Raw genomic sequence first — 109326 nt, 5'->3', positions numbered from 1 at the left:
GACTGACCACCGCTGTTGTAACGCACAGTCCGTGTGAACGGCGAGAGAGTTAAATTGTAAAGTGAGCTTTTTGACAGAGGCGCAGTGGGGAAGGACCACAGTTTCAGGTTCATCACCCGTGGGAGTGGGAGGGGTCGGCTGGGGAGGAGAATACCCCTCATCAGCGGTGTGGATAGATGAATCAACATGGTGCCCCAGGAGTGGCTGGAAATGTAACTTTGGAAAAGGAATTAGAGCCAACGCCTGTTTTTATTGTTAATAATTTTATTGTAAATAATCTTAATTCTTGACTAAGGGTTGAGAGTAAACGAACGATTTATTGTAAACATCTTTCATTTGTATGGACTGAGAGTCAACGCATAATTTTACTGTAAATAATTTTATTGATTAAGGACTCAGTCAACGAATCTTTTTTATGTAAATAACTTTATTTTGTAATATTTCTGAATAAAGTATTTTTGGAGAAAAAAAAGGTTCTCCCAGGACGAGGCTATCCCATTGCACTTCGGGTGTGCTGACGCCTGCGATGTCCCCAAATGCGGGATACTCGACTGCAAAATTTGTGGTAGTGGGGGACTGCGTTCGCGCTCTCCCCTGACTTTCAATCTCTCAATAGAACTTCCGGTACGCTTAGTTACTATGTTCTTGTTACATACGCAGGACGTTAGAGGGTCGTTTGTTCTCTCTCGTCTTCCTGTACTTACGACTGAAGTACTTCAACATTGTCTTTTTTCTGGGCAGTGTGTTTCCAAGCCAGCTGTCCCCAGCCATTATCAATGCTCTTCTGATAGTCATCTCTCCCTCCCTCTCCCTCTCCCTCTCAGCTCGCATGCGGAGAGCGGGGGCTGCTCACTCTCCCTCGTCTTCAGGTTCCTCTGGGGACCCAAAATGGAATGAGTCACAATGCATGTCCCTGGACAACGGGGGCAAAAACGTACACGATGTCGTTCTCAGCCTGATGACTACTGTCTTTGTGTGCGTGGAATCTAAATACGTGAGCTCTACGTGCGCGAAATATGCGTCTACCCCAGTCAGCTGGACGGGCCACACTGCCTGTTCTTCGTGGAAAAGTTGCTCCGGACCAACACCTTTAACCACAAGTCTATCAAGCAGTGGTCAGCACGGAACGTCCTGCAGTCACTGCAGGAGTAGGGCTCGATGGAGACAGGGAGGAGAGAGGAAGTCCGGGTGGGCGGGGTCTTTGATTGCTACGCCGGCTCCTTTACTGAGCTATAGAGAGAGGTATAGAAATATATACAGTGAGGCTGGCTTCTACGATGTCTGAGATATCTAGCGAACCCGTTCTCCTGCCCTGAACGTGCCTTGATCCGCACTTCGGCTCTGGGCTTCGATGGTTTCCATTGCCTGCAGATTTGCTCTCAATCCTATAGGGGGAGACATTGCGCGATCCCGGAGTCGATTCACTTCCGATCGAGGTTCCCGGTTCGACCCCGGTGCCCTCCGCAGGGTGGAGGAAGGGATCCAGTTTCTGAGACGTCTTAGTGCGAGATGGGGAACGCGAGGAATAAAATATGAATTTGATTCTGCGTGGTTTCTCCTTCTCTCACAATGGACAGTTCCTCGCTAGTTTTGCTCTCTTTGTGCATTACCTATTTTATATACATACTTATTGTAAATTATAGTTTAAAAAGGCCACTGTGAACTGTGCACACCAAACATCGCCTGCTGCTGGAAGCTCGTCAGCTCAGTGTTTTACCCCGAAACTTGTCAGGGAATGCTCCCGGCTGGCAGGTTGCAGGGTGCGGGAGATCGTGCTGATTCTCGCTGCAGATAGTGCCCGGGGGTGGGGGTGGGGGTGGGGGCGGAGAGATTAATATGGCCCGGGCGTAAACGAGCAGTACAGAGACTGGGCCTATTTCCGTGAAGTGTCACCCTAGTTATTAAACGTTATTGACAGAGCTTGTCCCCGGTCAAGTCTCAGCGTTATTTCCTTCACAGAGGCTATGACTCAGGCTGAGAGTGTGGGGAGGCTCGGTCGCACAGGGAGGGACGGGAGACATTCCTGAACCATCGCTCATGAACCACACCTCGCGTAAAGAGCAGTTATTACACCGTTCCGGTCTGGTTGTATATACACAAACCAGACGCGCGCACACGCACAGACACACGCACACATTTTCTCTCGCTCTCTCTTACACACACACTGTCTCTCATACACACACACACACACACACACGTCCACACTCTCTTGCACACCCATGTACACATAAATGTAGGATACAGAAGTGAGTATATGACAGCTGGCCCTGATAATCGATTCCTATTTCCCTGTGAAGTTGGTGACTATTCAGTCCGTTGAGATGATTTCAGTTCACAGACAGAGTTCTCGGTCCCATTTCGCTCTCCCCACACTCCCATCAACTCCTCCCGCATACTCACGCAGCAGGGGGACAATTGACAGTGGCCGCTTAACCCACTGACCCTGCACACCGTTGGGATGTGGGAGGAACGGGGGAGAGCGGATTGTTACAGGGAGAAGGTGCGAACCACACACGCACGCAGACACAGATCTATTAAAGGGGATGGGGGTCGGGGTCAGGGGTCAGGTGGAGGGACCTACTGAGGGGGGTGGGGGTTGGGGTCAGGTGGAGGGATCTACTGAGGGGGGTGGGGGTTGGGGTCAGGTGGAGGGACCTATTGAGGGGGTTGAAGTGTAATGGTACAATCGGTCTGACTACCTGTTTTACCGAGTAGTCCCAAAATCAAAACCCTGCTATGACATAAATGCAGCAGCGTGCGGCCCCTTGGCACCTCAAGTCTGTCCTGTCATTCTGCAGCTGATCTGCGTGCCCCAGGCCACATCTCCTGTTGTGTCCCATCACCCCCAATTGCCAGATCTTTCAAAACTCTATCCACCTCCTTAATCCCCCCTCCCCCCGCCCACAAGCTTCTGGGGAATTGTAGAGATTCACTCCCTCTGCAAGCAGAGGTTCCTGCGGTAACTGACCAGCCTCATCTGTCCCTGCGTTCCAGACTCTCCCACCGGCTGGAACATCTCCACGTTGACCCCATCGCGTCCCCTGTTTCAGTAAGATAGAGAAGTACGACACAGTACAGGCCCTTCGGTCCCCAAGGTCATATTTACTTTTTGACCTACTCTCCGATCAATCTAACCCTCCCCTCCTACATAACCCTCCACTTTCTATCAACCATGTGTTATTCTCAATGCCCCTAATGTATCTGCCTCTCCCGTCACCCCTGGCAGGGCCTTCCACGCACTCTTCCTGTAAAAAGCCCACCTCCCACAGCCTTCTCCAATCACCTTAAAATTATACCTGCTCTTATTAACCAATTCTGCCCTGGGATATCCGCTCGATGTGTGCCTCATGTCACCCTCCATCGCTCCAAAGAGAAAAGCCCTCTTTCTTCTAAACTCCAAAGAGTACAACCACAGCTCCTTACGGAAGGGGTTCACCAGCAAGCTGCTGGATCAGAGGGTGCTAACTCTCAGAGGAGGTCAGCTGTTTAATGTGGAGTTTCAGAGGAGATTAATAACATGGTGAGAAGCCGGAGTGGAGTAAGATTTCGGCCCTTTCCCAGGACAGAACTGTCAAACCCTCGAGGGTAAACTAGAGGCAGAGTTTACTGGAGATGCGCAGGGCTTGTTCCTTTACACAGAGTGTGTGGAATAGGGTGGTGGTGGAGGTAGAGACAATGGAGGTGTTGAGGAGACCCTTCGGCTCACACACAAGCCTGTGCAAAGAATGGCGGGTTCTCCATGGAGGGATTTAATTGGGGCTCGTGTTCTGCATTGAATCACTGGTGATTGGACAACCCCCCCCCCAACCCGGGTCGTAACCAATGGAGATCTTCTCTGTGTTCCACATTGGCCTCACAGCCTCAGGCTCTGGGGTTTCCCTCCCTGGCCCCAATAGATGCCCTGGTTACCAGTGGCCATTCTCACACCATGACACCAGGTAAAACAAGGCTGTTACTGATACCCAAGTGATGGTGAAGGGACATTTTTTGGGTCCTTGATACCCAATTTTGTGAGGATCCCAGATGGATCCTGGCCAGGTTAACCTATGACTGACCAATCATGCCCAAGCTTCCACCCTCACAGCACCCAATGAAAAGCCACAAAGCTGTCCAGGTCAACCTGCGATCGACCAATCATGCCCAAGCTTCCACCCTCACAGCACCCAATGAAAAGCCACAGCACTGTAAACTCATAATGGGATTAGCCATTGCCATGGAAACCATCCAAGACTCAACTATGTAAACAAAATCATTTTTAATTATTTTGCTAGAAAAATCACATTGCTTGTCCTTCCATTCCATTTTACAAAGACAACGGAATAAATTAATCCTAATCGGTAGTGCTTTCCATAATTTGACAGGGCAGTACCCGGAGCTTTGGTCGGAATCTCCAACCCAGACCCTGAACTGGAGTCCCAGTTCCAGGACTCAGTCTGTAGCTCTGCCCAAGGGGCTGGCGTGGTCCCGACAGGTAGAAAACCCTGAGATTGACCCACTGATCCGCCATGCTGTGCGATGGTGGGGAGAGCTGGCTCACGGCAGGAACTGGCTCAGTTTCCATTCCAGTACAGAATGGTGAGGGGGGTGGGGGAATAAAATCGTCCAAATATGTCGTCATTATCTGGCCCTCCTCGTCACCCCTAACAGACCACACTGCTGACACCGGACTCCACTTGGGCCGGGCCACGGAGGCGTTGACCATCTCCCTTTGCAAAGATAGGAAAGGTTTGGAAGGATATGGGCCAGCTCGGATGTAAATCTTGGTCAGAATGGATGACTTGGGCCTGTTTCCAGACTCTGCTGATCTTACAAAAATCATAAAAGTGGGTTTTTGTTGCACTTTAGTCCTTAAATTTTCCTTTTCAAATTGTATTGAGAAATAACACCCCAGGGACTTTGCCTGTTGGTTAAGTATCTGCATCCCCAGTGCATTCTGACAGATTTCTGTCCACACTCTCTCTCCTCACCCCCCTACCCCCAGCATTCCAGCTCTGATCGAGCACAAACCTCCAGCTTTTCGACTCTCTTCCTCGGCTGAGGGAAGGGCCATGGTGGAGGGGGAAGATGCCGGCGAATACTCAGCAGAATAGTTGGCAGCTAACGAGGGAGGCAGGCATTCTGGTCAAAGATCCTTCTGCAGAATACTGTCTGACCAGAAACGCTTGCCCCACAGATGCTGCTCGACCAGCAGAGTGTTTTCCAGCAGTCTGTCATCACAGTGTTTCTTGCTCTCTCAGTACGGTCTGTCCCACTCAACGTGACTTATCAACATGCCGCTGAAAGCACCCTATCTGGACGTGTCACGGCTTGGTACAGTGATGGCCCTGCCTGTGAACACAAGAAACTGCGGAGAGCTGTGGGCACAGCTCAGCACATCACGGAAGTCGGCCAACTCCTCCTCCCACCCCCCGTGGGCTCCATCGACATTCCTCACTGCCTCAGTAGAGCAGCCAGGGTCATCGAAGGCCCGGCCCACCCCAGATGTTCTCTCCTCCCCCCTCCCATCAGACAGAAGCCTGAAAGCACGTACCACCGGGCTGAAGGACAGCTGCTAGCCCGCTGTTATCAGACTCTCGATTGGATCTCCTGCACAATCAACCTCACTTGCACCTTGTTATCTGCCTGCACTCTCTCTCTCTCTCCGTAACTCTAACACTCTGTTCTGCTTAGTAACCTGATGTATGAAATGACCAGTTTGGGACGCACACAGAGAGCTGTATCACAAAACCGTATGACATTGGAGCAGAATTAGGCCATTCAGCCCATCGAGTCTGTTCTGCCATTCCATCATGGCTGATCCATTTCCCTTTCCATAACATTCTCCTGTCTGCTCCCTGTAACCTTTGATGCCCTGACTAATCAAAAATCTTTAAGTAAACCCGATGACTTGGCCTCCACAGCCGCCTGTAGCAACAAATTCCACAGATTCACCACTCCCTGGCTGAAGTATTTTCCTCCTTTAACTGCATTATGTAATGCTGAGGCTTCAGATGGCACTAGTGAGGCCTCACGTGGAGTACTGTGAGCAGCTTGTGCCCCTTAATCCAAGAAAGGATGTGCTGACATTGGAGAGGATCCAGGGGAGGGTCATGAGAATGATTCCAGGAAGGAAAGAGGGGCACTTAATGGTTCTGGGCCTCTACTGACTGGAATTCAGATGAAAGAGAGGAGGATCTCATTGAAACCTATCGAATGTTGAAAGGCCTTGATCGGGTGGATGTGGACCGGATGTTTCCTGTGCAGTGGGAGTCCAGGACCAGAGGGCACAGCCTCAGAATAGAAGGATGCCCATTTAGAACAGAGATGAGGAAGGATTTCTTTAGCCAGAGAGTGGCAAATCTGTAAAAATCATTGCCACAGACAACTCTGAATGTCAAGTCTTCATGTATATTTAAGGCAGAGGTTGATAACATTCTCGATTAGTCAGGACATGAGGGATATTGAGAGAATACAGGAGATTAAGGCTCACAGGTAAATGGGCAGAGCAAACAGGACGGGCCAAATGGCCTAATTCTGCTCCTACATCTTATGGTCTTATTTTATCATGTGACTGACAAGCATTTCCTAGAAGATGCGTCCAGTAGTGTCACATCTGAAATTCATGGTTGTCTTTCAGTACTACAATAAATGGTGGGATTACCCGAGTGTAGGTGGCAAGAGTAAACCAGTACTACACTATGAGGAAGGAGGGACTGGGGACAGAGACTGGGGCCGGGAAGGGTTTGATTAAGGAGGACGATTACGGAGAATTTTCAGTAACAGTCTGATAATCCTCGGGTGCTTGCTTTTCTGAACCACTGGATGTCTATCTTAAACAGCTCAGCAAACTTTTAATTTACTACTTGTTTTTAAAGAAATTTTGTTGTATTACAAGTTTCACCGTGAGGCGGGTAAGTTTAAAAGGGAGAGATGGAAGCAGACCCCAGGGTGCGCGGGGTAACTCAGCAGGCCAGACCGCTATCGCAGAGGGATGATACTTACATCAGAACCAATCATTTTGTCCTCAACAAACAATCCCGAATCTTGCATTAAAAGAGGCATAGATAAGATAGACAGTCACAATCTTTTCCCCGGGGTAGAAGAGTCCAGAATCAGGGGGCACAGGTGTAAGATTTAAAGAGACCCAAGGGGTAACTTTTCCCCGTGAGGGTGGTGAGTCTTTGGAATAAGCCGCCAGTGAAAGTGGTCGAGGCAGGTACAATAGTGTCATTTAAACAGCACCTGTATTGTGGGCAGTTTTGGTCAGGAAAGTTCTAAGCAAGGTTGAAGAGTACAGAGAAAATTTACAAGGATGTTGCTGGGGGGGGGCAGGAGGGGAAGAGAAGAGGGTGAAGTTATCCTCACAGCCACTGCTCAACATGCCGAATTCCTCTACCGGCAATCCTGTGGTCACACAGACAAGAGGCCACACCAGGCAAACCAACTGGACCTTCTGACCCGCACCGTCGTGTTACTAAGATGGGGACCGGAATTGTTGACACTGGCTGGGTGGACGTTGATGGTGGGGATAGGACTGAGAGGCTGAATGGCCTCCTCCTGTCCCCAATAAAATCTGGGGTGAGGGCTCCACCCAGCACTTGTGGGTCAATCTGTTGCTGTAAAAGCTCCCTGAGTGTGTGGGTGGTGGGGAGGGGTGCGATCTGTGTGACTGGTTGGTGGGCAGCACAGACTCGATGGGCCAAAAGATCTGCATCCACACTTCATCTCTCGCCCTGAGTCTGTAGAGAGAGACTGAGTGGTAGCCGGTTCCTCGGCCCATCGAATTTGCGCTGACCACTAGCTGCCCACTGATCTCAGCATGAACGGTCACGGTCAAACCCAGGTCACAGGAACTGACAGACAGCCGCACTACCTGCTGCACCGCTCCCCAGCTCTGCCGAAGGACCTGGGACGCCAGCTCTCTCCCCTCTTCACCAGAGACAGAGGTATGACGGGCAGAGATGATGGAGGGTGGGGAATGTCCCCCCTACCCTCTCACAGCAGAGGTCTCCAAAACCAGGATCTGGGCAAGGAGCAAGAGGGTTAGGCTGAAGTTTATTCCCCTGGGGGGGCTGGGATCTGCAGCATATTGCCAGGGGAGGTGGCGCTGTCCAGTAAAGGCACTATCTACACAGCACAGTGCTGTCTTAGGTCTACACATCAGTTAGGGCCCAAAACCTTTGCACAGTACTGTAGTAATTTTATATATTGCACTGTACTGCTGCCACAAAACAAACAAATTTCATGACATGTGAGTGATGATAAACCTGATTCTGATATGGGTCTCTATTGTGGAAGGGAGAGGGGAGTCATGATTGGGGAGAAAGGGGAAGGGAGAGGGGAGGGAACGGGAAGCACCAGAGACACATTCTGTAATGATCAATAAACCAATTGTTTGCAATCAAAAGACCTCGCCTTGTTTCTCAGGGCTGGGTGTGTCTGCACCCACACCACCCCCGTTATTCCTTTTCTGCTGCCTGTCCCGCACCCCTCCTGTGGCGCTACACCCTTGTCATTCCGAACATCCTTTGCTCCCGCCCTCTGCTCCACATTGACAAATACAGTACGGTGTAACCCACTCCGGACAGTTCTTAAGCCTCGTGGATCACTGCCCCACCCGCAGTCACAGAGAAGATAACTACCAGGATTTACAGAGGGCTCTCAGTCGGCGGGCTGAGAAATGGCAAATGCACTTTAGTCTGGAAGAGTGAGATACTGAATTTGGGGAAGACAGTCCGTGCAGGAGTTTCACAGTGAGTGGCAGGACCTTGGGGAGCATTGTGGAACAGAGGGACCCACAGCTACAAGCATCACAGGGCGGCAAAGGGTCTGAGCAGTGACTTATACAGTTTCAGCATCATGTCCTTGCTCTTACATTCCAGTCCTCTCGAAATGAATGCTAACATCGCATTTGCCTTCCTGACCACCGACTCAAGCTGCAAGTTAACCTTTAGGGAACCCTGAGGGTGATCTGTAAACGGGACGAGCTGCCAGAGGAAGTGGTTGAAGCAGGTACATTTCAAAGTTAATTGGACAGGAATGTAGAGAGAAAAGGTTTAGTGCAGGGGTTCCCAACTTGGGGTCCATGGCATAAAAAAGGGTTGGGAACCCCTGGTTTAGGGGATATGGGTCAAACGTGGACAAGTAGCACTGGCCAGAATGGGAATCTTGGTCAGTATTTACCAGATGGGCTGAAGAGTCTGTACAACACTGCAACACTAACTCCTTTGCAAAGCGGTGTTAGCAAACTAAACGTGAAGCACACATAAAAACAGGTGCAGGCCACTCGGCCCCTCAAACCTCCACACCCTTCCATGCTAATCCACCTCAATCCTCACCTCCTCATCTGTACCAGTTCCCGATCGCCCCCGTCCCTCGCCCTGCTCAGGGTACAGTACGCCTTCTCTTCACCTACCCCAACCTCCACAACCCTCCGGGACCCAGATGTATTTAAAAACAAAACCGATACATTCTTAAATATAAAAAGGAGGGTAATTTTACAAAGAAAGTCTACAAGTGCAGAAGGAGGCAACACTGGCGGCAGGCGATTCTCCCGGCTACAGTCCATGCTCTCCAACGGTCCCCTTCATGCCACAGTTTCACATTTCACAACTTCCTCTTTGAACGTCAGCTTTTCCCCGTTTGTCCTTGTGGAGGGGTGAAGGAAGAGCTGCCTTCCAGAACCGGTCTGGTGAAGGCACTGTTGGGGAGGGGTTCCCACCACTGGGACTCCATGAGGAAGGAGGGGCAGGGATATGTTTCCAGGCTGGGACACAGCGGGAGATTGCCTGGAGGACGGGGGTCGTCTTCCCCTGCTCCCTGTTACTCCTGACCTTGAAGAGGCTGGGGCCATCGGAGTAGTCTGGCTGATTATCCAAGGTGGGGACAGCCTCCTCAACTGACAGCCACCGACTCCTCCACCTCCTTGTACTTGATTATAAAGTAAGGGAAACACTGGTCGTTCTCGAAGAGGACAAAGATTTGAGGGTCTTCCAAGCTGTCCACGCAGGAGTTGAAGAGGTCGCTGCTGGGGTCGTTGGGGACGATGGCCGGCGGTCTCCTCATGGTCGGTTTCCCCACCGTGTACCGGCCCACCAGGACCTTGGACAGGAACATGTAGTGGCTGCCGTCCTCGGACGGCCGGGCGTATCTGTGGGAGTAGCTGGACTTGCGGGCGAAGTAGCTGCCCTGGCCGTAGAGGGTGGCGTGGCGGCCGGAGACGCGGGGGTCAAAGTTGTGCTTACAGATGCCGTCGATGGAGGGGGGCGACGTGCCGTGGAACAGGTGCTTCTCGCATTCTGTCGTCTTGCGGCTCATGTACAGCTTTTTCCTGCGGCGGGAGGAACACAGAATGGTGAGGGGGGAGGAAGATGGGTGGTGGCGTAGAGTACTGTCTCTCTGACCGTCCCCATCTGCGTCTCTCTGTCCATCCCCCTCTCCGTCTCTCTCTCTCCCCATCCCCCTCTCCATCTCTCTCTCCCTCCCCATCCTCCTCTCCGTCTCTCTCTCCCCATCCCCCTCTCCATATCTCTCTCTCTCCCCATCCCCCTCTCCATCTCTCTCTCTCTCCCCATCCCCCTCTCCATCTCTCTCTCTCTCCCCATCCCCCTCTCCGTCTCTCTCCCTCCCCATCCTCCTCTCCGTCTCTCTCTCCCCATCCCCCTCTCCATCTCTCTCTCTCCCTATCCCCCTCTCCGTCTCTCTCTCTACCCATCCCCCTCTCCGTCTCTATCTCTACCCATCCCCCACTCCGTCTCTCTCTCTACCCATCCCCCTCTCCGTCTCTCTCTCTCCCCATCCCCCTCTCCGTCTCTATCTCTCCGCCCCCCTCTCCGTCTCTCTCTCCCCATTCCCCTCTCCGTCTCTCTCTCCCCATTCCCCTCTCCGTCTCTCTCTCCCCATCCCCCTCTCCGTCTCTATCTCTCCGCCCCCCTCTCCGTCTCGCTCTATCTGCCCCCCTCTCTGTCTCTCTCTATCTGCCCCCCCTCTGTCTCTCTCTCTCCCCATCCCCCTCTCCGTCTCTCTCTCTCCCCATCCCCCTCTCTCTCTCTCTCTCCCCATCCCCCCCTCTGTCTCTCTCTCTCCCCATCCCCCACTCCGTCTCTCTCTCTCCCCATCACCCTCTCCGTCTCTCTCTCCCCATCACCCTCTCCGTCTCTCTCTCTCCCCATCCCCCTCTCCGTCTCTCTCTCTCCCCGTCCACCAGTCCGTCTCTCTCCACATCCCCCTCTCCGTCTCTCTCCACATCCCCCTCTCTGTCTCTCTCCCCATCCCCATCCCCCTCTCCGTCTGTCTCTCTCTCCACATCCCCCTCTCCGTCTCTCTCCCCATCCCCATCCCCCTCTCCGTCTGTCTCTCTCTCCCCATCCCCCTCTCCGTCTCTCTCCCCATCCCCCTCTCCGTCTGTCTCTCTCTCCCCATCCCCCTCTCCGTCTCTCTCTCTCCCCATCCCCCTCTCCGTCTGTCTCTCTCTCCCCATCCCCCTCTCCGTCTCTCTCTCTCCCCATCCCCCTCTCCGTCTCTCTCTCTCTCCCCATCCCCCTCTCCATCTGGCTCTCTCTCCCCATCCCCCTCTCCGTCTCTCTCTCTCCCCATCCACCTCTCCGTCTCTTTCTCTCCCCATCCCCCTCTCTGTCTCTCTCTCTCCCCATCCTCCTCTCCGTCTCTCTCTCTCCCCATCCCCCTCTCCGTCTCTCTCCCCATCCCCCTCTCCGTCTCTCTCTCTCTTTGCCCCCCTCTCCGTCTCTCTCTCTTCGCCCCCCTCTCCATCTCTCTCCCCATCCCCCTCTCCGTCTCTCTCTCTCTCACCATCCCCCTCTCCGTCTCTCTCTCTCTCCCCATCCCCCTGTCCGTCTGTCTCTCTCTCCCCATCCCCCTCTCCGTCTCTCTCTCTCTCCCCATCCCCCTCTCCGTCTCTCTCTCTCTCCCCATCCCCCTGTCCGTCTGTCTCTCTCTCCCCATCCCCCTCTCCATCTCTCTCTCTCCCCATCCCCCTCTCCGTCTGTCTCTCTCTCCCCATCCCCCTCTCCGTCTCTCTCTCTCCCCATCCCCCTCTCCGTCTCTCTCTCTCTCCCCATCCCCCTCTCCATCTGGCTCTCTCTCCCCATCCCCCTCTCCGTCTCTCTCTCTCCCCATCCACCTCTCCGTCTCTTTCTCTCCCCATCCCCCTCTCTGTCTCTCTCTCTCCCCATCCTCCTCTCCGTCTCTCTCTCTCCCCATCCCCCTCTCCGTCTCTCTCCCCATCCCCCTCTCCGTCTCTCTCTCTCTTTGCCCCCCTCTCCGTCTCTCTCTCTTCGCCCCCCTCTCCATCTCTCTCCCCATCCCCCTCTCCGTCTCTCTCTCTCTCACCATCCCCCTCTCCGTCTCTCTCTCTCTCCCCATCCCCCTCTCCGTCTCTCTCTCTCCCCATCCCCCTCTCCGTCTGTCTCTCTCTCCCCATCCCCCTCTCCATCTCTCTCTCTCTCCCCATCCCCCTCTCCGTCTCTCTCCCCATCCCCCTCTCCGTCTCTCTCTCTCTTTGCCCCCCTCTCCGTCTCTCTCTCTTCGCCCCCCTCTCCATCTCTCTCCCCATCCCCCTCTCCGTCTCTCTCTCTCTCACCATCCCCCTGTCCGTCTGTCTCTCTCTCCCCATCCCCCTCTCCGTCTCTCTCTCTCCCCATCCCCCTCTCCGTCTGTCTCTCTCTCCCCATCCCCCTCTCCATCTCTCTCTCTCTCCCCATCCCCCTCTCCGTCTCTCTCTCTCCCCATCCCCCTCTCCGTCTCTCTCTCTCTCCCCATCCCCCTCTCCATCTGGCTCTCTCTCCCCATCCCCCTCTCCGTCTCTCTCTCTCCCCATCCCCCTCTCCGTCTCTCTCTCTCCCCATCCCCCTCTCTGTCTCTCTCCCTCCCCATCCTCCTCTCCGTCTCTCTCTCTCCCCATCCCCCTCTCCGTCTCTCTCTCTCTCCCTATCCCCCTCTCCGTCTCTCTCTCTTCGCCCCCCTCTCCGTCTCTCTCTCTTCGCCCCCCTCTCCATCTCTCTCTATCTGCCCCCCTGTCACTCTCTCTCCCCATCCCCCTCTCCTTCTCTCTCTCCCCATCCCCCTCTCCGTCTCTCTCTCTCCCCATCCCCCTCTCCGTCTCTCTCTCTCCCCATCCCCCTCTCCATCTCTCTCTCTCTCCCCATCCCCCTCTCCTTCTCTCTCTCCCCATCCCCCTCTCCGTCTCTCTCTCTCCCCATCCCCCTCTCCGTCTCTCTCTCTCCCCATCCACCTCTCCTTCTCTCTCTCCCCATCCCCCTCTCCGTCTCTCTCTCTCCCCATCCGCCTCTCCGTCTCTCTCTCTCCCCATCCCCCTCTCCGTCTCTCTCTCTCCCCATCCCCCTCTCCATCTCTCTCTCCCCATCCCCCTCTCCATCTCTCTCCCTCCCCATCCCCCTCTCCGTCTCTCTCTCTCTCCCCATCCTCCTCTCCGTCTCTCTCCCTCCCCATCCCCCTCTCCATCTCTCTCCCTCCCCATCCCCCTCTCCATCTCTCTCACTCCCCATCCCCCTCTCCGTCTCTCTCTCTCCCCATCCCCCTCTCCGTCTCTCTCCCCATCCCCCTCTCCATCTCTCTCTCTCTCCCCATCCCCCTCTCCGTCTCTCTCCCCATCCCCCTGTCCGTCTCTCTCTCTCTCCCCATCCCCCTCTCCGTCTCTCTCTCTCCCCATCCCCCTCTCCATCTCTCTCTCTCTCCCCATCCCCCTCTCCGTCTCTCTCTCTCCCCATCCTCCTCTCCATCTCTCTCTCTCTCCCCATCCCCCTCTCCGTCTCTCTCTCTCCCCATCCTCCTCTCCGTCTCTCTCCCCATCCCCCTCTCCATCTCTCTCTCTCTCCCCATCCCCCTCTCCGTCTCTCTCTCTCCCCATCCTCCTCTCCATCTCTCTCTCTCTCCCCATCCCCCTCTCCGTCTCTCTCTCTCCCCATCCTCCTCTCCATCTCTCTCTCTCTCCCCATCCCCCTCTCCGTCTCTCTCTCTCCCCATCCCCCTCTCCATCTCTCTCTCTCTCCCCATCCCCCTCTCCGTCTCTCTCCCCATCCCCCTGTCCGTCTCTCTCTCTCCCCATCCCCCTCTCCGTCTCTCTCTCTCCCCATCCCCCAGTCCGTCTCTCTCTCTCCCCATCCCCCTCTCTGTCTCTCTCCCTCCCCATCCTCCTCTCCGTCTCTCTCTCTCCCCATCCCCCTCTCCGTCTCTCTCTCTCTCCCTATCCCCCTCTCCGTCTCTCTCTCTTCGCCCCCCTCTCCGTCTCTCTCTCTTCGCCCCCCTCTCCATCTCTCTCTATCTGCCCCCCTGTCTCTCTCTCTCCCCATCCACCTCTCCTTCTCTCTCTCCCCATCCTCCTCTCCGTCTCTCTCTCTCCCCATCCCCCTCTCCGTCTCTCTCTCTCCCCATCCCCCTCTCCATCTCTCTCTCTCTCCCCATCCCCCTCTCCGTCTCTCTCCCCATCCCCCTCTCCGTCTCTCTCTCTCCCCATCCCCCTCTCCGTCTCTCTCCCCATCCCCCTCTCCGTCATTCTCTCTCCCCATCCCCCTCTCCGTCTCTCTCCCCATCCCCCTCTCCGTCTCTCTCTCTCTCCCCATCCCCCTGTCCGTCTCTCTCTCCCCGTCCCCCTCTCCGTCTCTCTCCCCATCCCCCTCTCCGTCTCTCTCTCCCCCCATCCCCCTCTCCGTCTCTCTCTCTCCCCATCCCCCTCTCCGTCTCTCTCTCTCTCCCCATCCCCCTCTCCATCTGGCTCTCTCTCCCCATCCCCCTCTCCGTCTCTCTCTCTCCCCATCCCCCTCTCTGTCTCTCTCCCCATCCCCCCTGTCCGTCTCTCTCTCTCCCCATCCCCCTCTCTGTCTCTCTCCCTCCCCATCCTCCTCTCCGTCTCTCTCTCTTCGCCCCCCTCTCCGTCTCTCTCTCTTCGCCCCCCTCTCCATCTCTCTCTATCTGCCCCCCTGTCTCTCTCTCTCCCCATCCACCTCTCCTTCTCTCTCTCCCCATCCCCCTCTCCGTCTCTCTCTCTCCCCATCCCCCTCTCCGTCTCTCTCTCTCCCCATCCCCCTCTCCATCTATCTCTCTCTCCCCATCCCCCTCTCCGTCTCTCTCCCCATCCCCCTCTCCGTCTCTCTCTCTCCCCATCCCCCTCTCCATCTCTCTCCCCATCCCCCTGTCCGTCTCTCTCTCTCCCCATCCCCCTCTCCGTCTCTCTCCCCATCCCCCTGTCCGTCTCTCTCTCTCCCCATCCCCCTCTCCGTCTCTCTCTCTCCCCATCCCCCTCTCCGTCTCTCTCTCTCTCCCCATCCCCCTCTCCATCTGGCTCTCTCTCCCCATTTCCCTCTCCGTCTCTCTCTCTCCCCATCCCCCTCTCCGTCTCTCTCTCTCTCCCCATCCCCCTCTCCATCTCTCTCTCTCTCCCCATCCCCCTCTCCGTCTCTCTCTCTCCCCGTCCCCCTCTCCGTCTCTCTCTCTCCCCATCTCCCTGTCCGTCTCTCTCTCTCCCCATCCCCCTCTCCATCTCTCTCTCTCCCCGTCCCCCTCTCCGTCTCTCTCTCTCCCCGTCCCCCTCTCCGTCTCTCTCCCCATCCCCCTCTCCGTCTCGCTCTCTCCCCATCCCCCTCTCCGTTACTCACTCCCCATCCCCCTCTCCGTCTCTCTCTCTCCCCATCCCCCTCTCTGTCTCTCTCTCTCACCATCCCCCTCTCCGTCTCTCTCTCTCCCCATCCCCCTCTCCGTCTCTCTCTCTCCCCATCCCCCTCTCCGTCTCTCTCCCCATCCCCCTCTCGGTCTCGCTCTCTCCCCATCCCCCTCTCCGTTACTCACTCCCCATCCCCCTCTCCGTCTCTCTCTCTCCCCATCCCCCTCTCCGTCTCTCTCTCTCCCCATCCCCCTCTCCGTCTCTCTCTCTCCCCATCCCCCTCTCCGTCTCTCTCCCCATCCCCCTCTCCGTCTCTCTCTCTCCCCATCCCCCTCTCCGTCTCTCTCTCTCCCCATCCCCCTCTCCATCTCTCTGTGTCTCTCCCCATCCCCCTCTCCGTCTCTCTCCCCATCCCCCTCTCCGTCTCTCTCTCTCCCCATCCCCCTCTCCGTCTCTCTCCCCATCCCCCTCTCCATCTCGCTCTCTCCCCATCCCCCTCTCCGTTACTCACTCCCCATCCCCCTCTCCGTCTCTCTCTCTCCCCATCCCCCTCTCCGTCTCTCTCTCCCCATCCCCCTCTCTGTCTCTCGCTCTCCCCATCCCCCTCTCCGTCTCTCTCTCTCCCCATCCCCCTCTCCGTCTCTCTCCCTCCCCATCCCCCTCTCCGTCTCTCTCTCTCCCCATCCCCCTCTCCATCTCTCTCTCTCCCCATCCCCCTCTCCGTCTCTCTCTCTCCCTATCCCCCTCTCCGTCTCTCTCTCTTCGCCCCCCTCTCCGTCTCTCTCTCCCCATCCCCCTCTCCATCTCTCTCTCTCCCCATCCCCCTCTCCGTCTCTCTCTCTCCCTATCCCCCTCTCCGTCTCTCTCTCTTCGCCCCCCTCTCCGTCTCTCTCTCCCCATCCCCCTCTCCATCTCTCTCTCTCCCCATCCACCTCTCCTTCTCTCTCTCTCCCCATCCCCCTCTCCGTCTCTCTCTCTCCCCATCCCCCTCTCCGTCTCTCTCCCTACCCATCCTCCTCTCCATCTCTCTCTCTCTCCCCATCCCCCTCTCCGTCTCTCTCTCTCCCCATCCCCCTCTCCGTCTCTCTCTCTCCCCATCCCCCTCTCCATCTCTCTCTCTCTCCCCATCCCCCTCTCCGTCTCTCTCCCCATCCCCCTCTCCGTCTCTCTCTCTCCCCATCCCCCTCTCCGTCTCTCTCCCCATCCCCCTCTCCGTCATTCTCTCTCCCCATCCCCCTCTCCGTCTCTCTCTCTCCCCATCCCCCTCTCCGTCTCCCTCCCCATCCCCCTCTCCGTCTCTCTCTCTTCGCCCCCCTCTCCGTCTCTCTCTCTTCGCCCCCCTCTCCATCTCTCTCTATCTGCACCCTGTCTCTCTCTCCCCATCCCCCTCTCCGTCTCTCTCTCTCCCCATCCCCCTCTCCGTCTCTCTCTCTCCCCATCTCCCTCTCTCCCCATCCCCCTCTCCGTCTCTCTCTCTCCCCATCCCCCTCTCCGTCTCTCTCTCCCCATCCCCCTCTCCGTCTCTCTGTCTACGCCCCCCTCTCCGTCTCTCTCTCTCCCCATCCCCCTCTCCGTCTCTCTCTCTCCCCATCCACCTCTCCTTCTCTCTCTCCCCATCCCCCTCTCCGTCTCTCTCTCTCCCCATCCCCCTCTCCGTCTCTCTCTCTCCCCATCCCCCTCTCTGTCTCTCTCTCCCCATCCCCCTCTCTGTCTCTCTCTCTCCCCACCCCCCTCTCTGTGTCTCTCCCCATCCCCCTCTCCGTCTCTCTCTCTCTCCCCGTCCCCCTCTCCGTCTCTCTCTCTCCCCGTCCCCCTCTCCGTCTCTCTCTCTCCCCGTCCCCTTCTCCGTCTCTCTCTCTCACCATCCCCCTCTCCATCTCTCTCTCTCTCCCCATCCCCCTCTCCATCTCTCTCTCTCCCCATCTCCCTCTCCGTCTCTCTCTCCCCATCCCCCTCTCCGTCTCTCTCTCTCCCCATCCCCCTCTCCGTCTCTCTCTCTCCCCATCCCCCTCTCCGTCTCTCTCTCTCTCCCCATCCCCCTCTCCGTCTCTCTCTCTCTCCCCATCCCCCTCTCCGTCTCTCTCTCTCCCTATCCCCCTCTCCGTCTCTCTCTCCCCATCCCCCTCTCTGTCTCTCTCTCCCCATCCCCCTCTCCGTCTCTCTCTCTCCCCATCCCCCTCTCTGTCTCTCTCTCTCCCCATCCCCCTCTCTGTCTCTCTCTCTCCCCATCCCCCTCTCCGTCTCTCTCGCAATCCCCCTCTCCGTCTCTCTCTCTCCCCATTCCCCTCTCCGTCTCTCTCTCTCCCCATCCCCCTACTCCGTCTCTCTCTCCCCGTCCCCCTCTCCGTCTCTCTCCCCATCCCCCTCTCCGTCTCTCTCTCCCCCCATCCCCCTCTCCGTCTCTCTCTCTCCCCATCCCCCTCTCCGTCTCTCTCTCTCTCCCCATCCCCCTCTCCATCTGGCTCTCTCTCCCCATCCCCCTGTCCGTCTCTCTCTCTCCCCATCCCCCTCTCTGTCTCTCTCCCTCCCCATCCTCCTCTCCGTCTCTCTCTCTCCCCATCCCCCTCTCCGTCTCTCTCTCTCTCCCTATCCCCCTCTCCGTCTCTCTCTCTTCGCCCCCCTCTCCGTCTCTCTCTCTTCGCCCCCCTCTCCATCTCTCTCTATCTGCCCCCCTGTCTCTCTCTCTCCCCATCCACCTCTCCTTCTCTCACTCCCCATCCCCCTGTCCGTCTCTCTCTCTCCCCATCCCCCTCTCCGTCTCTCTCTCTCCCCATCCCCCTCTCCGTCTCTCTCTCTCTCCCCATCCCCCTCTCCATCTCTCTCTCTCTCCCCATCCCCCTCTCCGTCTCTCTCCCCATCCCCCTGTCCGTCTCTCTCTCTCTCCATCCCCCTCTCCGTCTCTCTCTCTCCCCATCCCCCTCTCCGTCTCTCTCTCTCCCCATCCCCCTCTCCATCTCTCTCTCTCTCCCCATCCCCCTCTCCGTCTCTCTCCCCATCCCCCTGTCCGTTTCTCTCTCTCCCCATCCCCCTCTCTGTCTCTCTCCCTCCCCATCCTCCTCTCCGTCTCTCTCTCTCCCCATCCCCCTCTCCGTCTCTCTCTCTCCCTATCCCCCTCTCCGTCTCTCTCTCTTCGCCCCCCCTCTCCGTCTCTCTCTCTTCGCCCCCCTCTCCATCTCTCTCTATCTGCCCCCCTGTCTCTCTCTCTCCCCATCCCCCTCTCCTTCTCTCTCTCCCCATCCCCCTCTCCGTCTCTCTCTCTCCCCATCCCCCTCTCCGTCTCTCTCCCCATCCCCCTCTCCATCTCTCTCTTTCCCCATCCCCCTCTCCATCTCTCTCCCCATCCCCCTCTCCGTCTCTCTCTCTCCCCATCCCCCTCTCCGTCTCTCTCCCCATCCCCCTCTCCGTCTCTCTCCCTCCCCATCCCCCTCTCCGTCTCTCTCCCCATCCCCCTCTCCGTCTCTCTCCCCATCCCCCTCTCCGTCTCTCTCCCCATCCCCCTCTCCGTCTCTCTCTCTCCCCATCCCCCTCTCCGTCTCTCTCTCTCCCCATCTCCCTCTCTCCCCATCCCCCTCTCCGTCTCTCTCTCTCCCCATCCACCTCTCCGTCTCTCTCTCTCCCCATCCCCCTCTCTGTCTCTCTCTCCCCATCCCCCTCTCCGTCTCTCTGTCTACGCCCCCCTCTCCGTCTCTCTCTCTCCCCATCCCCCTCTCCGTCTCTCTCTCTCCCCATCCACCTCTCCTTCTCTCTCTCCCCATCCCCCTCTCCGTCTCTCTCTCTCCCCATCCCCCTCTCCGTCTCTCTCTCTCCCCATCCCCCTCTCTGTCTCTCTCTCCCCATCCCCCTCTCTGTCTCTCTCTCTCCCCACCCCCCTCTCTGTGTCTCTCCCCATCCCCCTCTCCATCTCTCTCTCTCTCCCCGTCCCCCTCTCCGTCTCTCTCTCTCCCCGTCCCCCTCTCCGTCTCTCTCCCCATCCCCCTCTCCGTCTCGCTCTCTCCCCATCCCCCTCTCCGTTACTCACTCCCCATCCCCCTCTCCGTCTCTCTCTCTCCCCATCCCCCTCTCTGTCTCTCTCTCTCACCATCCCCCTCTCCGTCTCTCTCTCTCCCCATCCCCCTCTCCGTCTCTCTCTCTCCCCATCCCCCTCTCCGTCTCTCTCTCTCTCCCCATCCCCCTCTCCATCTGGCTCTCTCTCCCCATTTCCCTCTCCGTCTCTCTCTCTCCCCATCCCCCTCTCCGTCTCTCTCTCTCCCCATCCCCCTCTCCGTCTCTCTCTCTCTCCCCATCCCCCTCTCCATCTCTCTCTCTCTCCCCATCCCCCTCTCCCTCTCTCTCCCCATCCCCCTCTCCGTCTCTCTCTCCCCCCATCCCCCTCTCCGTCTCTCTCTCTCCCCATCCCCCTCTCCGTCTCTCTCTCTCTCCCCATCCCCCTCTCCATCTGGCTCTCTCTCCCCATCCCCCTGTCCGTCTCTCTCTCTCCCCATCCCCCTCTCTGTCTCTCTCCCTCCCCATCCTCCTCTCCGTCTCTCTCTCCCCATCCCCCTCTCCGTCTCTCTCTCTCTCCCTATCCCCCTCTCCGTCTCTCTCTCTTCGCCCCCCTCTCCGTCTCTCTCTCTTCGCCCCCCTCTCCATCTCTCTCTATCTGCCCCCGTCTCTCTCTCTCCCCATCCACCTCTCCTTCTCTCTCTCCCCATCCCCCTCTCCGTCTCTCTCTCTCCCCAACCCCCTCTCCGTCTCTCTCTCTCCCCATCCCCCTCTCCATCTCTCTCTCTCTCCCCATCCCCCTCTCCGTCTCTCTCCCCATCCCCCTGTCCGTCTCTCTCTCTCCCCATCCCCCTCTCCGTCTCTCTCTCTCCCCATCCCCCTCTCCGTCTCTCTCTCTCCCCATCCCCCTCTCCATCTGGCTCTCTCTCCCCATTTCCCTCTCCGTCTCTCTCTCTCCCCATCCCCCTCTCCGTCTCTCTCTCTCCCCATCCCCCTCTCCGTCTCTCTCTCTCTCCCCATCCCCCTCTCCATCTCTCTCTCTCTCCCCATCCCCCTCTCCGTCTCTCTCCCCATCCCCCTGTCCGTCTCTCTCTCTCCCCATCCCCCTCTCCGTCTCTCTCTCTCCCCATCCCCCTCTCCGTCTCTCTCTCTCCCCATCCCCCTCTCCGTCTCTCTCTCTCCCCATCCCCCTCTCCATCTGGCTCTCTCTCCCCATTTCCCTCTCCGTCTCTCTCTCTCCCCATCCCCCTCTCCGTCTCTCTCTCTCTCCCCATCCCCCTCTCCATCTCTCTCTCTCTCCCCATCCCCCTCTCCGTCTCTCTCCCCATCCCCCTGTCCGTCTCTCTCTCTCCCCATCCCCCTCTCCGTCTCTCTCTCTCCCCATCCCCCTCTCCGTCTCTCTCTCTCCCCATCCCCCTCTCCATCTCTCTCTCTCTCCCCATCCCCCTCTCCGTCTCTCTCCCCATCCCCCTGTCCGTCTCTCTCTGTCCCCATCCCCCTCTCTGTCTCTCTCCCTCCCCATCCCCCTCTCCGTCTCTCTCTCTCCCCCTCTCCGTCTCTCTCTCTCCCCATCCCCCTCTCCATCTCTCTCTCTCTCCCCATCCCCCTCTCCGTCTCTCTCCCCATCCCCCTGTCCGTCTCTCTCTGTCCCCATCCCCCTCTCTGTCTCTCTCCCTCCCCATCCCCCTCTCCGTCTCTCTCTCTCCCCATCCCCCTCTCCCTCTCTCTCTCTCTCCCCATCCCCCTCTCCGTCTCTCTCCCCATCCCCCTGTCCGTCTCTCTCTGTCCCCATCCCCCTCTCTGTCTCTCTCCCTCCCCATCCTCCTCTCCATCTCTCTCTCTCCCCATCCCCCTCTCCGTCTCTCTCTCTCTCCCTATCCCCCTCTCCGTCTCTCTCTCTCCCCATCCCCCTCTCCGTCTCTCTCCCCATCCCCCTCTCCGTCTCTCTCTCTCCCCATCCCCCTCTCCGTCTCTCTCCCCATCCCCCTCTCCGTCTCTCTCTTTCCCCATCCCCCTCTCCGTCTCTCTCCCCATCCCCCTCTCCGTCTCTCTCCCTCCCCATCCCCCTCTCCGTCTCTCTCTCTCCCCATCCCCCTCTCCGTCTCTCTCCCTCGCCATCCCCGTCTCTCTCTCTCCCTATCCCCCTCTCTGTCTCTCTCTCTTCGCCCCCCTCTCCGTCTCTCTCTCTCCCCATCCCCCTCTCCGTCTCTCTCTCTCCCCATCTCCCTCTCTCCCCATCCCCCTCTCCGTCTCTCTCTCTCCCCATCCACCTCTCCGTCTCTCTCTCTCCCCATCCCCCTCTCTGTCTCTCTCTCCCCATCCCCCTCTCCGTCTCTCTGTCTACGCGCCCCTCTCCGTCTCTCTCTCTCCCCATCCACCTCTCCTCCTTCTCTCTCTCCCCATCCCCCTCTCCGTCTCTCTCTCTCCCCATCCCCCTCTCCGTCTCTCTCTCTCCCCATCCCCCTCTCTGTCTCTCTCTCCCCATCCCCCTCTCTGTCTCTCTCTCTCCCCACCCCCTCTCTGTGTCTCTCCCCATCCCCCTCTCCATCTCTCTCTCTCTCCCCGTCCCCCTCTCCGTCTCTCTCTCTCCCCATCCCCCTCTCCGTCTCGCTCTCTCCCCATCCCCCTCTCCGTTACTCACTCCCCATCCCCCTCTCCGTCTCTCTCTCTCCCCATCCCCCTCTCTGTGTCTCTCTCTCACCATCCCCCTCTCCGTCTCTCTCTCTCCCCATCCCCCTCTCCGTCTCTCTCTCTCCCCATCCCCCTCTCCGTCTCTCTCCCCATCCCCCTCTCCGTCTCTCTCTCTCCCCATCCCCCTCTCCGTTACTCACTCCCCATCCCCCTCTCCGTCTCTCTCTCTCCCCATCCCCCTCTCCGTCTCTCTCTCTCCCCATCCCCCTCTCCGTCTCTCTCTCTCCCCATCCCCCTCTCCGTCTCTCTCCCCATCCCCCTCTCCGTCTCTCTCTCTCCCCATCCCCCTCTCCGTCTCTCTCTCTCCCCATCCCCCTCTCCATCTCTCTGTGTCTCTCCCCATCCCCCTCTCCGTCTCTCTCCCCATCCCCCTCTCCGTCTCTCTCTCTCCCCATCCCCCTCTCCGTCTCTCTCCCCATCCCCCTCTCCATCTCGCTCTCTCCCCATCCCCCTCTCCGTTACTCACTCCCCATCCCCCTCTCCGTCTCTCTCTCTCCCCATCCCCCTCTCCGTCTCTCTCTCCCCATCCCCCTCTCTGTCTCTCGCTCTCCCCATCCCCCTCTCCGTCTCTCTCTCTCCCCATCCCCCTCTCCGTCTCTCTCCCTCCCCATCCCCCTCTCCGTCTCTCTCTCTCCCCATCCCCCTCTCCATCTCTCTCTCTCCCCATCCCCCTCTCCGTCTCTCTCTCTCCCTATCCCCCTCTCCGTCTCTCTCTCTTCGCCCCCCTCTCCGTCTCTCTCTCCCCATCCCCCTCTCCATCTCTCTCTCTCCCCATCCCCCTCTCCGTCTCTCTCTCTCCCTATCCCCCTCTCCGTCTCTCTCTCTTCGCCCCCCTCTCCGTCTCTCTCTCCCCATCCCCCTCTCCATCTCTCTCTCTCCCCATCCACCTCTCCTTCTCTCTCTCTCCCCATCCCCCTCTCCGTCTCTCTCTCTCCCCATCCCCCTCTCCGTCTCTCTCCCTACCCATCCTCCTCTCCATCTCTCTCTCTCTCCCCATCCCCCTCTCCGTCTCTCTCTCTCCCCATCCCCCTCTCCGTCTCTCTCTCTCCCCATCCCCCTCTCCATCTCTCTCTCTCTCCCCATCCCCCTCTCCGTCTCTCTCCCCATCCCCCTCTCCGTCTCTCTCTCTCCCCATCCCCCTCTCCGTCTCTCTCCCCATCCCCCTCTCCGTCATTCTCTCTCCCCATCCCCCTCTCCGTCTCTCTCTCTCCCCATCCCCCTCTCCGTCTCCCTCCCCATCCCCCTCTCCGTCTCTCTCTCTTCGCCCCCCTCTCCGTCTCTCTCTCTTCGCCCCCCTCTCCATCTCTCTCTATCTGCACCCTGTCTCTCTCTCCCCATCCCCCTCTCCGTCTCTCTCTCTCCCCATCCCCCTCTCCGTCTCTCTCTCTCCCCATCTCCCTCTCTCCCCATCCCCCTCTCCGTCTCTCTCTCTCCCCATCCCCCTCTCCGTCTCTCTCTCCCCATCCCCCTCTCCGTCTCTCTGTCTACGCCCCCCTCTCCGTCTCTCTCTCTCCCCATCCCCCTCTCCGTCTCTCTCTCTCCCCATCCCCCTCTCTGTCTCTCTCTCCCCATCCCCCTCTCTGTCTCTCTCTCTCCCCACCCCCCTCTCTGTGTCTCTCCCCATCCCCCTCTCCGTCTCTCTCTCTCTCCCCGTCCCCCTCTCCGTCTCTCTCTCTCCCCGTCCCCCTCTCCGTCTCTCTCTCTCCCCGTCCCCTTCTCCGTCTCTCTCTCTCACCATCCCCCTCTCCATCTCTCTCTCTCTCCCCATCCCCCTCTCCATCTCTCTCTCTCCCCATCTCCCTCTCCGTCTCTCTCTCCCCATCCCCCTCTCCGTCTCTCTCTCTCCCCATCCCCCTCTCCGTCTCTCTCTCTCCCCATCCCCCTCTCCGTCTCTCTCTCTCTCCCCATCCCCCTCTCCGTCTCTCTCTCTCTCCCCATCCCCCTCTCCGTCTCTCTCTCTCCCTATCCCCCTCTCCGTCTCTCTCTCCCCATCCCCCTCTCTGTCTCTCTCTCCCCATCCCCCTCTCCGTCTCTCTCTCTCCCCATCCCCCTCTCTGTCTCTCTCTCTCCCCATCCCCCTCTCTGTCTCTCTCTCTCCCCATCCCCCTCTCCGTCTCTCTCGCAATCCCCCTCTCCGTCTCTCTCTCTCCCCATTCCCCTCTCCGTCTCTCTCTCTCCCCATCCCCCTACTCCGTCTCTCTCTCCCCGTCCCCCTCTCCGTCTCTCTCCCCATCCCCCTCTCCGTCTCTCTCTCCCCCCATCCCCCTCTCCGTCTCTCTCTCTCCCCATCCCCCTCTCCGTCTCTCTCTCTCTCCCCATCCCCCTCTCCATCTGGCTCTCTCTCCCCATCCCCCTGTCCGTCTCTCTCTCTCCCCATCCCCCTCTCTGTCTCTCTCCCTCCCCATCCTCCTCTCCGTCTCTCTCTCTCCCCATCCCCCTCTCCGTCTCTCTCTCTCTCCCTATCCCCCTCTCCGTCTCTCTCTCTTCGCCCCCCTCTCCGTCTCTCTCTCTTCGCCCCCCTCTCCATCTCTCTCTATCTGCCCCCCTGTCTCTCTCTCTCCCCATCCACCTCTCCTTCTCTCACTCCCCATCCCCCTGTCCGTCTCTCTCTCTCCCCATCCCCCTCTCCGTCTCTCTCTCTCCCCATCCCCCTCTCCGTCTCTCTCTCTCTCCCCATCCCCCTCTCCATCTCTCTCTCTCTCCCCATCCCCCTCTCCGTCTCTCTCCCCATCCCCCTGTCCGTCTCTCTCTCTCTCCATCCCCCTCTCTGTCTCTCTCTCTCCCCATCCCCCTCTCCGTCTCTCTCTCTCCCCATCCCCCTCTCCATCTCTCTCTCTCTCCCCATCCCCCTCTCCGTCTCTCTCCCCATCCCCCTGTCCGTTTCTCTCTCTCCCCATCCCCCTCTCTGTCTCTCTCCCTCCCCATCCTCCTCTCCGTCTCTCTCTCTCCCCATCCCCCTCTCCGTCTCTCTCTCTCCCTATCCCCCTCTCCGTCTCTCTCTCTTCGCCCCCCCTCTCCGTCTCTCTCTCTTCGCCCCCCTCTCCATCTCTCTCTATCTGCCCCCCTGTCTCTCTCTCTCCCCATCCCCCTCTCCTTCTCTCTCTCCCCATCCCCCTCTCCGTCTCTCTCTCTCCCCATCCCCCTCTCCGTCTCTCTCCCCATCCCCCTCTCCATCTCTCTCTTTCCCCATCCCCCTCTCCATCTCTCTCCCCATCCCCCTCTCCGTCTCTCTCTCTCCCCATCCCCCTCTCCGTCTCTCTCCCCATCCCCCTCTCCGTCTCTCTCCCTCCCCATCCCCCTCTCCGTCTCTCTCCCCATCCCCCTCTCCGTCTCTCTCCCCATCCCCCTCTCCGTCTCTCTCCCCATCCCCCTCTCCGTCTCTCTCTCTCCCCATCCCCCTCTCCGTCTCTCTCTCTCCCCATCTCCCTCTCTCCCCATCCCCCTCTCCGTCTCTCTCTCTCCCCATCCACCTCTCCGTCTCTCTCTCTCCCCATCCCCCTCTCTGTCTCTCTCTCCCCATCCCCCTCTCCGTCTCTCTGTCTACGCCCCCCTCTCCGTCTCTCTCTCTCCCCATCCCCCTCTCCGTCTCTCTCTCTCCCCATCCACCTCTCCTTCTCTCTCTCCCCATCCCCCTCTCCGTCTCTCTCTCTCCCCATCCCCCTCTCCGTCTCTCTCTCTCCCCATCCCCCTCTCTGTCTCTCTCTCCCCATCCCCCTCTCTGTCTCTCTCTCTCCCCACCCCCCTCTCTGTGTCTCTCCCCATCCCCCTCTCCATCTCTCTCTCTCTCCCCGTCCCCCTCTCCGTCTCTCTCTCTCCCCGTCCCCCTCTCCGTCTCTCTCCCCATCCCCCTCTCCGTCTCGCTCTCTCCCCATCCCCCTCTCCGTTACTCACTCCCCATCCCCCTCTCCGTCTCTCTCTCTCCCCATCCCCCTCTCTGTCTCTCTCTCTCACCATCCCCCTCTCCGTCTCTCTCTCTCCCCATCCCCCTCTCCGTCTCTCTCTCTCCCCATCCCCCTCTCCGTCTCTCTCTCTCTCCCCATCCCCCTCTCCATCTGGCTCTCTCTCCCCATTTCCCTCTCCGTCTCTCTCTCTCCCCATCCCCCTCTCCGTCTCTCTCTCTCCCCATCCCCCTCTCCGTCTCTCTCTCTCTCCCCATCCCCCTCTCCATCTCTCTCTCTCTCCCCATCCCCCTCTCCCTCTCTCTCCCCATCCCCCTCTCCGTCTCTCTCTCCCCCCATCCCCCTCTCCGTCTCTCTCTCTCCCCATCCCCCTCTCCGTCTCTCTCTCTCTCCCCATCCCCCTCTCCATCTGGCTCTCTCTCCCCATCCCCCTGTCCGTCTCTCTCTCTCCCCATCCCCCTCTCTGTCTCTCTCCCTCCCCATCCTCCTCTCCGTCTCTCTCTCCCCATCCCCCTCTCCGTCTCTCTCTCTCTCCCTATCCCCCTCTCCGTCTCTCTCTCTTCGCCCCCCTCTCCGTCTCTCTCTCTTCGCCCCCCTCTCCATCTCTCTCTATCTGCCCCCGTCTCTCTCTCTCCCCATCCACCTCTCCTTCTCTCTCTCCCCATCCCCCTCTCCGTCTCTCTCTCTCCCCAACCCCCTCTCCGTCTCTCTCTCTCCCCATCCCCCTCTCCATCTCTCTCTCTCTCCCCATCCCCCTCTCCGTCTCTCTCCCCATCCCCCTGTCCGTCTCTCTCTCTCCCCATCCCCCTCTCCGTCTCTCTCTCTCCCCATCCCCCTCTCCGTCTCTCTCTCTCCCCATCCCCCTCTCCATCTCTCTCTCTCCCCATCCCCCTCTCCATCTGGCTCTCTCTCCCCATTTCCCTCTCCGTCTCTCTCTCTCCCCATCCCCCTCTCCGTCTCTCTCTCTCCCCATCCCCCTCTCCGTCTCTCTCTCTCTCCCCATCCCCCTCTCCATCTCTCTCTCTCTCCCCATCCCCCTCTCCGTCTCTCTCCCCATCCCCCTGTCCGTCTCTCTCTCTCCCCATCCCCCTCTCCGTCTCTCTCTCTCCCCATCCCCCTCTCCGTCTCTCTCTCTCCCCATCCCCCTCTCCGTCTCTCTCTCTCCCCATCCCCCTCTCCATCTGGCTCTCTCTCCCCATTTCCCTCTCCGTCTCTCTCTCTCCCCATCCCCCTCTCCGTCTCTCTCTCTCTCCCCATCCCCCTCTCCATCTCTCTCTCTCTCCCCATCCCCGTCTCCGTCTCTCTCCCCATCCCCCTCTCTGTCTCTCTCTCTCCCCATCCCCCTCTCCGTCTCTCTCTCTCCCCATCCCCCTCTCCGTCTCTCTCTCTCCCCATCCCCCTCTCCATCTCTCTCTCTCTCCCCATCCCCCTCTCCGTCTCTCTCCCCATCCCCCTGTCCGTCTCTCTCTGTCCCCATCCCCCTCTCTGTCTCTCTCCCTCCCCATCCCCCTCTCCGTCTCTCTCTCTCCCCCTCTCCGTCTCTCTCTCTCCCCATCCCCCTCTCCATCTCTCTCTCTCTCCCCATCCCCCTCTCCGTCTCTCTCCCCATCCCCCTGTCCGTCTCTCTCTGTCCCCATCCCCCTCTCTGTCTCTCTCCCTCCCCATCCTCCTCTCCATCTCTCTCTCTCCCCATCCCCCTCTCCGTCTCTCTCTCTCTCCCTATCCCCCTCTCCGTCTCTCTCTCTTCGCCCCCCCTCTCCGTCTCTCTCCCCATCCCCCTCTCCGTCTCTCTCTCTCCCCATCCCCCTCTCCGTCTCTCTCCCCATCCCCCTCTCCGTCTCTCTCTTTCCCCATCCCCCTCTCCGTCTCTCTCCCCATCCCCCTCTCCGTCTCTCTCCCTCCCCATCCCCCTCTCCGTCTCTCTCTCTCCCCATCCCCCTCTCCGTCTCTCTCCCTCGCCATCCCCGTCTCTCTCTCTCCCTATCCCCCTCTCTGTCTCTCTCTCTTCGCCCCCCTCTCCGTCTCTCTCTCTCCCCATCCCCCTCTCCGTCTCTCTCTCTCCCCATCTCCCTCTCTCCCCATCCCCCTCTCCGTCTCTCTCTCTCCCCATCCACCTCTCCGTCTCTCTCTCTCCCCATCCCCCTCTCTGTCTCTCTCTCCCCATCCCCCTCTCCGTCTCTCTGTCTACGCGCCCCTCTCCGTCTCTCTCTCTCCCCATCCACCTCTCCTTCTCTCTCTCCCCATCCCCCTCTCCGTCTCTCTCTCTCCCCATCCCCCTCTCCGTCTCTCTCTCTCCCCATCCCCCTCTCTGTCTCTCTCTCCCCATCCCCCTCTCTGTCTCTCTCTCTCCCCACCCCCCTCTCTGTGTCTCTCCCCATCCCCCTCTCCCTCTCTCTCTCTCTCCCCGTCCCCCTCTCCGTCTCTCTCTCTCCCCGTCCCCCTCTCCGTAGCTCTCCCCATCCCCCTCTCCGTCTCGCTCTCTCCCCATCCCCCTCTCCGTTACTCACTCCCCATCCCCCTCTCCGTCTCTCTCTCTCCCCATCCCCCTCTCCGTCTCCCTCTCTCTCCCCATCCCCCTCTCCGTCTCTCTCTCTCCCCATCCCCCTCTCTGTCTCTCTCTCTCACCATCCCCCTCTCCGTCTCTCTCTCTCCCCATCCCCCTCTCTGTCTCTCTCTCTCACCATCCCCCTCTCCGTCTCTCTCTCACCCCATCCCCCTCTCCGTCTCTCTCTCTCCCCATCCCCCTCTCCGTCTCTCTCTCTCTCCCCATCCCCCTCTCCATCTGGCTCTCTCTCCCCATTTCCCTCTCCGTCTCTCTCTCTCCCCATCCCCCTCTCCGTCTCTCTCTCTCTCCCCATCCCCCTCTCCGTCTCTCTCTCTCCCCATCCCCCTCTCCGTCTCTCTCCCTCGCCATCCCCCTCTCCGTCTCTCTCCCCATCCCCCTGTCCGTCTCTCTCTCTCCCCATCCCCCTCTCCGTCTCTCTCTCTCCCCATCCCCCTCTCCGTCTCTCTCTCTCCCCATCCCCCTCTCCATCTCTCTCTCTCTCCCCATCCCCCTCTCCGTCTCTCTCCCCATCCCCCTGTCCGTCTCTCTCTCTCCCCATCCCCCTCTCTGTCTCTCTCCCTCCCCATCCCCCTCTCTGTCTCTCTCCCTCCCCATCCTCCTCTCCGTCTCTCTCTCTCCCCATCCCCCTCTCCGTCTCTCTCTCTCTCCCTATCCCCCTCTCCGTCTCTCTCTCTCTCTCCCTATCCCCCTCTCCGTCTCTCTCTCTTCGCCCCCCCTCTCCGTCTCTCTCTCTTCGCCCCCCTCTCCATCTCTCTCTATCTGCCCCCCTGTCTCTCTCTCTCCCCATCCCCCTCTCCTTCTCTCTCTCCCCATCCCCCTCTCCGTCTCTCTCTCTCCCCATCCCCCTCTCCGTCTCTCTCCCCATCCCCCTCTCCGTCTCTCTCTCTCCCCATCCCCCTCTCCGTCTCTCTCCCCATCCCCCTCTCCGTCTCTCTCTCTCCCCATCCCCCTCTCCGTCTCTCTCCACATCCCCCTCTCCGTCTCTCTCCCCATCCCCCTGTCCGTCTCTCTCTCTCCACATCCCCCTCTCCGTCTCTCTCCCCATCCCCCTCTCCGTCTCTCTCTCTCCCCATCCCCCTCTCCGTCTCTCTCCCCATCCCCCTCTCCGTCTCTCTCTCTCCCCATCCCCCTCTCCGTCTCTCTCCCTCGCCATCCCCGTCTCTCTCTCTCCCTATCCCCCTCTCCGTCTCTCTCTCTCCCCATCCCCCTCTCCGTCTCTCTCTCTCCCCATCTCCCTCTCTCCCCATCCCCCTCTCCGTCTCTCTCTCTCTCCCCATCCCCCTCTCTGTCTCTCTCTCCCCATCCCCCTCTCCGTCTCTCTGTCTACGCCCCCCTCTCCGTCTCTCTCTCTCCCCATCCCCCTCTCCGTCTCTCTCTCTCCCCATCCACCTCTCCTTCTCTCTCTCCCCATCCCCCTCTCCGTCTCTCTCTCTCCCCATCCCCCTCTCCGTCTCTCTCTCTCCCCATCCACCTCTCCGTCTCTCTCCATCCCCCTCTCCATCTCTCTCTCTCTCCCCGTCCCCCTCTCCGTCTCTCTCCCCATCCCCCTCTCCGTCTCGCTCTCTCCCCATCCCCCTCTCCGTTACTCACTCCCCATCCCCCTCTCCGTCTCTCTCTCTCCCCATCCCCCTCTCTGTCTCTCTCTCTCTCTCCATCCCCCTCTCCGTCTCTCTCTCTCACCATCCCCCTCTCCGTCTCTCTCTCTCCCCATCCCCCTCTCCGTCTCTCTCCCCATCCCCCTCTCCGTCTCGCTCTCTCCCCATCCCCCTCTCCGTTACTCACTCCCCATCCCCCTCTCCGTCTCTCTCTCTCCCCATCCCCCTCTCTGTATCTCTCTCTCCCCATCCCCCTCTCCGTCTCTCTCTCTCCCCATCCCCCTCTCCGTCTCTCTCCCCATCCCCCTCTCCGTCTCTCTCTCTCCCCATCCCCCTCTCCATCTCTCTCTCTCCCCATCCCCCTCTCCGTCTCTCTCCCCATCCCCCTCTCCGTCTCTCTCTCTCTCCCCATCCCCCTCTCCGTCTCTCTCCCCATCCCCCTCTCCATCTCGCTCTCTCCCCATCCCCCTCTCCGTTACTCACTCCCCATCCCCCTCTCCGTCTCTCTCTCTCACCATCCCCCTCTCCATCTCTCTCTCTCACCATCCCCCTCTCCATCTTTCTCTCTCACCATCCCCCTCTCCATCTCTCTCTCTCTCCCCATCCCCCTCTCCATCTCTCTCTCTCCCCATCTCCCTCTCCGTCTCTCTCTCTCCCCATCCCCCTCTCCGTCTCTCTCTCTCTCCCCATCTCCCTCTCTGTCTCTCTCTCTCCCCATCCCCCTCTCCGTCTCTCTCTCTCCCCATCTCCCTCTCCGTCTCTCTCTCTCCCCATCTCCCTCTCCGTCTCTCTCTCTCTCCCCATCTCCCTCTCCGTCTCTCTCTCCGCATCCCCCTCTCCGTCTCTCTCTCCCCATCCCCCTCTCCGTCTCTCTCTCCTCATCCCCCTCTCCGTCTGTCTCTCTCTCCCCATCCCCCTCTCCGTCTGTCTCTCTCTCCCCATCCCCCTCTCCGTCTCTCTCTCTCTCCCCATCCCCCTCTCCATCACCCTCTCTCCCCATCCACCTGTCCGTCTCTCTCCCCATCCCCCTACTCTGCCGCTCTCTCTCTCCCCATCCCCCTCTCCGTCTCTCTCCCCATCCCCCTCTCCGTCTATCTCCCCATCCCCCTCTCCGTCTCTCTCTCTCCCCATCCCCCTACTCTGCCGCTCTCTCTCTCCCAGTCCCCCTCTCCGTCTATCTCCCCATCCCCCTCTCCGTCTCTCTCTCTCTCCCCATCCCCCTCTCCGTCTCTCTCTCCCCATCCCCCTCTCTGTCTCTCCCCATCCCCCTCTCTGTCTCTCTCTCTCCCCATCTCCCTCTCCGTCTCTCTCCCCATCCCCCTCTCCGTCTCTCTCTCTCCCCATTCCCCTCTCCGTCTCTCTCTCTCCCCATCCGCCTGTCCGTCTCTCTCCACATCCCCCTACTCCGTCTCTCTCTCCCCGTCCCCCTCTCCGTCTCTCTCCCCATCCCCCTCTCCGTCTCTCTCTCTCCCCATCCCCCTCTCCGTCTCTCTCTCTCCACATCCCCCTCTCCGTCTCTCTCCCCATCCCCCTCTCCGTCTCTCTCTCTCCCCATCCCCCTCTCCGTCTCTCTCCCCATCCCCCTCTCCATCTCGCTCTCTCCCCATCCCCCTCTCCGTTACTCACTCCCCATCCCCCTCTCCGTCTCTCTCTCTCACCATCCCCCTCTCCATCTCTCTCTCTCACCATCCCCCTCTCCATCTCTCTCTCTCACCATCCCCCTCTCCATCTCTCTCTCTCTCCCCATCCCCCTCTCCATCTCTCTCTCTCCCCATCTCCCTCTCCGTCTCTCTCTCTCCCCATCCCCCTCTCCGTCTCTCTCTCTCTCCCCATCTCCCTCTCCGTCTCTCTCTCCCCGTCTCTCTCTCCCCATCCCCCTCTCCGTCTCTCTCTCCCCATCCCCCTCTCCGTCTCTCTCTCTCCCCATCCCCCTCTCCGTCTCTCTCTCTCCCCATCCCCCTCTCCGTCTCTCTCTCTCCCCATCTCCCTCTCCGTCTCTCTCTCTCCCCATCTCCCTCTCCGTCTCTCTCTCTCTCCCCATCTCCCTCTCCGTCTCTCTCTCCCCATCCCCCTCTCCGTCTCTCTCTCCCCATCCCCCTCTCCGTCTCTCTCTCCCCATCCCCCTCTCCGTCTGTCTCTCTCTCCCCATCCCCCTCTCCGTCTGTCTCTCTCTCCCCATCCCCCTCTCCGTCTCTCTCTCTCTCCCCATCACCCCTCTCCATCACCCTCTCTCCCCATCCACCTGTCCGTCTCTCTCCCCATCCCCCTACTCTGCCGCTCTCTCTCTCCCCATCCCCCTCTCCGTCTCTCTCCCCATCCCCCTCTCCGTCTATCTCCCCATCCCCCTCTCCGTCTCTCTCTCTCTCCCCATCCCCCTACTCTGCCGCTCTCTCTCTCCCCATCCCCCTCTCCGTCTATCTCCCCATCCCCCTCTCCGTCTCTCTCTCCCCATCCCCCTCTCTGTCTCTCTCTCCCCATCCCCCTCTCTGTCTCTCTCTCTCCCCATCTCCCTCTCCGTCTCTCTCCCCATCCCCCTCTCCGTCTCTCTCTCTCCCCATTCCCCTCTCCGTCTCTCTCTCTCCCCATCCGCCTGTCCGTCTCTCTCCACATCCCCCTACTCCGTCTCTCTCTCCCCGTCCCCCTCTCCGTCTCTCTCCCCATCCCCCTCTCCATCTCTCTCTCTCCCCGTCCCCCTCTCCGTCTCTCTCTCTCCACATCCCCCTACTCCGTCTCTCTCTCCCCGTCCCCCTCTCCGTCTCTCTCCCCATCCCCCTCTCCGTCTCTCCCACCATCCCCCTCTCCGTCTCTCTCTCTCCCCATCCCCCTCTCCGTCTCTCTCTCTCCACATCCCCCTCTCCATCTGTCTCTCTATCCCAATCCCCCTCTCCGTCTCTCTCTCTCCCCATCCCCCTCTCCGTCTCTCTCTCTTTCCCCATCCCCCTCTCCATCTCTATCTCTCCCCATCCCCCTGTCCGTCTCTCTCTCTCCCCATCCCCCTCTCTGTCTCTCTCCCTCCCCATCCTCCTCTCCGTCTCTCTCTCTCCCCATCCCCCTCTCTGTCTCTCTCCCTCCCCATCCTCCTCTCCGTCTCTCTCTCTCCCCATGCCCCTCTCCGTCTCTCTCTCTCCCCATCCCCCTCTCCGTCTCTCTCCCCATCCCCCTCTCCGTCTCTCTCTCTCCCCATCCCCCTCTCCGTCTCTCTCCCCATCCCCCTCTCCATCTCGCTCTCTCCCCATCCCCCTCTCCGTTACTCACTCCCCATCCCCCTCTCCGTCTCTCTCTCTCACCATCCCCCTCTCCATCTCTCTCTCACCATCCCCCTCTCCATCTCTCTCTCTCACCATCCCCCTCTCCATCTCTCTCTCTCTCCCCATCCCCCTCTCCATCTCTCTCTCTCCCCATCTCCCACTCCGTCTCTCTCTCTCTCCCCATCCCCCTCTCCGTCTCTCTCTCTCTCCCCATCTCCCTCTCCGTCTCTCTCTCCCCGTCTCTCTCTCCCCATCCCCCTCTCCGTCTCTCTCTCCCCATCCCCCTCTCCGTCTCTCTCTCTCCCCATCCCCCTCTCCGTCTCTCTCTCTCCCCATCCCCCTCTCCGTCTCTCTCTCTCCCCATCTCCCTCTCCGTCTCTCTCTCTCTCCCCATCTCCCTCTCCGTCTCTCTCTCCCCATCCCCCTCTCCGTCTCTCTCTCCCCATCCCCCTCTCCGTCTCTCTCTCCCCATCCCCCTCTCCGTCTCTCTCTCCCCATCCCCCTCTCCGTCTGTCTCTCTATCCCCATCCCCCTCTCCGTCTGTCTCTCTCTCCCCATCCCCCTCACCGTCTCTCTCTCTCTCCCCATCCCCCTCTCCATCACCCTCTCTCCCCATCCACCTGTCCGTCTCTCTCCCCATCCCCCTACTCTGCCGCTCTCTCTCTCCCCATCCCCCTCTCCGTCTCTCTCCCCATCCCCCTCTCCGTCTATCTCCCCATCCCCCTCTCCGTCTCTCTCTCTCCCCATCCCCCTACTCTTCCGCTCTCTCTCTCCCAGTCCCCCTCTCCGTCTATCTCCCCATCCCCCTCTCCGTCTCTCTCTCTCTCCCCATCCCCCTCTCCGTCTCTCTCTCCCCATCCCCCTCTCTGTCTCTCCCCATCCCCCTCTCTGTCTCTCTCTCCCCATCTCCCTCTCCGTCTCTCTCCCCATCCCCCTCTCCGTCTCTCTCTCTCCCCATTCCCCTCTCCGTCTCTCTCTCTCCCCATCCGCCTGTCCGTCTCTCTCCACATCCCCCTACTCCGTCTCTCTCTCCCCGTCCCCCTCTCCGTCTCTCTCCCCATCCCCCTCTCCGTCTCTCCCACCATCCCCCTCTCCGTCTCTCTCTCTCCCCATCCCCCTCTCCGTCTCTCTCTCTCCACATCCCCCTCTCCGTCTCTCTCCCCATCCCCCTCTCTCTCTCTCCCCATCCCCCTCTCCGTCTCTCTCCCCATCCCCCTCTCCATCTCGCTCTCTCCCCATCCCCCTCTCCGTCTCTCTCTCTTCCCATCCCCCTCTCCGTCTCTCTCCCCATCCCCCTCTCCATCTCTCTCTCTCCCCATCCCCCTCTCCGTTACTCACTCCCCATCCCCCTCTCCGTCTCTCTCTCTCACCATCCCCCTCTCCATCTCTCTCTCTCCCCATCCCCCTCTCCGTCTCTCTCCCCATCCCCCTCTCCGTCTCTCTCTCTCACCATCCCCCTCTCCATCTCTCTCTCTCACCATCCCCCTCTCCCTCTCTCTCCCCATCCCCCTCTCCATCTCTCTCTCTCCCCATCTCCCTCTCCGTCTCTCTCTCTCCCCATCCCCCTCTCCGTCTCTCTCTCTCTCCCCATCTCCCTCTCCGTCTCTCTCTCCCCGTCTCTCTCTCCCCATCCCCCTCTCCGTCTCTCTCTCCCCATCCCCCTCTCCGTCTCTCTCTCTCCCCATCCCCCTCTCCGTCTCTCTCTCTCCCCATCCCCCTCTCCGTCTCTCTCTCTCCCCATCTCCCTCTCCGTCTCTCTCTCTCTCCCCATCACCCTCTCCGTCTCTCTCTCCCCATCCCCCTCTCCGTCTCTCTCTCCCCATCCCCCTCTCCGTCTCTCTCTCCCCATCCCCCTCTCCGTCTGTCTCTCTCTCCCCATCCCCCTCTCCGTCTGTCTCTCTCTCCCCATCCCCCTCTCCGTCTCTCTCTCTCTCCCCATCCCCCTCTCCATCACCCTCTCTCCCCATCCACCTGTCCGTCTCTCTCCCCATCCCCCTACTCTGCCGCTCTCTCTCTCCCCATCCCCCTCTCCGTCTCTCTCCCCATCCCCCTCTCCGTCTATCTCCCCATCCCCCTCTCCGTCTCTCTCTCTCCCCATCCCCCTACTCTGCCGCTCTCTCTCTCCCCATCCCCCTCTCCGTCTATCTCCCCATCCCCCTCTCCGTCTATCTCCCCATCCCCCTCTCCGTCTCTCTCTCTCTCCCCATCCCCCTCTCCGTCTCTCTCTCCCCATCCCCCTCTCTGTCTCTCTCTCCCCATCCCCCTCTCTGTCTCTCTCTCTCCCCATTCCCCTCTCCGTCTCTCTCTCTCCCCATCCGCCTGTCCGTCTCTCTCCACATCCCCCTACTCCGTCTCTCTCTCCCCGTCCCCCTCTCCGTCTCTCTCCCCATCCCCCTCTCCGTCTCTCGCACCATCCCCCTCTCCGTCTCTCTCTCTCCCCATCCCCCTCTCCGTCTCTCTCTCTCCCCATCCCCCTCTCTGTCTCTCTCCCTCCCCATCCTCCTCTCCGTCTCTCTCTCTCCCCATGCCCCTCTCCGTCTCTCTCTCTCCCCATCCCCCTCTCCGTCTCTCTCTCTCCCCATCCACCTCTCCTTCTCTCTCTCCCCATCCCCCTCTCCGTCTCTCTCTCTCCCCATCCCCCTCTCCGTCTCTCTCTCTCCCCATCCCCCTCTCTGTCTCTCTCTCCCCATCCCCCTCTCTGTCTCTCTCTCCCCACCCCCCTCTCTGTGTCTCTCCCCATCCCCCTCTCCATCTCTCTCTCTCTCCCCGTCCCCCTCTCCGTCTCTCTCTCTCCCCGTCCCCCTCTCCGTCTCTCTCCCCATTCCCCTCTCCGTCTCGCTCTCTCCCCATCCCCCTCTCCGTTACTCACTCCCCATCCCCCTCTCCGTCTCTCTCTCTCCCCATCCCCCTCTCCGTCTCTCTCTCTCCCCATCCCCCTCTCTGTCTCTCTCTCCCCCCATCCCCCTCTCCGTCTCTCTCCCCATCCTCCTGTCCGTCTCTCTCTCTCCCCATCCCCCTCTCTGTCTCTCTCTCCCCCCATCCCCCTCTCCGTCTCTCTCCCCATCCCCCTGTCCGTCTCTCTCTCTCCCCATCCCCCTCTCCGTCTCTCTCTCTCTCCCCATCCCCCTCTCCGTCTATCTCCCCATCCCCCTCTCTGTCTCTCTCTCTCCCCACCCCCCTCTCCGTCTCTCTCCCTCGCCATCCCCCTCTCCGTCTCTCTCTCCCTCCCCATCCCCCTCTCCGTCTCTCTCTCTCCCCATCCCCCTGTCCGTCTCTCTCTCTCCCCATCCCCCTCTCCGTCTCTCTCCCTCGCCATCCCCCTCTCCGTCTCTCTCTCCCTCCCCATCCCCCTCTCCGTCTCTCTCTCTCCCCATCCCCCTGTCCGTCTCTCTCTCTCCCCATCCCCCTCTCCGTCTCTCTCTCTCTCCCCATCCCCCTCTCCGTCTATCTCCCCATCCCCCTCTCTGTCTCTCTCTCTCCCCACCCCCCTCTCCGTCTCTCTCCCTCGCCATCCCCCTCTCCGTCTCTCTCTCCCTCCCCATCCCCCTCTCCGTCTCTCTCTCTCCCCATCCCCCTGTCCGTCTCTCTCTCTCCCCATCCCCCTCTCCGTCTCTCTCCCTCGCCATCCCCCTCTCCGTCTCTCTCTCCCTCCCCATCCCCCTCTCCGTCTCTCTCTCTCCCCATCCCCCTCTCCGTCTCTCTCTCCCTCCCCATCCCCCTCTCCGTCTCTCTCTCTCCCCATCCCCCTCTCCGTCTCTCTCTCTCGCCATCCCCCTCTCCGTCTCTCTCCCTCCCCATCCCCCTCTCCATCTCTCTCCCTCCCCATCCCCCTCTCCGTCTCTCTCTCTCTCCCCATCCCCCTCTCCATCTCCCTCCCTCCCCATCCCCCTCTCCGTCTCTCTCTCTCCCCATCCCCCTCTCCGTCTCTCTCCCTCCCCATCCCCCTCTCCGTCTCTCTCTCTCCCCATCCCCCTCTCCGTCTCTCTCTCTCCCCATCCCCCTCTCCGTCTCTCTCTCTCCCCATCCCCCTCTCCGTCTCTCTCTCTCCCCATTTCTCTCTCCGTCTCTCTCTCTCCCCATCCCCCTCTCCGTCTCTCTCCCCATCCCCCTCTCCGTCTCTCTCTCTCCCCATCCCCCTCTCCGTCTCTCTCCCTCCCCATCCCCCTCTCCGTCTCTCTCTCTCCCCATCCCCCTCTCCGTCTCTCTCTCTCCCCATCCCCCTCTCCGTCTCTCTCTCTCCCCATCCCCCTCTCCGTCTCTCTCTCTCCCCATTTCTCTCTCCGTCTCTCTCCCTCCCCATCCCCCCTCCGTCTCTCTCTCTCCCCATCCCCCCTCCGTCTCTCTCTCTCCCCATCTCCCTCTCCGTCTCTCTCTCTCCCCATCCCCCTCTCCGTCTCTCTCTCTCCCCATCCCCCTCTCCGTCTCTCTCTCTCCCCATCCCCCTCTCCGTCTCTCTCCCTCCCCATCCCCCTCTCCGTCTCTCTCCCCATCCCCCTCTCCGTCTCTCTCTCTCCCCATCCCCCTCTCCGTCTCTCTCCCCATCCCCCTCTCCGTCTCTCTCTCTCCCCATCCCCCTCTCCGTCTCTCTCCCTCCCCATCCCCCTCTCCGTCTCTCTCTCTCCCCATCCCCCTCTCCGTCTCTCTCTCTCCCCATCCCCCTCTCCATCTCTCTCCCTCCCCATCCCCCTCTCCGTCTCTCTCTCTCCCCATCCCCCTCTCCGTCTCTCTCTCTCCCCATCCCCCTCTCCATCTCTCTCCCTCCCCATCCCCCTCTCCGTCTCTCTCTCTCCCCATCCCCCTCTCCGTCTCTCTCTCTCCCCATCCCCCTCTCCGTCTCTCTCTCTCCCCATCCCCCTCTCCGTCTCTCTCTCTCCCCATCCTCCTCTCCGTCTCTCTCCCTCCCCATCCCCCTCTCCATCTCTCTCCCTCCCCATCCCCCTCTCCATCTCTCTCACTCCCCATCCCCCTCTCCGTCTCTCTCTCTCCCCATCCCCCTCTCCGTCTCTCTCCCCATTTCTCTCTCCGTCTCTCTCCCTCCCCATCCCCCTCTCCGTCTCTCTCTCTCCCCATCCCCCTCTCCATCTCGCTCTCTCCCCATCCCCCTCTCCGTCTCTCTCCCTCCCCATCCCCCTCTCCATCTCTCTCCCTCCCCATCCCCCTCTCCGTCTCTCTCTCTCCCCATCCCCCTCTCCATCTCGCTCTCTCCCCATCCCCCTCTCCGTCTCTCTCCCCATCCCCCTCTCCGTCTCTCTCTCTCCCCATCCCCCTGTCCGTCTCTCTCTCTCCCCATCCCCCTCTCCGTCTCTCTCCCCATCCCCCTCTCCGTCTCTCTCTCCCCCCATCCCCCTCTCCGTCTCTCTCTCTCCCCATCCCCCTCTCCGTCTCTCTCTCTCCCCATCCCCCTCTCCGTCTCTCTCTCTCCCCATCTCTCTCTCTCCCCATCCCCCTCTCCGTCTCTCTCTCTCCCCATCTCTCTCTCTCCCCATCCCCCTCTCCGTCTCTCTCTCTCCCCATCTCTCTCTCTCCCCATCCCCCTCTCCGTCTCTCTCTCTCCCCATCCCCCTGTCCGTCTCTCTCTCTCCCCATCCCCCTCTCCGTCTCTCTCCCCATCCCCCTCTCCGTCTCTCTCTCCCCCCATCCCCCTCTCCGTCTCTCTCCCCATCCCCCTCTCCGTCTCTCTCCCCATCCCCCTCTCCGTCTCTCTCCCCATCCCCCTCTCCGTCTCTCTCTCCCCCCATCCCCCTCTCCGTCTCTCTCCCCATCCCCCTCTCCGTCTCTCTCTCTCCCCATCTCTCTCTCTCCCCATCCCCCTCTCCGTCTCTCTCTCTCCCCATCTCTCTCTCTCCCCATCCCCCTCTCCGTCTCTCTCTCTCCCCATCTCCCTCTCTCCCCATCCCCCTCTCCGTCTCTCTCTCTCCCCATCCCCCTCTCCGTCTCTCTCCCTCCCCATCCCCCTCTCCGTCTCTCTCTCTCCCCATCCCCCTCTCCGTCTCTCTCTCTCCCCATCCCCCTCTCCGTCTCTCTCCCTCCCCATCCCCCTCTCCGTCTCTCTCTCTCCCCATCCCCCTCTCCGTCTCTCTCCCTCCCCATCCCCCTCTCCGTCTCTCTCTCTCCCCATCCCCCTCTCCGTCTCTCTCCCTATCCCCCTCTCTGTCTCTCTCTCCCCATCCCCCTCTCCGTCTCTCTCTCTCCCCATCCCCCTCTCCGTCTCTCTCTCTCCCCATCTCTCTCTCTCCCCATCCCCCTCTCCGTCTCTCTCTCTCCCCATCTCTCTCTCTCCCCATCCCCCTCTCCGTCTCTCTCTCTCCCCATCTCCCTCTCTCCCCATCCCCCTCTCCGTCTCTCTCTCTCCTCATCCCCCTTCCCGTCTCTCTCTCTCTCCCCATCCCCCTCTCAGTCTCTCTCTCCGCATCCACCTCTCTGTCTCTCTCTCTCCCCGTCCGCCTGTCCTTCTCTCTCCCCATCCCTCTACTCCGTCTCTCTCTCTCTCCCCGTCCCCCTCTCCGTCTCTCTCCCCATCACCCTCTCCGTCTCGCTCTCTCCCCATCCCCCTCTCCGTTTCTCACTCCCCATCCCCCTCTCCGTCTCTCTCTCTCCCCATCCCCCTCTCCGTCTCCCTCTCTCTCCCCATCCCCCTCTCCGTCTCCCTCTCTCTCCCCATCCCCCTCTCTGTCTCTCTCTATCCCCATCCCCCTCTCCGTCTCTCTCTCTTCGCCCCCCTCTCCATCTCTCTCTATCTGCCCCCCTGTCTCTCTCTCTCCCCATCCCCCTCTCCTTCTCTCTCTCCCCATCCCCCTACTCCGTCTCTCTCTCCCCATCCCCCTCTCCGTCTCTCTCTCCCCATCCCCCTACTCCGTCTCTCTCTACCCATCCCCCTCTCCGTCTCTCTCCCTCCCCATCCCCCTCTCCATCTCTCTCTCTCCCCATCCCCGTCTCTTTCCCCATCCCCCTCTCCGTCTCTCTCTCTCTCCCCATCCGCCTGTCCGTCTCTCTCCCCATCCCCCTACTCTGACTCTCTCTCTCCCCATCCCCCTCTCCGTCTCTCTCTCTCCTCATCCCCCTCTCTGTCTCTCTCTCTCCCCATCCCCCTCTCCATCTCTCTCTCTCCCCATCCCCCTCTCCGTCTCTCTCACTCCCCATCCCCCTCTCCGTCTCTCTCTCCCCATCCCCCTCTCCGTCTCTCTGTCTACGCCCCCCTCTCCGTCTCTCTCTCTCCCCATCCCCCTCTCTGTCTCTCTCTCCCCATCCCCCTCTCCGTCTCTCTCTCTCCCCACCCCCCTCTCTGTGTCTCTCCCCATCCCCCTCTCCATCTCTCTCTCTCTCCCCATCCCCCTCTCCGTCTCTCTCTCTCCCCGTCCCCCTCTCCGTCTCTCTCCCCATCCCCCTCTCCGTCTCGCTCTCTCCCCATCCCCCTCTCCGTTACTCACTCCCCATCCCCCTCTCCGTCTCTCTCTCTCTCCCCATCCCCCTCTCCGTCTGTCTCTCTCACCATCCCCCTCTCCATCTCTCTCTCTCACCATCCCCCTCTCGATCTCTCTCTCTCTCCCCATCCCCCTCTCCATCTCTCTCTCTCTCCCCACCCCCCTCTCCCTCTCTCTCTCTCTCCCCACCCCCCTCTCCATCTCTCTCTCTCCCCATCTCCCTCTCCGTCTCTCTCTCTCCCCATCCCCCTCTCCGTCTCTCTCTCTCCCCATCCCCCTCTCCGTCTCTCTCCCTCCCCATCCCCCTCTCCGTCTCTCTCTCTCCCCATCCCCCTCTCCGTCTCTCTCTCTCCCCATCCCCCTCTCCGTCTCTCTCCCCATCCCCCTCTCCGTCTCTCTCTCTCCCCATCCCCCTGTCCGTCTCTCTCTCTCCCCATCCCCCTCTCCGTCTCTCTCCCCATCCCCCTCTCCGTCTCTCTCTCTCCCCATCCCCCTCTCCGTCTCTCTCTCTCCCCATCCCCCTCTCCGTCTCTCTCCCACCCCATCCCCCTCTCCGTCTCTCTCTCTCCCCATCCCCCTCTCCGTCTCTCTCTCTCACCATCCCCCTCTCCGTCTCTCTCCCTATCCCCCTCTCTGTCTCTCTCTCTTCGCCCCCCTCTCCATCTCTCTCCATCTGCCCCCTGTCTCTCTCTCCCCATCCCCCTCTCCGTCTCTCTCTCTCCCCATCCCCCTCTCCGTCTCTCTCTCTCCCCATCTCCCTCTCTCCCCATCCTCCTCTCCGTCTCTCTCTCTCCTCATCCCCCTTCCCGTCTCTCTCTCTCTCCCCATCCCCCTCTCAGTCTCTCTCTCTCCCCGTCCGCCTGTCCTTCTCTCTCCCCATCCCTCTACTCCGTCTCTCTCTCTCCCCGTCCCCCTCTCCGTCTCTCTCCCCATCACCCTCTCCGTCTCGCTCTCTCCCCATCCCCCTCTCCGTTTCTCACTCCCCATCCCCCTCTCCGTCTCTCTCTCTCCCCATCCCCCTCTCCGTCTCCCTCTCTCTCCCCATCCCCCTCTCCGTCTCCCTCTCTCTCCCCATCCCCCTCTCCGTCTCTCTCTATCCCCATCCCCCTCTCCGTCTCTCTCTCTTCGCCCCCCTCTCCATCTCTCTCTATCTGCCCCCCTGTCTCTCTCTCTCCCCATCCCCCTCTCCTTCTCTCTCTCCCCATCCCCCTACTCCGTCTCTCTCTCCCCATCCCCCTCTCCGTCTCTCTCTCCCCATCCCCCTCTCCGTCTCTCTCTACCCATCCCCCTCTCCGTCTCTCTCCCTCCCCATCCCCCTCTCCATCTCTCTCTCTCCCCATCCCCGTCTCTTTCCCCATCCCCCTCTCCGTCTCTCTCTCTCTCCCCATCCGCCTGTCCGTCTCTCTCCCCATCCCCCTACTCTGACTCTCTCTCTCCCCATCCCCCTCTCCGTCTCTCTCTCTCCTCATCCCCCTCTCTGTCTCTCTCTCTCCCCATCCCCCTCTCCATCTCTCTCTCTCCCCATCCCCCTCTCCGTCTCTCTCACTCCCCATCCCCCACTCCGTCTCTCTCTCCCCATCCCCCTCTCCGTCTCTCTGTCTACGCCCCCCTCTCCGTCTCTCTCTCTCCCCATCCCCCTCTCTGTCTCTCTCTCCCCATCCCCCTCTCCGTCTCTCTCTCTCCCCACCCCCCTCTCTGTGTCTCTCCCCATCCCCCTCTCCATCTCTCTCTCTCTCCCCATCCCCCTCTCCGTTACTCACTCCCCATCCCCCTCTCCGTCTCTCTCTCTCTCCCCGTCCCCCTCTCCGTCTCTCTCTCTCCCCGTCCCCCTCTCCGTCTCTCTCCCCATCCCCCTCTCCGTCTCGCTCTCTCACCATCCCCCTCTCCGTCTCTCTCCCCATCCCCCTCTCCATCTCGCTCTCTCCCCATCCCCCTCTCCGTCTCTCTCCCCATCCCCCTCTCCATCTCGCTCTCTCCCCATCCCCCTCTCCGTTACTCACTCCCCATCCCCCTCTCCGTCTCTCTCTCTCCCCATCCCCCTCTCCGTCAGTCTCTCTCTCCCCATCCCCCTCTCCGTCTGTCTCTCTCTCCCCATCCCCCTCTCCGTCTGTCTCTCTCTCTCCCCATCCCCCTCTCCGTCTCTCTCCCCATCCCCCTACTCTGCCGCTCTCTCTCTCCCAGTCCCCCTCTCCGTCTCTCTCCCCATCCCCCTCTCCATCACCCTCCCTCCCCATCCCCCTCTCCATCACCCTCCCTCCCCATCCCCCTCTCCTTCTCTCTCCCCATCCCCCTCTCCGTCTATCTCCCCATCCCCCTCTCCGTCTCTCTCTCTCTCCCCATCCCCCTCTCCGTCTCTCTCCCCATCCCCCTCTCCGTCTCTCTCTCTCCCCATTTCCCTCTCCGTCTCTCTCCCCATCCCCCTCTCCGTCTCTCTCTCCCCATCCGCCTGTCCGTCTCTCTCCACATCCCCCTACTCCGTCTCTCTCTCTCCCCATTCCCCTCTCCGTCTCTCTCTCTCCCCATCCGCCTGTCCGTCTCTCTCCACATCCCCCTACTCCGTCTCACTCTCCCCGTCCCCCTCTCCGTCTCTCTCCCCATCCCCCTCTCCGTCTCTCTCGCCATCCCCCTCTACGTCTCTCTCTCTCCCCCATCCCCCTCTCCGTCTCTCTCTCTCCCCATCCCCCTCTCCGTCTCTCTCTCTCCCCCATCCCCCTCTCCGTCTCTCTCTCTCCGCATCCCCCTCTCCGTCTCTCTCTCTCTCCCCATCTCCCTGTCCGTCTCTCTCTCTCACCATCCCCCTCTCGATCTCTCTCTCTCTCCCCATCCCCCTCTCCATCTCTCTCTCTCTCCCAATCCACCTCTCCGTCTCTCTCTCTCCCCATCCCCCTCTCCGTCTCTCTCTCTTTCCCCATCCCCCTCTCCATCTCTCTCTCTCACCATCCCCCTCTCCATCTCTCTCTCTCTCCCCACCCCCCTCTCCATCTCTCTCTCTCCCCATCTCCCTCTCCGTCTCTCTCTCTCCCCATCTCCCTCTCCATCTCTCTCTATCTCCCCATCCCCCTCTCCGTCTCTCTCTCTCCCCATCCCCCTCTCCGTCTCTCTCTCCCCATCCCACTCTCCATCTCTCTGTCTACGCCCCCCTCTCCGTCTCTCTCTCTCCCCAACCCCCTCTCTGTCTCTCTCTCCCCATCCCCCTCTCTGTCTCTCTCTCTCCCCACCCCCCTCTCTGTGTCTCTCCCCATCCCCCTCTCCATCTCTCTCTCTCTCCCCGTCCCCCTCTCTGTCTCTCTCTCTCCCCGTCCCCCTCTCTGTCTCTCTCCCCATCCCCCTCTCCGTCTCGCTCTCTCACCATCCCCCTCTCCGTCTCTCTCCCCATCCCCCTCTCCATCTCTCTCTCTCCCCATCCCCCTCTCCGTCTCTCTCTCCCCATACCCCTCTCCATCTCGCTCTCTCCCCATCCGCCTCTCCGTTTCTCACTCCCCATCCCCCTCTCCGTCTCTCTCTCTCCCCATCCCCCTCTCCGTCTCCCTCTCTCTCCCCATCCCCCTCTCCGTCTCCCTCTCTCTCCCCATCCCCCTCTCCGTCTCCCTCTCTCTCCCCATCCCCCTCTCCGTCTGTCTCTCTCCCCATCCCCCTCTCCGTCTCTCTCTCTCTCTGCCCCCCTCTCCGTCTCTCTCTCTCTCCCCATCCCCTCTCCGTCTCTCTCTTTCTTCCCATCCCCCTCTCCGTCTCTCTCTCTCCCCATCCCGCTCTCCGTCTCTCTCTCTCACCATCCCCCTCTCCGTCTCTCTGTCTACGCCCCCCTCTCCGTCTCTCTCTGTTCGCCCCGCTCTCCATCTTCTTTATCTGCCCCCCTCTCTGTCTCTTTCTCTCCCCATCCCCCTCTCCGTCTCTCCCTCTCCCCATCCCCCTCTCCGTCTCTCCCTCTCCCCATCCCCCTCCCCGTCTCTCACTCTCTCCCCATCCCTCTCCCCGTCTCTCACTCTCTCCCCATCCCCCTCTCTGTCTCTCTCCCCATCCCCCTGTCCGTCTCGCTGTCTCCGCCCCCTCTCCGTCTCTCTCTCTCCCATCCTGTCCGTCTCTCTCTCTGCCCCCCTCTCCATCTCTCTCTCTCCCCATCCCCCTCTCCGTCTCTCTCTCTCCCCATCCCCCTCTCCGTCTCTCTCTCTCTCCCCATCCCCCTCTCCGTCTCTCTCTCTCCCCATCCCCCTCTCCATCTCTCTCTCTCCCCATCCCCCTCTCCGTCTCTCTCTCCCCATCCCCCCTCCGTCTCTCTCTCTCCGCCCCCTCTCCGTCTCTGTCTCCCCATCCCCCTCTCCGTCTCTGTCTCCCCATCCCCCTCTCCATCTCTCTCTCTCCCCATCCCCCTCTCCGTCTCTCTCTCTGCCCCCCTCTCCGTCTCTCTCTCTCCCCATCCCCCCTCTGTCTCTCTCTCTCCGCCCCCCTCTCTGTCTCTGTCTCCCCATCCCCCTCTCCGTCTCTCTCTCTCCCCATCCCCCCTCTGTCTCTCTCTCTCCGCCCCCCTCTCTGTCTCTGTCTCCCCATCCCCCTCTCCGTCTCTCTCTCCCCATCCCCCTCTCTGTCTCTGTCTCCCCATCCCCCTCTCCGTCTCTCTCTCCCCATCCCCCTCTCTGTCTCTGTCTCCCCATCCCCCTCTCCGTCTCTCTCTCTCCGCCCCCTCTCTGTCTCTCTCTCCCCATCCCCCTCTCTGTCTCTCACTCTCTCCCCATCCCTCTCCGCGTCTCTCACTCTCTCCCCATCCCCCTCTCCGTCTCTCTCCCCACCCCCTCTCTGTCTCTTTCTCTCCCCATCCCCCTCTCCGTCTCTCCCTCTCCCCATCCCCCTCTCCGTCTCTCCCTCTCCCCATCCCCCTCCCCGTCTCTCACTCTCTCCCCATCCCTCTCCCCGTCTCTCACTCTCTCCCCATCCCCCTCTCTGTCTCTCTCCCCACTCCCCTCTCCGTATCTCTCTCTCCCCATCCCCCTGTCCGTCTCGCTGTCTCCGCCCCCTCTCCGTCTCTCTCTCTCCCATCCTGTCCGTCTCTCTCTCTGCCCCCCTCTCCGTCTCTCTCTCTCCCCATCCCCCTCTCCGTCTCTCTCCCCATCCCCCTCTCCGTCTCTCTCTCTCTACCCATCCCCCTCTCCGTCTCTCTCTCTCTCCCCATCCCCCTCTCCATCTCTCTCTCTCCCCATCCCCCTCTCCGTCTCTCTCTCTCCCCATCCCCCCTCCGTCTCTCTCTCTCCGCCCCCTCTCCGTCTCTGTCTCCCCATCCCCCTCTCCGTCTCTGTCTCCCCATCCCCCTCTCCATCTCTCTCTCTCCCCATCCCCCTCTCCGTCTCTCTCTCTGTCTCTCTCTCTGCCCCCCTCTCCGTCTCTCTCTCTCCCCATCCCCCCTCTGTCTCTCTCTCTCCGCCCCCCTCTCTGTCTCTGTCTCCCCATCCCCCTCTCCGTCTCTCTCTCTCCCCATCCCCCCTCTGTCTCTCTCTCTCCGCCCCCCTCTCTGTCTCTGTCTCCCCATCCCCCTCTCCATCTCTCTCTCTCCCCATCCCCCTCTCCGTCTCTCTCTCTGTCTCTCTCTCTGCCCCCCTCTCCGTCTCTCTCTCTCCCCATGCCCCCTCTGTCTCTCTCTCTCCGCCCCCTCTCTGTCTCTGTCTCCCCATCCCCCTCTCCGTCTCTCTCTCCCCATCCCCCTCTCCGTCTCTCTCTCCCCATCCCCCTCTCTGTCTCTGTCTCCCCATCCCCCTCTCCGTCTCTCTCTCTCCGCCCCCTCTCTGTCTCTCTCTCCCCATCCCCCTCTCCGTCTCTCTCTCTCCCAATCCCCCTCTCCGTCTCTCTCTCTCTCCCCATCCCCCTCTCCGTCTCTCTCCCTATCCCCCTCTCCGTCGCTCTCTCTCCCGAACCCCCTCTCCGTCTCTCTCTCTCCCCATCCCCCTCCCCGTCTCTCTCTCTCTCCCCATCCCCTTCTCCGTCTCTCTCTCTCCCCATCCCCCTCCCCGTCTCTCTCTCTCCCCATCCCCCTCTCCGTCTCTCTCTCTCCCCATCCCCCTCCCCGTCTCTCTCTCTCTCCCCATCCCCTTCTCCGTCTCTCTCTCTCCCCATCCCCCTCCCCGTCTCTCTCTCTCTCCCCATCCCCCTCTCCGTCTCTCTCTATCCCCATCCCCCTCTCCATCTCTCTCTCTCCCCATCCCCCTCTCCATCTCTCTCCCTCCCGATCCTCCTCTCCGTCTCTCTCTCTCTTCGCCCCCCTCTCCGTCTCTCTCTCTTCGCCCCCCTCTCCATCTCTCTCTATCTGCCCCCCTGTCACTCTCTCTCCCCATCCCCCTCTCCTTCTCTCTCTCTCCCCATCCCCCTACTCCGTCTCTCTCTCCCCATCCCCCTCTCCGTCTCTCTCTCCCCATTCCCCTCTCCGTCTCTCTCTCCCCATCCCCATCTCTCTCCCCATCCCCCTCTCTGACTCTCTCTCTCTCCCCATCCCCCTCTCCGTCTCTCTCTCTCTCCCCATCCGCCTGCCCGTCTCTCTCCCCATCCCCCTACTCTGACTCTCGCTCTCTCCCCATCCCCCTCTCCGTCTCTCTCTCTCTCCCCATCCGCCTGCCCGTCTCTCTCCCCATCGACCTACTCTGACTCTCGCTCTCTCCCCATCCCCCTCTCCGTCTCTCTCTCTCCCCATCCCCCTCTCCGTCTCTCTCTCCCCATCCCCCTCTCCGTCTCTCTCTCCCCATCCCCCTCTCTGACTCTCGCTCTCTCCCCATCCCCCTCTCCGTCTCTCTCTCTCCTCATCCCCCTCTCCGTCTCTCTCTCTCCCCATCCCCCTCTCTGTCACTCTCTCCCCATCCCCCTCTCTGTCTCTCTCTCTCCCCACCCCCCTCTCTGTGTCTCTCCCCATCCCCCTCTCCCTCTCTCTCTCTCTCCCCATCCCCCTCTCCGTCTCTCTCTCTCCCCATCCCCCTCTCCGTCTCTCTCCCCATCCCCCTCTCCGTCTCTCTCCCCATCCCCCTCTCCGTTACTCACTCCCCCTCCCCCTCTCCGTCTCTCTCTCTCCCACTCCCCCTCTCCGTCTCTCTCCCCATCCCCCTCTCCGTCTCGCTCTCTCCCCATCCCCCTCTCCGTTACTCACTCCCCCTCCCCCTCTCCGTCTCTCTCTCTCCCCATCCCCCTCTCTGTCTCTCTCTCTCACCATCCCCCTCTCCGTCTCTCTCTCTCCCCATCCCCCTCTCCGTCTCTCTCTCTCCCCATCCCCCTCTCCATCTCTCTCTCTCTCCCCATCCCCCTCTCCATCTCTCTCTCTCCCCATCTCCCTCTCCGTCTCTCTCTCTCCCCATCCCCCTCTCCGTCTCTCTCTCTCCCCATCCCCCTGTCCGTCTCTCTCTCTCTCCCCATCTCCCTCTCAGTCTCTCTCTCCCCATCCCCCTCTCCGTCTCTCTCTCCCCATCCCCCTCTCCGTCTGTCTCTCTCTCCCCATTCCCCTCTCCGTCTCTCTCTCTCTCCCCATCCCCCTCTCCGTCTCTCTCTCTCCCCATCCACCTGTCCGTCTCTCTCCCTATCCCCCTACTCTGCCTCTCTCTCTCCCCGTCCCCCTCTCCGTCTCTCTCCCCATCCCCCTCTCCATCTCTCTCTCTCTCCCCATCCCCCTCTCCGTCTCTCTCTCCCCATCCCCCTCTCTGTCTCTCTCTCTCCCCATCCCCCTCTCCGTCTCTCTCTCTCCCGATCTCCCTCTCCGTCTCTCTCCCCATCCCCCTCTCCGTCTCTCTCTCTCCCCATTCCCCTCTCCGTCTCTCTCTCTCCCCATCCGCCTGTCCGTCTCTCTCCACATCCCCCTACTCCGTCTCTCTCTCCCCGTCCCCCTACTCCGTCTCTCTCTCCCCGTCCCCCTCTCCGTCTCTCTCCCCATCCCCCCTCCATCTCTCTCGCCATCCCCCTCTCCATCTCTCTCTCTCGCCATCCCCCTCTCCATCTCTCTCTCCCCCCATCCCCCTCTCTGTCTCTCTCTCTCCCCATCCCCCTCTCCGTCTCTCTCTCTTTCCCCATCCCCCTCTCCATCTCTTTCTCTCTCCCCATCCCCCTCTCCATCTCTCTCTCCCCCCATCCCCCTCTCTGTCTCTCTCCCTCCCCATCCTCCTCTCCGTCTCTCTCTCTCCCCATCCCCCTCTCCGTCTCTCTCTCTCCCTATCCCCCTCTTCGTCTCTCTCTCTTCGCCCCCCTCTCCATCTCTCTCTATCTGCCCCCCTGTCTCTCTCTCTCCCCATCCACCTCTCCTTCTCTCTCTCCTCATCCCCCTCTCCGTCTCTCTCCCTCCCCATCCCCCTCTCCGTCTCTCTCTTCTCCCCATCCCCCTCTCCGTCTCTCTCTTCTCCCCATCCCCCTGTCCGTCTCTCTCTCTCCCCATCCCCCTCTCCGTCTCTCTCTCTCCCCATCCCCCTCTCCGTCTCTCTCTCTCCCCATCCCCCTCTCCGTCTCTCTCCCTCCCCATCCCCCTCTCCGTCTCTCTCCCCATCCCCCTCTCCGTCTCTCTCTCTCCCCATCCCCCTCTCCGTCTCTCTCCCCATCCCCCTCTCCATCTCGCTCTCTCCCCATCCCCCTCTCCGTCTCTCTCCCCATCCCCCTCTCCGTTACTCACTCCCCCTCCCCCTCTCCGTCTCTCTCTCTCCCCATCCCCCTCTCCATCTCGCTCTCTCCCCATCCCCCTCTCCATCTCTCTCTCTCTCCCCATCCCCCTCTCCGTTACTCACTCCCCATCCCCCTCTCCGTCTCTCTCTCTCCCCATCCCCCTCTCCGTCTCTCTCCCTCCCCATCCCCCTCTCCATCTCTCTCTCTCTCCCCATCCCCCTCTCCATCTCTCTCTCCCTCCCCATCCTCCTCTCCGTCTCTCTCTCTCCCCATCTCCGTCTCTCTCTCTTCGCCCCCCTCTCCGTCTCTCTCTGTTCGCCCCCCTCTCCATCTCTCTCTCTCCCCATCTCCCTCTCTCCCCATCCTCCTCTCCGTCTCACTCTCTCCCCATTTCCCTCTCCGTCTCTCTCTCTCCCCATTTCCCTCTCCGTCTCTCTCTCCCCATCTCCCTCTCTCCCCATCCTCCTCTCCGTCTCACTCTCTCCCCATTTCCCTCTCCGTCTCTCTCTCTGCCCATCCGCCTCTCTGTCTCTCTCTCTCTCCCCATCCCCCTACTCTGTCTCTCTCTCTCCCCATCCCCCTCTCCGTCTCTCTCTCTCCTCATCCCCCTCTCTGTCTCTCTCTCTCTCCCCATCCCCCTCTGAGTCTCTCTCTCTCCGCATCCACCTCTCTGTCTCTCTCCCTCCCCGTCCACCTGTCCTTCTCTCTCCCCATCCCTCTACTCCGTCTCTCTCTCTCCCCGTCCCCCTCTCCGTCTCTCTCCCCATCCCCCTCTCCGTCTCGCTCTCTCCCCATCCCCCTCTCCGTTTCTCACTCCCCATCCCCCTCTCCGTCTCTCTCTCTCCCCATCCCCCTCTCCGTCTCCCTCTCTCTCCCCATCCCCCTCTCCTTCTCTCTCTCTCTCCCCATCCCCTCTCCGTCTCTCTCTTTCTTCCCATCCCCCTCTCTGTCTCTCTCTCTCCCCATCTCCCTCTCCGTCTCTCTCTCCCCATCCCCCTCTCCGTCTCTCTGTCTACGCCCCCCTCTCCGTCTCTCTCTCTTCGCCCCGCTCTCCGTCTCTCTTTATCTGCCCCCCTCTCTGTCTCTTTCTCTCCCCATCCCCCTCTCCGTCTCTCCCTCTCCCCATCCCCCTCTCCGTTTCTCACTCCCCATCCCCCTCTCAGTCTCTCTCTCTCCGCATCCACCTCTCTGTCTCTCTCCCTCCCCGTCCACCTGTCCTTCTCTCTCCCCATCCCTCTACTCCGTCTCTCTCTCTCCCTGTCCCCCTCTCCGTCTCTCTCCCCATCCCCCTCTCCGTCTCGCTCTCTCCCCATCCCCCTCTCCGTTTCTCACTCCCCATCCCCCTCTCCGTCTCTCTCTCTCCCCATCCCCCTCTCCGTCTCCCTCTCTCTCCCCATCCCCCTCTCCGTCTCCCTCTCTCTCCCCATCCCCCTCTCCGTCTGTCTCTCTCCCCCTCCCCCTCTCCGTCTCTCTCTCTCTCTGCCCCCCTCTCCGTCTCTCTCTCTCTCCCCATCCCCTCTCCGGCTCTCTCTTTCTTCCCATCCCCCTCTCCGTCTCTCTCTCTCTGCCCCCCTCTCCGTCTCTCTCTCTCCGCCCCCTAGCCGTCTCTGTCTCCCCATCCCCCTCTCCGTCTCTGTCTCCCCATCCCCCTCTCCATCTCTCTCTCTCCCCATCCCCTGTCTCTCTCTCTACCCATCCCCCTCTCCGTCTCTCTCTCTGTCTCTCTCTCTGCCCCCCTCTCCGTCTCTCTCTCTCCCCATCCCACTGTCCGTCTCTCTCTCTCTCTCTGCCCCCCTCTCCGTCTCTCTCTCTCCCCATCCCCCCTCCGTCTCTCTATCTCCGCCCCCTCTCCGTCTCCGTCTCCCCATCCCCCTCTCCATCTCTCTCTCTCCCCATCCCCCTCTCCGTCTCTCTCTCGACCCATCCCCCTCTCCGTCTCTCTCTCTGTCTCTCTCTCTGCCCCCCTCTCCGTCTCTCTCTCTCCCCATCTCCCTGTCCGTTTCTCTCTCTCCCCATCCCCCCTCCGTCTCTCTCTCTCCCCATCCCCCCTCCGTCTCTCTCTCTCCGCCCCCTCTGTCTCTGTCTCCCCATCCCCCTCTCCGTCTTACTCTCTCCACCCCCCTCTCCGTCTCTCTCTCTCCCAATCCCCCTCTCCGTCTCTCTCTCTCTCCCCATCCCCCTCTCCGTCTCTCTCTCCCCATCCCCCTCTCTGTCTCTCTCTCTCCCCATCCCCCTCTCCGTCTCTCTCTCTCCCCATCTCCCTCTCCGTCTCTCTCCCCATCCCCCTCTCCGTCTCTCTCTCCCCATTCCCCTCTCCGTCTCTCTCTCTCCCCATCCGCCTGTCCGTCTCTCTCTCTCTCCCCATCCCCCTCTCCGTCTCTCTCTCCCCATCCCCCTCTCTGTCTCTCTCTCTCCCCATCCCCCTCTCCATCTCTCTCTCTCTCCCCATCCCCCTCTCCGTCTCTCTCTCCCCATCCCCCTCTCTGTCTCTCTCTCTCCCCATCCCCCTCTCCGTCTCTCTCTCTCCCCATCTCCCTCTCCGTCTCTCTCCCCATCCCCCTCTCCGTCTCTCTCTCCCCATTCCCCTCTCCGTCTCTCTCTCCCCATCCCCCTCTCTGTCTCTCTCTCTCCCCATCCCCCTCTCTGTCTCTCTCTCTCCCCATCCCCCTCTCCGTCTCTCTCTCTCCCCATCCCCCTCTCCGTCTCTCTCTCCCCATCCCCCTCTCTGTCTCTCTCTCTCCCCATCCCCCTCTCCATCTCTCTCTCTCTCCCCATCCCCCTCTCCGTCTCTCTCTCCCCATCCCCCTCTCTGTCTCTCTCTCTCCCCATCCCCCTCTCCGTCTCTCTCTCTCCCCATCTCCCTCTCCGTCTCTCTCCCCATCCCCCTCTCCGTCTCTCTCTCCCCATTCCCCTCTCCGTCTCTCTCTCTCCCCATCCGCCTGTCTGTCCGTCTCCACATCCCCCTACTCCGTCTCTCTCTCCCCGTCCCCCTCTCCGTCTCTCTCCCCATCCCCCTCTCCATCTCTCTCGCCATCCCCCTCTCCATCTCTCTCTCTCCCCATCCCCCCTCCGTCTCTCTCTCTCCGCCCCCTCTGTCTCTGTCTCCCCATCCCCCTCTCCGTCTTACTCTCTCCCACCCCCCTCTCCGTCTCTCTCTCTCCCAATCCCCCTCTCCGTCTCTCTCTCTCTCCCCATCCCCCTCTCCGTCTCTCTCTCCCCATCCCCCTCTCTGTCTCTCTCTCTCCCCATCCCCCTCTCCGTCTCTCTCTCTCCCCATCTCCCTCTCCGTCTCTCTCCCCATCCCCCTCTCCGTCTCTCTCTCCCCATTCCCCTCTCCGTCTCTCTCTCTCCCCATCCGCCTGTCCGTCTCTCTCTCTCTCCCCATCCCCCTCTCCGTCTCTCTCTCCCCATCCCCCTCTCTGTCTCTCTCTCTCCCCATCCCCCTCTCCATCTCTCTCTCTCTCCCCATCCCCCTCTCCGTCTCTCTCTCCCCATCCCCCTCTCTGTCTCTCTCTCTCCCCATCCCCCTCTCCGTCTCTCTCTCTCCCCATCTCCCTCTCCGTCTCTCTCCCCATCCCCCTCTCCGTCTCTCTCTCCCCATTCCCCTCTCCGTCTCTCTCTCCCCATCCCCCTCTCTGTCTCTCTCTCTCCCCATCCCCCTCTCTGTCTCTCTCTCTCCCCATCCCCCTCTCCGTCTCTCTCTCTCCCCATCCCCCTCTCCGTCTCTCTCTCCCCATCCCCCTCTCTGTCTCTCTCTCTCCCCATCCCCCTCTCCATCTCTCTCTCTCTCCCCATCCCCCTCTCCGTCTCTCTCTCCCCATCCCCCTCTCTGTCTCTCTCTCTCCCCATCCCCCTCTCCGTCTCTCTCTCTCCCCATCTCCCTCTCCGTCTCTCTCCCCATCCCCCTCTCCGTCTCTCTCTCCCCATTCCCCTCTCCGTCTCTCTCTCTCCCCATCCGCCTGTCTGTCCGTCTCCACATCCCCCTACTCCGTCTCTCTCTCCCCGTCCCCCTCTCCGTCTCTCTCCCCATCCCCCTCTCCATCTCTCTCGCCATCCCCCTCTCCATCTCTCTCTCCCCCATCCCCCTCTCCGTCTCTTTCTCTCCCCATCCCCCTCTCCGTCTCTCTCTCTCCCCATCCCCCCTCCGTCTCTCTCTCTCCCCATCCCCCCTCCGTCTCTCTCTCTCCCCATCCCCCTCTCCGTCTCTCTCACTCCCCATCCCCCTCTCCGTCTCTCTCTCTCCCCATCCCCCTCTCCGTCTCTCTCTCTCCGCCCCCTCTGTCTCTGTCTCCCCATCCCCCTCTCCGTCTTACTCTCTCCACCCCCCTCTCCGTCTCTCTCTCTCCCAATCCCCCTCTCCGTCTCTCTCTCTCTCCCCATCCCCCTCTCCGTCTCTCTCTCCCCATCCCCCTCTCTGTCTCTCTCTCTCCCCATCCCCCTCTCCGTCTCTCTCTCTCCCCATCTCCCCCTCCGTCTCTCTCCCCATCCCCCTCTCCGTCTCTCTCTCCCCATTCCCCTCTCCGTCTCTCTCTCTCCCCATCCGCCTGTCCGTCTCTCTCTCTCTCCCCATCCCCCTCTCCGTCTCTCTCTCCCCATCCCCCTCTCTGTCTCTCTCTCTCCCCATCCCCCTCTCCATCTCTCTCTCTCTCCCCATCCCCCTCTCCGTCTCTCTCTCCCCATCCCCCTCTCTGTCTCTCTCTCTCCCCATCCCCCTCTCCGTCTCTCTCTCTCCCCATCTCCCTCTCCGTCTCTCTCCCCATCCCCCTCTCCGTCTCTCTCTCCCCATTCCCCTCTCCGTCTCTCTCTCTCCCCATCCGCCTGTCTGTCCGTCTCCACATCCCCCTACTCCGTCTCTCTCTCCCCGTCCCCCTCTCCGTCTCTCTCCCCATCCCCCTCTCCATCTCTCTCGCCATCCCCCTCTCCATCTCTCTCTCCCCCATCCCCCTCTCCGTCTCTCTCTCTCCCCATCCCCCTCTCCGTCTCTCTCTCTTTCCCCATCACCCTCTCCATCTCTCTCTCTCTCCCCATCCCCCTGTCCGTCTCTCTCTCTCCCCATCCCCCTCTCTGTCTCTCTCCCTCCCCATCCTCCTCTCCGTCTCTCTCTCTCCCCATCCCCCTCTCCGTCTCTCTCTCTCCCTATCCCCCTCTTCGTCTCTCTCTCTTCGCCCCCCTCTCCATCTCTCTCTATCTGCCCCCTGTCTCTCTCTCCCCATCCCCCTCTCCGTCTCTCTCTCTCCCCATCTCCCTCTCTCCCCATCCTCCTCTCCGTCTCACTCTCTCCCCATTTCCCTCTCCGTCTCTCTCTCTGCCCATCCGCCTGTCCGTCTCTCTCCCCATCCCCCTACTCTGTCTCTCTCTCTCCCCATCCCCCTCTCCGTCTCTCTCTCTCCTCATCCCCCTCTCTGTCTCTCTCTCTCTCCCCATCCCCCTCTCAGTCTCTCTCTCTCCGCATCCACCTCTCTGTGTCTCTCCCTCCCCGTCCACCTGTCCTTCTCTCTCCCCATCCCTCTACTCCGTCTCTCTCTCTCCCCGTCCCCCTCTCCGTCTCTCTCCCCATCCCCCTCTCCGTCTCGCTCTCTCCCCATCCCCCTCTCCGTTTCTCACTCCCCATCCCCCTCTCTCCGTCTCTCTCTCTCCCCATCCCCCTCTCCGTCTCCCTCTCTCTCCCCATCCCCCTCTCCGTCTCCCTCTCTCTCCCCATCCCCCTCTCCGTCTGTCTCTCTCCCCATCCCCCTCTCCGTCTCTCTCTCTCTCTGCCCCCCTCTCCGTCTCTCTCTCTCTCCCCATCCCCTCTCCGTCTCTCTCTTTCTTCCCATCCCCCTCTCCGTCTCTCTCTCCCCATCCCCCTCTCCGTCTCTCTCTCCCCATCCCCCTCTCCGTCTCTCTGTCTACGCCCCCCTCTCCGTCTCTCTCTCTTCGCCCCGCTCTCCGTCTCTCTTTATCTGCCCCCCTCTCTGTCTCTTTCTCTCCCCATCCCCCTCTCCGTCTCTCTCCTCTCCCCATCCCCCTCTCCGTCTCTCCCTCTCCCCATCCCCCTCTCCGTCTCTCTCTCCCCATCCCCCTCTCCGTCTCTCTCCCCACTCCCCTCTCCGTATCTCTCTCTCCCCATCCCCGTCCGTCTCGCTGTCTCCGCTCCCTCTCCGTCTCTCTCTGTCCCATCCCGTCCGTCTCTCTCTCTGCCCCCCTCTCCATCTCTCTCTCTCCCCATCCCCCCTCCGTCTCTCTCTCTCCGCCCCCTCTCCGTCTCTGCCTCCCCATCCCCCTCTCCATCTCTCTCTCTCCCCATCCCCCTCTCCATCTCTCTCTCCCCATCCCCCTCTCTGTCTCTCTCCCCATCCCCCTCTCCATCTCTCTCTCTCCCCATCCCCCTCTCCATCTCTCTCTCTACCCATCCCCCTCTCCGTCTCTCTCTCTGTCTCTCTCTCTGCCCCCCTCTCCGTCTCTCTCTCTCCCCATCTCCCTGTCCGTCTCTGCCTCTCCCCATCCCCCTCTCCGTCTCTCTCTCTACCCATCCCCCTCTCCGTCTCTCTCTCTGTCTCTCTCTCTGCCCCCCTCTCCGTCTCTCTCTCTCCCCATCTCCCTGTCCGTCTCTCTCTCTCCCCATCCCCCTCCGTCTCTCTCTCTCCGCCCCCTCTCTGTCTCACTCTCCCCATCCCCCTCTCCGTCTCACTCTCTCCACCCCCCTCTCCGTCTCTCTCTCTCCCCATCCGCCTGTCCGTCTCTCTCTCTCTCCCCATCCCCCTCTCCGTCTCACTCTCCCCATCCCCCTCTCCGTCTCACTCTCTCCACCCCCCTCTCCGTCTCACTCTCTCCCCATCCCCCTCTCCGTCTCACTCTCTCCCCATCCCCCTCTCCGTCTCACTCTCCCCATCCCCCTCTCCGTCTCTCTCTCTCCCCACCCCCCTCTCCGTCTCTCTCTCTCCCCCTCCCCCTCTCCGTCTCACTCTCCCCACCCCCCTCTCCGTCTCTCTCTCTCCACCCCCCTCTCCGTCTCTCTCTCTCCCCATCCCCCTCTCCGTCTCACTCTCTCCACCCCCCTCTCCGTCTCTCTCTCTCCCAATCCCCCTCTCCGTCTCTCTCTCTCTCCCCATCCCCCTCTCCGTCTCTCTCTCTCCCCATCCCCCTCTCCGTCTCTCTCCCCATCCCCCTCTCCGTCTCTCTCTCTCCCCACCCCCCTCTCCGTCTCTCTCTCTCCCAATCCCCCTCTCCGTCTCTCTCTCTCTCCCCATCCCCCTCTCCGTCTCTCTCTCTCTCCCCATCCCCCTCTCCGTCTCTCTCCCCATCCCCCTCTCCGTCTCTCTCTCTCCCCATCCCCCTCTCCGTCTCTCTCCCCATCCCCCTCTCCGTCTCTCTCTCTCCCCATCCCCCTCTCCGTCTCTCTCCCCATCCCCCTCTCCGTCTCTCTCTCTCCCCATCCCCCTCTCCGTCTCTCTCCCCATCCCCCTCTCCGTCTCTCTCTCTCCCCATCCCCCTCTCCGTCTCACTCTCTCTCCCCATCCCCCTCTCCGTCTCTCTCTCCATCCCCCTCTCCGTCTCTCTCCCCATCCCCCTCTCTGTCTCTCTCTTTCTCCCCATCCCCCTCTCCGTCTCTCTCTCTCCCCACCCCCCTCTCCGTCTCTCTCTGTTCGCCCCCTCTCCATCTCTCTTTATCTGCCCCCCTCTCTGTCTCTCTCTCCCCATCCCCCTCTCCATCTCTCCCTCTCCCCATCCCCCTCTCCATCTCTCCCTCTCCCCATCCCCCTCTCCGTCTCTCACTCTCTCCCCACTCCCCTCTCCGTATCTCTCTCTCCCCATCCCCGTCCGTCTCTCTCTCTCTGCCCCCCTCTCCGTCTCTCTCTCTCCGCCCCCCTCTCCGTCTCTCTCTCTCCCCATCCCCCTCTCCGTCTCTCCCTCTCCCCATCCCCCTCTCCATCTCTCCCTCTCCCCATCCCCCTCTCCGTCTCTCACTCTCTCCCCACTCCCCTCTCCGTATCTCTCTCTCCCCATCCCCGTCCGTCTCTCTCTCTCTCCCCATCCCCCTCTCCGTCTCTCTCTCTCCGCCCCCCTCTCCGTCTCTCTCTCTCCGCCCCCCTCTCCGTCTCTCTCTCTCCGCCCCCCTCTCCGTCTCTCTCTCTCCCCATCCCCCTCTCCGTCTCTCTCTCTGTCTCTCTCTCTGCCCCCCTCTCCGTTTCTCTCTCTCCCCATCCCCCCTCCGTCTCTCTCTCTCCCCATCCCCCCTCCGTCTCTCTCTCTCCGCCCCCTCTGTCTCTGTCTCCCCATCCCCCTCTCCGTCTTACTCTCTCCACCCCCCTCTCCGTCTCTCTCTCTCCCCATCCCCCTCTCCGTCTCTCTCTCCCCATCCCCCTCTCTGTCTCTCTCTCTCCCCATCCCCCTCTCCGTCTCTCTCTCTCCCCATCTCCCTCTCCGTCTCTCTCCCTCCCCATCCCCCTCTCCGTCTCTCTCTCTCTCCCCATCCCCCTCTCCGTCTCTCTCTCCCCATCCCCCTCTCTGTCTCTCTCTCTCCCCATCCCCCTCTCCGTCTCTCTCCCCATCCCCCTCTCCGTCTCTCTCTCCCCATTCCCCTCTCCGTCTCTCTCTCTCCCCATCCGCCTGTCCGTCTCTCTCTCTCTCCCCATCCCCCTCTCCGTCTCTCTCTCTCTCCCCATCCCCCTCTCCGTCTCTCTCTCTCTCCCCATCCCCCTCTCCGTCTCTCTCTCTCCCCATCCCCCTCTCCGTCTCTCTCTCTCTCCCCATCCCCCTCTCCGTCTCTCTCTCTCTCCCCATCCCCCTCTCTGTCTCTCTCTCTCCCCATCCCCCTCTCCATCTCTCTCTCTCTCCCCATCCCCCTCTCCGTCTCTCTCTCCCCATCCCCCTCTCTGTCTCTCTCTCTCCCCATCCCCATCTCCGTCTCTCTCTCTCCCCATCCCCCTCTCCGTCTCTCTCTCTCCCCATCTCCCTCTCCGTCTCTCTCCCCATCCCCCTCTCCGTCTCTCTCTCCCCATTCCCCTCTCCGTCTCTCTCTCTCCCCATCCGCCTGTCTGTCCGTCTCCACATCCCCCTACTCCGTCTCTCTCTCCCCGTCCCCCTCTCCGTCTCTCTCCCCATCCCCCTCTCCATCTCTCTCCCCATCCCCCTCTCCGTCTCTCTCCCCATCCCCCTCTCCATCTCTCTCGCCATCCCCCTCTCCATCTCTCTCTCCCCCATCCCCCTCTCCGTCTCTCTCTCTCCCCATCCCCGTCCGTCTCTCTCTCTCTGCCCCCCTCTCCGTCTCTCTCTCTCCCCATCCCCCTGTCCGTCTCTCTCTCTCTGCCCCCCTCTCCGTCTCTCTCTCTCCCCATCCCCCCGTCCGTCTCTCTCTCTCTGCCCCCCTCTCCGTCTCTCTCTCTCCCCATCCCCCTGTCCGTCTCTCTCTCTCTGCCCCCCTCTCCGTCTCTCTCTCTCCGCCCCCCTCTCCGTCTCTCTCTCTCCCCATCCCCTCTGTCTCTCTCTCTACCCATCCCCCTGTCCGTCTCTCTCTCTCTGCCCCCCTCTCCGTCTCTCACTCTCTCCCCACTCCCCTCTCCGTATCTCTCTCTCCCCATCCCCGTCCGTCTCTCTCTCTCTGCCCCCCTCTCCGTCTCTCTCTCTCCCCATCCCCCTGTCCGTCTCTCTCTCTCTGCCCCCCTCTCCGTCTCTCTCTCTCCGCCCCCCTCTCCGTCTCTCTCTCTCCCCATCCCCTCTGTCTCTCTCTCTACCCATCCCCCTCTCCGTCTCTCTCTCTGTCTCTCTCTCTGCCCCCCTCTCCGTTTCTCTCTCTCCCCATCCCCCCTCCGTCTCTCTCTCTCCCCATCCCCCCTCCGTCTCTCTCTCTCCGCCCCCTCTGTCTCTGTCTCCCCATCCCCCTCTCCGTCTTACTCTCTCCACCCCCCTCTCCGTCTCTCTCTCTCCCAATCCCCCTCTCCGTCTCTCTCTCTCTCCCCATCCCCCTCTCCGTCTCTCTCTCCCCATCCCCCTCTCTGTCTCTCTCTCTCCCCCTCCCCCTCTCCGTCTCTCTCTCTCCCCATCCCCCTCTCTGTCTCTCTCTCTCCCCATCCCCCTCTCCGTCTCTCTCTCTCCCCATCCCCCTCTCCGTCTCTCTCTCCCCATCCCCCTCTCTGTCTCTCTCTCTCCCCATCCCCCTCTCCGTCTCTCTCTCCCCATCCCCCTCTCTGTCTCTCTCTCTCCCCATCCCCCTCTCCGTCTCTCTCTCCCCATCCCCCTCTCTGTCTCTCTCTCTCCCCATCCCCCTCTCCGTCTCTCTCTCTCCCCATCTCCCTCTCCGTCTCTCTCCCCATCCCCCTCTCCGTCTCTCTCTCCCCATTCCCCTCTCCGTCTCTCTCTCTCCCCATCCGCCTGTCCGTCTCTCTCTCTCTCCCCATCCCCCTCTCCGTCTCTCTCTCTCTCCCCATCCCCCTCTCTGTCTCTCTCTCTCCCCATCCCCCTCTCCATCTCTCTCTCTCTCCCCATCCCCCTCTCCGTCTCTCTCTCCCCATCCCCCTCTCTGTCTCTCTCTCTCCCCATCCCCCTCTCCGTCTCTCTCCCCATCCCCCTCTCCGTCTCTCTCCCCATCCCCCTCTCCGTCTCTCTCCCTCCCCATCCCCCTCTCCGTCTCTGTCCCCATCCCCCTCTCCGTCTCTCTCTCCCCATCCCCCTCTCCGTCTCTCTCTCCCCATCCCCCTCTCCGTCTCTCTCTCTCCCCATCCCCCTCTCCGTCTCTCTCTCTCCCCATCTCCCTCTCCGTCTCTCTCCCCATCCCCCTCTCCGTCTCTCTCTCCCCATTCCCCTCTCCGTCTCTCTCTCTCCCCATCCGCCTGTCTGTCCGTCTCCACATCCCCCGTACTCCGTCTCTCTCTCCCCGTCCCCCTCTCCGTCTCTCTCCCCATCCCCCTCTCCATCTCTCTCGCCATCCCCCTCTCCATCTCTCTCTCCCCCATCCCCCTCTCCGTCTCTCTCTCTCCCCATCCCCCTCTCCGTCTCTCTCTCTCCCCATCCCCCCTCCGTCTCTCTCTCTCCCCATCCCCCTGTCCATCTCTCTCTCTCCCCATCCCCCCTCCGTCTCTCTCTCTCCGCCCCCTCTGTCTCTGTCTCCCCATCCCCCTCTCCGTCTTACTCTCTCCACCCCCCTCTCCGTCTCTCTCTCTCCCAATCCCCCTCTCCGTCTCTCTCTCTCTCCCCATCCCCCTCTCCGTCTCTCTCTCCCCATCCCCCTCTCTGTCTCTCTCTCTCCCCATCCCCCTCTCCGTCTCTCTCTCTCCCCATCTCCCTCTCCGTCTCTCTCCCCATCCCCCTCTCCGTCTCTCTCTCCCCATTCCCCTCTCCGTCTCTCTCTCTCCCCATCCGCCTGTCCGTCTCTCTCTCTCTCCCCATCCCCCTCTCCGTCTCTCTCTCCCCATCCCCCTCTCTGTCTCTCTCTCTCCCCATCCCCCTCTCCATCTCTCTCTCTCTCCCCATCCCCCTCTCCGTCTCTCTCTCCCCATCCCCCTCTCTGTCTCTCTCTCTCCCCATCCCCCTCTCCGTCTCTCTCTCTCCCCATCTCCCTCTCCGTCTCTCTCCCCATCCCCCTCTCCGTCTCTCTCTCCCCATTCCCCTCTCCGTCTCTCTCTCTCCCCATCCGCCTGTCTGTCCGTCTCCACATCCCCCTACTCCGTCTCTCTCTCCCCGTCCCCCTCTCCGTCTCTCTCCCCATCCCCCTCTCCATCTCTCTCGCCATCCCCCTCTCCATCTCTCTCTCCCCCATCCCCCTCTCCGTCTCTCTCTCTCCCCATCCCCCTCTCCGTCTCTCTCTCTTTCCCCATCCCCCTCTCCATCTCTCTCTCTCTCCCCATCCCCCTGTCCGTCTCTCTCTCTCCCCATCCCCCTCTCTGTCTCTCTCCCTCCCCATCCTCCTCTCCGTCTCTCTCTCTCCCCATCCCCCTCTCCGTCTCTCTCTCTCCCTATCCCCCTCTTCGTCTCTCTCTCTTCGCCCGCCTCTCCATCTCTCTCTCTCTGCCCCCTGTCTCTCTCTCCCCATCCCCCTCTCCGTCTCTCTCTCTCCCCATCTCCCTCTCTCCCCATCCTCCTCTCCGTCTCACTCTCTCCCCATTTCCCTCTCCGTCTCTCTCTCTGCCCATCCGCCTGTCCGTCTCTCTCCCCATCCCCCTACTCTGTCTCTCTCTCTCCCCATCCCCCTCTCCGTCTCTCTCTCTCCTCATCCCCCTCTCTGTCTCTCTCTCTCTCCCCATCCCCCTCTCAGTCTCTCTCTCTCCGCATCCACCTCTCTGTCTCTCTCCCTCCCCGTCCACCTGTCCTTCTCTCTCCCCATCCCTCTACTCCGTCTCTCTCTCTCCCCGTCCCCCTCTCCGTCTCTCTCCCCATCCCCCTCTCCGTCTCGCTCTCTCCCCATCCCCCTCTCCGTCTCTCTCCCCATCCCCCTCTCCGTCTCTCCCTCTCCCCATCCCCCTCTCCGTCTCCCTCTCTCTCCCCATCCCCCTCTCCGTCTCCCTCTCTCTCCCCATCCCCCTCTCCGTCTGTCTCTCTCCCCATCCCCCTCTCCGTCTCTCTCTCTCTCTGCCCCCCTCTCCGTCTCTCTCCCTATCCCCCTCTCCGTCTCTCTCTCTCCCCGTCCCCCTCTCCGTCTCTCTCCCTATCCCCCTCTCCGTCTCGCTCTCTCCCCATCCCCCTCTCCGTTTCTCTCTCCCCATCCCCCTCTCCGTCTCCCTCTCTCTCCCCATCCCCCTCTCCGTCTCCCTCTCTCTCCCCATCCCCCTCTCCGTCTGTCTCTCTCCCCATCCCCCTCTCCGTCTCTCTCTCTCTCTGCCCCCCTCTCCGTCTCTCTCTCTCTCCCCATCCCCTCTCCGTCTCTCTCTTTCTTCCCATCCCCCTCTCCGTCTCTCTCTCCCCATCCCCCTCTCCGTCTCTCTCTCCCCATCACCCTCTCCGTCTCTCTGTCTACGCCCCCCTCTCCGTCTCTCTCTCTTCGCCCCGCTCTCCGTCTCTCTTTATCTGCCCCCCTCTCTGTCTCTTTCTCTCCCCATCCCCCTCTCCGTCTCTCCCTCTCCCCATCCCCCTCTCCGTCTCTCCCTCTCCCCATCCCCCTCTCCGTCTCTCTCTCCCCATCCCCCTCTCCGTCTCTCTCCCCACTCCCCTCTCCGTATCTCTCTCTCCCCATCCCCCTGTCCGTCTCGCTGTCTCCGCTCCCTCTCCGTCTCTCTCTGTCCCATCCCGTCCGTCTCTCTCTCTGCCCCCCTCTCCATCTCTCTCTCTCCCCATCCCCCCTCCGTCTCTCTCTCTCCGCCCCCTCTCCGTCTCTGCCTCCCCATCCCCCTCTCCATCTCTCTCTCTCCCCATCCCCCTCTCCATCTCTCTCTCTACCCATCCCACTCTCCGTCTCTCTCTCTGTCTCTCTCTCTGCCCCCCTCTCCGTCTCTCTCTCTCCCCATCTCCCTGTCCGTCTCTCTCTCTCCCCATCCCCCTCTCCGTCTCTCTCTCTACCCATCCCCCTCTCCGTCTCTCTCTCTGTCTCTCTCTCTGCCCCCCTCTCCGTCTCTCTCTCTCCCCATCTCCCTGTCCGTCTCTCTCTCTCCCCATCCCCCTCCGTCTCTCTCTCTCCGCCCCCTCTCTGTCTCTCTCTCCCCATCCCCCTCTCCGTCTCACTCTCTCCCCATCCCCCTCTCCGTCTCTCTCTCTCTCCCCATCCCCCTCTCCGTCTCTCTCTCTCCCAATCCCCCTCTCCGTCTCTCTCTCTCTCCCCATCCCCCTCTCCGTCTCTCTCTCTCCCCATCCCCCTCTCCGTCTCTCTCTCTCCCAATCCCCCTCTCCGTCTCTCTCTCTCTCCCCATCCCCCTCTCCGTCTCTCTCTCTCCCCATCCCCCTCTCCGTCTCTCTCCCCATCCCCCTCTCTGTCTCTCTCTTTCTCCCCATCCCCCTCTCCGTCTCTCTCTCTCCCCATCCCCCTCTCCGTCTCTCTCTCTCCCCATCCCCCTCTCCGTCTCTCTGTCTATGCCCCCCTCTCCGTCTCTCTCTGTTCGCCCCCCTCTCCATCTCTCTTTATCTGCCCCCCTCTCTGTCTCTCTCTCCCCATCCCCCTCTCCATCTCTCCCTCTCCCCATCCCCCTCTCCATCTCTCCCTCTCCCCATCCCCCTCTCCGTCTCTCACTCTCTCCCCACTCCCCTCTCCGTATCTCTCTCTCCCCATCCCCGTCCGTCTCTCTCTCTCTGCCCCCCTCTCCGTCTCTCTCTCTCCCATCCCCTGTCCGTCTCTCTCTCTCTGCCCCCCTCTCCGTCTCTCTCTCTCCCATCCCCTGTCCGTCTCTCTCTCTCTGCCCCCCTCTCCGTCTCTCTCTCTCCCATCCCCTGTCCGTCTCTCTCTCTCTGCCCCCCTCTCCGTCTCTCTCTCTCCCATCCCCTGTCCGTCTCTCTCTCTCTGCCCCCCTCTCCGTCTCTCTCTCTCCCATCCCCTGTCCGTCTCTCTCTCTCTGCCCCCCTCTCCGTCTCTCTCTCTCCGCCCCCTAGCCGTCTCTGTCTCCCCATCCCCCTCTCCATCTCTCTCTCTCCCCATCCCCTCTGTCTCTCTCTCTACCCATCCCCCTCTCCGTCTCTCTCTCTGTCTCTCTCTCTGCCCCCCTCTCCGTCTCTCTCTCTCCCCATCCCACTGTCCGTCTCTCTCTCTCCCCATCCCCCCTCCGTCTCTCTCTCTCCCCATCCCCCTCTCCGTCTCTCTCTCTCCCCATCCCCCTCTCTGTCTCTCTCTCTCCCCATCCCCCTCTCCGTCTCTCTCTCTCTCCCCATCCCCCTCTCCGTCTCTCTCTCTCCCCATCCCCCTCTCTGTCTCTCTCTCTCCCCATCCCCCTCTCTGTCTCTCTCTCTCCCCATCCCCCTCTCCGTCTCTCTCTCTCCCCATCCCCCCTCCGTCTCTCTCTCTCCGCCCCCTCTGTCTCTGTCTCCCCATCCCCCTCTCCGTCTCACTCTCTCCACCCCCCTCTCCGTCTCTCTCTCTCCCAATCCCCCTCTCCGTCTCTCTCTCTCTCCCCATCCCCCTCTCCGTCTCTCTCTCTGTCTCTCTCTCTCCCCATCCCCCTCTCCGTCTGTCTCTCTCTCCCCATCCCCCTCTCCGTCTCTCTCTCTCCCCATCCCCCTCCCCGTCTCTCACTCTCTCCCCATCCCTCTCCCCGTCTCTCACTCTCTCCCCATCCCCCTCTCTGTCTCTCTCTCTCCCCATCCGCCTCTCCATCTCTCTCTCTCCCCATCCCCCTCTCTGTCTCTCTCTCCCCATCCCCCTCTCTGTCTCTCTCTCCCCATCCCCCTCTCCGTCTCTCTCTCTCCCCATCCCCCTCTCCGTCTCTCTCTCTCCCCATCCCCCTCTCCGTCTCTCTCTACCCATCCCCCTCTCCGTCTCTCTCTCCCCATCCCCCTCTCCGTCTCTCTCCCCATCCCCCTCTCCGCCTCTCTCTCTCCCCATCCCCCTCTCCGTCTCTCTCTACCCATCCCCCTCTCCGTCTCTCTCTACCCATCCCCTTCTCTGTCTCTCTCTCTCCCCATCCCCCTCTCCGTCTCTCTCTCTCCGCCCCCCTATCCTTCTCTCTCTCTCCCCCCCGTCTCTCTCTCTCCCCATCCCCCTCTCCGTCTCTCTCTCTCTCTCCCCATCCCCCTCTCCGTCTCTCTCTCTCTCTCCCCATCCCCCTCTCCGTCTCTCTCTCTCTCTACCCATCCCCTTCTCTGTCTCTCTCTCTCCCCATCCCCCTCTCCGTCTCTCTCTCTCCGCCCCCCTCTCCGTCTCTCTCTCTCCCCCCCGTCTCTCTCTCTCCCCATCCCCCTCTCCGTCTCTCTCTCTCTCCCCATCCCCCTCTCCGCCCCTCTCTCTCCCCATCCCCCTCTCCGTCTCTCTCTCTCCCCATCCCCCTCTCCGTCTCTCTCTCTCCCCATCCCCCTCTCCGTCTCTCTCTCCCCATCCCCCTCTCCGCCCCTCTCTCTCCCCATCCCCCTCTCCGCCCCTCTCTCTCCCTATCCCCCTCTCCGTCTCTCTCTCTCCCCATCCCCCTCTCCGTCTCTCTCTCTCCCCATCCCCCTCTCCGTCTCTCTCTCCCCATCCCCCTCTCCGCCCCTCTCTCTCCCCATCCCCCTCTCCGCCCCTCTCTCTCCCTATCCCCCTCTCCGTCTCTCTCTCTCCCCATACCCCTCTCCGTCTCTCTCTCTCCCCATCCCCCTCTCCGTCTCTCTCTCTCCCCATCCCCCTCTCCATCTCTCTCTCCCCATCCTCCTCTCCGCCCCTCTCTCTCCCCATCCCCCTCTCCGCCCCTCTCTCTCCCTATCCCCCTCTCCGTCTCTCTCTCTCCCCATCCCCCTCTCCGTCTCTCTCTCTCCCCATCCCCCTCTCCGTCTCTCTCTCTCCCCATCCCCCTCTCCGCCCCCTCTCCGTCTCTCTCTCTCTCCCCATCCCCCTCTCCGTCTCTCTCTCCCCATCCCCCTCTCCTCCCCCTCTCCGTCTCTCTCTCTCTCCCCATCCCCCTCTCCGTCTCTCTCTCCCCATCCCCCTCTGCTCCCCCTCTCCGTCTCTCTCTCTCCCCATCCCCCTCTCCGTCTCTCTCCCCATCCCCCTCTCCGTCTCTCTCTCTCCCCATCCCCCTCTCCGTCTCTCTCCCCATCCCCCTCTCCGTCTCTCTCTCTCCCCATCCCCCTCTCCGTCTCTCTCTCTCCCCATCCCCCTCTCCGTCTCTCTCTCTCCCCATCCCCCTCTCCGTCTCTCTCTCTCTCCCCATCCCCCTCTCCGCCCCTCTCTCTCCCCATCCCCCTCTCCGTCTCTCTCTCTCCCCATCCCCCTCTCCGTCTCTCTCTCTCCCCATCCCCCTCTCCGTCTCTCTCTCCCCATCCCCCTCTCCGCCCCTCTCTCTCCCCATCCCCCTCTCCGCCCCTCTCTCTCCCTATCCCCCTCTCCGTCTCTCTCTCTCCCCATCCCCCTCTCCGTCTCTCTCTCTCCCCATCCCCCTCTCCGTCTCTCTCTCCCCATCCCCCTCTCCGCCCCTCTCTCTCCCCATCCCCCTCTCCGCCCCTCTCTCTCCCTATCCCCCTCTCCGTCTCTCTCTCTCCCCATACCCCTCTCCGTCTCTCTCTCCCCATCCCCCTCTCCGTCTCTCTCTCTCCCCATCCCCCTCTCCATCTCTCTCTCCCCATCCTCCTCTCCGCCCCTCTCTCTCCCCATCCCCCTCTCCGCCCCTCTCTCTCCCTATCCCCCTCTCCGTCTCTCTCTCTCCCCATCCCCCTCTCCGTCTCTCTCTCTCCCCATCCCCCTCTCCGTCTCTCTCTCCCCATCCCCCTCTCCGCCCCCTCTCCGTCTCTCTCTCTCTCCCCATCCCCCTCTCCGTCTCTCTCTCCCCATCCCCCTCTCCTCCCCCTCTCCGTCTCTCTCTCTCTCCCCATCCCCCTCTCCGTCTCTCTCTCCCCATCCCCCTCTGCTCCCCCTCTCCGTCTCTCTCTCTCCCCATCCCCCTCTCCGTCTCTCTCCCCATCCCCCTCTCCGTCTCTCTCTCTCCCCATCCCCCTCTCCGTCTCTCTCCCCATCCCCCTCTCCGTCTCTCTCTCTCCCCATCCCCCTCTCCGTCTCTCTCTCTCCCCATCTGCCTGTCCGTCTTTCTCTCCATCCCCCTCTCCGTCTCCCTGTCTCTGTGCAATGCTCCTCCACACTGCACAGTGCCACAGCTGCTATGGTTGCTGCCTCACCACCCCGGACACTCGGATTTCCAAATCAAAATCAAAGGCTGGAGGGGATAGTTTTGAGCTGGGAGGGGGTGAACGTTCAGCAGGAACCTGCTGGGGACTTTTTCGACGCAGAGGGTGCTGAGGCTATGGAACGAGCTGCCAGAGGAGGTGGTTGGGACAGGTGTATGATGGACATTTCAAAGACACCTGGACAGGTGCATGGATGGGGAAGGTTTAAAGGGATACAGACCAAACATGAGCAGATGGGACTGGCTTGGCTGGGAATCTCGGTCAGGACACAGCAGTCATGACTCGACGATTGCATAGCCTCTGCTTCAGGAGATGGAATCTGTCACTTTGACCTGGTCAGGCGTCTGTGTGAACTCCGACGCAGTGATGCCACGTTGGCACGGTGCAGTACCAGGTCAAGTCGAGTTGTGTCTACAATGACTGTTGACTCTGGGGGGGTGGGGGGTGGATTCTCTACATTTAGAGCACAGAGCACAGGAGTAGAATCAGGCTGTTCCCCCATCGAGGCCGCTCCGCTGTTTGACAATGGCTGATTTACATGGTGCAGTACAGGCCCTTCAGCCCACAATGTCGTGCTGACCCTTAAACCAATACCAAGCTCAATCAAACCTGCCCCTCCTACAGAGCCCTCCGTTTCCCGTTCATCCATATGGTTGTTGGTGGGCGTCACTGGTTGCATAACCGGGACTCGTGACGCACACCAGCTGCTCCCAGGGCTCCTCGTGACCCCGGTCAGGGTGGGGAGGCTAAGCAGGTGCTACACCCTGCCCAAGGGTGACCTGCAGGCTAGCGGAGGGAAGGAGTGTCTTATGAACAGACAGAGAGAGACTGGGGTGAACAGTTCGGAGCTCAGGGCCTTGGCCACCAATGTCACCAGGATGGGATGGGGCGGTACAGGATAGGACCGGTGAATCCTCTGGTGCTGCCAAAAGCCCCCACCGTTACCTTTTGTACTTGTCCCAGAGGAACTGGTTCTGCACCCGCTGTATGCCGAGGATGAGAAACTTGGTCTCGGGCATGGTCTTGTGGAAGAGCCGGTAGACCACGCCGTAGGCTTTATCGTCAAGGGCCATGGGCACTTTGATGAAGTCCACGTTCGGGTCCATGGGGATCCAGGTTTCAGGGTAACCCTGGCTGCTGTTGGATGCGGGTGATGGAGTTGTGGTGTTCCCACTCGGCGCCGAGGAGTTTAGGTCGGGACCTCCCGACAGGGTCCTGGAGAAAGAGACTTGCTGTTAGATTTGAGACATTTAGTTATTGTCACACAAGATCAGAATTAGGCCATTCAGCCCATCGAGTCTGTTCCACCACTCAATCATTACTGATTATTTCACTGACAACAAAGATTTTGCTTCCTGAATACGTTTGGGTGCATCTTGTGGATTTTGGGCTGCTTATCATGAAAATCACCATGGAATTTCCCTATCACTCACCACTTTTTTTTATATCGACCATATTTGTTATTTCAATTCATAATTCAAGTCAGAATTACTGATGTCAAGATTAAGGAAGGCATTTTGTTGGTCCACGAATCAAACAGGTCATCAATGACAGGCAATTCAAAGAACTGCTAGTGGGACCGGAGAAAATTGTATGGAAGGCATTCAGAGATGTTGTTGAAAATTCTCTTGGCAACTACAGAGCACCAAACTATGTGCAGCTGGTTGGCAACATGCTTCAAACACACAAAACCATGAAGTACAACATGTCGCTAAAGATTCATTTCCTGCATTCCCATTTAGAATTCTTCCCTGCAAATCTCGGCACTGTCAGTGACGAGCACGGTGAGAGGTTTCACCAGGACATTGCGGTCATGGAGTAATAGTATCAGGGGAACTGGAATCCATCAATGCTGGCTGATTATTGTTGGACACTTAAGTGAGAAGCCTCAGACACTGAGTACAAATGAAAATCATCACCAAAACATTTTTAGTTTAGTTGAACTATTACAAAGTGTCAGCACTGTAATGCAATTAAATGCATTATATTTAATAATCGGGTTTAAGAAGGCACTGGTGAACCTCAGTGACTTCTGGCTGAAGAAAAACATCTAAATACTTTGTTATGACACTTTTTCTGGCAAACGATCACGGCAAGCTACAGTCTAACTTCCCTTTGAACTTGGAGGCAATTCGATGTGGCAGAACTGAGGCAAGGTGAGGCAGTGGGCTCATTTCCGAGAATGAGGAAGACCCGAGGTTTGATCATTTTAAGTGCCGGGCCAAATTGGAGAAGTCAGTTTCAGCCAAATCGAGACAGCGGCACTACATATGAATTAAATACAAGCATGCGCACGGGAGATGTCTTTAACTAGACAGAGAGACAGAGAATCAATACGCATGCCTAGACAATAGATCAATGTGCATAGGTAAGTTACCAGTCCATATGTAGTGCTAAGGGGAGTCATTGCTCTAAAAGAAATAGATCCATACATTACACTTCCTCCCCCTTTAGACTAATGCAACATAAAACTGTATATGTACAAAACATTCAATTTCTCTTTCGGAAACCAAATTCAAATATACACGCCTTCCCTGTAATGTGGAGGCTATGAATGGCCCAGCAAAGTCAATATGTCCTCTTTGCCCTGGTGACACGTCCACAGGTGTAATGGTGCCTGTGGGGGTGCATCCTGAACAGCTTTTGGGTAAATCTTCAATCTATCTAGCTATTCCCGGCCACCACATGTATTTCCAGGTGAGACCCTTCATCTTAACTGTACCCAGGTGTCCTTCATGCAGATTTTCTAATGCTCTGGCGCGCAGTTTAGAGGGAGCCACAACATGAGATCGACACATCAGTGTCCTTTGACACACAGACAGTTGGTCTCACCTCAGTGAGATCTCTGGAAACATGGGATTACCATGAGCTGGCCATCCTTGCATGGTGATGTCATAAACTTTTGACAATTTTGGGTCATTCCTTGAATCTCTTTGTATTTCGGAATTTGTTTCCAGCAACTGGTCCACCAATGTTGTGTGAAACATTTCTGCTGGGTCACAGCATGGAGCCTTTTCTACTTCAGTTGCAAATAGTGGAAGACATGATAAGCCATCATGTACCTTTGAATTCTATGCCATAAGAGTGGGCAATAGGAACAGTGCCCAATGTTGTAACTGGCTAGCAGTCATCTCTGGGATTGAAAATGGACACAAGAGGCTGGTGGTCTGTCACCGGCATAAACTTTTGTCAATAGAGGTAGTGGTGGAACTTCTTTATTCCCCATACTGGACTAAAGGCCTCTCGGTTGATCTGTGCATGGTTGCATTCTATGCTTGTCAGTGATCTTGAAGCAAACACAATGGGGCGTTCAGATCCATCTTTCATAATGTGTGACAAAATGGCTCCAATGCCATAAGGGGATGCATGACATACCAGTCTGATGGGCAGAGATGGGTCATAATAGGTGAGCAGTTCACCAGAAGCTCTGCAACTCAGCATCCACTTTAGGACGTAGCGCGTGAGGCACTGGACGTGCTTTATGGAATCTTGGTACTGCTGCTTCATCCAGTTCAATTCTGGACTTCATGTCCTTCTCAGTAGCATTACACATCTGTGCCATTCTCTGGTTGGTGCTACCATTTGGGCTGCTGTTGCCCGTTGATGCCACACTGAGAGCTTTGATTAAGTGCCAGTCTTGTAGGATTTCTCTGAACCATTCACATCTGAAAAGGGCTGGCCCTCCACTTTTCAACACACAAAACTCTAACTCTGTGTCTGGCCTCCATACATCACATTTACTTTCACTGTGCCTTTGGGAGACACTTTTTTTACCCATGTAGGTTTTTAGCATCTATGAGGTCTTCTCTAATGGCAGCTTAGAAAACAGTCTGTTGTAGTCAGACTCTGGAATTATAGACAAACCTGGCCCTGTATCTAGCTCTATTTTCAGTTTTACAACAGACACATCTGTTGTGGTCCATATGATTTTGCAATCTGCTTCTGTAATGCTATGCAGTTCCAGGCATGACAGCGCACCTGTGTCAGACTCCATGTTGTATGATTCAGTTTCACATTCCGTCACTTTATGCATTTGTTTAGTTTTGTGTTTGAAACTTTTCACTCTGTGGTTTTTCTCTTTGGTTGTGGTTTTTGTCTGCCTTGCACACTCTATGTGATCTTGTCTGTGACACTTTCTGAAAACTTTTTCTTTGAACTAAGTCATTTGCATCATGGGAGGATTTGCTTTTTGCACCATTCGTGGACATTTTATGCGTTTCACATTCTAAACTCTTTTTCTGTAGTTCTGTTCCATCTTTGCTGCATTCTCTAGCATTATTGCAATGGTCAATGCCTGTTCTAAGGTTAGGATTCTTTTGGATAGTAGCCCTTTTTGAGTGCTTTGATTAAGCATGCCACATACAAACCTGTCCCTTAATGCATCAGGAAGTCCATCTCTAAAGTCACAGCACTGGGAAAGTTTGCAGAGTTTTAGAATGTATTCAGGAATGCTTTCAATCTTTGACCGGTTCTCAGCTATTGCCAACTGTTTATGGCTCAAGCGTTTTTGTAAAATTGCAACAATTTCATCGAACATCTTGCTGGTTGGCTTCTCAGGGGGTTACCAAGTTATGTAGGAGACTGTACATTCTTGCACCCATTAAGCTAAGAAGTGTGACAACTTTATTTACCTCATCCACATCATTAGCATTGCAGTATAGTTCAACCCTCTCGATATATGACTCCCAGACTTCATCAGTGGTATCAAATTCATCAACTTTCCCTGTCTGACGCCATCGTCATGTTTTTTCACTTTAACTTTGCCAGGTAAGCGTCTCTCACAGTGTACTATGCAGTTACTTACATGTCCCTTTGTTAATGTCTGTGATGGCTTTCTCCGTACTGTTTAAATCTTTCCTCTCACTGTCGGTGCAGTTCATGATATTCTCTGACATTCAGGTTTGTACTTCTCGCCAATCTGTTGTGTCTGTGCAACTACATATCAATTAAATAAAAGCACGCATGCGGGAGATGGCTTTAACTGGTGTGCTGACATGGGGGGAGAGGGAGAGAGAGGACGAAGAGGATGAAGAGAACAGAGAGAACGAGAGAAAGAGAGAGGACGGACAGAGAAAGAGAGAGGATGAGGGGGACAGAGAGAGAGAGAGAGAGAGAGAGAGAGAGGGAGAGAGAGAGGGAGGATGAGGAGGACAGAGACTCAATGCACATGGGTAAGTTATCAGTCCATTGTGCTAAGGGAGTCATTGCTCAAAAAGAAATAGATCCATAAATTACAGTGGTGTCCAATCTCCAGAGCATATTGAGGTGACTGAACTTGATGTCTGGATGGAGACTTAGGCACAAGGCTGAATCGGAGAGGTTGGTTACAGGCCGAATCGAGGCGGGCAGCGTCCAGGCCCCACAGCGTATTGAGATGAGTGAACTCAATATCTGGACAGAGGTCCGGATGCTGGGCCAGATCGAAAAGGTTGGGTGTCCGAGCCCGAGATGAGGGACAAGCCGGTTGAGGTCCACCTCTACGACTCGGCTCTGTGCTGAACTATGTGATCTTCTGGACTTCAGTTCCGAATGCTGCTTGCTTGTGGTTATTGTGTGCATAATGAATTTCTATTCTCTGCATATTGGTGTGGTTGAGGTTCTTTTTTAAAATGGGTTCTCTTGGGTTTGTTTCGTGACTGCCTGTTAGGAGACAAATCTCAAGGTTGTATGGAGTATACGTACTTTGATAGCAAATGTATTTCGAACTTTGAAAAGTTAATTTCTTGTTTCTCCAAATTCCCAAGTGATATATGTAGTCTGCAATTATATTTGCGTTCAGTTTATCAAAAACTAAAAAAAAATTCTGAGGAAGTGGCACTTTTGAAAAAAATTGTTGCCCAGTGATATTTCACAACCTCATTCTCCTGCCTTCCCCCTATAACCTATCAAGACCCGATGAATCCCCGGTACCGTTGTAATGATTTGAACTGTGCGCAAATCAACAAACGAGAAAAATCTGCTAACGCTGGAAATCCAGAGCAACACAGAGTCCTGCTGAGGGGTCTCGGCCCGAAATGTCGACTGTTTATTCATTTCCATCAATGCTGCCTGACCTGCTGAGTTCCTCCAGCATTTTGTGTGTGTTGCTTCGTATGGAAGATGAGTTTGCCACTGTACCATGGTACATGTGACAACATTAAACTAATTTATCAATTTAATTTACCATCGAGTTACTAACACCAGCAACACACACAAAATGCTAGAGGATCTCAGCTAGGCAGGCAGCGTCTATGGAGGGGAACAAACAGTCAATGTTTTGGCTGAGACTCTTCACCAAGACTGGAAATGAACGCCATCCCATAGACTCATGGCTCACTTACTTGAGGTACGGGAGGAGGGTGACGATCGACTGGAACAGTGGCCGGCGGCAGATGCGCCGCTTGGTGCCCGTAGAGATGTTCTGCTGGAATCCAGCGTTGAGGTCCACCTGGTACCGCTGGTTCCTGCTGACCATCACGTGCCTGATGGCCAGGCCTTGCTGCAGGGCCTCGTTGAAGTCCTGGTTAACCGACTGTAAAAGCAGGAAGTTGAGATGGGGTCACTGATCACATGACAGGTGATGGATAGAGGAGAGGGCATGTCAGAAATGGCCTCATCATCCCAACTTCAGTCATTGTCATTAGCCTACCACTCAGGAAGGAGGTACACCCTCAGCGATTCAGGGGCAGCTCCTTCCCCTCTGCCGTCCGATTTCTGAATGGACATTGAACCCTTGAACACTACTTCACTACTTTTCTGTTTTTGCACTTCTTATTTAATTTAACTATTTAATAAAAATATAGTGCCTATAAAAAGTATTCATCCCCCTTGGAAGTTTTCCATGTTTTATTGTTTTACACAATGAATCACAGGGGATTTAATTTGGCTTTTTTTGACACTGTGTCAAGGTGAAAACAGATCTCCACAAAGTGATCTAAATTTATTACAATTATTAAACACAAAATAATTGATTGCATAATTATCTCCTTCAAGTCAGTACTGTATTTAGTAGATGCACCTTTGGCAGCAATTACAGCCTTGAGTCTGTGTGGATAGGTCTCTATCAGCTTTGCACATCTGGACACTGCAAATTTTCCCCATTCTTCTTTGCAAAACTGCTCAACCTCTGTCAGATTGCATGGGGATCATGAGTGAACAGCCCTTTTCAAGTCCAGCCACAAATTCTCAGTTGGTTTGAGATCTGGACTCTGACTTGGCCATTCAAGGACATTAACTGTGTTGTCTTAAGCCATTCCTGGTAGCTTTGACTTTATGCTTGGGGTCATTGTCTTGCTGAAAAACAAAATGTTCTCCCAAGTCGCAGTTCTCTTGCGGACAGCATGAGATTTTCCTCCGGGATTTCCCTGTATTTTGCTGCATTCATTTTACCCTCTATCTTCACAAGCCTTCCAGGGCCTGCTGCAGTGAAGCATCCCCACAGTATGATGCAGCCACCACCATGCTTCATGGTAGGGATGCTGTGTTTTTGATGATGTGCGGTGTTTGGCTTATGCCAAGCATAGCATTTAGTCTGATAGCCAAAAAGCTCAATTTTGGTTTCATCAGAACATAGAACCTTCTTCCAGCTGACTTCAGTGTCTCCTACATGTCTTCACCCAAACTCTAGCTAAGATTTCATTTGTTTTTCCCCCCACCAACCCTGGCTTTCTCTTTTCCACTCTCCCATAAAGCTGTGACTGGTGAAGCGTCCGGGCAACAGTTGTTGTGTGCACAGTCTCTCCCATCTCAGCCACTGAAGCTTGTGACTCCTCCAGAGTTGTCACAGGTCTCTTGGTGGCCTCCCTCATGAGTTTCCTTCTTGCACGGTCACTCAGTTTTTGAGGATGGCCTGATCTAGACTGGATTGCCATATTCTTCCCGTTTCTTGATGATTAACTTAACTGTACTCCAAGGGATATTCCTTGAACTGGAAATTTTCTTCTATCCATCTCCTTACTTGTGTTTTTCAATAACTTTTTTGCAGGTTGCCTGGAGTGTTCTTTTGTCTTCATGGTGTAGTTTTTGCCAGGTTACTGACTCACCAGCATTTGGGCCTTCCAGATACAGGTGTATTTTTACTACAATCAATTGAAACACCTTGACTGCACACGGTGATCTCCATTTAACTAACTATGTGACTTCAAAACCAATTGGCTGCACCAGTGATAATTTGGTGTGTCATATTAAAGGGGGTGAATACTTATGCAATCAGTTATTTTGTGTTTTATATTTGTAATTAATTTATATCACTTTGTAGAGATCTGTTTTCACTTTGACATGAGAGTCTTTTTCTGTTCATCAATGTCAAAAAAGCCAAATTAAATCCACTGTGATTCAATGTTGTAAAACAATAAAGCATGAAAACTTATGGGGGAGGGGGTTTATATACACACACACATATAAAATATACCTATACACACTTCTTGTAATTCACTTTTTTCTATGATTATGTGTTGTATTGTAGTGCTGCTGCAAAGTTAACGAATTTCACACCATTGTCGATGATATTTAACCAGTTTCTGATTCTGAAATCTCGCCATCAGTAAAAACATCACCTTATCTTTGCCTTAAACAAAAAATCTATTATTTCTAAGAAGTGATGCCCAGATCTTAGCACCCCATACTCAGCATTTTTCTCCCCCATTCAATACAATGAGAACTCGCTACTGTGCGAGAAAACAAGGAACTGGTGTCAAGCTTTTAGCTGGTATCATATACAGAGGAATGGTTCCTGTTCTGGTCTCCACAGTTCAGGGAGACTGTGGAGGCTTTGGGAAGGGGAGGGAGAGCTCTAAACTGGGACCATTTTTCATGAGGCAGACAAGATTAGTGAGATTTGCACGAGTTCTAATCAAACAAGAGAAATGTGTTGCAGGTTGAGGAGATAGGTAATGTCACTACAGACTCTGGCAGGTAGCTGCAGAGTTCTGACTACACAGCCTGGTGTGGAGGCTCCAATGCGCAGAATCAAAACAGTCTCCGTAAAGACTGCTGTAGACTCAGCCAGTGCCCGTGCTCCCATCAAGGACATCTTCAGAAAACGTGGCACTCATCACTGAAAGCAGAACATGCCTTCTTTCTCATAACTACCCTCAGGAGCCCAAGGACCCATACTAAGTTTTAACAACAGCATCAGATTTATGAAGAGTCTGTGGACAATATCTTTACAGAGCAGAACAGTGCCTCGATCCAGGAACCCCCGATTGAACCCTAGCCTAATCACAGGCAATTTACAATGACCAATTAACCTACCCAGTAGGTCTTTGGATTGTGGGAGGGGACTAGAGTACCCAGAGAAGACCCTTGCATTCCCTGGGGAAGACGGTCAGATGGTATTGGTATCGAACTCCAGCTCCCCGAGCTGTGATAGCGCGGTGCTAACCTCTACGTTACCATCGTGTCCGGTACTTTTGCACGATTTTTTCAACGTAGTAATTTTACGTATTGCACAGTCCTGCTGCCGTGAAACAAGAAGATTCATGCCATGCGGGAGTGATAATGAGCTGGATTCCTAGGGAGAACAGATGTTAGCCAGGAAAGACAGCTGGACATTTTGTCAAGCAGAGACCGCTGAGGATCTAACCGAATGGCCAGGGAACAAGAAATAGGGTTTGAAAGAGGAACTGGCAAAGTGCTTGCCGGGAGAAGGTGAGGTCTTTCCCTGCAAATCCCTGCACCAGCGCTGTGGGTTAATACTTGGATTTTACCGATGGCACTTGCTGGCTCAAACTCGAGGGGGGTTCCCGGGCCTGTTAAGCATCAGTGGGAGGGGGAGATTAATTCTGCCAGGCGTGGGGAGATCTGTTCAGGCAAGAGACCTGTCTTGGCCTTTGTAGGGTCACCAGGGCAGCCTGATTGGAACCCCCACCCTCCCCATTTATTCTGCCCTGTTCCAGGCTGGAATCTGTCCCCTCCCCCAAAGGAGGAACGTTTTTGTTCGGGACGGGGGTATCCCTACCTCTGTGTACTCCTTCCACTCGAAGGCGTCTCTCCAGTAGTGTTTCCAGATGGTTCGGAAGGTGTTACAGGGATCAGTATCTGAAGTACACAGGCGCCTCAGCCTGTCGAAGGTGGCACCCTGGATCGACATCTGACCAAAGTCAGCCAAGAAACTTCTGCCCCTAGGGATGCAAGGCAAAGTGGACGTTAGGGTGGAGCACCGTTCGGGTCTCCCTGACTCGTCGGATGGTCACGCAGCATAGCAGCCTCCCCTCGGCCCATTGTCAATGTGCTAACCACCAACCATCCTTCTACACCGCTCCTATTTTGTCACCCCCACCAACTCCCTCTGATCCTACCCGCATCCACTACTTACAGCGACCAGTTAACTCCTCAACCCTGCATGTTGTCAGGGTGTGGTGTGGGGGGGGGGGCGAAATTGAAGCACCCAGGGGAAACACATGGTCACTGGGAGGACATGCGAACTGCACATATTCACATGCCTATATTATCCCGGAGGACTCCCCACAGACACAGAGACACAGGCAGATGTCAGGACTGAACTCTGGTCTCTGTGCTGCCGGTAGTGATACTTGTGTGGGGCATACAGCTAAACAGGGACTTGTGCCACGACAGATCCCATGCCAACCTGACTGGAACACAGTGGGTTCCAGTTAACTGGGCCATCGCTTATTTGGGAAAACTCTTCAAGGACAAAAACCAAATCAAGAAAATAGCCAGAACTCCCTTCATTTATTTGGGGCACTATGTCACCTAATTGGGAAAGAAGAGTTGCTGAACAGTTTCTAACTAGCATCAGTCACGTGCTCTTGTGTATCCCTTAGGCACTACACAGTGCTTAAAACGACAGTTTTTACATAGTCTCAGTTGCAAGTGTTTGTGTTCAAAAAGCTGTGATTTTTGTCACTGATAGTTGGTGAGAAGTAAGCAGTGAGACAATTATGCACTGTTTTGCTCACTGTAGTTTCAAGCATTCAGGCTCAGAGATGCCAGAAATGGCCGGGATTTTCACTACTTCAGCAAGTTAGGGGTTGCGAAGAATTTGAAGGCATCGACAATTATCTTGAATGTTTCAATGAAAATGAAGATTTGGGGAATGCAGTTGTTGACAGCATTGTATAAAGGAAGTCTATTATGTGCACTAGGAGTCTGCACTGATTTAGTTCATTTACAGTCAATCAAAAGAACACGGCAGCGTAGACTGGATTAATTCCTCCATTGATAACGAATTCACAGTTTTATAGTACTTCAGTAGTATTGCTAATGTTCCAATTGGCTCTGTATTTCATTTAAACACATAATTTGCTAAATTGTAGTTGGTCTTTTTTAAAAAAAATACATTTTTAATTATTTCCATGAAACTTCTGCTAATTGGGCCAAAATGTACCAGCCTCGATGTGTCCCAATTAATACAGCACAGAGAAAGGTCTGTTGGCCCACAATGTTGTGCCAAACTGATTAAATGCCAGACTAAGTTAGTCTACCTGCCTACATCCAGCCTAATCCTCCACTCTCTGCATATTTACTTACCTATCTATCTAAGAACTTCGTATACACCTCATTCATGTCTGCCTCCAACAGCGCCCTCCATTCTCTGTGTAAATAGAAAACTTGCACTGCACAACTCTTTTTGAACTTTCCCAGTTCAACTCATTTTGCAAGATGGCGCCAGTAAACAGCCTGCAGACGGATCACTAAACTACTTCTTTCACATATGATTCTACATGAAGCTGTGTGCGATTGCAACCTGTCATTTACATTTTGAGGGGGTGTTGTTTTGTGCCGATTGAGCGGTCGGGAGCTTTGTTGTCTCTGAGGGAGTTTGGAGCAGAGCGTGCAGCCTGGAGACGGGACATGAGCCCACAATCAACTCCATTTCTCGCCAATTAAAGTGTCGAGCAAGATCGAAATCAACGAGGACAAGATGGGAAGGTGAGCACCATCTGCCTGTGTTTGACTGGTCTGCTGCTGGAGGAAGGTACCAAAGTCTGTCGGATTCAGCAAGGTTTGTGGTTTGGACTTGTTTATAGAGGACTGTGCAGTTCTACAGAAGTGGTTGGCCATTGCCTTCTTCCGGGCAGAGTCTTTACAAGACATGTGACCTCCAGATATCATCAATAGGCTTCAGAGATTGTCTGCCTGGGATCAGTGGTCACATAACCAGGACTTGTGATCTGCACTGGCTACTCATACGACCATCCACCACCTGCTCCCATGGTTTTAAGTGACCCTGATCTGGGGGGGTTGGGAGGCTAATCAGGTGCTACACCTTGCCCAAGGGTGACCTGCAGGCTAGCGGAGGGAAGGAGCACCTCACACCTCCTTTGGTAGAGACGCATCTCCACCCCACCACCCAGTCTGCATACATATGTTGATAATAAAAAGGAAAGGTACGTCGCATCTGGAGTCTCTCCGGTTAGCGGATGATTTCCCTCCACGCCTCTCTGACGTAGTGGGGAACCGTGTACGAGGCAAGTTACAGCAGTGGTTTGCCATGGCCTTCTGCCGGGTGAGTTTCCAAAGAGTCCACCAGCTCGTAACCCAGCACGGATGGAAAGCGTGCAGGGGAGCCGGCTGGATTCGAACTCAGGACCTTTCGTCCCGAAGTCCGACGCTGATGCCACTACACCACCAGCCGGGTCACTGATAATAAATGTACTTTGAATCATAATTAAATATTTGTCCTCTAGTATTTAACATTTCTATCCAGAAAGAAAGATACTGATCATCTACTCTCTATGCTATAGAGTACTACAGCACAGAAACAGGCCCTTCAGCCCATCTAGTCCATGCTAGCTTGTTTTTCTTTGCCTAGTCACATCTACCTGTGTAGAGATCATTGCCTCTGTACTTCTCTCGTCCAAGTACCTGTCCAAACTTCCCAGTTTTTTCTGAATGACAACTTCTAATTTCATATGTATTCAGGTCTCCCCCGGGGTCCCGCCACTCCAGGGAAAATAACCCAACTTTGTCCAATCTCTCTTTACAGCTCATACCCTCCGATCCTGGTGACCTCTTCTGCACCCTCTCCAAAGCCTCCCAAACCCTTCCTGTAAAGGGTGAACGGAACTGAAAGCACTAGCTTAGCCAGAGTTCGATACAACTTCCTGACTCAAACTCCAAACCTCAACTAATAAAGCCATGCGTGCTGTATGTCTTCCTTCCTTACCCTATCTAGTTGTGAGGCCACTTTCAGGGAGCCATGGGCTTGGATCCCATGATCCCCTCTGTACATTGACACTGTTAAGTGTCCTGGCCATTAATGACACCATCACCCAGCTGAATCAGAGGAAAATGTTAAAGTCCAGAGTCCAACTTTCTTCCCAGGTTGTGTTACAAGCCAGACTAATGAATCTGGTGGGCGTGCCCCCTGCTGAAGGCCCTGTGGGCCCACGCCACTACAGCAGAGGATTTGACCAGCAGTCATGGTACTTTGTGCGATCTTGCTGTGGCTCAGAACTGGTTGTACGGCCTGGGGTATCTGCTCTCTCCACGGTCGCCTGACTGGTTCGGACATCCCATGACTCTGGCAACAGGAACTGGCCGAGCCGGTTTTGGGGAGCCATCGTCAGTGTTCCTAACCGGTCACCCAAGTCTGCAGTAGGTGCACACCCCAGCTGTGGGCACGGAGCCCAGAGTGAGGTGGCGTGGGAACTGAACTCAGTAATGTACTGGGAGCAGGGGTGTCAGGGCACTGATGTGTTCACACACACTCATACCAAATTCAGAGAGAGACACGGGTATGTATGACCTGTGTGTACTTACAGGTAGACAACACTGTACACATACAAACAGCACATGCATACATGCACTCATAAAGACACACAAAACTCAAAACAAAACTGAGGTGATTTACATACAACCTGTCAGAGCCTGTGACCGACACTTCAAACTGCGGTTCTTCGCAAGCAGTGGGATTGCCGACCGGCTGTGCGGCTTCGCACTTCGCTATCTCCAGGAATGGCTTGGAAGGCGTGTGACCATGGGGTGTGGGTGTGGGCGACCCGCTCCACGCCAATTTCACCGACTGAAGTGTCCTGGGCAACTGAAGAACCAAGACAGCAGGCGTTGTGTTTGCTAATCGCTGGTTGCTGTCAGAGAAAGGCCTCGGTACTCGAGCAACCCTATTCTCGCTCCCTTTCGATGGAGAGCGAGAGCTTGTTGGTCCTCGGGTCGGGGGCTTGCTTGGAGAAGCTACGCGGAAGATTGTAACACTGGAACAGCGAGCTGCTGCTCTCTGCCCTCGTTGTTGTGAGCGACCCTCTCTCCTCGATGGAGGGGGACTGTCTGGGATACTGAAGTGCTAGGTTAAGGACCGCAGTGTCTGATGGACTTTGGAGTTATTTTGCTGTTGCTTGCATGGTGACGGTGGGGGGGGGGGGGTGGGGGGGCGGGGATGTCGATACTTTTACTGTTACTTCCACGAAGGGGGGGGGCCTCAATGCATCTATCGTTCTGCGGGATTTCTATCCTTTTGGAGTGGAAGAGGAAATCAAGACCAACGTGAGGCTGGGGTTGGATTTGCAATGAAGATGGAGATTCCTGGATCTCCAAAGGGTGTGAATGACTGTGACCATGAAATGCTCCCTGCCGTCTGGTCGGAAGCATGTCACCATCGCCAGCACTTACACCCAACCAGGACCAACCTGGACGATGTCAAGGACAGGTTCTGTGAAGAAATGCACTCAGTTATTGCCACTGTTCCCCAAGCAGACAAGCTTATCACAAGATCACAAGACAAAGGAGCAGAAGTAGGCCATTCAGCCCATCAAGTCTGCTCCGCAGCTCCCCCATGAGCTAAACTATTCACCCATCTAGTTCCAATTGCCGGCTTTTTCCCCATAACCCTTGATACCCTGACTAATTAGATACCTGTCAATCTCCTCCTTAAACACCCTCAATGATCGGGCCTCCACGGCTGTATGTGGCAATGAATTCCACAAATCCACGACCCTCCGGCTAAAAAAATTTCTCCTCATCTCTGTTTTAACTGGGTACCCTCTAATTCTAAGACTATGGCCTCTTGTCCTGGACTCACCCACCAAGGGAAACAACCTTTCCACATCTACTCTGTCCAACCTTTTCAACATTCGAAATGTTTCAATGAGATCCCCTCTCATTCTTCTATACTCTAATGAATACAATCCAAGAGCCGACAAACACTCCTCATATGTTAGCCCCTGCATTCCAGGAATCATCCTCGTAAATCTTCTCTGAACTCTCTCCAACATCAGTACATACCTTCTAAGATAGGGGGCCCAAAACTGCACACAGTATTCCAAATGAGGTCTCAGTAATGCCCCATAGAGCCTCATCAAAACCTCTTTACTCTTATACACTATTCCTCTTGAAATGAATGCCAACATAGCATTCGCTTTCCTTACCGCCGATCCAATTTGGTGGTTAACCTTTAGGGTATCCTGCACGAGGACCCCCAAGTCCCTTTGCACTTACGATTTTTGAATTTTCTCCCCATCTAAATAATAATCTGCCCGATTATTTCTTCTTCCAAAATGTACAACCGTACATTTGTCAACGTTGTATCTCATCTGCCCACTCTCCTAAACTGACTAAGTCTCTCTGCAACCTTTCCGTTTCTTCAACATTTCCTGCTCCTCCACCTATCTTGGTGTCACCCACAAACTTAGCCACAAAACCATTTAATCCATAATCCAAATCATCGATATACATCGTAAAAAGAAGCGGCCCCAAAACTGACCCCTGCGGAACACCACTAGTAACCGGCAACCAATGAGAATAGGATCCCTTTATTCCCACCCTCTGCTTTCTGCCTATCAGCCAATGCTCCACCCATTTCAATATCTTTCCTATAATTCCATGGGCTCTCATTTTATTAAGCAGCCTCATATGCAGCACCTTATCGAAGGCCTTTTGAAAATCCAAATACACAACATCCACAGCCTCTCCCTTGTCAATCTTATTCGAGATTACCTCAAAAAATTCCAATAGGTTGGTGAGACAGGATCTTCCCTTCATGAAACCATGCTGGCTTCGGCCTATCTTGTCATGCACCTCGAGGTATTTCATAACCTCGTCCTTGAGGATTGACTCCAATATCTTTCCAACTACCGATGTCAGACTAATAGGTCTGTAATTTTCTTTTTGCTGCCTCCCTCCTTTCTTAAATAACAGAACTACATTTGTGACCTTCCAGTCCTCTGGAATCATGCCAGAGTCTATTGATTCCTGGAAGATCATTTCCAATGCTTCCACAATCTCCAAAGCCACCTCCTTCAGAACCCTTGAGTGCACCTCATCCGGACCGAGAGACTTATCTATTCTTAGTCCACTTAGCTTCCCACTCACTTTCTCTCTAGTAATCTTGACTGTACCTAATTCTATTCCCTGATACCTCTGGCTATCAGGTATATTGCTCATGTCTTCCACTGTGAAGACTGATGCAAAATACTCATTCAGTTCCTCCACCATCTCTTTGTTATCCATTATAATTTCTCCAGCATCATTTTCAATCGGTCCCGTATCTACCCTTGTCACTCTTTTACTCTTCATATATTTAAAAAAACTCTTAGTATCCTGTTTTATGTTAATCGCCAACTTCCTTTCATAATTCATCTTTTCTTTCCTAATGACTTTCTTAGTTTCCTTCTGTAAGTTTTTAAAAGTCTTCCAGTCCTCAATTTCTCACTAATTTTTGCTTCCTTGTACGCCGTTTCTTTTGCTTTTATTTTTGCCTTAACCTCTCTCGTTAGCCACATTTGTGCCATTTTTCCATTCATGATTTTCTTTCTTCTTGGAATATATTTTTCCTGCATTTTCCTTATTTCTTGTAGGAATTTTATCCAATTCTGCTCTGCCATCCCTCCATTTAGTTTACTTTTCCAATCGACTTGGGCCAGTTCATCTCTCATACCACTGTAATTTCCCCTGTTCCACTGAAATATCGATACACCTGACACCAGCTTCTCCTTTTCAAATTTGAAACTGAACTCAATCATATTATGATCACTACTTCCAAGGGGTTCCTTTACCTCCAGCTCCCTAATCGCCTCAGGTTCGTTACACAGCACCCAATCCAAAACAGCCGGTCCCCTGGTGGGCTTCTGGTCAAGTTGCTCCAAAAAGCCATCCTATAGGCATTCTACAAACTCCCTCTCCTGAGATCCATTACCTTCCCGACTTTCCCAATCCACTTTCATATTAAAATCCTCCATAATTATCTTGACATTGACTTCTGACACGCTTTTTCTATTTCCAGCTGCAACTTGTAGTCCACATCCCGGCTGCTGTTTGGAGGCCTGTATATAACTGCTATTAGTGTCTTTTTACCCTTGCCATTTCTTAATTCTACCCATAAGGATTCTACCTCTTCTGATCCTATGTCCCTTCTTTCTATTGATTTAATATCGCCCTTAGTGATTTCTACACAAGAGTAGGCTCTGGCAACACCTCCTGGGATGGGGAATACAGTGTTGGCTATTGCAACAGAAATGGTCTTCCACTACTCCAGATACGTGCTGAACAGGAATTGTTTTTCACCCTCCGCCTTCCCACCCATAACAGGACTTGATGGATGCATCCTCGCTGAGCACTGGCATCTAATTGACTATGTCATAGTCAGGAAGAGAGACGGGCAGGATACAAGGGTGGCCAAATCCCCGTGCAGTGCTGGATGCAGGACAGACCACCATCTCATCATTTCTAAACTGAACAGCCCGAGAGATGCCCTCAAGGAATGAGAATCCCAAGACAGCTGAACGTCTCCAAGCTGAGAAGCAGCTACATAAAGCAGTCTTTTGTTGACGCTCTGGAAGAACACTTAAACTCCATCCCTCAGGACAATCAGAATGTGGAAACTGCCTGGTCTGCCCTTTGAGAACTGACCTACAACACTGCTACAGAGATCACGGGGCCTGCTAGCAGAGAACACAGGGGCGAGTTTGATGAAAAAATGTGTCGACATCACATACAGCGGGATGAGAGACATCGACTCCACAAAACTTTCATCAGCAACCCCAAGTCCATCTCAAAAAAAGATGCCTTCAACAACGTACGAAGGACTGAGCAAGACACACTGTGCGAGATGCAGGATTCCATAAAGCTGATTAAATCCAGGCGTATGCAGATTGGTATGGATCTAAAGAATTTCTACACTGCACTTCAAGAAGTCTATGGCCCCACATCATCGGGATCATCCCCTCTCCGTAGTGCTGATGGGTACACGCTAATCATGGACAAACAGAAAATTCCTCACAGGTGGGCTGAACACTTTAACAGTGTTCTGAATCATCCTTCAACTATAAATGACAAAACCATTGATTACCTGCCCCAAGTACTTGTTAGTGAATCACTGGATGTTCCACCGGCTTCAGCAGAGCCCCAGGAAGCGTTACATCAGCTCGCTGACAGCCAGTCGCCTGGGTCAGATGCAATCCCAGCTCAGGCCTACAAGGAAGGTGGTGCAGTGTTAATAGAAAAACTCCATCAGCTCTTCCAACTCATGTGGCAGCAAGAGACGATTCCACAGGAACTTAAAGACACATCCATCATCCATCCATACAATCAAAAGGGAAACCGACTGTCCTGTGACGAGTGTCGGGGAATATCCTTGCTGTCTATGGCAGGCAAGATCTCACCGGGCTTCTTCTCAACCACCTCACAACATGCCTTGACAGGAGACTCCTACTACAAGGCCAGTGTGGACTCCGGAAAGAGCGTGGGACCACCAACATGACGCTTGCTGCAACAGAGATGTCAGGTGCAAAATGCTGACCTGTTCCCCTGCTTCGTTGATCTTCGACGGTTAACAGCGAGAGCCAGTGGAAGATCGCAGTGCAGGAATTCCGTGATGGCATGCAAGCCAGAGTTCAGGTCAATGGAGGGACATCCGAGCCCTTCCCCATCTCAGGCGGGGTCTTGGCGCCAATGCTATTCAATCCGGTGTTATTCACCATGCTGACTGATGCCTGCAGAGATGGTGATGTAGACAACAGAATCAGATTCTGCACTGATGCGAAACTGTTCAACCTCAGAAGGCTCCAAGCAAAAACTGAGGCTCAGACAGACATCAGCAGAGACTTCCTTTTTGCTGGTGACTGCTCACCCTCAAAGCTCGCTCAAGAGTGCTGTGTCGACAAGTTTTCTGATGCGTATACCAACTTGGGGCTTACCATCAATGCCAAGACTGAAGCAATGCATCAGCCAGTTCCAGGGAAACCACACGCTCAGCCAAACATCACAATCAATGGCCAAAGACTCAACCTAGTGAAAAGAGTCACAGATCTTGGCAGCACACTCTCCCAGAACATCATCACTGTGGATGAGGGGAACGCCAGGACTGCCCGCACAAGTGTAGCCTTCAGCAGACTTGATGCCAACGCCTGGAACAGGAGAGGCGCACGTTTACAGAGGAAGCTGAAGATGTATGGGAAGCCATAGTACTTGCCACTCTGCTGGACGCTTGCGAAACATGGACGGTGGACCAGCCGCATGCCAAAAAACTGAACCATTTCCACACAGTCTGCCTGAGAAAGCTCCTCCACAGACAGAACCCCTGACACTAGGGTTCTTACCGAGCCAGACCTGCCTGTACCTGCACCACCCTGATGCAGTCACAGGCCACACAGCTCGTACGCCGGACCATCCGCTAAGAGATGCTTTACCGTGAACTACAGAAAGGAAGGTGCTCTCGTAGACGGCAAAGGAAATGCTGTAACAACAGCCCGAAAACATCACTAAAAGCCTTTGGCACGAACCCAGACACATGGGAACGTATTGCTCATGAGCAGAATTAGGCCATTTGGCCCATCGAGCCTGTTCTGCCAACTCATCATGGCTGATCCATTTTCCCTCTCAGCCCCAATCTCCTGCCTTCTCCCCGCATCCCTTCATGCCCCGACTAATCCAGACTCTATCAACCTCTGCATTAAATATACCCAATGTCTATTTAACCTAACATTTGATAGGTTTCTTCTGAATTCCAGTGAGTACAGGTCCAGAGCCGTCAAACACTCCTCATATTCCAGGCTTTTCAATCCTGGAATCATTTTCGTGAACGTCCTTTGAAACCCCTCCAATGTCAGCACACCCCGTCATAGATAAGGAGCCCAAAACTGCTCACAGTACTCACGCTGAGGCCTCACCAGTGCTTCATGAAGCCTCAGCATGACATCCTTGCTGAGGGTTGCGTGGTGCTCCCCTCTCCATAGGGGTGCAGTAACACCAGGAAGCAGGGAGACACAGGCCAGCCAGGAGAGCCTGGGCAGTAACCCCCCCAACCCAACATGGCCACCATCTTTTGTCCACACTGTCTTGAGCATGATTTGGCCTCTCCAGTGTACGTACACATACCCAGAGCAGGTGTACGCATGGAACGAGACAAGTGCCCACAGTGAAGGAGAGGTTGGACACTCTTGGGTTATTTTCTCAGGAGCAGAGGTTGAGAAGAGATCTGATAGAGGTTTATAAGATTATGAGGGAATAGACAGAGAAGACAGCCAGAACTGTTTCCCCCTCAGTGTTGAAATGCCTAACTCTAGAGGACACACATTTAATGTAAGAGGGGGAAAGTTCAAAGGAGTTGGGTAGGGCAAGTGTTTTAAAAATCTGTATAGAGTTATGGTGCCTGAAAGTGGCTCAGTTAAAAAAGGTGTGTGGCACGTTTGCTCTTATTAGTTGAGGCACTGAGTTCAAAGGTCAGGAAACTACACTGAGTGGCCTCTTTATTAGGTACACCTGCTCATTAATCTAATCCACCAATCAGGTGGCAGCAACTCAACGTAGAAAAGCATGCAGACATGGTCAGGAGGTTCAGTTGTTGTTCAGACCAAACATCAGAATGGGGGAAGAGATGTGATCTAAGTGACTTTGACTGTGGAATGATTGGTGGTGCCAGATGAGTATCTCAGAAACTGATGCCCTCTTGGGATTTTCACACACAGCGGTCTCGAGTTTACAGGGAATGGTGTGGAGACAGTTCTGTGGCAGGAAGGATATAGAGGCTCTGGAGAATGTGCTGAAGAGGTTCACCAGGATGCTGCCTGGATTAGAGAGTACGTACGATTATGAGAGGCTGGACATATTGCAGTTGTGTTGAGAAGAACTGATACAAACTATCACATAACATAGACAGAGTAGATCCGGTGGAATTTGTTTTTTCACCAGGTTTGAAATGTCTAATTCAAGCATTTAGGCTGAGAATGGTTAAGTTCAAAAGAGATATATGGGGCATGTGCAAGTTCTCCGCACGAAGGCGTGTGTTACATCCGGGTGCTCCAAAGATGTACCGGTTGGTAGGCTAATTGGTCATGGTAAATTGCCCTGTGATTTTAGGCATTCATTAGTCTTGTGAGACCATGGATCTGCACCTGGAAAGTCTTCACTCTCCAGGGCACAGGCCTGGGCAAGGTTGTATGGAAGACCATCAGTTGCCCATGCTGCAAGTCTCCCCTCTCCACACCACCAATGTTGTCCAAGGGAAGGGCATTAGGACCGATACAGCTTGGCACCGGTGTTGTCGCAGAGCAATCTGTGGTTAAGTGCCTTGCTCAAGGACACAATACACTGCCTCAGCTGGGGCTCGAACTCACGACCTTCAGGTTGCTAGTCGAATGCCTTAACCACTTGGCCACGTGCCCCACATGTCCCGTGGTTAGGCTAGAGTTAAGTCGGCTGTTGCTGGGCAGCACGGCTTGAAGGGCTGGAAGGTCTTCTCTATGCTCTATCTCAATAAGTCAACGTAAGCCTGTGGGTGGCTGGACAATGCTGCTAGGAGTGGTGGTGGAGGCAGATACAATGGAGCTGTTAAACAGGGACGTGACTGTACTCGGGATAGAGGGATATGGATGTTGTGTAGGCCGGAGGATTTAAGTTTTAATTACCGATTTAATTAGTTTGACACAGCTAAACACCTAACCATACTATAACTACAAGGGGTTCTGCAGAACCTGGAAATCTGTACCTTCTGCGTACACAGTGGCCTGTGCTTCTCTGTGATGTCCACGCGGCTGCAGCAGGGGTAGCACGTAGAAGAGTACAGACCCTTCGGCACACGATGTTGTGCCAACCTACTTGAAGATCAATCTAACCTCTCCTTCCCACATATCTCTCCATTTTGCTTTCATCCGTGTGCCTATCTAAGAGTCTCCTGGGAGTGAAAGGGTTAACATATGAGGAGCGTGTGATGTCTCTGGGCCTGTACTCACTGGAATTCGGAAGAATGAGGGGTGACCTCACTGAAACCTATTAAATGCTGAAAGGCCTTGTCAGAGTGGATGTGGAGAGGATGCAGACACTCCCCTGTAGTGGGTGAGTCTAAGACCAGAGGGCACAGCCTCGGAATAGCGGGACATCCATTCAGAACAGAGCATTCTCTATCATTTCTCTTCTCGGATCCTCAATTCCTTTATCTCTAAGTAATTTAACTGATAATTTTGTATTTAAACACACTTCGAGGATTTGGGTACAATTTAGAAAATATTTTGGTTTATTGAGTTTTTCACTTTCCAGTTCCATTTTTTCTAACTACTTTTTAAACCTTCTATGTCTGATATAGTTTTTATAGAGTGAATAGATTGGGTATTAAGTGTTTTTATGATTTGTTTGTTGAAGATACTTTCTCTTCATTTGAACAACTGTCAGTCAAGTGTAGCCTACTGAGAACTCACTTTTTTTCAATATTTACAAATTAGAGACTTTTTGCGTTCTCAAGTTCATACATTTCCTAAAAGTCCAGATAAAAATTTACTTGATATTATTTTTAATTTGAAACTCTTCCAAAATATATCTATTTCTCATATTTATGCTATGTTGTCAGGAATGAGAAATATTCCTTTAGATAAAATTAAAAATCTTTGGGAACAAGATTTATACATTTCAATTTCTGAGGACACTTGAATGGAATGTTTAATTGGTTAATACCTCATTGCTACGTGCCCGTCATTCCCTTCTACAATTTAAAGTGGTTCGTAGCGCCCATATGTCTAAAGATAAGCTGTCTCGTTTGTATTCGGATATATCTCCCTACTGTGACAGATGTAATAATGGAGAAACTTCACTAATCCATATGTTTTGGACTTGTCCGAGTCTTGAAAAATATTGGAAGGAAGTATTCCAAACTCTTTTGGCGCTTTTTAAAGTAAATTTTAAACCTAATCCTTTGACGGTCTTATTTGGTATTGTTGGAAGAAATGATATTATTTTGGAGAAACAGGATCTGCATATCTTGGCCTTTATTTCCCTTATAGCCAGGAGGGCATTGTTGCTTAAGTGGAAGGATGCCACTCTGCCCACTCATACTCATTGGTTACATGATGTTATGTCTTGCTTAAATTTACAGAAGATTCGCTGTTCAATTTCTGAACCTAGACAAGATTCTTTAACATTGTGGGGACCTTTTCTGAATTATTTTCATAATCTTTGAGTTGTTATTAAGCACAGAGGTTGGCAAATAATATGTTCTACTGCATGTTAAGGACCTTTTCCTTTTCTTTTTTTTAACCTAACAGCTGTTTTTTCTGGTAGTGGGCTTAGATTTTTTTTAATAATATAATTATCACTTTTCAATATTATGTTTAAATTTAATTTTATATGGATATGGGGTAATTACACCTTATCTGCGATTTCATTATATTATAATCTATATATATTCTACTGTACTCTGTATTCTTTTATGTAGGAAATTAATAAAAATATTGGAAAAGAAAGAAGAACTGATACAAACTATCACATAACATAGACAGAGTAGATCCGGTGGAATTTGTTTTTTCACCAGGTTTGAAATGTCTAATTCAAGCATTTAGGGTGAGAATGGTTAAGTTCAAAAGAGATATATGGGGCATGTGCAAGTTCTCCGCACGAAGGCATGTGTTACATCCGGGTGCTCCAAAGATGTACCGGTTGGTAGGCTAATTGGTCATGGTAAATTGCCCTGTGATTTTAGGCATTCATTAGTCTTGCGAGACCATGGATCTACACCTGGAAAGTCTTCACTCTCCAGGGCGCAGGCCTGGGCAAGGTTGTATGGAAGACCATCAGTTGCCCATGCTGCAAGTCTCCCCTCTCCACACCACCAATGTTGTCCAAGGGAAGGGCATTAGGACCGATACAGCTTGGCACTGGTGTTGTCGCAGAGCAATCTGTGGTTAAGTGCCTTGCTCAAGGACACAACACGCTGCCTCAGCTGGGGCTCGAACTCATGACCTTCAGGTCGCTAGTCGAATGCCTTAACCACTTGGCCACGTGCCCCACATGTCCCGTGGTTAGGCTAGAGTTAAGTCGGCTGTTGCTGGGCAGCACGGCTTGAAGGGCTGGAAGGTCTTCTCTATGCTCTATCTCAATAAGTCAACGTAAGCCTGTGGGTGGCTGGACAATGCTGCTAGGAGTGGTGGTGGAGGCAGATACAATGGAGCTGTTAAACAGGGACGTGACTGTACTCGGGATAGAGGGATATGGATGTTGTGTAGGCCGGAGGATTTAAGTTTTAATTACCGATTTAATTAGTTTGACACAGCTAAACACCTAACCATACTATAACTACAAGGGGTTCTGCAGAACCTGGAAATCTGTACCTTCTGCGTACACAGTGGCCTGTGCTTCTCTGTGATGTCCACGCGGCCGCAGCAGGGGTAGCACGTAGAAGAGTACAGACCCTTCGGCACACGATGTTGTGCCAACCTACTTGAAGATCAATCTAACCTCTCCTTCCCGCATATCTCTCCATTTTGCTTTCATCCGTGTGCCTATCTAAGAGTCTCCTGGGAGTGAAAGGGTTAACATATGAGGAGCGTGTGATGTCTCTGGGCCTGTACTCACTGGAATTCGGAAGAATGAGGGGTGACCTCACTGAAACCTATTAAATGCTGAAAGGCCTTGTCAGAGTGGATGTGGAGAGGATGCAGACACTCCCCTGTAGTGGGTGAGTCTAAGACCAGAGGGCACAGCCTCGGAATAGCGGGACATCCATTCAGAACAGAGAAGAGGAGGAATTTCTTTAGCCAGAGGGTGCTGAATCCACGGAGTTCGTTGTGATAGGCAGCTGTGGAGGCCAGGCCATTGGGTATGTTTAAAGTGGAGGTTGATTAGTCAGGTTATGGGGGGAAGGCAGGAGAATGGGGTTGAGAGGGATAATAGATCAGCCATGATGAAATAATAGAGCACTCAATGGGCTGAATAGACTAATTCTGCTCTTGTTTTTTTTCAGATGTCCCTAATATTTATGTCTCGACCACCACTGCGGTCTATGCACCCACCTCTCTGATATTCTTCCACTCACTTTAAAATTACGCCCCGCCCAGAGGACGTGAGTGGGGACGCTCACCCCGCATTTCTTCAACCGACAGGCTCACGCTGGGACCTACCTGTAGCTCAGTGTGACCTTCTCCCGCTCCGGGTCGCAGTACAAGCGCTCCAGCGCCTCCTGGGAGTCCTCTTGCACGCTCTGCCACCTCTGGCTGGCCGCCTGCCTCAGCTGCCAGTGGTAGGGCAGGGCAGTGTGGTGCTGGGGGCAGCCGTCTCCGTGGGGGCAGGCGCCCACCAGGAAGTGCCAGCAGACACTCTGGCCCTCCTCCTGGTGGGTGTGGTACTGCAGCTGGGTCAGGACGTCCAGCAGGTGGTCCAGGCTCATGTCCTCCTCGGTCGGGTCACAGGGCTGAGCCAGGCCCGGGGCCTCGGCCTCCCTCAGCTCCGTCTCCATGTTCTCCATCGTCGGGGGCACGGCACAGCTGGGCCTGGCCCAGCAGTCGGGCGCCGGGAGGAGGTCCAGCGGCTTTGGCGGGTCGCATGGCTGGCCCAGGGCAAAGGTCAGGTGGTCGAGGACCGGAGGGGTTACAGGCCCGGGACTGGTGACCACGGGCAGCTTCTGGCTGGCCCCTACCCGCTCCTTCCTGATCAGGTGCTTGAGAGTCCGCAGCAGCCGCTCATCATTCTTCCTCTTCCTCATGTAGTCCAGGCTGTGTGTCTTGACCAGGGTGACCTTACCGAGGGGCCCCACAGCAGCGGCCGAGAGACTGCCTGCTCCTGGCCTCGTACATCCAGCCATTCCTCCTTACATCAAGGAGTGTCCGCAGACCTGGATGGGACCAACATTGAGAAATACAGTAACTGGGAGGACTGGCAGGTTACCAGCAGGACAACTCTCTGCTCCTCGAGAACGCCTTGACACCTTGCTTGCTGTGACCTTTGCCCCATGCCCCTGTTGACCTCCATGCTCATCCCAGAACTGACCTCTTCCCGTCCCCTCCCTGTCTGAGTAATGTTTACAGCCCCGTACCTCTACCATTCTTCGGGGAGGGCAAGACTTCCAAAGTCTCACCGCCCTCGAAGAGATCATTAAGTGTCATCTCTGCATTCAGTGGGCTGTCTGTTATTGTTCAACAGTGACCCTCTGAAAAACACCTAGCACCACTATCCCTCTCCTGATGAAGGGCCCTGGCTTGAAACGTGGACCCTTTATTCATCTCCAAAAGACCACAAGGTATTGGAGCAGAATTTGGCCACTTAGCCCATCGAATCTGCTCCGCCATTTCATCATGGTTAATCCATCTCACTCTCAGCCCCAGTCTCCTGCCTTCTCCCCGTATCACACTTTGTGCCCTGACTAATCAAGAATCTATCAACCTCTACCTTAACTATAGCTAATGACTCAGCCTCCACAGCAGATTCCACAGACTCACCATTCTCTGGCTAAAGAAATTCTTCCTCATCTCCTTTCTAAATGGATGTCCCTCAATCTGTGTCCTCTGGTCTTAGACTCCCACACCATAGGAAACATCCTCTCCTCGTCCACTCTATCCAAGCCTTTCAATCCTGGAATCATTTTCATGAACCTCCTTTGAACCCTCTCCAGTTTCAGCACATCCCTTGTTAGGTAGGGGGACCTAAACTGTTCACAGTACTCCAGGTGAGGTCTCACCAGTGCTTTATAAAGTCTCAGCATTACATCCTTGTTGCTGCCTGACCTGCTGAGTTCCTCCGGCATTGTGTGAGTGTGAGAGTGTGTGTCTGTGTCTGTGTCTGTGTCTGTGTGTGAGTGTGAGTGTCTGTGTCTGTGTGTGAGTGTGAATGTGTGTGTGAGTGTGTGTGTCTGTGTGAGTGTGTGAGTGTCTGTGTGTGTGAGAGTGTATGTGTGTGTGTGTGAGTGTGTGTGAGTCTGTGTGTGTGAGAATGTGTGTGTGTGCATGTATGTCTGTGTGGTGTGAGAGAATGTGTGTGCGTGCGTGTGTATGTCTGTGCGCATGTGTGTGTCTGTGTGTGTGTTCGCAAGTGTCTGTGTGTGAGTGTAAGAGATGTTCCTGTCTCCCCTCCCTCATCCCCTCCTTTCCATCACTCTGAACGTATTCAGCGTCTGCCTGTCTCCCTGTCTGATGGCGCACCTTCCCGTGTCCAGATGTTCATTGGCACTGTGTCAGCGAGCTACAGTAAGAGACAGTAGGTTTCCAGCTAAGGAGAATGAGTTGTGCTGTTGGAGTTTTTGAGATAATTCATTTTCAGATTACCATCGTCACTTCACTGGGCTGGGTTCTAATCTACTCTGTGCAAAGGGACTGGGGAGACCTCGTGCAGGATTCCTAAAGGTCAATCTGCAGGTTGAGTCAGTGGTCAGGAAGGCAAATGCAATGTTAGTATTCATTTCGAGAGGACTAGAATATAGAGGACTGGCACTGGTGAGGCCTCACACAGTATTGTGAGCAGTTTTGGGCTCCTTATCTAAGAAAGGCTATGTTGAAACTGGAGAGGGTTCATGAAAAAGATTCCAGGAAGGAAAGGGTTAATGTATGCGGTATACTTGATGGCTCTGGGCCTCCACTCACTGGAATTCAGAAGAATGGGGGGCGGGGGGGGCGAGATTCTCATTGAGACCTATCGCATAGTGAAAGGCCTTGATGAAGAGGATGTTTCCTACGTGGGGGGAGTCTAAGACCAGAGGACACAGACTCAGAATAGAGGGACATCCTTTTAGAACAGAGATGAAGAGGAATTTCTTTTGCCAGGACATGGTGAATCTGTGGAATTCATTGGCACAGACGGCTGTGGAGGCCAAGACATTGGGTATATTTTAAGTGGAGGTGGATAGGTTCTTGACTAATCAGGGCGAGAAAGGTTACGGGGAGAAGGCAGGAGATTGGAGTTGAGAGGGATAATAAATCAGCCATGATAGACTCGAAAAGCCGAATGGCCTAATTCAGCTACTCCACCCCCCACACCATCACAAGTTGGAATGGAATTTGCCCTCTGGAGCGGGGGTGGAGGCAGGGGGAGAGGAAAGAGGGAGTAGTGGCTTTCCCTGCTGCATCACTGTACCAGACCAGAAAGCTAGCTTCCACTTGGCACTGTCTCCTCCCACCACCACCACCCGTCAGAGTCAGTACGAGCCTCACCCTTTCCTCATAACCACCTCAAACAGCATCAGGCAAGAGCAAACAGCGCAAGTGTCTCGGCAGTGACGTCAGCACCAGGCATTGACAGCTGCTAACAGAGAGAGAGACAGATCTGCTCAGGAGGTACAGTACCGGGGTGTTCACACTGCACAGTGAACGGTGGGGGGGAGGGAGAGACAGGTCAATGAAGGGGGGGTCAGGGGACAGGTCAGTGAACGGGGGTGCGGGGTGACAGGTCAGTGAACGGGGTCAGGGGTCAGGTCAGTTAACGGGGGGCAGGGAGACATGTCAGTGAAGGGGAGATCAGGTCAGTGAACGGGGTCAGGGGTCAGGTCAGTGAACGGGGGTGCGGGGTGACAGGTCAGTGAACGGGGGCAGGGAGACAGGTCAGTGAATGGGGGCAGGGAGACAGGTCAGTGAACGGGGGTGCGGGGTGACAGGTCAGTGAATGGGGTCAGGGGTCAGGTCAGTGATTGGAGGGCAGGGAGACATGTCAGTGAAGGGGGGTCAGGTCAGTAAATGGGGTGCGGGGTGACAGGTCAGTGAACGGGGGCAGGGAGACAGGTCAGTGAACAGGGTCAGGGGTCAGGTCAGTTAATGGGGGTGTGGGGTGACAGGTCAGTGAATGGGGTCAGAGGTCAGGTCGGTTAATGGGGGTGCGGGGTGACAGGTCAGTGAATGGGTGAGTGGGGAGACAGGTCAGTTAAGGGGGGTCAGGTCAGTGAACAGGGTCAGGGGTCAGGTCAGTTAATGGGGGTGCGGGGTGACAGGTCAGTGAATGGGGTCAGAGGTCAGGTCGGTTAATGGGGGTGTGGGGTGACAGGTCAGTGAATGGGTGAGTGGGGAGAGAGGTCAGTTAAGGGGGGTCAGGTCAGTGAATGGGGTCAGGGGTCAGGTCAGTGAACATGGGGTCAGGGGTCAGACCAGTGAACGGGGGGGGGGTTGCAGGAGGAAGGGCTCTGCTGTGAGGGACACAGTTGGAATATTGGGAAACGCTGATTCAATAGTTCCAGGATGTCACAGAGAAAAGAGTTTCTGAAGGAAGGGAACAAGACGTCTGTGATTCAGGAGGGAAGCAGGAACTTTTAAGAGAGAAGAGATGATGAAGCACTCAGAGCCTGGTCAGGACAGTCACTGATCCCAGAGGATAACCCGAATTTCCAGACATTCCCAGGGATTGTTCTCCCTCCCAGCAGCTCTGCACTAATTCTCTGATCTAAATGACTAAACCAGTCTCCATTCAAAACACCCTACTCTCTTCAGAATACAGCGAATAATCTTCCCTCCAAGGCCCGCTCCTTTTAAAACCACACAGCCCTTCCCCAACCACCTTCATCTGCCAGACACTACACAATCTGAGATTCTGCCTCCCTCCTAAACCCCAATCTTCTGAACACCCCCAACCCTTCCCTTCCCCCTCAGTCTCTCATCCCCTTCACCCCTTGATCCTTCCAACCCTCTTGTTCCTCCAGTGTGCTGTGATTTATCCATCTCCTCAACCTCCAGCTCTCCCAAATTCTATGAATCCTCCCCTCTTTCCCATTTCCACTCCTCCCCATCAAGCCCTTCCCTTGCCATTTACCCCACTTCTCAAACCCTTCTCCCATCCTCCCTCTTCTTTATTCCCCCAATTCCCTCTCCTTTGCCTCTTCCCCTGCACACCTGTCTCCCCATTTCCTCCACTTCCAACTCACTCACCTTTCAACCTCTTCCACATTCACCCTCTCCCTCTTCAACCCCAGTTTCTCTCCCCTTCACCCCTTTCTCTCTCCCTCAAACCCCCTCTCTTCCCTTCACCTCCTCCCCTCCCTCTATCTCCCCTTTCACCCCCTCCTTCCTCCTCTCCCCTCCCCCTCCCTCTCCCCATCCCTTCCCTCTCCCCATCCCCTCTATCTCACTTTCTCCTCTCTTCCCCCTCACTCCCCTCCCTCTCCTTCTCCCTCTTCCTCTCTTCCCCTTCACCCTCTTCCTCTCTTCCCCCTCACTCCCCTTCACCCTCTTCCTCTCTTCCCCTCACTCCCCTCGTCCCCTCTCTTTCCCCTCACCTGCTCCCCCCTCTCTCTCCCCTTCACCCTCTTCCTCTCTTCCCCTTCCCCTTCTTCCCCTTCACCCTCTTCCTCTCTCTCTCCCTCCCCCTCTCTCCGTATCCCTCCCACCTCTCCGTCGCCCCCTTTTCTTTCTTCCCCTTACCGTCTCTGCGTTCACCCTCCCCGACGCTGTGTCATAAATCGCCCGGCCGCCCCTCACCAGCCGATCCACCGCTTTCTCCACAAACTCCCCGAGCCGAGGACAAGCTCGACGCTACTCCCGAGCTCCGGCCTTTTATGCGGTCTCGGCGGCCCGTCTCCTCCCACTTCAGCTCGCAGCCGGCGCCACCCCTCAGTTTCACAAACCCCGGAGTGAAACCGAAGTCTCTTCTTCCTGTTGTTGCTCCCGGCTCCGGCTGTTCTAGGAACGAAGCCATTCAGCCCGTCTATTCTAAACCAGCCCTCCCCCCTCAGCCCCACTGATTTCCACTTCTCCCCCGATATTCTACCCCTCGCCTGCACACTCGGGGGTCAATTCACAGCCGCAGGTTAACCCACAGACCTCGCATGTGGGAGAGAACCGTATCAACCAGGGAAACCCATGGGGTCACAGGGAGAACAGGCAAACACACTCACACACACACACACACACACACACACACACACACACACACAGATACACACACACAGACACACACACACACAGATACACAGACAGACATAGACACATACACAGAGACGTACACACAGGCACATGCACACACAGACAGATTTACACCCACATACACACAGAGTCACAGGCACACTCTCTCTCTCACACACACACACACACACACACACACACACACACACACACACACACACGGAGCACTGGAAGTCAGGATTGAACCCATGTCTCTGGGGCTGGCACTGCATCACTGAATGGAGTTTAGATTCCAGAGGTATCTGCAGTGAGTATATTTCCCACCCTGCCCCTTTTGCCTTTTTTTACACCCCTACTCGCCGTGTGTGACAACCCCCTGCCCTTCCCACACTCTGACATCTCCTGACCACCTTTGGAATTCCCTCCCTCGACCCCTTCCCTAAAGATGTTCCCAGTTCAGATCAAACCCAGGCCTCGAGAACCCTGAGGTAGCACGTCTACCTACTTTGCCACTGTGTTGACCTAGGAGGCACCGAGTGGGACACAGATTCTATCAAAAAGGCAGGTTTTGTATGATTTAGTAGATGGAATTAATTGCCTCCAATGATCTGTACCCACGTCTTTGAGCACGGAGTTCCTGGTGGAACAATCAACAAAGATCTCTTCATGGCTGAGCTGGAATCATGTCTCCCAATCCTGGCCACACATTTGACAAAGGACCTTCAGAAGACCTTCCCTTCTAGACCCATTCCATTCCTTCTGTAGTCATGGGATGGCATGGGAGTGTAGTGGTGCCGACAATTCCCACCACTGCCCTGTACGTTCTCCCCGTGACTGCGTGGGTCTCTCTGGGTGCTCCACTTTCCCCCCACTGTGCCAAGACATACCGGCTGGCAGGCCAATTGATTGTTCTGAATTGTCCTGTGATTAGGCTAGGATTAAACCTGGGGATTGCTGGGCAACACGCCTCGAACGATCGGAAGGAAGGAAGCTAACAGTAATGCTGCAGGATTCAGTGGGTTGGGTTGTATGGGACATGACAGCTCTGTACGATGATGGTGTGAAGGTTGCCCTGTATAGCGATAGGATGTTCTGCTTGAGGTGAGCTTTGGACTTGTGCGTCCAAAGGACAAAGGACATGTAAGTCAAATATGAAAAGAGGACCACAACCTCGTCGTAGGGTTTGGAGGGATTGACCCTCGAGGTGGACCACAACCTCATCATAGGGTTTGGAGGGATTGACCCTCGAGATGGACCACAACCTCATCGTAGGGTTTGGAGGCTTGCGTGCCTCAATGACCTGGAGGGCTATGTTGATCGGAGTCAGGGCCTTGTGCTCTAACTCTTGTAGGGTCACCCATGCCAAACAGGTCAAAGGGTAGAGGCCAGACAAAGAGTGGTCCACCAGCCCCTCCACATTCGGGGGTTCAGCTCAGGGCTAACAACCCTGACCAGTCAAATAAAACTGTTGCGGAAACAGCAACCGAGTGTGACGTTATTCCTGAGTCTCCACCCAGGATATGTGTGATCGACAGAGAGGGAGCTACTGTCAAGAGGAAGGAAGCCCTGAACACCACCAGAGATGGAGAACCTTCATTGCTGCCCTAAACACCAGCGGTTTTGTGGACAGTATGAAGAGAATGATTATAATTAGTGAACAAAGGGAAAAGGAAGAATGGAAAGTTGAATTCTTGATATTATTTAATCCTTGTTACGATCTGGATGTGGAAATTTAAAATGTATTCAATTGTAGATGCTGGAAATCCAAAGGGACACGCACAAAATGCAGGAGGATCTCAGCAGGCCAGGCAGAATCCATGGAGGAGAATAGACAGTGGGTGTCTCGGGCTGAGACCCTTCTTCAGGAAGAGGGAAGACGTCAGGATAAGAAGATTGGGGGACGGGAAGGAGGATAACCGGAAGGTGAGAGGTGAAGCCAGGTGAATGGGAAAGGTAAAGGGCTGGAGAGGAAGGAATCTGATAAGAGAGGAGAGTGGACTACAGGAGAAAGGGAAGGAGGAGGGGACCCAGGAGGAGCTGATAGGCAGGGGAGAAGAGGTAAAGGGCCAGAGTGGGAGCAGGATTTTGTTATACTGGAAGGGGAAATCAATACTTATGCCATCAGGTTGGAAGGTACCCAGATGGAATAGAAGATGTTGCTCCTCCACCCTGAGGATGGCCTCATCTTGGCACAAGAGGAGACCATGGTCCGATATGCCGGAACGAGAATGGGAATGGGATTTAAAATGTTTTCATCGGAATTAAAATTTAATGCATTCGATTGTGATGGCCATTTTGCAATGGAGGGGGTATTTCATTCCGTTCTTGAAGAAACACTCTTAACTAACTGTTAAACTGCAAAATAAAACGAGATTTCCCGGAATGGAGAGAGTGAAACCCTGGGATTATTCTCCAGGAATCCCAGTTGATCTAGGAGGCTAGTTGTAGAGATGTTCTGCACCAGAAGTGGGAAATGGGAAGTCAGCAGTCAATGGGCAGAGATTGGGCAGGGCAATTGGCACAGTGGGTAGAGCCATTACCATACAGCCACAGAGTCCCGGTTTTGATTCCCACCTCTGGTGCTGCATCTGTGAGTGTGTGGAGTTTGCATGTTCACTGCGTGGGCATCCCCCGGGTGCTGTGGATGCGCAGGGTCAGAGGGTTCATCGGCCATTGTGACTTTGGCAAACCACTTCTATAGAAACATTTTCCAAGAACAATCATGGTCCCATGATCACCCACGTCATACAACACGGCACATAATGATAACCCCTAGTCTGTGTGTGTGTGTCTGTCTGTCTGTCTGTGCTCTGTGTGTGTCTGTGTGCTCTGTGTGTGTGTGTGGGGGGGGGCGGGGAGTTGAATTAGGGGAATAATAGGATTTGTGTGACTAGAGGTTAATGGTTGGTACAGACCTGTAAGGCCTGTTTATCCCCATACGTCACCATGACTAATCAATCAAGGAAGTGGAGAGATGCTGTGTGGGAGGGCACGTCGATGAAGCTGGAGAACAGGCAGGGTCACCACTGCCTGTATGAAGTCGAGGCAAGGTGAACTCAGATCAGTCAATGTACTCAGGGATAACCTGGTGCAGGAGTGGAGCTCTGTCAGCTGAAACTCTGCTTCACACTCATTTCCCACACTTCCCACATTCTGTTCCTCACTCTCACCACTTCCTGGGCAAAAATAGACTTTTCTCACATCCAGAGCCATTTAAAAATAACGGGGCCACCTGCTTCAAATCAAGTCAAGCCGAGCTAATTGTTCAAAGTTGGGAGTAATTTCTTTATCAGAGTACATATTTGTCAGCACATGCCACCCAGAGGCTGGTCTTCCTGTGGATCCATAATAAAATCAGTGAAAGACCACACAGACTAGGGTGTTCAACCAGAACAGAAGACAACAAACTGTGCAAATACAAAAAGAAAGAAACAATAATAGGAAATAAATATCGAGAACATGAGTCCTTGAAAGTGAGTCCATTGGTTGTAGGAACGTTGTAGTGATGGGGCAAGTGAAGTTGAGTGAGGTTATGCCCTCTGGTTCAAGATCCCGATGGTTGAGGGGTGTGAACTGTTCCTGAACCTGGTGGTGCGAGTCCTGGGGGTCTTGTACTTTCTTTCTGACGGCAGGCAGCAGCGAGAGGAAAACGTCTCCAGTGTGGTGAGGGGCCCTGACATCATGCGCACAAGAACAGTAAAAATGTAAAACTCACTTACTGCAACCTCACAGACATGTAGGTGCAGAAAACATACAGAGAATAAATGATACGAGGCAGTGAAGAAAAAAAACAAGACGGTAGTGCAGCCCCCCCCCCCGGGATAATTGATGTCAAGTCCATGGTAGAGCAAGAGGTGGTCGGTACTGTTTCGTTTCTGAGGTAAGGTTGTACTGGTCAGTTCAAGAAAACGATGGTTGTAGATCAAATCCAGATTCATCTGTCTATAACACGTACATCGAAACACACAGTAGAATGTATTGTTTGTCTTAACAAGCCTCGGGGTGTGCTGGGGGAAGCCCGCAAGTATTGTCACACATTCTGCTGCCAACATACCATGCCCACAATGCTTGGCAGACAGTAAAGAACTCAGCAAGTAACAAAACAACAACAGTGAAATAAGCCCCTTTCCTTCCTCCCACTCACACACACAGACGGCCCTCTAACCCCAGCACAGGCTCCGGACATTCAACCTCCAGTGGACAACAGGCCTCTGACTTCCCTAGTGGATTTACAGAATCTCAGACCAGGGCTTCGGCAGCTTCTGACTTCCAGACCTCCGATCAACGACACCCACCACCCCCCCCCCACCCCCAGGCTTCGATCGTCAGTATCAACCCCAAGATTAGCCGATGCCGTGGCCTTCTAGGTTCACAAGAGTGGTTCCAGGAATTAAAGGATTAACGTAGGAGGGGTATTTGATGGCTCTGGAGTTTAGAAGAATGAGGGGGGAATGACAGTGAAACTTTTCGAATGTTGAAAGACCTTGATAGAGTGAGTGTGGAGAGGAAGGTGAATCTGTGGAATTCATTGTCACAGATGGCTGTGGAGGCCAGGTGTTTGGGTGAATTCGAGGCAGATCTTGATAGGTTCTTGATTGGACACGGCATCAAAGTTATGGGGAGAAGGCCGAGGAGTGGGGCTGCGGAGGGGAAAAAGATCAGCCTTGGTTGAATGGTGGAGCAGACTTGATGGGCTGAATGGCCTAATTCTGCTCCTATGTCTTATAGTCATATAAAAGCCAATGTGCCAAAAGCTATTTTTACAATGCTATCTACCTGTGACATAATTCACTTTCAATGAATTACGGGCCTGTTTTCCCAGATCGCATTGTTCTACCAGACACCTCAGTGCTCACCTGCTCGCTGTGTAGTCAGCGCTGGAGAAAGCAGTGCCCGTGATGGGCAAGCTGTGATCACTACTTTCTGCAACCTCTTGCATTCCTGTCTATTGGAAATGCTGGACCAGGCCGTGATACAACCAGTCAGGATACTTTCTTTTCTGCGCCCGTGGAAATTTACCAGAATGTTTGGTGACGTGCCGAATGTGAGTTTCGGAGCTGGCTTCCTCCGAGGGAACAAAACCAGGTGTAGGCGTGGGAGAGAGGTGGACGTTTAAGAGGCAAAGAGGCACTGTTTGCCACTGGGAAAATGAAGATGAGGTTTCAGTCAGGCGGGCCATGTGGCAGGACAGGTTCAAGGGTCTCTGAGAGGGTCCGGAGGGGGTTCACAAGAATGATTCCGGAAATGAAAGGGGAGTGCTAGATGGCTCTGCAGCTGTACTTGCAGGACTTTTGAAGAATGACATTGAAAACTGCCCAATATTGAAAGGCTCAGATAGAGAGGACATAATTCTTCAAATAGGACAGGGGCACAGCCTCAGAATAGAAGGACAGTTCTGTAGAATGGAGATGAGGGGGAATTTCTTCAGCCAGGCGGTGGTGGATTTGTGGAATTTTGTGTCACAGGCAGCGGTGAAGGCCAGGTCATTGGGTGTATTTAAAGTGGAGGTTGATGGGTTCTTGTTAGTCAGAGTGTGAAAGGTTATGGGGGGAAGGCAGAATGGGGTTGAGAGGGATAATAAATCAGCCATGATGGCATGGTGGAGCAGACTCAATGGGCCTAATGTCTTACCGTCTTATGGTGTTATGTTGGAGATAATGTGCTGTGTTCACGACTCTCTGCAGCTTCTTGTGGTTTTAGGCTAAACAGATTAAGTAGTTAGTTTCAGAACCAGGAAGGATTATTAAGGAAGAAAGGAACACTGATTAAAAGGCATTTCTGTGGTTTTACAGACATAGCAGAATTCTGGAATCTGGAGCAGCAAACATCGTGCATCAGGCAGCATCCGTGGGGGCAGAGGAACTGTTGAGGTTTTGGAGTGAAGTCTTGCATTGGTGAGTGTCAACAATTAATTTCCTCACCGTAGATGCAGTTCAACCCACGGAGTTCCTCCAGCACTTTGTCAGCCACTTCCTGTTTTTACATTTGATGTGAAGTTTGGATCTCTTGACTCCGGATGCTTGGATTGACAACTCTCCTAGTTCAAACGAGCTTCACTCTTGTAGAACCCCCTCCCCCACCTTCTTATTCTGCCACCTCCCCGCTTCCTTTCCAGTCCTGATGAAGGGTCTCGTCTCAAAATGTCAACTGTTCATTCATTTCCACAGATGCAGCCTGGCCTACTGAGTTCTTCCAGCACTTTGTCTGTATTGCGGCATCTGCAGAATCTCTTGTCTTGATGCAGCATCCTGGTAAGTCACCTCTGCACCCTCTCTAAAGCTTCTATATTCTTCCTATAATGAGACAGCCAGATAGGAACACAATACTGCAGGTGTGGTTTGATTGAAGTTATATAGGGCTGCAATATTACCTCATGGCTCTAGAACTCAATCATTCAAGCAATGAAGGGCAACACACGATTGTTTTGTTCAACAATGATCAAAGTTCAAAGTTCAAAGTACATATATGTCACTCTATACAACCCTGAGATTCATTTTCTTGTGGGCATACTCAATAATTCTATAGAATACTAACCATAACAGAAGGACCAGCCTACTAGGGCGTTCAACCAGAGAGCAGAAGACAACAAACTGTGCAAATGTAAATATAAATAAGTAGCAATAAGTAACAAGAAGATGAGATGAAGAGTCCTTGAAAGTGAATCCACTGGTTGTGGGAATATTTCAATGATGGGGCGAGTGAAGTTATCTCCCCTGGTTCAAGAGCCTGGAGTTTGTTCCTAACCAGTTGGTGCTAGCTTTGAGGCTCCTGTACCTTTTTCTTGATGGCAGCAGCGAGAAGAAAGCATGTCCTGGGTAGTGGGGGTCCTTGGTGATGGATCAGGATAAATAGCATAAGGCTTTACGGCTCAGAGGGGTCCCAAGTTCAATTCCTGTCGCTGCCTGTAAGAAGTTTGTATGTTCTCCCTGTGACTGCGTGGGTTTCCATGGGTGCTCTGGTTTCTTCCCACAGTCCACTGACGTACCAGTTGGTAGGTTAATTGGCCATTGTAAATTGTCCAGTGATTAGGCTCGGGTTAAAAATTGGGTGATTGCTGGGTGGCTTGAAGGACCGGAGGGGTCTATTCCTGCTTTATTTCAATAAGTAAGTAAGTAAAAGGTCACAGAGATTCTGCAGATGCTGGAAATCCAGAGCAACACTCACAAAGTGCTGGAGGAATTCAGCAGGTCAGGCAGCGTCTGTGGTGAAGAATAAAGAGTGGACGTTTTGGGCTGAGCCCCTTCATCAGGCCTGGACAGCAGGTGGAGAACCCAGAGTAAGGAGTTGGGGCAGGGGAAGGACAGACTCACTGGAGAATTGTTAGCCATCGACTCGAGCATAAAGAGCAAAACAAGGCGTCAGGCACAGTCAGCATGTTTGCCCAAGGTATCAGAACACTCTTTGAAGAAGTTACGTGTCTGCCACAGTCGAAGAAGACTTGGTGAGCGTACTATATTTAGAGTTCCAGGAAGGCTTCTGATAAGTGTTTGTATCAAAGGTTATGACATAAAATTAAAAAAAAACCCACAGAGATAAGTGACTAGATCTCAATAAGCTCGATCCACATGTAACAGTGTAGACCTGAAACATCGACTAAGCCTTTGCTTCCACAGGTGCTGGGTTCTCCCGCTGCTGGCTGTTTGGCGAAGTGACACTGGGAAGGAGAGGAAGCAAGTATTGTGTAACAGTCATGGGGCCTCGACTTTGTATAATTTATAGAAATGGATCACACTTCACGGGAAGAGGCCTTTCAGCCAATCTTGGCCATGCTAATCACCTTTCTACACTTATCCCATTTACAACCACTGAGACAGAGGCTTTCTGTGCCTGAGCAATTCAAGTCCTCATCCAGATACTCACAGAGCAAAGCAGCACAGAAACAGGCCTTTCGGCCCAACTTGTCCATTCTGACCAACATAAATCAGTCCCTTTTGCCCGCACTGTTCAGTCAGGCTTCCAAGAGGAGCACGGTGACCTGCCTCAGTGACCATCACCCAGTTCCTCAGTAGTGAAGTGTTTTGAGAGGCTGGTGATGAAAGGTATCAGCTCCTGCCTGAGTGGCGACTTGGATCCGCTCCAATCCGCCTCCCAGAGCAACAGGTTACTCCACAGCAGATGCCATTTCTTTGGCTCTTCACTCAACCCTGGAATATCTGGACAAAGGTGGCCATCAGGATGCTCTTTATCGACTACAGCCCAGCTTTAAACACTATCATCCCCTCAAAACTAATGAGTGAACTCCAAGACCTGGGCCTTGATACCTCCTTGTGCAACTGGATCCTAGGTTTCCTCACTTGTAGACCCCAGTCAATTCAGATTGGCAAAAAACATCTGCTCCACCATCTGCATCAGCACAGGAGCACCACAGGGATGTGTACCTAGCCCCCTGTTGTACTCGCTTTCCACCTGTGATTGTGTGGCCAGGCACAGGATCTGCGCAGCTTGGGACTACTTTCACCAAATGCTGGATGACCTTATAAAGTCCTGGAGGGCATACATAAGATGAACAGTCACAGTCTATTCTGCAAGACAGGTGACCCCAGCCATTATCAATACTCCAGAGATTGTCTGCCTGGCGTCAGTGGTCACATCACCATGACTTGTCATGTTCACCAGTTGCTCATACGGCCATCCACCACCTGCTCCCATGACTTCACGTGACTGATCTGGGGGGGGGGGGGCTGAGCAGGTGCTACACCTTGCCCAGGGGTGACCTGCAGGCTAGCAGAGGGGAGGGGCACCTCACACCCCCTTTGGTAGAGACGTATCTCCTCCTCTGTCTACCTAGTGTTGTTCAACTGCTTTAAATGGCGTGACAGGTTCAAAGGAGGAAGTAGTCACTCACGCTTGTACACTGGAAGTGGGAAGGTCTATCAGAAACAGGGAGGCTGACATAAGCACTCTGCATCCAATAAACAAGAGATTCTGCAGATGCTGGGAATCCAGAACAGCACACACAAAATGCTGGGGGAGCTCAGCAGGCCAGGCAGCATCTATGGAAATGAATAAACTGTCGACATTTTGGGCCAAGACCCTTCATCAGGACTGGAAAGGAAGGGGGAAACAGCCAGAACCAGAAGGTGGGGGGAGGGGAAGGAGGACATGCTGGAAGGTGATAGGTGAGACCAGGTTGGTGGGGGGGGGGAGGATGAGTGAGAAGCAGCGAGGTGATTGGTGGAAAAGGAAAATCTAAAGGGCTGAAGAGGAATCTGATAGGAGAGCGCAGATCAGGTGGAGGTGATGGGTAGGTGGGGGGAAGGGGAGTGGGAAGAGGGGAGTCAGAGTGACAAGTGGAAGGAGAGGGAAGGGGGAGGGTGTGTGGGGCGGGGGGAAGAAAAATCCAATTTTTCAACTGGCATCCATAGCAGTTCTGGTCTTCCCTTACATGAAGGAGTGGGGGTGCAGAAGAAATTCACCAAGATAGGAGTTTATTAGCTGCTCTCTGTAAGGAGTTTGTACGTTCTTCCCTGTGACCGTATGGGTTTCCTCCAGGTGCTCCAGTTTCCTCCCACAGTCCAAAGACCATAAGATATAGGAGCAGAATTAGGCCATTTGGCCCATCAAGTCTGCTCTGCTATTTCATCATGGTTGATCCATTTTCCCTCTCAGCCCCAATCTCCTGCCTTCACCCTGTATCCCTTCGTTCCTTGACTAATCAAGAACCTATCACTGTTGGCTTTAAATAGACCCAATGACTTGGCCTCCACAGCCGCTGGTGGCCACGAATTGCACAGTTTTGGTTGGTAGGTGAGTTGGCCCCGTGATTAGGCTCGGGTTAAATCGGGGAAGTCTGGGCCGGAAGGGACTGTTACACACTGTATCTCAATCAATAAATTAAAGCTTGGATAAACTCAGAGCATTTGCTCAGGAGGCTGATGCGGAGTTTATAAAATTCTGCCAGGTGTGGAAAGTCAGGGAGTGGAATTGCCGAAGACCAGAAGGCTGGGATGGGAATTTACGAGACAGGAGTTTTCATTCGGAGAGTGGTGGGTGCCTGGTATGTGCTGCCAGGGTGTTGTTGCAACAGATACTACAGCAGTGTTTGCAGGGCACTTACGCAATGAAATTGGGATTGGTTTATTACTGTCACCTGGACCGAGGAGAGGAAAGTTTGTCTTGCAAACTGTTCTTACAGATCAGATTACATAGTGCACTGATGTCGAACCAGGTAAAGCAGTAACAGTGCGGAATAAAGTATAACCCCTACAGAAAGTGCAGTGAGTCAGACAATAAGGCGCACAGTCGTAACCAGGTCCTTCAGGGGACCACAACCTAGTTGTAGGGTTTGGAGGCCTGTGTGCCTCAGTGACTGGAGAGATATGCTGGCTGGAGTCAGGGCTTTATGTTTTAGCTCTTGGTCGGGTCACTCATGCTAAACAGGTCAAAGGGCGGAGGCCAGACTGAGAGTAGCCCACTGGTCCTCCAGGATCAGGGGTTCAGCTCAGGGCTAACAACCCTGATGAATCAAAAACAATTGTTACAGAAACAGCAATGAAGAATCGTTCATCCTCTGAGTGTGACGGTATTCCTGAGTCTCCACCCGGCATCTGTGTGACTGACAGTGGCCAAAACCGAGAGAGAGTTACTGGCACAATGAAGGAAGCCCAGAACATGGACAAGACCAAGGCCAAAACTGGTCTTGATGGCCAATGACAGACAGAGATGGAGGACCTTCATTGTTGCCCGAAATGCCACTGGTGTAATGAGCAGTAAGGTCATAACGAGGTAGATTAGGAAATCAGAAGTCTTTATCAAACTAGGGATGATGGTATTGTAGCTGGTCAGGGAATAGAACAACATGGATAATATATAAGCAGATATGCAGTTTAAATTGGCATCACAGTCAGGTGAGATGAGATGTGCAGTACGGACTGAGGGGTTAGGGGTGAAGGGGAGTGAGAGACCCTGATGTGCCCGTTACAGTCAATCAATTTGACCCACTTGATACAGATCCTGTTGCCACCGCACATTCCCAACCCCCAGGGTGGGCCAACCCAGCTCAGGACCCTGGTGCAAACTGGGAGACCAAGTCTGTGTATCACAGGA

General features: G+C 56.2%; 1 protein-coding gene and 1 non-coding gene across 2 annotated transcripts; one reads left to right on the top strand and one right to left on the bottom strand.

Moving 5' to 3' along the window:
* Positions 1 to 437: 437 nt before the first annotated feature.
* On the top strand, positions 438 to 597 carry LOC134347382 (U1 spliceosomal RNA). The gene has a single exon (XR_010018138.1). It is a non-coding gene; the product is annotated as a U1 spliceosomal RNA (small nuclear RNA).
* A 3679-nt stretch (positions 598 to 4276) lies between these two features.
* On the bottom strand, positions 4277 to 98068 carry LOC134346965 (protein mono-ADP-ribosyltransferase TIPARP-like). The gene is made up of 6 exons (XM_063048874.1): positions 97801 to 98068; positions 92593 to 93302; positions 77256 to 77418; positions 73639 to 73829; positions 68264 to 68533; positions 4277 to 10309 (listed from the first exon to the last, which is right to left on the bottom strand). The coding sequence occupies exons 2-6, from the start codon at positions 93270 to 93272 to the stop codon at positions 9874 to 9876; spliced, it is 1740 nt and encodes a 579-aa protein (XP_062904944.1). The 5' UTR covers positions 93273 to 93302; positions 97801 to 98068; the 3' UTR covers positions 4277 to 9873.
* Positions 98069 to 109326: the final 11258 nt, after the last annotated feature.

This window comes from Mobula hypostoma, chromosome 5, assembly GCF_963921235.1.
Source record: "Mobula hypostoma chromosome 5, sMobHyp1.1, whole genome shotgun sequence".
NCBI classification, from domain to species: Eukaryota; Metazoa; Chordata; class Chondrichthyes; order Myliobatiformes; family Myliobatidae; genus Mobula; species Mobula hypostoma.
This window is presented reverse-complemented; position numbering and strand designations above follow the sequence as displayed.

What these genes read in the sequence shown, in the direction of transcription:
- LOC134346965 (XM_063048874.1), bottom strand. Translation starts at nt 93,272, where the DNA reads ATGGCTGGATGTACGAGGCCAGGAGCAGGCAGTCTCTCGGCCGCTGCT. An exon ending in ACCCTCCTCCCGTACCTCAA is followed by an intron (nt 68,534 to 73,638) that starts GTAAGTGAGCCA and finishes CTCTTTCTCCAG; the next exon opens with GACCCTGTCGGGAGGTCCCG. An exon ending in CTCTGGGACAAGTACAAAAG is followed by an intron (nt 10,310 to 68,263) that starts GTAACGGTGGGG and finishes CTCCCGCCGCAG; the next exon opens with GAAAAAGCTGTACATGAGCC.